The 105,200-nt window shown below is 38.9% G+C and overlaps 1 protein-coding gene and 2 pseudogenes across 1 annotated transcript; all 3 read left to right on the top strand.

Annotated features, from left to right (window-relative positions):
- Window positions 1-30,856: 30,856 nt before the first annotated feature.
- LOC128124311 (uncharacterized) lies at window positions 30,857-35,985 on the top strand (annotated as a pseudogene).
- Window positions 35,986-36,050: 65 nt separating this feature from the next.
- Window positions 36,051-67,209, top strand: LOC128124310 (vomeronasal type-2 receptor 116-like; annotated as a pseudogene).
- Window positions 67,210-95,678: 28,469 nt separating this feature from the next.
- On the top strand, window positions 95,679-96,811 carry LOC128125720 (poly(A) polymerase alpha-like). The gene is given in 2 exon segments (XM_052763367.1): window positions 95,679-96,135; window positions 96,138-96,811. Coding segments are annotated over 2 exon segments (1,125 nt in total). The 3' UTR covers window positions 96,806-96,811.
- The last annotated feature ends 8,389 nt before the right edge of the window (window positions 96,812-105,200 follow it).

Below are 105,200 nucleotides of genomic sequence, written 5' to 3'. Positions count from 1 at the left end.
TTGGGATATTCAATGGCTATGGCCCTATTTGAAGTGGTCTGTGGGCGATCTGGAGCCCCTCAGTGAGATTCTTACAGGAAATAGTGATCTTAGTTTCCCTAGTTATCTTACAGATGTTGCTGGACAAGTACTCGCTCAGGTGAAGCACGCCATTCAACATCAGCAAGTATGCTATGTTGACTATGCAAAACCATGGGGAATCTATGTACTTCCTACATGACATACTCCAACAGCTGTGTTATTGCAAATTGTGCTGTTATTGTGTTTGAATCTAGCTGTTTCACCAGCCTGAGTGTTGAACTCTTATTATGAAGCAGTTGCTTGTTTAACACAGAAAACCTGGATAGATTCTAAGTGATATTTTGGTAGAGAACCAAGTGTGATCAACATTCTTTTTACTAAACATCAAGCTGATTGTTTATTTTAATATAATGATATTTGGGCAATTGCTTTTGCTCAGTTTTGGGGCCAAATTGATCAGCATTTTCCAGCTGATTGATTGTTTCAATTTGCCCAAATGCATTCATTTATAGTTTCTAAAGTTGTGATAAAAGATCCCATAAAAGATGCTATGCTGGTTTTTACTGATGGTTCCTTCAATGGAAGAGTTGCTTATGTCATTAATGGTAAAGGTTATGCAGTACAAACAGCTCCAGCTTTAGCCCAGGTAGTAGAATTTTGAGCTGTGTCTATGGTTTTCCAGTTTTTTTGTAAATAGCTCATTTAATTTGTATACTGATAGTCATTATATTTTCGTGCCCTTCAATTTATAGAGATGGTTTCCTGCATTGAGAGTACTAATGGTCATGTCAGGATGTTATTTCAGCAAATTCAAGATGCTGTTTATTGAAGAAAGTGGTCATGCTTTGTGGTTCATATTAGGGCTCATTACAATCATCATGCCCGTCTAGTTGATGATAATACATCAGCTGATAAATTAACACAGATGGTCACCTCGTCCCAGGTAGAGTTAGCTCAACAGTCACATGCCCTTCATTATCAGAATAGCAGAAGTTTAAGAAAACAATTTGACCTTACCAGGGAATTTGCTAATCAGATTGATAAACAATGTGATGTGTGTCCACAGTATTTGCCTGTGCCTTCCTTAGGGGTAAATCCTTGAGTCCGTCTTCCCAATCATTTACGAAAAATGGATGTTACGTTGCAGAATTTGGCAAATTAAAATATGTGCATCTTACAGTCAATACCTATTCAGGTTTTTTGATGGCTATTGGGCAAGTTGGGGAAGCTACCAAGCATGGGAAAGTTCATTACTTAAAAGGTTGTTCATATATGGGGATTCCTAAAATTATAAAAACAGATAATGATTTGGGATATATTAGTAAAGTTTTTCAGCAGTTTTGTTCCCAATGGAAAATTGAGCATAACACAGTCATTCCTTATAATCCTAAAGGACAAGATATTGTTGAATGAGCCCATGGCAGTCTCAAGATCCATCTTCACAAAATAAAAAGGGGGACTTATATCCTCAATCACCATATAATGCACTCAATTATTCCCCCTTTATTTGAAATATTTTGAAATTGAATGCCCATGAGCAATATGCCACATATAGATTTTGGCATGATGGCACTCAAACAACTTCTGCTGAGGTGAAATGTAAGGACTTTTGCACTGGGTTATGGAAGGGATACAACCCTCTTTTGATATGGGGTCAATGGCGTGTTTGCATTTATTCACAGGCAGAAAATGAAGCTAGATGGCTGTCTCAGCATTTGGTGTGGTGTGCAGAAGAGAGGAATGCCAGTCCAGATGATATTGTGGTTGCTGATGCTTTCCCAGAGGGATTGGAGTGAGATTTACTGAACCCAGGTTCCTGATCTCCCAATATTTCATCCTCTAGTCTGGAAAAGGAAGGAGATTATGGTCATGGTTAATGATTTTCAGCTTCTTGATTGACATGCTACACAATTTTCCCAACCTCTGTGAGTATTAATTATTCTGGAACCAGCTGAGAAATGCCTACCTGTTTTTCCAAAATAAACCTGTGACTGTGTGTTTGGCCACTTATCCACACTATATCTTGGGACAAGGAGGTCACTTTTGCCAGTATAGTGTTTATCTTTTGTTGCCAAAAGGAAATAGAAGGCCTGAAAACAAGTGCCTCAGAGATTTTCCGTCTGTGGGAAAGAGACTTGTTGGAGCAATCCAACACTCTTATGAAAGTGATGAAGTGGTTGTGTATAAATGCAATCTCTTTCTAAAAGGAAATGGGGATATATATATATATATATATATATATATATATATATATATATATGATAGGATAAAAAGATAGACTATTGAACCTGTTTTTTTTTTTTTAGTGAAACCAAAATTTATTATAAGCCACAGTCGTCCTAGGGACCTCCATATATATATATATATATATATATATATATATATAGCCTCCATGGTTCTGTGGGTTGTAGTCTGATTGTTCTTTACTTTATATATAGAATCCACTTATGAGTGATTACATACCATGTTTGTACTTCTGGGTTTGGGGTACCTCACTCAGGATGATTTTTTTCTAATTCCATTCATTTGCCTACAAATTTCATACTGTCATTGTTTTTCTCTGCTGAGTAGTACTCCATTGTGTATATGTAGCACATTTTCTTAATCCATTCTTCAGTTGAGGGGCATCTAGGTTGTTTCCATGTTCTGGCTATTACAAATAGTTTTGCTATGAACATAGTTGAGCATGTATCTTTGTGGTATGAATCAGCATTCCTTGGGTATATGCCCAAGAGTGGTATGTCTGGGTCTTGAGGTAGTTCGACTCCTAATTTTCTGAGAAACACCATATTGATTTCCACAGTGGTTGTAGAAGCTTGCATTCCCACCAACAGTGGAGGAGTGTTCCCTTTGCTCCACATCCTCTCCAACATAAGCTGTCTTCAGTGTTTTTGAAATTAGCCATTCTGACAGGTGTAAGGTGGTATCTCAGAGTCCTTTTGATTTGCATTTCTCTGATGATTAAGGATGTTGAGCATTTCTTTAAATGTCTTTCAGCCATTTATGATTCTTGTTTAGTGAATTCTCTGTTTAGCTCTTTAGCCCATTTTTAAATTGGATTGTTCAGTATTTTGATGTCTAGTTTCTTGAGTTCTTTATATGCTGTGGAGATCAATCCTCTGTCAGATGTGGGGTTGGTGAAGATCTTTTCCCATTCTGTTGGCTGTCTTTTTGTCTTATTGACTGTGTCTTTTGCCCTGCCAAAGTTTCTCAGTTTCAAGAGGTCCCATTTATTAATTGTTGTGCTCGGTGTTTCTGTACTGTTGGTATTATATGTAGTAAGTGGTCTCTGGTGCCAATGCATTCAAGAATACTTCCAACTTTCTCTTCTATTAAGTTTAGTGTCACTGGATTTATGTTGAGGTCTTTGATCCACTTGGACTTGAGTTTTGTGCCTGGTGACAGATATGGATCTATTTGTAATCTTTTACATATTGACATCCAGTTATGCCAGCACCATTTGTTGAAGATACTTTCTTTTTTCCATTGTATAGTGTTGGCTTCTTTGTCAAAAATCAGGTGTTCATATGCGCATGGATTAATGTCAGGGTCTTCAGTTCGATTCCATTGGTCTGTATGTCGGTTTTTATACCAATACCAAGCTGTTTTTGTTAAAATAGCTCTATAGTAGAACTTGAGGTCAGGGATGGTGATACCTCCAGAGGTTGCTTTATCATACAAGATTCTTTTAGTTATCCTGGGTCTTTTGTTTTTCCATATGAAGTTGAGTATTTTTCTTTCCAAGTCTGTGAAGAATTGTGTTGGGATTTTGATGGGGATTTCATTGAATCTGTAGACTGCTTTTGGTAAGATTGCCATTTTTACTATGTTAATCCTACCAATTCATGAGCATAGGAGATCCTTCCTTTTTCTGAGATCTTCTTCAATTTCTTTCTTTAGAGATTTAAAGTTTTTATCACAAAGGTCCTTCACTTGTTTAGTTAGTGTTATCCCCAGGTATTTTATATTATTTGTAGCTATTGTAAAGGGTGATGTTTCTCTGACTTCTTTCTCAGTCCTTTTATCATTTGTGTATAGAAGGGCTACTGACTTTTTTGAGTTGATCTTGTATCCTGCCACTTTACTGAAGGAGTTTATCAGCTGTAGGAGTTCCCTGGTAGATTTTTTGGGATCACTTATGTATACTATCATATCATCTGCAAACAGTGAAAGTTTGACTTCTTCCTTTCCAATTTGTATCCCTTTGATCTCCTTTTGTTGTCTTATTGCTCTAGCTAGAACTTCTAGTACTATACTGAATAAATATGGGGAGAGCGGGCAGCCTTGTCTTGTTCCTGATTTTAGTGGTATCGCTTTGAGTTTCTCTCCATTTAATTTGATGTTGGCTGTTGGCTTGCTGTAAATTGCCTTTATTATGTTTAAGAATGTTCCTTGTATTCCTGATCTCTCTAAGTCCTTTATGATGAAGGAGTGTTGGATTTTGTCAAAGGCTTTTTCAGCATCTAATGAGATGATCATGGGTTTTTTTTTCTTTCAGTTTGTTTATATGGTGTATTACATTGACAGATTTTCCTATGTTGAACCATCCTTGCATCCCTGGGATGAAACCTACTTGGTTGTGATGGATAATTTTTTTTGATGTATTCTTGGATTCGGTTTGCCAATATTTTGTTGAGTATTTTTGCATCAATGTCCATGAAGGAGATTGGTCTGTAATTCTCTTTCTTTGTTGCGTCTTTGTGTGGTTTGGGTATCAGGGTAATTGTAGCCTCATAAAAAGAATTTGGTAGTGTTCCTTCTGTTTCTTTTGTGTGGAAAAATTTTAAGTGTATTGGTATTAGTTCTTCTTTGAAATTCTGGTAGAATTCTGCACTAAAACCATCTGGTCCTGGGTTTTTTTTTGTTGGGAGACTTTTGATGACTGTTTCTATTTCTTTAGGAGTTATTGGTCTATTAAAATGGTTTATCTGGTCTTGATTTAATTTTGGTATGTGGTATCTATTAAGAAAATTGTCCATTTCTTTCAGATTTTCCATTTTTGTGGAGTACAGGTTTTTGAAGTATGATCTGATGATTCTCTGGATTTTCTCATTGTCTGTTGTGTCTCCCTTTTCATTTCTGATTTTGTTAATTTGGGTGCTCTCTCTTTGCCTTTTGGTTAATTTGGCTAGGGGTTTGTCTATATTGTTGATTTTTTCAAAGAACCAACTCTTTGTTTCATTGATTTTTTTGTATTGTTCTCTTGTTTTCTATTTTGTTGATTTCAGCCCTCAATTTGATTATTTCCTGGCATCTGTTTCTCCTAGGTGAGTTTGTTTCTTTTTGTTCTAGAGCTTTCAGTTGTGCTGTTAATTCATTGGTATGGGATTTCTCCATCTTCTTTATATGTGCAGTTAGAGCCATGAATTTTCCTCTTAGCACTGCTTTCATAGTGTCCCATAAGCTTGGGTATGTTGTACTTTCATTTTCATTGAATTCTAGGAAATCTTTAATTTTTTTCTTTATTTCTTACTTGAACCATTGATGTTTCATGTGGGCATTATTCAGTTTCCATGAGATTGTAGGCTTTCTACATTTTTTGTTGCTGTTGAAGTCTAACTTTAAGGCATGGTGGTGTGATAAGATTCAGGAGGTTATTCCATTTTTTTTTGTATCTGTTGAGATTTATTTTGTGACCAAGCATGTGGTTGATTTTTGAGAAGGTTCCATGGGGTGTTGAGAAGAAGGTATATTCTTTTTTGTTAAGATGGAATGTTCTGTAGATATCTATTAAGTCCATTTGAGTCATAACATCTGTTACGTCGTTTATTTCTTTGTTAAGTTTCAGTCTGGTAGATCTGTCTTTTGGTGAGAGTGGTGTGTTGAAATCTCCCACTACATATGTGTGGTTTGATGTGCAATTTAAGTTTTAATAATGTTTCTTTTATGAATGTGTGTGCCTTTGTATTTGGGGCATAAATGTTCAGAATCAAGACTTCATCTTGGTGGATTTTTCCCGTGATAAATATGTAATGTTCATCCTGATCTCTTTCAATTGATTTTAGTTTGAAGTCTATTTTATTAGATATTAGGATAGCTACACCAGCTTGTTTCTTAGGTCCATTTGCTTGAAAAGCCTTTTCCCAGCCCTTTACTCTGAGGTAGTGTCTGTCTTTGAAGCTAAGGTGTGTTTCTTATATGCAGCAGATAGATGGATCCTGTTTTCTTATCCATTCTGTTAGTCTGTGTCTTTTCATAGGTGAGTTGAAACCATTGATATTGATGGATATTAATGACCAGTGATTGTTAATTCCTGTTATTTTTTGTGGGCCTGTTGTGTTGTCCTTCTTTGGTGTTTGTTGGTGTGGGATATTCTATTGCCTGAGTTTTCATGGGTGTGTTTAGTTTCTTTGGGTTGGATTTTCCCTTCTAGTGCTTTGTGTAGGGCTGAGTTTGTAGACAGGTATTGATTAAATCTGGTTTTTATCATGGAATATTTTGTTTACTCTGCCTATGGTGATTGAGAGTTTTGCTTGGTATAATAGTTTGGGTAGGCATCCATGGTCTCTTAGTATTTGCATAACATTTGTCCAGGACCTTCTAGCTTTCATAGTCTCTATTGAGAAGTCTGGTGCTATTCTGATGGATTTGCCTTCATATGTTACTTGGTCTTTTTCCTTTGCGGCTCTTAATATTTTTTCTTTGTTCTGTATGTTTAGTGTTTTGATTATTACGTGGCGAGGGGACTTTTTTTTGGATCCAGTCTATTTGGTGTCCTGTAAGCTCCTTGTATCTTCATAGGTATTTCTTTCTTTAGGTGAGGAAAGTTTTCTTGTGTGATTTTGTTAAATATATTTTCTTTGCCTTTGAGTTGGCATTCTTCTCCTTCTTCTATCCCTATTATTCTTAGGTTTGGTCTTTTCATGGTGTCCCAAATTTCCTAGACATTTTATGTTATGACTTTTTTGTCTTTAGTGTTTTCTTTGACTGATGAATCTATTTTCTCTATTGTGTCTTCAGTGTCAGAGATTCTCTGTTCCATCTCTTGTATTCAGTTGGTTATGCTTGTTTCTATAGTTCCTGTTCATTTAGTCAGGATTTCTATTTCCAGCATTCCCTCAGTTTGTGTTTTCTTTATTGTCTCAATTTCATTTTTCAGATCTTGGAATGTTTCTTTCATCGGTTTAATTACTTTTTCTTGGCTTTCTTTGATTTCTTCTAATTTTTTGTTTGTTTTTTCTTCCATTTCTTTAAGGGAATTTTTTTTTTTTTTTGGTTTTTCGAGACAGGGTTTCTCTTTGTAGTTTTGTGCCTCTCCTGGATTAAGGTAATTTTTTTATTTCCTCATTAAGGGAGTTTTTTTATTTCCACTTTAATGGAGTTTTTCATTTCCTCCTTAAGGGAATTTTTTTGTTTTCTCTTTAATGGAGATTTTCATTTCCTCTTTAAGGGAATTTTTTATTTCTTCTTTAAGAGCCTCGATCATCTTCTTAAAGTCATTTTTAGGATTGATTTCTTCTGTTTCTTCTGCCTTGGTGTGTTCAGGTATTCCAGGTGTAGAATCACTAGGTTCTGATGTTGTTGTATAGGTCTTTATGTTTTTGCCTGTATTTTTGCACTGGCGTCTACTCATCTCTTCCTCTGCTTGGTGTAGGCTGTGTATGTGTCTGAAGGTGCCTCTCTTGTTCTAATTTTTAGTCTTGGTTCACTAGGAGTTCTTGGTTGAATTGTTGCTGTTGGGCTCTGTTTCTTCAGGAGCAGCTTAGTCAAATCAGTGTTAGTGGTTCTGTCTCTGGGAGCAGTTGTTCCCAGTTGGTGTAGGGTGAGCTTATGGTTTCAGTGGTTGTAAGGTATGGTGATATTTTATTTGTATTAAAATGTTATTTGTATGTTAATAAATAAAGTTGCCTGGGGGTCAGAGCTATTAACAAGCCATAGGAAAGCAGGGCAGTGGTGGCGTATGCTTGTAATCCCAGCACTTGGTAGGCAGAGCTGGGTAAGTCTCTGTGTGTTCAGGGATACAGCCATTATTGGATACACATGCCTTTAATCTCAATACCAATCATGGAAAACCTGGAGGTCTATACAGACAGGCTGTGACGAGGCAGTCATGTGGTTGGGTTTACAACCAACGAGAAGGCAGAACAGAAACTCTATATAAAGACTTTAACACAGGGGTAGCTCTGGTTCGGAGAGGTAGGACCACCGCAGGAGGAAGGGTAAGGTTTTAGCTCTTAGCTCTGACCTCTTGGCTTTCTTCTTTGCATTGGTTCTGTCTTTCTTTTTTTTTTTTTTTTTTGGTTTTTTGAGACAGGGTTTCTCTGTGTAGCTTTGCGCCTTTCCTGGATCTCACTCTGTAGACCAGGCTGGCCTCGAACTCACAGAGATCCGCGGTTCTGTGTTTCTTATTTAATAAGAAGGTTGGTTACATCTACAGTAAGGTTTGTAGGGTTTTTTTTTTTTTTTTTGATTTTTTGGGGGGGGTTGGTGGGGAAGCAGGGAAAGGTAGCTGTCTGGTTGATGGGACTCTGATGGGTAGGGCCTAGGGGTTAGAGACCTGATCTGTCCATCTGGAGATGGGAGCTTACCTGTTCTCAGTCAGGGAAGTGTATACTTAGGATTCTGGTGATCTGGTTCGGTGGCTGGGCAGTGCCGCCTTCTGTGTTCTCAGGTCATGTTTTGCTCATTTGTTAACTCCTCAGCTGATCTTTTTTCCTTAGACTTCAAGCTGTAGGATTCTGAATCCTTTCCTGGATGGATTTCAGCTGAGCAGGGTAGTCTCACCAACACCTCCAAGTTGTTGGGTTTCGCAGGATCAGCAGTTGGGCCCTGGGTTGGCCCCAGACAGAGTATGCAGTTCCATTATGGTCTCATCTCATGGAGACGGCTCCTTCGCCGGGTGTTGGGATTAAAGGCATCCCTGTTCCAAGCTCTTGATTAAGAGCTTGTTTTCACTAACTATTCAGTGGTAATAGCTCAGTTTCTGGTCTTTATTACAACTGTGTCTCGGCTGCCACCCGCCACCTCTGCCTGCCTGCCTCTGAGGCCTGCCACCTCTGCTTGCCTCAGAAATGAGTCTTTAATCCTTGGGAGTGATGGCAGAAAGTAGAAAGATATATAAGGCATGTAGACCAGAAACTAGAAGCATTTGCCTGGTTAAGCTTTCAGGCTCACCCTCAAAAGCTTTCAAGCTACTCTCAAACAAGCTGTTTTTCAAAAGTACTAAACTACAGTGATGTAATTCAGTTTCCTGCAACTTCAGTGTTAACATGTAAAGTGTATCTGCACATGGAATTCAAAGACATGTTTTATGTTGTTCCTCTCACATGGGTGACATCTCTATGATGCAAATCTATTCTTAACATCTCAGTGAACCTCTTGTTTTAATTCCATTTAAGACTAAGTTGAAGGGGAAATGTTGGGATTTAGGTAACCTGGTGCAAGTAACCCATGACTCTCTCCCGAGTCAGAGTCCAGAAGACAATCAAAAGAGAAAATGACCTCACAAGAATATCAAGTGATTTTGTAAATGACATAAAAACAAGATCTAATCAATCTACTGTAGGAAAACTCTAGCAAAAAAAAACACCTAAAGGTTAACATTAGCCTTAGTATTATTCACTCCCAACACCTCCAGTCATATATATATATATATATATATATATATATATATATATATATATATATATATATATATATATAATTTTTTATTTTGCTTAAAGAATTGTCTTCCTTTTTATCACAAAAACACCCATCTAACATACATATTCTATAAGAGAAAGTTGCAAAAAGTTCAGGGGTGCACAGTAGACTCTTTTCATGTTGCACTGTACAGCTATAAACCTAAAACTTACATAATATCAATATAATTTGATATATAGAAATCAATTATTTCAATTATACAATTAATAAGAACTTTCAGGCCAACACAGGGCAGTATGTATACATGGCCATGACAGTAGGGTTACTTATCAGTCTTCCTCCATTCCTAAGAAAATTTTATGCTCATCTGTATGGAACTGATTTTGGGCCTCTGTGCATATGTAACAATTGTGTAGCTTGGTCTATTTCTGAGATTCCTGGGAGTGTGGATTGCCCCAGTGCTTTGTCTGGCTATTAATAACCTATTTCTCAGGCTAGACTGCCATGAGCAATGGATGCAGGGGAAGGTGTTTGGTCTTATGGTAACTTGATATACCATGATTTGCTTGTGCTCATAGGAGGCCTGCATCTTTTTGAGTGAATATGGAGGAAGCGTGGATGGAGGCAGGGTTCAGGGGAAGGGAGAAAGGGAGTGGCATGAGAGTAGGGAGGGAAGACTGTCATGATATAAAATTAATAAATTAATTAAGTAAAATAAATAAATAAATTCTTAGAAAGAAAAAAATACACGCTCAGTTATCAATTAGCCATTCAGTGTATCCTCTGACCAATGGCAATGCTGGGCAAATTTCCCAAGTTTCATCCTGTGTTATTTCTTCTTTATATCTATTAAGTATTGCATTTGACTTAAGCTGTTTTTTATTTTTGTTTTTGTTTTTTTCCAGACAGGGTTTCTCTGTGTAACTTTGGGCCATTCCTGGAACTCGTTTTGGAGACCAGGCTGGCCTCAAACTCACAAAGATCTGCCTGCTTCTGCCTCTAGAGTGCTGGGATTAAAGGCATACACCACCACTGCCTGGCCGATTTAAGCTGTTTTTAATTATACTTTATTTGCGATTTTAACATCATTATGAATAAATGATTATGTATGTACCAATCTGGGATTTGGACCATTGTTTTTAGAACATATATTTATTATATTTTATTTTATTAAGATTTATTTATTTATTATGTATACAGTATTCTGTCTGCATGTGTCCTTGCTGGCCAGAAGAGGGCACCAGATCTCATAACAGCTTGTTGTGAGCCACCATGTGCTTGCTAGGAATTAAACTCAGGACCTCTAGAAGAGCAGTCAGTGCTCTTAACCATTGAGCCATCTCTCCAGCCCCTTGGACCATTTTCAAACAATACACACCTGTCATGAGACAGTTTCCAGCTCTATTTTCCTCCATGTTTGGAGATACCTTAATTTTGCCTAGTAATAAATTATAAATTTGGAGTGTTTTACTACAAAAGTATACAATAATAGATAAAAATGGTGTAACTGTACTAAAATAAGTCTGTGATGCTCTTTATTTCTATAACTAACCATGTTTTATTTGAGATATTTTATGTCCTGTTTTCCTCTATCTTTGTTGTCAGTTTAAATCCTATCTGATCACATTAATCAAGTACTAATATACACAATTTTAATTGAGCAAAACTTCTCTCACTTTTCTTTACTAGTGTAATGTTAGCTATAGCAGTGATTTTCTTTTTTCCCCCTTTTATTTATTGAGATTTTGTATTCATTTTACATACCAACCCCTGATTCCCCTGTCCTGCCTCTTCCCACCCCCAAGCACTCCTCCCCAACCTACACCTCATTCCCACCTCCTCCAAGTCAAGGTATCCCAGGGAGAGTCAGCAGAGCCTGGTACACTCAGTTGAGGCAGGTCCAAGCCCCTCCTCCCTGCACCAAGGCTGCACAAAGTGCAAAGTGTCTCATCACAGGCACTAGGCTACAAAATCAGCTCATGCACTAAGGAGGAGTCCCATTCCCACTCCCTAGGGGCCCCCTAAACAGTTCAAGCTGAACAACTGCCTCACTTATCCAGAGGGCCTAGTCCAGTAGCATGGGAGCTCCTCAGCTATTGGTCCACAGTTCATGTGTCTCCACTAGTTTGGCCAGTTTTCTCTGCAATTTTTCCAATCATGGTCTCGATATCTCTTGCTCATTGAATCCCTCCTCTCTCTCATTGATTGGACCCCTGGAGCTCTGCCTGAGACCTGGCCGTGGATCTCTGCATCTGCTTACATCAGTCACTGGATGGGAGTTCTATAATGACAGTTAGGGTATTCAGCTGTCTGATAACCAGAGTAGGTCAGGTCAGTCAACCCCGGGATCATTGCCAGTACTCTATGGTGGAGTCATGTTTGTGTATTCCTGGGAACCTCCCTAGCACTCTGCTTCTTCCTACCCCCATGGTGTTTTTATTTATCATGGTATATCTTTTCTTGTTCTCCCACTCTTTTCCCATTCCAGCTCGAACCTCTCATTTCCCTAGGCTCTCATTGCCCTGTCCCTTGCCCTCCATTATCTCCCCTCAACCTCAGTTTACTCATGGAGATCTCATCTACTTCTCCATTGCTGGGTGATCCTTGCATCTTTTCTAGGGTCCTCCTTACTAGCTAGCCTCCCTGAAGCTGTGGATTGCAGTCTGGTTATCCTTTGCTTTACATTTAGTATCTACTTATGAGTGAGTACATATTACATTTGTCCTTCTGAGTCTGGGTTACATCATCCAGGATGATATTTACTAGTTCCACCCATTTGCCTACAAACCTCATGATGTCATTGCTTTTCTCTGTAGCAGTGATTTTCAATTAATTGAGATTCATGGAAGAATTGAGTGATGCATACATAATAGATTCCTATATACTACTATGTGTCTAAAAGTATAAAGCAACTCTTTTAAATAAATCTTTATCCTAAGACCTAACAAGTTAAAGAAGCACAGTGAGAGACTAACTATGAATTGGAAGACTTGGTTTCACACAGTGCATGCAGCCTATGCTTAACATTTTCAGGCACAGCTTCATCCTTAGCAAGCAGGATCTGAGAGCATGGTGAGACTGTGAGACGGCCATGGAGGGGATATTGTTTGCATAGACTGCTGTTGGAATCCAGGGAAATTTTTCTCTCCTCTATCATTTTCTGTTTCTTCACCACACTGGGTGCAGGTTAAGGTTCACAGACTGGATCTGGCAGCACTTGGTTGAGCCAACTTGTTAACTCCCCTGTGTAGAGGAGTGCCACAGATAATGGCTGCTTGAGACTGGAAAGACTTCCTTGATGATTTTGGGTCCAAACAGCTCTTCTATCATCACAGAGTAGAGAGGAGGTTCTTTGCTTCATTGTGTTGTGCCAGGACTTTTTAAAAATATTTTAAATTGCCGGGCGGTGGTGGTGCACGCCTTTAATCCCAGCACTCCAGAGGCAGAGGCAGGCGGATCTCTGTGAGTTTGAGGCCAGCCTGGTCTACAGAGTGAGTTCCAGGAAAGGCACAAAGCAACACAGAGAAACCCTGTCTCGAAAAACCAAAAAAAAAATTTTAAATTTAATCTTTCTGGTTTTTAAATGCATTTTAATTTTATCTTTTATTTTTATTTCCTCTCTGTGTCTCTCTCTTTCTCAATCTCTCTCTCTCTCTCTCTCTCTCTCTCTCTCTCTCTCTCTCTCTCTCTCTTTCTCTCTCTGTATCTTGGCCATATTGGTCCTTTGCATAAATAAATATAGCTTGTAGCTTCTGGTTTTGTGGGGTTTTTTTTTTTGAGTCCTGAGTGTGTGAAAAAGTGGCTTTCTCAGTGATTATGTGTTTCTTGTTTCTTTTCTTGGGATATTTTCCATCTCTTTGCTGACTTTGTTTTACTCCATTAATTTTTGGACTCATTTTATTTTATTGTTATCCCTCAGAAGCTTGTTTGTTTTCTAATGAGACAGAAGGGATGCATCCAGATGGGAGGAAAACTAGGGAGAAACTTGATAGAGTAGAGGGAGGAAAATGCAAAATGAGAAGATTTCATACAAATAAAATCTATAATTTTTAATTTCCAAATGATCCTAAGTTAGGGTTTTCTTTATTGATTCTATTTCTTCTTCCATGTCTTGAACTGTTTTTTTCATCTCGTTTCATTGGTAGGAATGCAGGGATTCCTTCCAATCCAGGGATGCAGGTAGATTAACTCCAGATGTTCATCTCTGACTCTTTCACTCCACCTCCAATCCCTGCTCTCACCCCCAGCTCTGTAACAGATCACCTACTGAGGCCCCCCTTCTCCGATATACTCATCTCCAGTGAATCATGAAGAACCTTTCTTCCAACCTCCCTCACCACATACAATGTTATCTAAATCTGCAGTGCCACCAGGACTCTCCTCATACCTGTTCCCTCAAAACTAAGCAGATCTCAGTGGATCACCTTGTCTCCTCCTGCCTTTGGTCCCACTCAGATATATTCTGAGCTCATCTCCATTTCTAAGTGTCATCTCACAATAACTAGAAACATATTTTACCCTGAAGGCTCAATGACCAAAGTTATAATGATCATAGACAAAGTTCCTACCAGGTAACATCAGGCACAATACTCTCCTAACAATGGGGGAAGGCAAAAAAAATTTTAAAAAATGCAGTGTCCACAAAATAAAGACTAGTTCAGATATCAACACCTAGAATTATTGTCAGGAGCCAAGCAGCCTAACTGATTCTCATGGGAAAAAGCTGTGTACCTAACCTTCCGTTAACAGTTTCAATAGCAACCATTTTTCAACAAAACCACAGTATGTACCTTTTGATCAACTCCCTGAAACATAATGGTTTGCTGTATGGTCCGTTGATCAGGCCCTGGAACAAAGAGGCCTTTTCCTGAACCCTACCTTACCCTAACTTCCTCCTAGTAACTTTCCATACCCCTATCTACTTTTTCTAGCCCCTAGCATATATAAACCTGATTTCCCTTGCAATAAACGAGACCTTGACATGACTCAGACTGACTTTGTCTTCTTTTATGCACCTGGTCTCCTTTCTCTCTTGCCCCCATTGATCTTTCAGGAGGTGCCTCCTCGGGTCTCATCAAATAACCTGGCCCGCGGGACCGGGCAAGTGGCGCCCAAACGTGGGGCTCGAGGCACGGTGACCTGCCGGACGACGACGGATAACAGAAGGGGCCCCGGAGAGGATCAGGGTAGAGACGCCCGGACCGCATCACTCGTGCAATGCGGGAGAGTCTTGAGATAAGTGTGTCGTCCCATCGATCATGGGCAAAAATTTATCTAAAGAGGCTGTTTTTCTAAAGGAGATGAAAGGTAATCTTAGGGAGAGAGGAATAAGAGTTAAGAAAAAGGATTTAATAAAATTCTCCCAATATGTGGAGGAGAAATGTCCCTGGTTAGTGATTAATGGACCAGGAATTCACCCTTTGACTTGGAACAAGGTTGGAAAAGATACTAACAAATAATCAGAGACGGGAAAATGTCCCGATGCCTTTTTTAGTTTTTATGGTGTGATTAGAGATGTTCTAAAGAAAACAGAGGGAGATGGGCGTGTTTCACATTTACTAGCCCTTGCAGAGGATTTTTTCTCAAACTCCCCCTGCCTGACACCCAAGGGTCCAGAGGTTTATTGACATCTACTGGTAAGACCGCTCTCTGTCTTGTCTGTGTCTCTCTGTCTTGTTACTTTTGTTTGTACTTTGCAGGCTTGATTTGTACTTTGCAGGCTCACTGGGACAATGAACCTGGCGGCAAAGGGAGATGTCTCAGAGCCCTAAGGCCACCTCAGAGGTGACCATTTGGTTTAGGAGCATCTTTGGGTATCATCCCCATGGTGGGAGGAAGTGCCACTTTGTATTTTGTCCCGGGAAATTGTCAGAGCCATTTTATGGGTTTTTTTTTTGTATGTTTTGCTGTGATCATTGTTACTTTACTCTCTCCTTCTCTTCCAAGAAAAAAAAAAGGTGCATGTCTGACTGACAAGGATGTGGAAGCCCCTGATGTCTGCTTGATTAAGGACAGAGATCCTCGAGTCTGGATTGTTTTTGATGTTATTGAGCCTGAAGGGTTACCCGCCCCCCCCCCCCCCCCCCAGAGCACATCAGGCTGTCATTGTTCTTGGAGCTTTGTTGGTTGTCTCCTTGGGGCAAAGTTTTTTCATGTGCCCTTGGTCTTGTGTGTAATGTATTAACTGTTCTCATTGTTGACTTGACTATGATGGATGCTATGGGACAGTTCCTTTCTTCTTCACTAGACCTTTGCCTAGCCCACTGGAAGGATGTGTGAGCCACAATAGAGGGAACTGGATCCCCCACCCCCACTCCCCAATTGAACTGAGATAAACAGGTAGCTCCTGCCAGGTGGAGCTTGCATACTGCAAGAGGGACTTGCTGGCTGTGAATGAGGCCCTCATCTCAGTGCTGATGTTCCGGTTCTTGGATTGTCTGTGTAAATGTTATTTGTTTCTGTCTACTAACCTCCCTTATTTTCCTAAAGGAAGAGGAAGAAAGAGAGACATAACAAAGGCCACCTCCATCCCTCCCTAGTTCTCTTGCTATCAGGACTGCAGCCAGCTGGCTGCTCTCAGGAGGGTGGGGGTGCATGCTTTCCATACAGGCGGGCAAAGACAGGAGCTCTGGACAGGGCAATGGGGACTGCCTGCAATTGACAAAAACTGTGTGAACACTGAGCAGAGAATCTGACTTTAGTCAGAGGAGTTAACAAAAACTTTTTTTTCAGGAACACTGGCAGCCAAGGACACGCTCTATGCCCACTGCTCCCCCTCCCTTCCTTTACTGTGATAACTTTAAGTTCTCTTCTGCCGGCCAGCAGCTTCTCTTGTTAACCCTTCTCTGTCCTGGTATTGCTTAAAAACAAATGTTAAATTACCAGCTCAAGATACTGGGAAAATTATGCTTTTGTTTCCACAGGAAAAATAAAAATTTACATGGGTTTTGGTCATTTGAGTTCAATGGGTTACAAATACTTGTCATCATTTAAGAGAATTGGTTTCAAATTATTATTGGTTAAGATAAAAAAAATGTTTTAATAAAAAGGCTTAAATAATGATTTAAAAAAATGACTTAAGATATATAAAAAAAATGAAACATGTTTCAGATTTCTTTGTCTTGCTATTCTGCTGTTACATTGAGACTCCAAAGGGTCATAGTTGTAAAAATGTCTGTCTACTCTACAGGTATGAATGAAAAATGTGGCCACATGTATGTTTGGTTTTGAATGTCTGAGTTTGCATGTCCTTTATGTTAAGGAATACAAGTTAATACTAGTCATCTGGATATTCAGATACTAGTTTAAAGCATAAACTCTTCTATTTTAATAAAAAAAACCTGAGAGGTATATTTAACTAATATATCTATAAGAGAACAAATTGGCCTGGTTATTGTTACCAAACTTAGAGATATTTTCAAGATTGGGCCTAGATTTGTTTGGCTCAGATACATTTAATAGATAATGGTCCTCAAACCTGTCAAAGATCTGATGAACAGGGCATTTACATTATTTGATTAAAAAGCTTACTATAGCAAACAGAGACTCCAAGCTCCCCAGCTCCTAGCAATGACTCCCAAGGAATGGCTAATTCCCCTACACTATGTCAAAAGTATGTAGCTCAGTCTATAGATCCAATGAGGGTCCAGTACCCCGAAGTTTTTATTATACATTATATGGATGATTTGTTAATAGCAGGGGAATCTAAAGAAAAAACACAAAATATAGCTCAAAAGATAATTACCACACTTCAGGACCGAGGATTTCATAAAGCTCCAGAGAAGATACAAACCCAATACCCCTTCCTGTTTTTAGGGTTCGAGTTACACCCGGACCTCCTCTATACACAAAAAATCCAGATTAGAAAAGATACACTTCATTGTCTCAATGATTTTCAAAAGCTTTTAGGGGATATCAATTGGCTGCGACCCTACTTAAAAATAACCAAGGGAGAAGTACACCCCCTTGAGGATATCCTCAAAGGAGATTCCAACCTTCAATCCCCTAGATACCTTACGGTGGAGGCAGAGAGGGTATTACAAAAGGTTGAAACGGCCATCACTCAACAACACACGGGATATTTTGACCCGACCCTCCCATTGTATTTGATCATTTTTTCTACAGATTTTGCCCCTACAGGCCTGCTCTGGCAAGAGCCCGTACCTTTACTGTGGGTACATCTTCCTGTTACTAAAAGAAAAATCCTTCCCACCTACCCTTCCCTGGTTTGCCAAGCGATAATGTTAGGAATAAAAGCCTCCACTCGATACTTTGGGCATGAATCTGATATTATTGTTATGCCATATGACAAAGAGCAACTTGAATGGTTATGTACCCGTAGTCCTGACTGGGCCATCCTTGTCTGCACCTATGAAGGAAAACTTGACACACAGATGCCCAGTAACAAACTTCTACAATTCTTCTCACTCACTTCCTTCGTTTTTCTTAAAAATACCCGAATGGAGCCCATCCCGGACTCCCCTGTGCTTTTCATAGATGGGTCAAGTAATGGTAAAGCTGCTTATGTCCTCAATGGCCAAAAGAACGTTATGACAACTCCTTTCAAGTCAGCTCAGCTGGTGGAGCTATATGCTGCCCTTGCTGTCTTTAAAAATTTTGAAGATTGCTCCTTTAATTTGTATTCAGACAGTAGATATGTGGTAGGGGCTTTACAGGCTTTAGAAATGGTCCCAATAATCCAACCCATTACTCCCACCTTCCAAATGTTTTCTGAATTACAAAAATTAATCCGACAAAGGTCGCTACCCTTTTATGTTGGCCATATTTGTGCCCACACAGGGCTACCTGGACCCCTAGCTCAGGGGAATGAACTTGCCGATTCTGCTACACGTTCTATCTTGGTTTCTCACTTGGAACATGATCAGGTAGCAGCCGCTCATGAGGCGCACTGCCTTCATCACCTCAATGCTCAAACTCTGAGACTAAGGTTCTCAATTACTAGAGAACAAGCTAGAGAAATTGTAAAAAGCTGTAAAAATTGCCTGATGCTCTTACCCAAACCTCATTATGGAGTAAACCCCAGAGGACTTATACCTGGACAAATATGGCAGATGGATGTCACCCATGTTCCTTCTTTTGGCAAATTAAAGTTTATACATGTTACTGTAGATACCTTCAGTGGATTTATTTGTGCCTCCACTCATAGTGGAGAAGCCACCAAAGATGTTATCAATCATATGTTACATGTCTTTACAGTGCTGGGTCAGCCGAAATGCATAAAAACTGATAATGGTCTGGGATATATTAGTAACAAATTTAGACAATTTTGTTTACAATTAGGAATTAAACATATCACTGGAATATTCTATAACCCTCAAGGCCAGGGTATTGTGGAGAGAGCTCACCAAACTTTAAAAAACACTCTTAATAAACTCAGCTCACAAGAGACACTATTTCCCCTTAAGGGAAACCACAAAGCTCTGCTTTCTCATGCCCTATTCGTATTAAATTTTCTGACATTGGATGTTTTTGGAAAATCTGCGGCTGAGCGACACTGGCACCCAGAAACCAAACAAAGATATGCACAGACCCTCTGAAAAGATCCAATAACTGGAAAATGGGGCGGTCCTGATCCAGTTATAATCTGGGGAAAGGGGTCTGCATGTGTTTATGACTCCAAGGAAAATGGGGCTCATTGGCTACTAGAAAGAATGATTAAGCCTTACTCTGCACAGATTGTCTCCCTAGACTAAGGAAAAAATAACTGTTAAGTCCAGGACACAACCCTGAGACAAAAATTCTCTTTTTTTCTTTCAGAAATGCCTCCAACTTGGAAAATAAAGGGAGCCACGGACATCTCAATGGCAGGACCTGTTCGTTGCTGGCCTTGGAAAATCAACCCCTGCTTCATCGTTTGCTTACTACTCTTCCCCCTTCTCCTCTCCTGCATCTCCAAGGAAAGCCCCCATGCTATTAAAAAGCTTACCTGGTGAATTTTCACAGTAACGGGGGAGGAGGTCTGGAGGGTTACTGCAAACCATGCTCCCTATTCCTGGTGGCCGTCACTCACTCCTGACTTCTGTCAGCTGGCTGCAGGATTGGATTCCTGGGATATACCTACTATTGGCCAACACCAGTTAAATGGCACAGGAGGTCAAATGATTCCAAACTGCCATCAATTTCCTCGCAGTCCTAAAACCACTTGGACAAGCCCTTGTGGGACATTCCATGATAATAACCCTGCTGTGATGACTGCCCCAGGCTGTGTTAGTCCCACAGCTCGTTGTAGGCTAGCAAATCTGACTTTTATGTCTGCCCTAAGGATGGCAGAAGCCGAGCTACAGCTGCCAGATGTGCGGGATTTGAGACCTTCTTTTGTGCTCGATGGGGTTGTGAAACTACAGGAGCAGCTTACTGGGAACCAACTTCATCTTGGGACCTTATTTCAGTTACAAGGGGATACAGTAATCCTGGCATGAATAGACATTTTTGCTTTAGCTCCTATACTGGGAAAGCCCATAATCACGGACTATCATTACCTTTAAACATAACCTTCACCCCTCAGGGTAGGGCGAATCGAGAATGGCCCTCAGGAAAAACATGGGGACTCTGCTGGTATCTTGATGGCACAGATAAAGGAGTCATTTTCAAGATCTTGCTAACAATAGAAAACCTGTACCCAAAGTCAGTAGGACCCAACTTAGTTCTCTCTGACCAAAAAGTTCCCTCCAATCCTGAAAAGGTGCCATCACCTCCTCCCCAATCACCTCATCCTCATCCATTTCCTTACCATACAAACACCATGAGTACACACTCCATCCAGTAACAGTACTCTCCTTACTCCTTTTGGAAGAACAGGAGATAAATTGTTTAATTTGGTCAAGGGAGCTTATCTGGCCCTAAATGCCACAAATCCAAACCAAACCTTGGGTTGTTGGCTCTGCCTTACCTCCAGTCCTCCTTATTATGAAGGAATCGCCTTTCAGTCTACTGCCAATAACCTCACTTCCCCAAGCAATAGGTGTCAGGCTAAGCCACATAAACTAACACTCCCTGAAGTCTCCGGACAAGGTTCTTGTTTGGGCAAGATTCCATCGACCCATAGTTACCTCTGTAAACAAACTCTGACTCCCTATAAAGGGAGCTATTATCTCGAAGCCCCCAACGGGTCCTACTGGGCCTGTAACACAGGACTGACCCCTTGCATATCTGCTCAGATATTTGATGATTCCCATGAATTTTGTGTGATGGTCCAGTTATGGCCTCGTGTCACTTATCATCAAGAAAGCTCAGTGATGGAATTCTTTGAACAGAGAGGCAGATACACTCGAGAACCTGTGTCTATGACTATTGCCTTATTGTTAGGTATTGGGGGCATCACTGCAGGAATTGGTACAGGAACTACTGCCCTCGTGCAGAGCAACTACCTTATGCAGTTACAAATGGCTATGACTACTGACCTAGAGGCCATAGAAAGATCCATTTCTGCTCTGGAGAAATCTTTAACCTCACTCTCTGAGGCTGTGTTACAAAACAGAAGAGGTCTGGATTTACTACTTTTAAAGGAGGGGGGATTATGTGCAGCCTTGAAGGAAGAATGCTGCTTTTATGCTGATCACACTGGGGTAGTCAGAGAATCAATGGATAAACTAAGAGAAAGATTGGCACAAAGAAAACGTGATTTTGAAAATCAAAACAATTGGTTTGGGGGTTGGCTAAAGGGGTCCCTTTGGCTTTCTATTCTGATTCCCACCCTCTTAGCCCCCTTTATCATTTTCCTTCTCCTCCTCACCTTTGGTCCTTGGGCTTTTCAACGACAAACACAATTTATCAAAAATCAGATCGATTCGGCTCTATCAAAAACTATTTCAGTACACTACCATCGGATAGAAACTCGAGAGGAAACTATCAGAACAGGTGAAAGGCTCAGGTTCGGTGGCCTACAAACCTAAAAAAAACCCTTACAACTAAAGGCTAGAGGGTACTCAATGATGGGAATAGTATGGGGCCTGTGCTGGGAGAACAACGTACAGAGGTCGCCAGAGACCGGCTCAACATGGCACGTTGCCAGCCACAGGATGCACTCCATATAGCCTAAGACAGGGGCCCTCTCGATTTATGACCAAAGCCTGCTTTGGCCATTTTATAGAAAGAAGGGGGAATTGTCAGGAGCCAAGTAGCCTAACTGATTCTCATGGGAAAAAGCTGTGTACCTAACCTTCCGTTAACAGTTTCAATAGCAAACATTTTTCAACAAAACCACAGTATGTACCTTTTGATCAACTCCCTGAAACATAATGGTTTGCTGTATGGTCCGTTGATCAGGCCCTGGAACAAAGAGACCTTTTCCTGAACCCTACCTTACCCTAACTTCCTCCTAGTAACTTTCCATACCCCTATCTACTTTTTCTAGCCCCTAGCATATATAAACCTGATTCCCCTTGCAATAAACGAGACCTTGACATGACTCAGACTGACTTTGTCTTCTTTTATGCACCTGGTCTCCTTTCTCTCTCGCCCCCATTGATCTTCCAGGAGGTGCCTCCTCGGGTCTCATCAAATAACCTGGCCAGCGGGACGGGGCAATATATAATCATACTAAACCTAGATGCCTTGACATCAATGTAAAAATACAATCAATAATAACCAGAACACTGTCTCCACTAGAGCCCCACAACACTACTGCAGTATCCCATGAGTGGGGCAACACAGCTGGAACGCATGACAAAGTTGTAAAAATACCATTTTTTGCATATAATAGAGGTCTTTAAAGATGAAAATAATAAATCCCATAAAGACATCCATGAAAACGCAAATAAACAATGGAAGGAAATGCATAAAACCATTCAAGACAGGAACGTGAAAATAGAAATAATAACTAAATCCCTACCTGAAGAAAATCTGGAAATTAAAAATGTAGGAACTCAAACAGGAACCTCCGATACAAACCTTACAAACAAAATATAAACCATGGAAAAGAGAATCTTAGGTACTGAGCATAATAGAATAAAGAGTTACCTTAGTAATGAGAACATAAAATCTTAAAAACTCCTGGCACAATTAGGGTGTTTGGCCATCCCATCACCAGAGTAGGTCAGTTCGGGCTGTCTCTCGACCATTGCCAGCAGTCTGTTGTGGGGGTATCTTTGTGGATTTCTGTGGGCCTCTCTAGCACTTTGCTTCTTCCTATTCTCATGTGGTCTTCATTTACCATGGTCTCCTATTCCTTGTTATCCCTCTCTGTTGATCCAGCTGGGATCTCCCATTCCCCCAAGCTCTCTTTCCCTCGACCCTCGCCCTTCATTACCCCCACTCTTGTCCAGGCTGTTCATGTAGATCTCTTCCATTTCTCCGTCATTGGGTGATTCCCATGTCTTTCTTTGGGTCCTGTTTTCCAGGTAGCCTCCATGGTGATGTGAGTACCAGTCCAGTAATCCTTGTTCCACATCTAGTATCCTCCTATGAGTGAGTACATACCATGTTTGTCTTTCTGAGTCTGGGTTACCTCACTCAGGATGATTTTTTCTAGCTCCATCCATTTGCCTGCAAACCTCATGATGTCATTGTTTTTCTCTGCTGAGTAGTATTCCATTGTGTATATGTACCACATTTTGTTTATCCATTCTTCAGTTGAAGGGCATCTAGGTTGTTTCCATGTTCTGGCTATTACAAACAATGCTGATATGAACATAGCTGAACAAGTGCTCTTGTGGTTGTCAAGCTAGAAATCCCATCCAAAGACTGAGGGATCTGGATTCAGAGATCCATGGCTAGGCCCCGGGTGGAGCTCTAGGAGTCCAATTAGCAAGAAAGAGGAGGGTTTATATGAGCAAGAATTGTTGAGACCAAGGTTGGATAAAGCACAGGGACAAATAGCCAAACGAATGGAAACACATGAACCATGAACCAATGGCTGAGGGGTCCCCATCTTGATCAGGCCCTCTGAATTGGTGAGACCGTTGATTGGCTTGATCTGTTTGGGAGGCATCCAGGTAGTGGGACTGGGTCCTGTGCTCATTGCATGAGTTGGCTGTTTGAAACCTGAGGCCTATGCAGGATCGCTTGGCTTGGCCTGGGAGGAGGGGACTGGACCTGCCTAGACTGAGTCTACCAGGTTGATCTCAGTCCGCGGGGGAGGCTTTGCCCTGGAGGAGGTTGGAATGGGTGGTGGACTAGGGGAAGGTGAGGGGGGCAGGAGGGGGGGAGAACAAGGGAATCCATGGCTAATATGTAGAACTGAACTGTATTGCAAAAAAAAAAGAATCTCAAATAAACTAATATTTTCTTAAAAAGCAAAAAAAAAACCACACAAACAAACAAACAAACAAAAAAAACCCTCCTGGCACAAAGCCTTCAGGAAATCTGGAATATTTTGGAAAGACCAAATCTAAGAATAATTGGACTAGAAGAAGAAAATCAAATCAAGGCACAGAAAATATTTAAACAAAATTATACCAGGAATTTTCCCTAACATAAAGAAGGAAGTGCCTAAAAAGGTACAGGGAGCAATTAGAACAGTAAGTAGACTGTACCAGAAAGACAATTTCCCTTGGTTCATAATAAAAATACTGAATGTATAAAACAAAGAAGTTTGTTAGAAGATGAAATGGAAAATGATCAATTAACCAATAAACACATAAAGTCAGAGCCTAACACCTGGGTCCTCTGTGAACTGTTTTTTCTTTTCTTTATCTTTCTTTCTTTCTTTTTTTTTGTTTTTTTGAGACAGGGATACTTTGTGTAGTTTTGGCACTTTTCCTGGAACTCACTCTGTAGCCCAGGCTGGCCTTGAACTCACAGAGATCCACCTGCCTCTGCCTCCTTGGTGTTGGGATTAAAGACATGCACCACCACCGCCTGGCATTTTTTTTTGGCTCTGTGAAGTCTTTAAAAGTCAGAATGTCATGGGCAAATATTTTCCAGACTCTAAGAGACCTTTGCTGCCAACCCAGACTACTATACCCAGTAAAATTTACAGTCACCATTGATGGACAAAATAAGATATTTGATGATAAAACTAAATTTTAGCAATAGCTGTCTATAAATATTGTTCTACAAAAGGCACTAGAGAAATCATATACCCTAAAGAGGTTAATCACACCCTAGGAAACACAGGGAATAAATGTGCCACGCCCACCACGGTGTCGCCCGTGTGACAGATGCCTTGGATAAGGTGGTTACGTGGGAAAGGGGGGCTTGCGGCCCTTGGGTCTATGCCCCCGGTGACCCCTTATCAATCTGCCCGAATCATGGTGCCAGGCTACATGGAACCACACAAAATCTGCTTGCAGAGGCTGGCTGGCACTTTGCCTTTTTTCTCTTTGCAGCTGTGACTATTGCTGTTTCCTTGTGTATTGATTTCAGGGAGTTAGCTCTCAATGTTCCTGATGTGCCCCATAAAGAGAATAATGATTCCTCAAAAGTGGCCTCAATACCCCCACCTATAATTCAAGCTTTTAGGCAAACAGTTAAAGAGGATCCTAGAAGTTTGAGGGAATTTATGAATGATTTAGAGCAAAAAGAACTTATGACTCAGAGGGACAAAGATTCTAGCGAGGAGAGAATGAAAGTAAAAGTCCAGGAACTCATGAGCAATCCACACGCACAGCCAACAGCAGCTGCAAGGAAGCAGTTACAGGAACTAACCAGTCCTACAAGAATTATCCAGGGACAAATAGAGTTTCTCATCAAGGGTCGGTGGTGGCAACCCCCTAACTTTAATCCTAGATATAATAATTATTTGGAGCCATTGCCCTTTACGGGAGCTTATGATAAACATGGGAACCAATGGGTGAATCATAACAGTATGAAAACAGAATGGCATAAGTTACAGTTCATGGAAAGAATAGCTAGGTCCCAACCCCCCTGGTGCCTTCTCACCTGCAGGCAAAGGTTAAATATTTTCACACAAATGAAACCATGGTTAGAATGATGGTGGGAAGGGTTTAATTTTGATACAAAACAAAGGTCTAATAATTACGTAGAAGGAAAACTTCAGCTAGGGCCGTAATATTTCTGTCTGGATGAGGGACCACAAAAGAGGAAATAACACCTGTACTCAAGAGATCTGTTAATCATTCTGAGAAAATTGTGTGACCACATTGTTAATTCTATATCTATCGCCCCACTGGCCGATTGCCTTGTTTTCTTCAAATGATTGTATAAAAAACACTGCTTGATCTGAGTAAAACTGCAGCAGTTTCACAGCATACTCTCATGTCTGTGTCTGTCTGTCATTCGCCGAATCTCACTTATCCTGAGTACCTTCAACCTGTTCTCCCTCGGTCTGGTGTTCCTACTGAGACCCAGTCCACGGCATAAATGATTCCTGACAAGCAAATTAGAAGAGTAAAGACATACACACACAAATACACACACAAATACACACACACACACACACACACACACACACACACACACACACACACACACACACACGACACAGGCACTACTACTACCACCACCACCAAAACAACAGCAAAATAACAGGAATCAACAATCATTTTTCATTACTGTCTCTCAATCTCAATGAGTTCAATTCCACAATAAAATTACACACACTGATAGAATGGATGTGAAAACAGAATCCATTCATCTGCTTAGGAGACACACCTTTACATCAAGGATAGATTTCACCTTAGGTTAAATGATCAGAACTATATATTCCAAACAAATGACCTAACAAGCACACAGGTGTAGCCGTTTTAATTTCTGATAAAATATACTTCAAAATAAAATTGATGAGAAGAAATAGGGAATGTCACTACATATTCATCAAAGAAATACTCCACCTAGAAGACATTGCAATTCTTAACATCTCTGCACTAAAATTAAGGATACACTAGTACATAAATAAAACACTATTATGTCTTAAGTGACATATTGACTCTCAAACAATGATAGTGGAAGACTACAATGCCCCACTCTAATCAATGGACCAGGCATGCACACAAAAATTAAGCAGAACAATGCTGAAGCTTGCTGACATTAAAAAAAAATGTTCTAAGAGTCATTTTTGGAACCTTTGACTCAAACATACAGAAAAAATACTTTTTCACAGCAGCTCATCTGTTTCTCCAAAATTGACCACATGCTCAGATACAAAGCAAGTATCAACAGATACAAGAAAAAATGAAACAGCACCTTTCATCCTATCTGAGCACCATGGTTATGTCTGGAATCAACAACAATAGAAACAGGAGAAAGTTTACAAACCATGGAAAATATAAGACTAACTACTGAATTAAAAATGGGTTAAGACAGAAATTGAAGACTTGCTGAAATCAATGGAAAATTATTACAAAGCATACCATAACTGGGTATAGGAAACAGTGAAGACAGTACTGAGAGGAGAGTCCATAGCACTGAATGCCTACATGAAAAAAGTAGAGATAACATACACTACTAACATAATAGTACACATGAAATCTGTAGAGAAAAAGTAGAAATCACACCCAAAATTAGACAGCAAGAAATAATTGAACTCAAGGCTTAAATCAATAAAATAGAAACAAAAACAAATATAAATCCTGGAATCAATGAAAAAGAGTTGGTTCCATAAGAAAATTGATAAGACTTAAATATCCTTGTCCAAATTAATTAAAGTTGGTGAGAAAAAAATCCCAAATTAGCAAACTTAAAAAAGAAAAGGAGGACATAACAGCAGACACCAAGGAAATGCAGAAAATTGTAAGGACATATTTTAAATAACTTGGTTCCACTTAACTTAGATATGTAAAGACATGGATAACTTTCTCAATGCATACCACTTACCAAAGTTAAATCAAGATCAGACAAACAACTTAAACAGACCTGTAGCTCCTTGTATAATAGAAGCAAACATTTGAGCTCTCACAACCAAAAAGAAAAAGAAAAAACACCTCAGGATCAGATGGTTTCAGTGCAGACTTTTACCAGAATTTCAAAGAAGACCTAACATAAACACACCTCACATTGTTTTCAAAACATAAAAAAAATTGTCCAATTCATTGTCCTAACCAAATAAGCATATGACAAATAAACAGAATTACAGACCAATTTCCGTCATGAACATAGATGAATATTTTCTCAATATATTCCAAATAGATGGATCCAATTACACATCAAAATGATCATTCACTATTATCAACTATGCTTCATCCTAGAAATGCAGGGATGTTTCAACAGTTGAAAATCAGTAAATGCAATTCACCATATAAGCAAACTGAAAGAAAACAAAATCTCCAGGATCATCTCATTGAATGCAGAAAAGGCCTTTGACATAATTCAACACCTCTTTATGATAGAATTACTAGAGAAATTAGAGATACAAGAGATATACCTCAGCAAAATAAAGACACTTTACAGCCAGGCCATCACCAACATGAACTTAAATAGAGAGAAAATCATAACAACTCCATGAAAATCTGGAAAAGAAACAAGGCAACTCGCTCTATGTTGAACTTGGATATGATATTTTTCTTCATCTAACTATGTTTTAGGTTGTCATATTTGGTTGTTTTCTCTTAGAAGCCCATTCTTTTCTTATGAGAGACAGAAAGCCAGTGGATCCAGAGAGCAGGAGATGTCAGAGAACTTGGAAAGAGTAGAGGGAGGGAGGATTATAATCAGGATATATTTTGTGAGAATATATCCTGATTATAATCTATAATCTATAAAAGAAATTTGGGATTTTGTGTCTACTTCCCAGTGCCATGCTAGAATTTTTTTTCTCACTTAAGCAATCCCAGGTCTTGTGAATACTGTCACAATCACTGTAACTTCAAATGTTCACTTGCCCTGTGGTGTTTGGAAAACAATGTTGCCCTCAGTCTATTCACACACTCTGGTTTTATACTCTTTCTACAGACCTTCACCAAAGATCTCTATGTTTAGTGGGGATGAATATATTCTTTGTCCGATTTATGGCCTTCACAGTCTCTTATTGTCTGCAACTTGATAAGTTGTAGGTTTCTGTTTGAATTGCCATCCAATTCAAAAAGGACATTCTTTGGTGAGGATTGAGAGGTTCAGTAATCTGTAGTATATCAATATTTAACTAGGCCTTGTTTTAATACTGTGTCCTTTGGCAGAATACCAGAATTTGTTTCTCCCCTAGAGTCTATGAACGATCTTGCCACAGAAATTTAGTTATGTTTATAATTCCAGTCAGGTGTTCCATACCCTGGGATGGACCTTAGATCCAATCAGAAAATGGTTGGTTACAAACATAACTTTCTGTTCATTTACCCCCACACAGGACAGTTGTTACTGTACCTATCATGTTTCACAGCTGGGTGAATGTGATGATTGTATTTCTTCTATGAGATGATTCATAGTTTCCCATGATAAAATCAAACCAGAGTAATTGCATCTTTCAGACGAGTAACTTGGTTTCTGTATATTATGTGATTCAGCTTGTGGTGTCTTCAGCAATGGTGTTTTACCATTAAATTATGGAGTATCTAATCCTGTACCTTCCCAATATATATGCTAGATAATAAATGTTAAAAATGTATGGTGCTTTCCTCTCAGATTATGATATACTTGGCTTAAAATTCTGGTCCTCATTTCTATTTACTTATTTTTTTTCCTGCAGGATTTATGATTTTTTACTTCCTTGCAGGTGAATAAATCTTCATCATGTTGGTCTGTGCATTGAGATACAAGCATATAAGTTGCATTTTCTTTATTCAGTTATATCTCATTAGGTACCTAAGACAGTTTTTGTGTCTTAAACAGTGCCAAACAAAAATAAATGTGTATCTAGGTGATGTGGTATGTCGATTGAAATACACAGGAGTTCAACAGTCTGTTCAGGTGGCATGTGCACTTTTCAGTGGTAGTACACATTTGTGTGGAGCACATGTTTTGCTTTCTGTATTTACAAATATGTGGATCTGCCCATCTCTCTCTCTGTCTCTTTCTCTGCCCCTCCTCTCTCTTCCTTTCTCTCTCTCCAGTTGCTTTTGTTAGTTTTTTGTACCCACAAGAATATTCATCATTATCATGACTATAAAAAGCCCTAAGTTGTGGACTAGTGTACTGGGTCATTACGTTAGCTTTGGTATGGTTCAAGTTTCTAATTGCACTTATTTTCATGCTGTTACAGTTCTTTAGATGGTACATAAAATTACTTGTTATATATGGGGCATGAATAAATATAGGGCTTTTAATTAAAGTAACTAATTTCTAGGGACACGGTGTGTAGTTGGAAGTTTTCCTGTGTGCCACTCACTCTGCAGCCACTCAAATCCAAGTAAACACACAGAGGCTTATATTCATTAAAACTGCTTGGCCATTAGCTCAGGCTGACTACTGACAAGCTCTTACACTTAAACTCAGACCATTTCTTTTAATCTATCTGTCACCATGTGTTCAGTGGCTTTACCTGTGTGCCATTACATGATGCTTCCTGGAGGGTGGGCAACCCCTGCAACAATGTAATAATGTAAAAAGATTTCTGTTAAGAGATGTGCTCAACTGTGACTGGGATAGTTGCAAGTGTTCCAGGAAGGACCATTGTGACCTTTGTGTAAACTCCACTCCCACCCAGATACCCCCCTTGAGGTTTCAGGAAGAATGTACATGTGGTCATGACTGTACACATTCTGTGATCAGACCATAATCTTGTGAAACGAAATTGTATGGGAATTGTAATCTTATGGCTTTTGTGGGTTTTTCCTTTAAAAACCCCCATATGGCTGCAGTAAGATGCGACTCTTGCTCTCAGGACAAGAGTTTGCCCATCTGTACAGTTGCTTCTTCAATAAACACCTCTTGCTGTTGCATCAACTGGACTGGAGTCTGGGTTCTTGGGGCACCCCCTCAAGAAGGTAGTACTCTGGGTCTGGGGTCTATCATTTGGAGGTCCCACTGAGATTTTTTGGGTGCCCCTGGACCCCCACTCTGCCAGTTGGAGGTAAAAATCACCTCAATCTATGTTTTATGTTATTGTGTCCTTGTCCTTTGTCTGGTTGATTTGGCATCTGTACTCTGTGCCTGTGCATGAGGTGAGCGCAGGACCTGTATCTGGGACCTGTGTGGGGAGCAGACATGCTCAGATGTCCCTGGGTCCACCTCTGGAGGTTTCCTCCAGAGTGGTCTGGAGGAAGGAGGTAGACATAGTGTCTCTCCTTCCGGGGGGCGGGGGGGGGGGGCGAGGATGCAGGCTGTTCGTGGCCACTCCCATCTGAATCTGTGCTTTTGGTTCTGTGGCTGAATCAACCACCGTGCAGACTGTGTCTGTCTTTGTCCTCTTTGTTTTTGTTTTTGTTTTTGAGTCTCTCTTTTGCCTCTACCTCTCTCTCTCCATATGGGGCAACAACTAACAACTCCTCTAAGTCTGACTTTAGATAACTGGAGAGATGTCCTCACCTGGGCTCACAATGCCTCTCTGGGTGTCAAGAAAAAGAAATGGATCACCTTCTGCTCCTCAGAATGGCAGACCTTTGGGTTTGGCTGGCCGGGGGATGGGACTTTTAACGTTGATATTATTTCACAGATGAAGGCTCGAATCTTTGACCAAGGACCACACGGGCACCCAGATTAAGTGCCTTACATTTCAGTCTGGGAGAGTTTCGCCAGAGACCCACCTGCCTGGGTGAAGTTGTTTTTCACTGCTTCGCCTGCCCCAGCAAGGCTGGGACCCAGACCCCCACCTGTCCCTTCTCAAACTCCCCTTATACCCTTATCCCAAGCTCCCCAAGCTCCCCTTGTTCCACCAGCCCCGGCTGCCCCTCAACCATTTCCAAACTCTCCTACTTCCTCCTTTTACCCCCTTAATGAAATCCAGCATAAAGAATCTAAAGAAAAGAAACCCCTGATCCTTCCAGAGGACCAGGGAGATCTACTCATGATGGAATCACCCTCCCTTATGCCAGTCCACTGGCACAGGGAAGGAGAACTCAAAATGGCTCTGGAGGAGAACTCTCCCAGCCCCTCCCCTCCCCCAAGCAGCCATCTCCACTCCCGCCATGATAGGGCTGGGGAGGGAGGAGACACTGGGATGTCACAGGTTTTTCCCCTTGGCTCAGTGGGCGGCCAAACGCAATACTGGCCATTCTCTGCTTCGGAACTCTATAACTGGAAAACTCATAATCTGTCCTCCTCCCAAAACCCCCAAGCATTAACCAGGCTAATAGAGTCCATTCTCCTCACCCATGTCCCCACATGGGAGGATTGTAACCAATTAATTACAGGCCCTCCTCACAACTGAAGAGAGACAGCATGTTATCTTGGAGGCTCGTAAGAATGTGCCGGGGGACGATGGCAGGCCCACTCAACTGCCAAATGAAGTTGAGAAAGCCTTCCCCTTGACCCGCCCCGACTGGGACTTCAACACCCCTCAAGGTAGGGAACGACTCTATCTTTATCGCCAGATTCTCCTGACAGGTCTCAAAGGGGCAGATAGATGCCCCACCAATTTGGCAAAGGTACGTGCTATAGTTCAAGGGTCAGAGGAAACTCCGGCAGGATTTCTAGAAAGATTAATGGAAGGATACCACATGTATACTCCCTTTGACCCCCAGGCGCCCAACAGGCAGGCTGAGGTCAAAATGTCCTTCATTGGACAATTGGTCCCCGACATCCGTACTAAGCTGCAGTGGCTGGAAGGGCTCCAGGGGTATACTTTGCCAGACCTAGTAAGAGAAGCTGAAAAGATTTTTAGCAAAAGAGAAATGCTGGAAGAAAAAGAGGAAAGATTACGCAGAGAACAGGAACAGAGAGAGGACTTAAGAGATAAAAAGAGAAATAAAGAATTATCTAGATCCTGTAGTCTCAGGAACAGAGCAGAATAAGCCTAGACAGACTAAAACCTGGGAAACAGGAGGAGGTCGCTGCTGGAACAGTATCAATGTGCTTATTGCAAAGAAAAGGGACACTGGGCCAAAGATTGTCCAGTCCGTATCCAGAAGACAAAAACGTGTAAGCCTGTCCCGGTACTGTCCTTGGAAAAAGATTAGGTGAGTCAGGGCCAGGAGCCTCTCCCTGAGCCCAGGGTAACTCTTAAAGGGGAAGTCCAACCGGTGACATTTCTGGTTGACACAGGGGCCCAACATTCGGTCCTCACCCAGACCAAGGGGCCTCTGAGCTCCAAAACATCATGGGTCCAGGGGGCCACGGGAGGAGGACTATATAAATGGACTTCAGAAAGAGAGGTCCAATTATCCACGGGGAAAGTCACTCATTCATTCTTGCTGGTACCAACAGTCCATACCCATTACTGGGAAGAGATCTCCTCTCCAAGGTAGGAGCCCAAATTCACTTGCAAGAAAAGGGAGTCTCTGTTATAAAGCCTCTCCAGGTACTGACCCTGAGACTGGAGGATGAACACCAGCTACACAAAACTCCTCCAAAACCTCTCCGAATAGACCCCAAATGGCTCACCAACTACCCCTTGGCATGGGCAGAAATAGCAGGCATGGGACTGGCCACCCAGCAGCAACCGCTGGTGATAACTTTAAAGCCTACCACCACCCCCATGTCTATCCGTCAATATCCCATGGCCAAGGAGGTTTAAGAGGGTATAAGACCTCATATCCAGAGACTCTTACAATTGGGCATTTTGAAGCCCTGCCAATCGGCATGGAACACCCCCTTGCTGCCAGTCAAGAAACCTGGCACAAATGACTATAGGCCGGTCCAGGACCTGAGAGGGGTAAACAAAAAGACTGAGGACATTCATCCCACTGTACCTAACCCTTACATTTTGCTCAGCACCCTGCCTCCAGGACAATCTGGTACACCGTACTTGATTTAAAAGATGCCTTTTTCTGTTTGAGATTGAGCCCTCAGAGCCAGACCCTTTTTGCCTTTGAATGGAAAGATCCAGAGTCTGGATAATCGGGGCAGGGATTCAAAAATTCCCCCACCTTGTTCGATGAGGCCCTGCATCAAGACCTGGCAGACTTTCGAGTTAACCATCCAGATCTGACCCTCCTCCAACATCGCAGCTGAGATGGAACAAGGATGCCTCCAAGGTACCAGGGCCCTGTTGAAAAGACTGGGGGAGCTGGGATATCGGGCCTCAGCCAAAACGGCCCAAATCTGCCAGTGAGAAGTGACTTACTTGGGGTATCTTCTACAAGAGGGCCAGAGATGGCTAACTGAGGGACATAAACAGGCCGTGGCTCTCATACCCCCACCCTCTAGCGCTAAGAAGCTGAGAGAGTTTCTAGAGAGTGCAGGCTTCTGCTGCCTCTGGATACTGAGGTTCACAGAAATGGCAGCCCCACTATACCCCCTCACAAAGTCCAATGCTCCCTACACCTGGGGCGAGAAAGAACAGCAAGCCTTTGACAACATCAAGAAGGCTTTATTGTCAGCCCCCGCACTGGGCCTCCTGGACATGAAAAAGCCATTCACCCTGTATGTGGATGAATGAAAAGGGATACCAAAGGGAGTCCTAACCCAACAACTGGGCCCCTGGAAAAGACTGGTAGCCTACTTTTCCAAGAAATTGGATAATATAGTGTCAGGATGGCCTCCTTGTCTCTGCATGAGAGCCTCAGTGGCAATCCTGGTCAAGGACTCTGATAAGATCACACTGGGACAACCTCTCACAATAATGGCCCCACATGCTATAGAGACAGTGATCCGACAGCCCTCTGACCTGTGGCTCTCAAATGCAAGAGTCACCCACTATCAGGCTATGCTGCTGAACCCTGAGCGAATCCATTTTGGGACCGTCAATTCCCTCAACCCAGCTACTCTGCTCCCTGAGAGAGGAGCAGAAACTGCAGTGGAGCACAACTGTCACCTAGTGTTGGCTGAAACTCACGACACTCAAGAAGATCTGAACGATCATCCACTTCTGAATGTAGACATCAGCTGGTTCACTGATGGGAGCAGCTTTCTACATCAGGGAGAACAGAGGGCAGGTGCAGCAGTGGTGGATGGCACCAATGTGATCTGGGCAAGGGCCCTAACTCCTGGGACCTCGACCCAGCAGGCTGAACTAGTGGCCCTTACACAGGCCCTGAAGACAGCTAGAGGTAAGGCAGTTAATATTTATACCGACAGCCAGTATGCGTTTGCCACTGCACACATTCATGGGGAGATATATCGCAGGAGAAGATTGCTGACCTCTGCAGGGAAGGACATTAAAAACAAGCAAGAGATCCTGGATCTCTTAGAAGCCCTTTACCTGCCCAAGAGACTGAGCATTATACACTGCCCAGGATACCAAAAAGGAGATGACCAGGTACTGGGGGAAATAGAATGGCCAATGAAACAGCCAAGGCCACCACTCTAGGTGAACAGATACTCACCCTAAAAGAGCCTATAGAACAGCCTCAAACCCCAAGATATAAATATTCAGATAGAGATCTGGATGTTATTTAGCAGATAGGGGCACAATATGATGAACAAGAAGGAGCTTGGAGACTTCAGGACAAAACAGTCCTACCCCAAAAGATGGCTAGAATGCTAGTGACTGACCTCCACTGCCTGACCCACCTAGGACACAAAAAGCTCAGAGAGCTACTACAGAGAGAAGAACATTTCTATTTCATACCTAACCTAAACTCCCTGATCAAGCAGATTACGGGGTCCTGTGTTCCTTGTGCCAAGGTAAATGCCAGCCATCAGGTACTGTCAGAAGGGGCCAGAGTTCAAGGATCCTGCCCAGGAACAAACTGGGAGATAGACCTCACTGAGATCTGCCCAGGACGATATGGAGCTAAATATCTCTTAGTCTGTATAGACACGTTGTTAACGTGGATAGAAGCTTTCCCTATGAAGAAAGAAGAGGCACAAGTGGTGGTCAAAAAGATCTTGGAAGAGATTTTTCCCCGTTTTGGCCTGCCCAAGGTAATAGGGTCGGATAATGGCCCTGCTTTCATTTCCCAGGTAAGTCAGTTGTTGGTCAGAATTTTGGGGCTGAGTTGGAAATTACATTGTGCCTATAGACCCCAAATTTCAGGACAGGTAGAACGTACCAATAGAACCCTCAAAGAGACCCTCACTAAATTAACGATGGAGTCTGGCACTTGAGACTGGGTCGAACTCCTCCCCATGGCCTTGTTCTGGGTTTGGAACACCCTTGCTTTCTTTGGATTAACCCCCTATGAAATCCTCTATGGGGGCCCTCCCCCAATAGCAGACCTGTTGGAACCTGACATAGATTCCTTTGCTACATCCCTCAGTCTCCAGGCGTGACTGAAGGCCCTCCAACTCATCCAGAACCAAGTCTGGAAACCGCTGGCAGCTGTGTACCAGTCCAAACCACCTAGTGTGCCTCATCCCTTCCAGATTGGAGACTCTGTCTATGTCCGAAGACATCAGACTAAGACTCTGGAACCTCGCTGGAAGGGACCTTACACCGTGTTGCTGGACACCCTGACAGCTGTTAAGATCGACAGAATTGCTGCTTGGATCCACACCTCTCATGTCAAGTCGGCACCTGCTGAGGCCAACGAGGACCCTACGACCCTGAGATAGAAGCTTCAGCGAACTCAATATCCTCTAAAGCTCGAAATCATGCATGTCTGACACTGGACTTCATAATGGGGATGACTGGGACACTGTCTATGAATAACCTCCATACACCAGGAACAACTACCTGGACCCTAACTGTTGCAGACACTGATGTTGTTCTGGATACTAAATCTTTCATCGGCCCATACAGAGTTGGATGCCCAAACAAGATGGAAGCAGACCTCAAAAAGATCCTCGAAACTCTAGGTAAAAAGATTCATGATGTGGCCTGGTTTGATGACTGGTATGTTTGTCCTGGGAACAAAAACACCCACCGCTTGGGATGTAACACCCCACAGCAATTCTACTGTGATAATTGGGGTTGCAAGACATTGTCTTTTGGTGGAATGGCAGGAAGATGGGACACAAAGCAAGGTAATGACCCCCTTTCAGCTGTATGGAAAGATTGTGGGCATGTTTGCTATCCAGACCAAGGTAGCCACAATCTCCGACTGAAATTTAATTGCAAAGACCCCTCCAAAGTACCAGGAATCTGGGGGTTATGACATTATAGCCTTATGGGATATGATTGGGGGGCCCTCATCACTCTTTCCCATCTATTTGTGCCCTCAATCCCTCCACAAGTCTTGGGGCCAAACAAGGTATTGGCAAAACAAGAGACATCCCACAGACCCATGGACCCAACCCCTAGATCTACCCTGAGCCAGGGCACCACTCTGACTCAGGTAGTTACCAACACTATAAAATCCAATGCCTGGCACCACAGGGCACCGAGAAAAGAATGCTCAACCTGATAGAGGGAGCTTTTGAGATCATCAACCAAACCAAGCCTAGCCTAGCAGACCCCTGCTGGCTATGCCTAGGGGCAGCACCCCCTTATTATGAAGGAATTGCCACTATTGAAAATTACATGATCGGTGAGGCTTCCACTTGTCGCTGGAACGCAATCTCTAAACTAACTCTAACTGAAGTTAACGGGGCAGGCCTTTGCATTGGGCAAACTACAGGACCACAAGCTAGCCCCTGTAATAAGACCATCTCAACCTCCAAAATACAGGGACCATACATCATCCCACCTGAAGACTCATGGTGGGCCTGCAACACCGGGCTGACTCCTTGTGTATCCATTGAAGTTCTTAGAAGGATAGAAACAGAGGAAGGCTTATGTGCGATGGTCCAGATCATCCCCAGGATATATTTCCACCCGGCAGGCACCCTTGAAAATTCCTATTCCAACCACCCCACTCGCTTCACACACGAACTTGTGACTCTAACTCTGGCAGTTCTACTAGGGCTTGGAGTCGCTGTAGGGATTGGGACTGGGACAGCAGCCTTGATTCAGAAAAATCAGCATTATTCAACCCTCCAGGCTGTAGGCGATGAGGACCTCCAAGCATTGGAACAATCACTTTCAAAGTTAGCATAGTCCCTCACCTCCCTGTCAGAAGTAGTACTCCAGAAGAGAAGAGGGTAGGATCTACTATTCCTAAAAGAAAGTGGCCTCTGCGTCACCTTAGGAGAAGAATGCTGTTTTTATGTAGACAACTCAGGGGTGGTCAGGGACTCCATGGAAAAGCTGTGAACTAGATTGGATAAAAGATAGAAAGATCGGGAAGCCCGACAAGGCTGGTTTGAAGGATGGTTTAATAGGTCCCCATGGATGATGACCCTGGTTTCTGCAATTATGGGACCCCTGCTTATTTTACTCCTGCTTTTAACCTTTGGCCCATGCATTTAAAAAATGTTGCTGCAGTTTATACGGGAGAGATTATCTATTGTATTAGGCCTTGTTTTAACTCAACAATACCAAGCTTTAATTGTTACTGAATAAATTTTCAGATTAAAATTTGCCAAAAAGAAAATGGGGGAATAAAAGACCCTAACCCTTCAGGCTTACACCCCTCCCCAAGCCCCAGGAAATAAGGAACTAAAAAGAAAACTAGTTCCAAGGGCAACCTGACTCAGCCATTACTCAATCACCCCTGCAACAATGTAACAATGTAAAAAGATTTCTGTTAAGAGATGTAAAAGCAAATAATAATGGCTTAATAAAGAAAAAATTATGTATTTTTCTTTTATTATACAATATATAGTATTAATTAGATAAAATAAAAAATAATCATATAAAATTTTCTCTTATACTTTATTTTACATTTTATATATATAGATATTTATAGATATGAGGAATATATATATATATAGTAGTGATAAAGTATCTCTTAGTGATACTCTGTTATAGTATAGATAGGGCCTTATTCAGGTATCATCAAAGAAGCTTCATCCTGCTGCAGACTGGAATAAACATCTATATGACCCCCTTATGTTATGCAAAGAATGAGAGACATTGTAACACTCAGCCCTAAATGGGTTGTCTGCCTCAAATTCTGCCCCTCAGAGCTCAGGTAACCACACGTATAAGGAGGAGGAAACAGTGTGAGACCCTATGGGGATTGAGGAGAAAAAAAATTAATCTCTAAACAAACATGATGAAAGCTCATATGAACTCACTGTTACTAAACCAGCAAACACAGGGCTTGCACAGGTCGGCTCCAGGTCTCCTTGCTTGTGTTTTAGCTTACAGTGCAGTGTTTTTATTAGATTTCTAAGTTTGAAAACTAGTGGATCTCTGATTTTTGTGTCATCTCTGGGGCACTTTTCCTTTTTTTAGTTTGTCTTCTTCAACTTTGACGTGACAGTTTTGTTTAACCTCATTATACTTCATATTGTTTTATGTAAATGGATGGATGAAGAATGAATGAATGAATGAATGAATGAGTGACTGAATTAATGAATGAATGAAAACCTTTCCAGTAACATAAAAATTAGATTTTGAACTCTTTTTTTTAATTTTTATTTTTATTTTGCAATACAATTCAGTTCTACATATCAGTCACGGATTCCCTTGTTCTCCCCCCTCCGGCCACCCTCACATTCCCCCCAGCCCACCCCCCATTCCCACCTCCTCCAGGGCAAAGCCTCCCCCGCGGACTGAGATCAACTCTTTTTTTATCCTACTGTGATAGGAAAATGCAATTTTCTTCTATGGAGTGATAGTATGTATATCAACAACCGTAGGGTAGGCCTCACATTCAGGAGTTGTTGGTCAATATTATGGACTCCACAGTTCTCTTTTTTTCCTTTTTCTTTTTTGGTTTTTCGAGACAGGGTTTCTCTGTGGTAGCTTTGCGCCTTTCCTGGAACTCACTTGGTAGCCCAGGCTGACCTCAGACTCAAAGAGATCCGCCTGCCTCGGCCTCCCGAGTGCTAGGATTAAAGGTGTGCGCCACCGCCGCCCTGCCATGGACTCCACAGTTCTTTGTGATGGTGATTTTTATTTGGTTATAGTTTGGTGGGGCTTTACTCTTTATTAGTGTTTTATTTTCTTCTCTTGGTGGGATATTTTATTTGAGCTGAAATGTGGTAATATTTTTTGTATGTTAATAAATAAAGTTTGCCTGGAGATCAGAGGAAATAACAAGTCATTAACACAAGTCAGGCAGGGATAGCATACACCCTTACTCTGATAACGTGGCAGACAGGGTCTCTCTGTGTTCGAGGACACACTAGTTGTAGGGAAAAGCAGCTGGTTAAAGAAACCCACCCTAACCCTGAAGCCCAGAATTAGGGAAAGATGGCTCAAAAAAGGCCAGTGAAAGAAACACAATTTGGCTCAGATCAGAATCATCTCTGCCCCTGGCCAACTGACTTGTGAAACCAACCAATCACAGAGTAGGATAGTAGAATCCTGGCCCCAGGGCCCAGGACCAGGGAAAGAAAAACAGCCTGCATTTGGGACCTGAGCCAGAGAAATGAACATTTTATCCCCAAACCCAGAACCAAGGAAATGTGCCCTGATGCTGAAACTAGTGACAAAATAAAACTCTTGGACCCTAGAATCAGAGTCAGTGAAAGAAATGTGTCCTGGCCTTAGAGATAGTGTCAGAAAACCAAGAAAGGACAGTGAAAGAAATATAATTTGGCCCTGAAATCAGGGCCATCTCTCTCCCTAGCCCACAAAACTGCCCATTCCCTGGGCCGAAAAAAACTAACCAATCATGGGTTGACCCCGCCCCCAGGACATCCTATATAAACCACCCTGCCTGGTCAGTTGTGAGCTGTTCTCTCTATCCTGGTAGAGGTAGCTACTATCCTGGACTTCCTTCCCAAATAAATGTCTTTCTCAAAAGATTTTTGCGTAATAAGACCTTCATCCACTGGTACACAAAAGAACCTTTCTGTGATGTCCCATAGTGGATTGAGCAAGGGGGAGCTGAACAGAAGATCAGTACTGAGACATCCCTCAGTGGACAGGGCAAGAGAGAGCTGAAAAGTAATACTTTTCTCCTGAGATGGAGGAGATAGCTACATTTTTGCAATTTCTTAGGCCTGAGAAGCAGAGCTCTGCTAGGAAGCTCTTAAGTGGGGGCTGAGCAAAGCTCAGCTGTAGTGGCTCTTTAGAAGAGGAGCAGGATTGCTATATCCTGCTGGGAAACCATCCCCCATCACACCAGGTATAGTCTGACCTTCCCAAACAATCAGAGTACCTTGACTTTCCTGAATAGTCAGGATACCCTTCTTTGCTGAAGCAGTTACAGGCCTGACTTTCCTGAGAAATCAGAAAAACTTCCCTCCAGAGCTAAATTGTCTCCTAGCAGTTCCAGCTGTCAAAGCTGTGCTAAACTGCTCTGCCACACCTGCGATGGTGTCGCCCCTGTAACAAATGCCGATCTGGTGGTCTCACGAGGAAGGGGGGCACGTGTCTCTCAAGGCTAGGCCCCCCGGTGGTCCCCTGGCAATCAACCCGAGCAATGGCTCCTGGATACATTGTTCCCTAAAGACCAGCCTTCCGTGGATGGTTGGCAAGACTCCTGCTTCTTTCTTCTTTCCTGACAATAACAACCTCTCTGTGCCTGGACTCCCGTAGACACTCCCTTGACATACCTGATAGCTCCTCAACTGTTAAACCGGCACTGCCCCCCGTGATTCAAGCCCTTGGGCAGATAGCACAAAAAAACCCTACTTCAATGGGGTACTCATGGATGGATTAGAACAGAAAGAGCTAATGATTCAGGTTCCCACAGATTCTAAGGAAGAAAATGTAAAAGTAAAAAGATTGTTAGGTAACCCTCACTCAGCTCATGCAAACTCACAAGAAAGAGAACTTAGGAAACTGGCAACTCCCACAAGAATGGTTGGAAAGTACATTCAATACCATATTTATGGGAAATGGTGAGCACCCCCTCGTTGGAATCCCAGAAGTAGAAACTACTTAGATCCACCCCCTTTTACAGGGGCTTATGACTATGAAGGGAATCGGTTGGGTAAATCATGGGGGGAAAAGTATGTTGTGGAATCAGTTGCCTTTTATGGAAAGGCTGGTTAGAAGCAGAAAGGTACGGTGTACATATGATAGGCAGACAAGTTCAGCTATATTGAGAGGTATAGCACCTGTGCTAAAGAGGTGGACTAAGGCTCTTGGCGAGGACTTTGTAACTGTCTTTAATAAATTACTAGAAATGGATTACTAGTTATTGAGAGTGTAATCTGGCTCTTAGGGTTCAGGCCACAGCATGTCTCTGTCTGAAAGTATTAATCATTCTGAAAACCACATTGTGTGACCACAAAAGATTGCATCTATTGTTTTCCTTTTGCCCCTGGACTTAGTTCCTCATTAAGATTGTACAAAATCTCAGCCTGATGTTCAGTAAAATTGCAGCAGTTTCACAGCATACTCTGGTGTCTGTGTCTGTCTGTCATCGCCGAATCCCAATTATCCTGAGCACCTTCACCCCGTTCTCCCTCGGTCTGGTGGCCCTACTGAGACCCAGTCTGCGGCACTGCTCCAGGTGTCTGGGACACCTTCAGGGCAGAGCTGTTGTTCTGAGCAGCTCGAGGTGTCTGGGATACATTGCAGTTCAGCCATCAGAGCTGTCCTAAGAAGCTCAAGGTGTTGCCTGACTCCCATGTAGTAAGGACACCTTTCCCAAAGTTGCAAAAGTCATGTTTTGGTGCCCAAATCCAGGACCAAACCCAGAGTTGTTGTGACCAGTTTACTTAAAATAGAGAACAGTCAAGCATAGTGACACATGCCTTTATTCCCAATACCAACCATAGAGATGTGGAGATCTGTACAGACAGGCAGTGACAAGGAAGTAAGTAGCACATCTAAGAGCAAATGAGAGGGCAGAACAGCAAGGCAATAGAGGCATGGGTAGACAGGAAGTAGCTCACATTTGGAAGTTTCAGAGATGGTGGGGTAATGTAGCTGGTGGTTATCACAATTTTCCTGATGTCTAAGGCTTTCTCACCTATATTTGGCTCTGTGTTTTATATTTTTAAAGACTGTTTAGAAATTTTTCTACAATTGGTGTCAAGAATTCATTAAATAACCATTGGTGGCCTAAAAGGCAATGGGTTATAAACCCCTGGCTTGGTTGGAGCTTACAAGCCCTCAGGCTTGGCCAGAGCTACAAGCAATCCAGGTTACATACAGCCAGAGTTAAACTCAACTGTAGGTGCAAGCAGCCTTAGCTACAAGCAGGCACACAGCTTATGGAGATACAGAGCCCCTGGCTCAGGCCCTGCACAGTTCAGGCCAGAACACGTGACTGGACTTTCTTAAGCTTTTTTTTTCTCCTGGTGGCTAGTAGGCTCTGTCTCTCTGTCTCTGTCTCTCTCTCTCTATCTCTTTCCCTCTCTCTCTCTGGATTCACATTTTAGATTGCTACCACACTAGATTGCTGCTTTGAAATTTCCTTGGACTTCTACTGTTCTACACAGACTTGGTAAGTCAATTAAGATAACTTAAAGGGAGAAAATGGTTGAAGGAGAATTTTTTTCTGCATTAAAAAAGGGGAAATATTTTTACAATGGAAGCAATTGGTCTTTGTTTGATAATACATTAGGCAGTCTAAAAATGGAACAATTGAATGAGAGGATAATTAATGTTGATTGGATGTAGTAACATCAATTATGAATATTATTTGTTTAATTATCCTTATTTTAGTATTAAAAAGGTTGGTCAATATAAGTGCCAAGATAAAACCTTTACAAAAACCTGTTAAAATAAATTATAGAGAAATTCAGACCCAGACAAATGAAATTGAAGGTGAAATTATTTCAGGATTGAATTATATGGATACAGAGAGACAGCCTGTTTTCAAACAACCAAACTTAATTTATCTGATAGCCTTACAGGAACTACCTGCTCAAGGCCATGTACTTGCTAATTGGACACCAGTCAAAATATTAGATTTAAGGAGGTTTAAGGAAGCCACAGGTATCATGTGGCATGCATTCTCTATTTGTAAAGCAAATATTAAACTTGTGGTCAACTTGTAATAGACTTATTCCTCAGGAATGGAAAGGTTTGCTAACATCTGTCCTGGAGTCTGGACTACAATTACAGTCACAAACATGACTTAAGTATGAGACTAAGAAAATAGAACACCAATGGAGAACTAGAGGTGTGGAAATTTCCCAGCATCAGCTTCTTGGAGAAGGTGAATACTCTGATATAAAAGGCAATGTTTATATGATAACAAAAACTTAATTCTATGTCCCATGGCAGCCATGAATGCATGGAACAGAAATGAGGAAGTAGGATAAAAGATTGAATCATTCACAGAAGTTATACAGGGACCCAGAGAAAACCTTCATGGATTTCTTACAAAGGCTGTCTTCAGCAGTAAATGGAATGATACCAAGTTCAGAAGCTAGACAGGTAACAATTGAATCTTTGGTTTTTGAGAATGTGAATGCAGCATGTAAAAGACTAATCTTGCCATTAAAGGCAAGATCAACACCCTTGGAGGATTGGATCAGGGACACAATTAATATTGAATCTCATGTCCATGATAATATGTGTGTAGGAGAGTTAATTTCAAAAGCTTTGAGTTAAAATGTCAGATGTTTTGGTTATGGTAAACAAGGCCATTTGAAAAGGGAGTATAAACAGGGCATTCCTAGAAAGGATGCTTATTCAAGGAACAATGGCAGCACAATGCCCCTCCCTTCTGGATTATGCAGAAGGTGTGGTGAAGGTAAACATTAGACCAACTAATGTAGATATAAATAACAAGCCATTAACACAATTCAGGCAGGGGTAGCACACAACTTTAATCTGAACACTTGGCAGGCAGTGTCTCTGTGTGTTCAAAGACACACTAGGGAACAGCCAAACATGGTGACACATGCCTTTAATCCAAATAGCAACCAGAGAGGTTTGGAGGTCTGTACAGACAGGAAGTGACAAGGAAGTGAAGTAGCTCAGCTAAGAATCAATGAGAGGGCAGAATAGTAAGGTAATAAAGGCGTTGGTAGACAGGAAGTAGCTCAATTTTGGAAGTTGCAGAGCTGATGAGGTAAGGTAGCTGGTCGCTATTCCTACTTTCCTGAAATCTAAGGCTTTCACCCATATATTTGGCCCTGTGATGTTTATTTTATAAGACTACTTAGCAATTTGTCTACATCTTGGCTTTTGGGTGTTTTCTTTTACTGAGATTGAACACGATTTTGGAGGATAGGGAGAAAGAGAAAATCTACAAGGATTTCTGAGAGGTGAAGAATATGAATGAAATACATTTGAATTTAAAATATTTTTACATTACAAAAATATACCAATGAATTAAAATAACATGCAAAAATTTCACTATGCTCAATATTACCCTTTCTTCTTTCATCTCTCTGTCTGTCTTTCTCTCTCTCTGTGTTTCCTTCTGTGTGTGTCTCTCTCTCCATTCATTTGCATTACATCCATCAAAACATATTGGTGACAAGTACTTGTTTGACACTGCAATGCTGTCTGAGTTCTCAGACTATAAACATATTAAGTAAATTCACATCTGTAATGTTTATATCTGAAGTTCAAGCAATTCATTTTTGCAACAGAATTTTACAAATACATCAGTGCTTGGATCCAAAGAAAGAAAAATATGTCCAGCAAAAAAATAACTGTTAGGTATTTGGTTTATCTACTTCTGTCTTCATGAGAGTTTGTGGGGTATGAAACTTATAAAAACACACAGTACTATTTATTTCTTTGTTTTAGAGAGATTTTAGACCATCGTATGAAAGAACAAATAGTAGTATGTCTGGTGAGTAGGCTAATAAAAAATTAAAATATCCACTGCTTACACAGTTGAGAATGAGGGTACAGAAAATGCACTGTATTAGTATGGATTTTTTTAAAGTAAGGCAGCATAGAGAATGAGTACATATATGTGTATATTTACGGGATTTATGAGATAGGTTTCCATGTTGTGTTCCAGGCTGGTAAGCAATGGAAATAGATATCTCACACTGGAGAGGCTGAAAATCCAGAAGTTCAATTCAAGAGACTATATGTCTCAGCTGTCCAAATCTGGTGTTGATAGTCTGGAAGATTCCTGGAGAGATGCTTGTAGCTGGAATCTTAGAGAGTCTTATTAATAAAACAAACCCAGAGCCAAGAATTGGGGTGAAGCTGGAAGATCAGAGAGACAGAACAAGCCACAGCTAACCTCACCTGGCCAACTTCTCAGCTGGTCTTGTTTCCTCAGACTGGAAGTCTCTGTGTCATCATATCCAAATGGCTCTTAGCTGAACTGTGCTGCTAGAAGCCTGAAAGCTTAACCAGCCAAATGCTTAACCAGGCCAAATGCTTCTAGTTACTGGTCCTCACGCCTTGTATAAATTTCTGCCTTCTACCACCACTCCCTGGGATTAAAGGCTCACTTTCTGGGTTTAAAGGCGTGAGTCACAATGCTTGACTGTATCCTTTAACAGATGGATTTCTGCCTCTGGAATGCTAGGATTAAAGGCATGTGCTACCACTGCCTATCCTCTATGTTTAATATTGTGGCTATTCTGTCTCTGATCCTAGATAAGTTTATTAGCCTGCACAATATTTTGGGGAACATATTTCCACCATAGATGCTGATTGTCATTTTGTCTTGAAATTATAAAGATTCTGGATCTAATATCAGTGAACTAATTCCAGAGCAGCAGTAAAGATTGACTTGGTAGATGAGTGAGGACATATCTCTGAAAATTGTATTTTTTTGTCCTATACAATTTGTGTGGTCTGTTACCAGAAAATGATGCCCATGTCTATGGTAGGTCTTTCTGCTTCCAGTAATCTCGTTAAGAAAATATGTTGCAGGCTTCCCTAATAGCTTGTTAGATTATTCCTGACACAATACAGTTGTAAACAGAGGTTAGCCAATCAAAATCCATCCAACATCAACATGACACACAATAAAATCTCTTTCTGTCATGTTTAATTTCTTATAAAAACAATAACCTGGTCACATGTTCCAAATAATATGATACAACAATCTTAAATGCAATGTCAAATTGATTATATATTTAAAAGTAGATGGTGATGTCCTTTGAGGAATACTTAGTCTTTTGTTCCCATAACTTTAGTAACCATGAATATATCAATCACTGTCTTCACCCATAAGAAATGTTGAATTAAATCATAAATACTGATATGTATGCTTGTTTACACACAAAAAGTTGTTCTTAACCAAAAAAATCCTTATTTCCACAGCTGTTCATGTGATCTTAGCCTGTATTACTGAACTTATACTACTACCTCTCATTATTTATTTCCCTATACAATAGCCAAGCACCTTTGAAAGTCTTGATAATTTCCCTCAATGTGTGATCTCTAACTTCATTCTGAAAATCATGGGCTCTGTATCATCCTACATGGATTAGTTCTAGTTTCAGTTTTCCACTGGCATTAATCACAGGACATAGTAATACAGACCATAGTCCCAAAGGTTCTGCTGTAATCCAGACATAATCTTCTACTCCTTCATTGTAGAAAAACGACCAAGTTTTTCCTCAGTAGTGTGCACTAATCACATCTCCTAGCTCTGTTAATTCTTTAGTAACACATTCACATCAGAGCATTGAAAGCTCAAGTTGTCCAGGGTGAAATATCAGGTTCTAATTCGAAGAAATACTTATTGTGTCTCCAGGTAGTAGTCCTCCAGCTCCTGAAAGAACATTTCTAGGACAGAAAACCACAAAGTCACTGCAGCAGGAAGCATTTTTTTCCTGGGTAACATTGAGTGGAAACATTCCAATTTCCACACCAGAATTCCTTGACCCATAACTGATGGCTAAGAAAGACAGCATACAATACACTGCATCCTGATTCAAAGCATTTACCACCTTCTGAAAGGCACTGTAACAGCCCTTTGTGCAAACACCACATAAATGGTATCTTACCTGTGAAAAGCCATGTTACCATTACACCATGCTTGCTGATAAAGGATGGTGGAGGACATATTAAACTAGTGGTTTCCATGAATATGGGCCTAATGTTGTAATTCTCTTCCTGTGAAGAGAGTTCCTTTGTAAGAAATAATGCTCCATTAGTGTCTTAGTCCCTCCACTGAAAGATGTGTCTTCTTACTGGAGATGACTGGTTTAGTCTCCATATCCTGTATTGCTAAGAGACTTGACTAGGGTTACCCTCATCTATTCCTGGGAGTTTCCAGTGCTCTAGGTTTCTAGCTCATTGAAGAAATGCCCCCAGATTCCAATTATCTCTCCAACATGGGACTGACCTAAACCCTGTGCATATATGTAACAGTGGTATAGCTTAGTCTTCTTGTGTGAATCCTAACAGTGAGATGAGGGGCTGTGTCTGACTCTGTTACCTGGTTCCTCCTTCTGATTGCCTCTTCTAGCATTGATAGAAGAGGAAGTGTCCAGTCTTATGGAAACTTTATACACCATGGCTGACTGATATCTGTGGGAGGCCCACATGTATCTGGAGAGAAACAAGGAAGGAGAACTGGATGGGTATGTTGGGTGAATAGGGACAAGAGGAGGACCTGTGAAGAGGGGAGGGAGGAAAACCTGATTGGGACTTAAAAAAAAAACAAATAAACACACACACACACACACACACACACACACACACACACACACACACACACAAAGAAACAATGCTGCCTGGAATGCCATTATGGTGTGTAAGATACTCATTAAGGCACTCAATATTAGTTTTGGCATGTGCATTATGCTCTGGATAAGCAAATTCACAACAAGAAAAAGTATGTAGTCCATTAAGGTGAAAGCATTTTTCTTTCTTCTTTTTAACTTTTTCCTCTTATTAAATACAGATTCTTTTCTCATACAATATATCCTGATCAATTTTCCTTCCCTCTACACATACCACTCCCTCCCATTCTTCCATCATATGGAGATACACTTGATTTCTGTCTCTAATTTAAAGAGAATGAGCTTCTAAGAGGTAACAACAAAATATAAAATAAGATATAATATGCTAAAACAAAAACTAACATATCATAGGATCTAAGTGACAAAGTCCAAATAGTGTTGTGCATAATTAGCAATCCCTTAGAAGACATTCACATAGCATCTAGATATCCTGTTTGGTTAATTCCGTTACTCCTGCTTTCTATGTTCCTGAAGCACAAGTGATGGAGGGATTTACTAATTTCACTGCCAAATGGACTATTTGAGAATTTTCAGTTTGTCTTCTAATGCACATGACTGAAAAAGAAATGATCATGTTTATCAATCCTCAGACAATTTTCTGTGGGTTTTTATTCACTCCACTCTTCCATCCTTTCTTTAGGGAACTTATTCATGTGTTCGAGCATCCACTCATTTATACAACATAATACAAAAGACTTTCAATGTGTTAACTTATCCTGTGAACTAGGAAATAGAACGATGTTCATCACAACTTCATTTGGTTTATTAGGTGAAGGGTACATTTAGAGGCTATTAAATTATTATGCTTCATAGAGAAAAGAGAAGGATTTCCTATCATCCTCATGTTCTCAGAACAGGGTAAGTAGCTGGTAACCCCACTGCACTAGGTACAGGTATTTATCAGAACAACACATCTACCCAATTATTTACTGAGGATTAACTAGGACAGCAGAGGAGCAGTAGCCTAAAGCATAGAATCTAAACAGGAAACTTCATGTCTAAGTTAGTTGGTCAATTTGGAACTGAATAATTTAGTAAGATCATGAATTTTCTCAAAGTGAGAAATAAGCAGATTTTACTGGATGTGGACATTATATTAATATTCATATACAGATATATCATAGAAGCAAAGAATCTCTAAGACACAGACACTAAGAAAGGTAGAATCCACTGACTTCCTTTGGTTTGGAAAATCATGATGTCTCAATCATTTGGCTGGGTTCCATCCATCATGGGATTTGGGCCCTTTCTCTACCCACTACACTTGGAATGTCATCTTCTGATGTAGACTGTTAACACCAATCTTAGTTGTTTTCATATGAAAAGTTTCTTGCTTCATTATTGTGACCAAATTATCCAAAGAGGAGTTCATCCCTGAGCTCTTACTGCCTGTTGTTTTAGATGAAATCATGTTGCCTACAGGTGCAAAATAAAACTTATAAACATATTTTCCAGCTTGTTTTTCTCCTGAATACAGGGCCTCAGATGCATAGCCCAAGGGAAGAAAGAGTTCCAGAATTCTCAGTGGCAGTGGAAGAGGTATAAGAAAGTGCTCAGAGTGTGACAGCTCTCTTGGTTACTGTGACAGCCTCACCCATCAACAAAGTTAGAAGTGCATATGGTCACAAACACTTGAGCTAAGTATAAACCTGCAGGACACTCTGAGAACTGGATCCATCAGACTTATGTCTGAGCAGACACGTGTGTTGATGGGATGTTTTCTTTTTGTTATTATTATCAGGATCTTGTTAAATCACAGTCATGCATATGCCTATAACTCCTCTGAGTGTTATTTCAGAATCAAAGAAGAATTTCACCATGAAGGAGATGTAACCATTGGTGTATTTCTCCCAGTTCATACTGTGTACACAGGCAACAAAGTTCCACATCCTTATCTGCCAAACGTTTACACTGACTTTCACATACAGTAAGTGTTGTTCATTTATGCTGTTTCAGATTTCATGTTAGAAATGACCCAGGTGATATGTGTATTCAAGCTCCTATGGTTCTTATTTTTATCATGAAAAACCCTCTTCCAATCCAAAATTCCTTATTTAATCGTATGGTACTCTTCATTTATTTTCTATTCTCAAAAATGATACAATAAGTTGCTTGTTTGTTTATTGATTTTTATTTCCAAATATGACTATTGAAATATTGGATCTTCCTTGGCCATGCCTTTACAGTCACATATTTCTCATATTAGGTCTTCAGAGGGAGGATAGTTTTATCAAAGTTTACCTGGATCTTTAGGGCAGTCTAGAAGTCTATATGTACTCGTGTAAAAAGAGGTGATGCCACCAAGTTGCTACTATGAAAGGATGTGATGGTAGAGTAACAATTTTGCATCTGTTAGATATCACTGATTTAGCAGTAAGGATGTCAGATTTACAAGTTGGCAATAGTTTCTTCTTGTCAAAACAGCTATGCATGTCTTCAAAGTTTTTTAGTTAAATTATTTACTAATATTTTACTACCAGAAGCATTTTTCTCTTTTCCATGTCTTCCCATGCATTTCTAACAAGTTTTTAATCTCATTTTCTTGGATGTGGTCAGAAGACAAATGACAAGATTGTGGCCACTTAGGGTTGTTTCTTACTAAGTCAGAAATAAAGTTAAGTTTGTGGTAGGAAAGTATTTTTGTTACTGCAAAAGTTTAATTTTTGTGTCTTTCTCCCTTTCCATTCCTCCCTCAAAATCTTCCATTGTACAACACCTTTCCTAATTTTTCATACAAGTTGGTGAACAAGAAGTGTATTTATCTTAAAGCTAAAATTATTTAGTAAGGCTTCTGATTACATCCTTTATTACACTGTGAGAGTGCATATATGTTTTCAAAGTGGGAATATCTGCTATCGAAGTTTCTTTGTCTCTTTTCATGCATAGAATTTTGACATGCCTAGAAATGATCATCTTAATTATCAAGATTACAAAACGAATTAGCTGTGGGCAGGAATTTTGCTTCACTACATTGGTTTTTTTGTGGTCTAAATTTTTAAACAGATTTTACTTTAAGGCTATTATATCTATTCAGATGTTATGATATAAAAATATAAAATTATATATCAATTTCCAGATTAATGTAAGTTTTCTTTTGAGGCAACATGACTATAGTCTATTGGACTGCACATGATTCAGACTTTATAAGACATTTTTACCACAATTTTTGTGTTGGTCCCTGCACACTCATGCCTCAGGTCTCACATGCAGGTGAGAGATCATCTGTGGAAGGACAACTTAACCTCCCACCATGTGTGTGTTGACATCAAATTCATCCCATGCTCAGTGCCAGGTTTTTGCCCTAGGTGAACTGCTTTTTTCCATATGTCACACCCTGTTATACATGGTGCCTGTTATCCTTCCAAATTAAAATTGGTACTGTCTCTAGAAATGTATGAGAAGAAGAACATGTCTATCCCATTGACTTTAAATTGTGATTGACAGGGCTGGAGAGATGGCTCAGCCGTTAAAGGCTAGGCTCACAACCAAAAATATAAATTGTGATTGACTATATATGTCAAAGTAGATTACCCCAAATCTCCAAATATTTCTTATGTTAATAATGTGACAAAAATACAATTATCATATGAATATTACCTTTACAATTTGGATGTTAGCGGTTTTTCTCCTCTGCTATAAATATATGCCCTTTTGTGAGCAGTTTCATACTCCAAAATCAAAAAGCATTTCCTTGCAGCTTATTCTAAAATATTTTTCAGTGGGATGCTTGTTTTAAAATTTTTAATTTCTTCATTTATTTTTGAAATTGTAATATAATTGGAGTATTTCTCTTTTCCTTTCTTACCTCCAAACTTTGTCAGATAACTCTTCTTCCTCCCTTCCAAACTTATGAACTGTTTAAAAAATTATTAATACATAAACATGCGTGATTACATATATATATATATATATACATATTCCTAACTACAAACAGATCAGTTTACATAAATATACTCCTATGCATAGTTTTGAGGATGACCATTTGCTATTGGATATCCGATGGCTTTGTTTTTCACTGTAGAAGATTATTTCTCTGAATTTGATATTCCTTAGTTGCCTCTAGTTCTTTGTATAGAAATAAGACCCTATGATCTTTCTCCCAACTATTTTGGAATATCTATTATTGTATTATTAATTCATATCATGTTTAGACAGTCATGTTCATGAAACTTTCAGGATAAGACATTGATTATAAAATGTAAAAATTTTCAAACAAATAACCTAACTCGGAATGACCAAGATTTATCAACATTGCTTTTTAATAATAGCAATAAATGCTTTTATTATCTTGTTCAAGACAAATAGTTAAGAGTAACACCACATACACATAAAGATATGTACACTGAATTTTTGGGGAATTGAAAAAAAAGCAATAAAGAGATATAACTATCAATTGTCTGGAGCATAACTCAGACAGTAAAGTCAGCTTTCATGTTTCCCCCCAATCTGTCTTCCTTTTGTGTATTAGCAGTGAAAATATCTTGATGCCTATCTATATCATGATTCTGAGCTCTTCCCTCCATTGCTGCCTGTGGCCTCACAATTGATCTCTTCTTTCCATGAATTGAATCTCTGTGGTCTTTTCTCTTCATATGGGCACAGTGAACTTTGAATGCTCTCTACATCCTTGTATAAAGGTCAATGCTGATTGCATTAATTTATTAGAATGCCCTTCTTTGGTGTCCATTCTGTTGTAGCCACTGTGTTTTGTTTATCCTCACTTAGTACTTTTCATTAGCATGGAGATCTTATTTGCTAGCTTCCCTTTTCTTAGGCTGTTTCACAAAGAATGTGTAATCTGCCATGGTATTTTACAACACAGCAAGAAACACACATACAACTAATCAGATACACACAAGCCTACCTGGTGTAAGAATGTTTTTTGGGTTCTCACAGAAGTGAGTACTGATGGCTGTCATTGTTAGCACTATGGGAATTCTTTTATTATTTACCTCAATGTGTCACTGCAGAAATATATGTGACTATCTATTACTGTATTCACATTCAATAATAATTAGTAGCATTTAAGACTGTCTAATAAGATTTATAAATATTAAATTATCCAGTGTCACTCTTATATCTAATGTAATTGAATAAATAAATAATGACATCTCTGATTTCCAGTTGAAATTATGCAATGCAGGGACAATAATTCCTACAACACATTCTCAGATTTCTAAACCTTTCTTTTTTTTTTTTTTGGTTTTTCGAGACAGGGTTTCTCTGTGTAGCTTTGCGCCTTTCCTGGGACTCACTTGGTAGTCCAGGCTGGCCTCGAACTCACAGAGATCCGCCTGGCTCTGCCTCCCGAGTGCTGGGATTAAAGGCGTGCGCCACCACCGCCCGGCTCTAAACCTTTCAATATGTCTGTCCATCTTCTACAGCTGTCATACAATGACAATATTACACATCATAGGTTACTAAAATACATTTATGAAGAGACAGAATCTTGTATTTTTATTTCTCACCATTTTTGCCAAATTCTTAAGTTTTTCACTTTAGTGAAAATTGTTAAAAATTAATGTGCAGGCAATATATTAAAATCCAAAATCAATTTTAACTAGTACATAAGAGATAGGATTGAACTTTCTTGTGTATAACAATAGTGAATATCCAGATCACAACATTTATGTACTTGAGAATGTCATAACTTTCCTTGGTTCTGAACGCAGCTGAGTGCTCATTCTCAAAATCCTAATGTCATTTTTTTCTTTCTATTTCTTTCTTTTGGGTTCTGGACAGATCCTCACTGTGCTTCTGTGATATCTTGGGCTCCCTTTCTCTTTCTCTGAAGCCATTTTCCCTGCAATGTGACCTCTCAATCTCAGTCTGACCTCCATGTTTGATGAACTCAAGCTCTTAAGCATGGCTGTCTTTCTTCACTCTCTCATTGTCCTCTTCCAAGAAACTAATATGATCTTTCCAGACCTATCTTGGTGTTTTTTCATTTTAAAAATCTGATAATAAAGCATTCAAGCTGCAAAAAACCCCCACATATTAGTGTCATATATGAACTGGACATAATTGTTGATGTTCTATATATAGAAAAAAAAACAGAGATCTAACATATACTGCTCAGATTTGTGATTAAAGTTTTCATCAACTTATCATTGCTTAGTGGTTGGAGACTTTGAGTGCCTCTACTGTCTTTTCATGGAAAATATAATAGGTATTATGAATATAATGTACTCATATGACCACATACATGTAAGAAATTCTCAAAATGCATGCATTGTATGTACATACACATTCAAATCTTTCTGTTGGAAAAGAAAACTTGGTTTCCACTTTTTTCTTGGTTTCCACAATTTTTCTTTGTTTCCACTATTTTTCTTGGTTTCCACTATGAAGGACTTTTGTGTTCATTTCCCTTCCAGTACATGCCTTTCTTTATTTATCATTTTGGTGTGTCTGACTGCTTTTTTATTGGTTTTTAACTGCTTTCATGAATTAATTGAGAACTTATATACAGTGTGTTTTGATTATATTCACTCCTCCCCTAACTCCTTCCATATGTGCTCCTTTATAGTAACCCTCCTGTTCATTACTTCTTTTTCCCCAAAGAGTCCTGTCTATGTTGTTGTATTACTCATAAAACCAGAGCCTTCTCTGGACTGTGGTAAACCTACTAGAATTCAAAGCTTTGATAATAACCGACTGTCAAAGAAACCTATCAAGTACAAATCTCCTTCGCTAGTGGTGTGATTTCACACAAAACTCTCTTCTCTATGCTTGAGGTTGTTTTTTTCTAGAATGACCTTTTGCAGGTCTGGTGCCACTGATACTATGAATTTCTATCTACAATTACTCTGTTCTTTCTGGAAAATAATTATCTTTTAATTATCTACAACCTCTGGAAAATCACTGAGATTTCTGTACCTGAGAATAATGTGTGTTCCTCATCGGAAGCTGAAAATTATCCATTGCCTCATTCTCTCCAAAATGATCAGTTAAAGGTCTCTACTAATTTACACCTACCAGGAGAGGTTTCTGTGACAAAAAATGGATCAATGTTCTCATCTATGGTTTGAAATATAAATTATTAGGAATCATGCTAATTCTATGTCCATTTAGCAGAATAATATTAATATATTCTCTCCTTGGGCTCATGGTCTCTTTTGTGTTCCAAATAACCATGCTATGAATGAATTTCTTCTCATGGAACATGCCCTTGATCCAAACAGAAAATTAATTGAATATTCATGTAACATTTCTTTTGCTATTGCATCAGACGGCATGTCTTATTAGGTCAGTTATTTTTGCATCTTGTAGGGCTCATAACCGGATGATGACAACTAATTAATATTCCTGGTTTAATGTGTACAATGTAGTGTTTAATGTACTCACCAGAGAAGAATTTTGGAACATGGCTTAAGCCAATAGAAAACCTTTCTTAACCAGCCTGCAACTATACTGGGTGATCAGAATCCCAGGGTAACATGGAGAGTTTCTCAGGAAGAGCATTTAAGTACAAAAAGACATGTTCTGTATTAAAATACATCAGTTAACAAGAACAGTTAGCTAGAATTGGAGCCACAGAAGCAAAAAGCAAGTCCATAGGCTGACCTTTACAAGCTGCATGGCACTTCCACCATCCAGTCAGTTGTGCTAATCTCTGGAGGCCTACTAAGGTCTGGGGCACTACTACATTCATCACTGTTCTCAGGGAATGAGCCAAATCATGACTATTTTAGTTTACAATCCAATCACAATGAGAGTTAGATGTCCACCCAGTGCTGATAGCAGTGTAGTTTGCCAGGGGGAGCAAACATTTTCACAACCATGTCAAGAACTTCTCTAATTGTTCCTGATCAGTTTTAATTCAGAAACATGAACTTTTAATGACTCTAAGTTCTGATCAACATATCTACTAAGTTTGGAAACAATTAGAAGAGCCTTTGAGTCAAACCATTAGTATATGTCCACCAAGTAGTCCCAGAGGCCCAGTAATATTGCATATATATATATTATAATATTATATATCATCCCATTGGGCTGAATATCAGCTATCAAAATAAGGGGAAGATTTATTTGTCCTTTATAAATCTCCTAATGTTAATTAGGCTACCCCCAGTCACTGTAAGTATGTCAGTCTATGGGCTCACAGTCTGTTTAATTCATATCCCTATGTATTATGAGGGCATGGTCTAAACATAACCAGCAATTCTGGCTGTTTTTGGATGGGAATGATATAACACTATCCCTAAGGTCCCACCTGCAGGTTATTCCTATTTCCCAAAGACCACAATCTTTTTAAATCAATCTTTTTAAAGATATAAAAAATTCTCCAGTTTTACAATGGAAACCTCCTTGATGTTGGCAACTAGGGGACAAAGCCATGGGGAATGCATGGAATCATAAACTCTGTATTACTATCTAAAAAGATAGACTCTCACGTCCTTCATTTCTCCAGTACAGCCAAACACTTAAAGTATGCATCAGCAAGTAAAGGTCAAGATGAGATAAAGGCTGCTGGTCTGTAGTCACATTAAATAATACCTTCCATGTATCTGTCATCCTCAATCTCCTGTCCAGCTCTGAGAGCAGTGAGGCTTGGACTTTGACCCTGTGTTCGTACCTATAGTGAAAAACACAAGATTCAGTAACAGGTATAAGAGCAGGGAGTGCAAGAACATGGAGACCAATGAAACCTTATTATTAATGGCCCATAGGTCAGAGACATTCCATTCCATTTGAGAATAGCATCTGTGACTTCCACTTTCTTTATCTGGGTGTGGTGGGTCTGTGATGTAAGAGCACCTACATTCACCACCAGAGAAGTGGAGAGAATGACCTTGTAGGGTCCTTAACAGATTAGCTCCAGTGTCCCTTTGGCTACTCACTTGACACAGAGGATATCACTCTACTTAAGCAAAGTGAAAATGGTGGTCGACTCAGAAGATGGCAGGGTATCTCAGATAATTCAGTGAATAGCCTGTGTGGAGAACTGGAAGGCCTTTAGTGAATTGATACGTTAATCATTAAAGAATTTTGTCAACTGCTTGTCTCTGAGCATGAGAAGCAGGTGGTGAATTCCTCCAAATATAATCTCATAGGTAGTTAATCCCTCCCAATATGGGGAACAGTAAACTGAGGCACAGTAAAGGAGGAAGCCTATTTATCTTTCTCTGGACTCCAATGTGAATTTTGTTGGAGTTTCATTTGATGTCCTGTTCATTCTTTCTGCCAGCTCAGAACTCTGAGGTATAGATACACAGTGAAGTTTCTGCTCTATGTCTAAAGCCCTAGCTATTAATTAACGTGATTTGGGTTATGAAAATCAGGATATCGTTGGACCCTATTGCTAAATGGAAGCCAAATTGGAGCACCCATTTATGCTTGAGCTTTTTAAGCTACTATTTGAACACTTTTAGTCTATGTGGGGAACATTTCTAACCACTCAAAAAACGGTACCTTTAAGAAAGTTGCAAGTATTTTTCCCTTCCCCAGCAAGCCAGATCTTGGTTGAAGTCAGTTTTTACAAAGTTTGACAGTGTGTCAGTCTTTCATTTGGATCACTTCCTGTGTAAGGACTCTGTGTTTTCGATTTGCTTTAACACAATTCTGGTATATCGCTGAGATATGCCATACTAGTGTTTTGAGTATAGCTATGACATACCTTGGTCTGAATAACTCAGAAAATTTTGTGGTACCCAGGGGAATAGCCTGGTGAAGGTTTGTTACCAGAATCCAGCCAGTTCTTTCTGAGAGAATGAACTTTTCCTCTGGTACCTTCCATCAACACATAGGTGATGGAAGAATGTCTCTCAGTATATTACAAATAGGTGCTGCTCTGAATGGTTGATAACTAAAGCCATTTGGCTTATGGAAAGGCAGCCTAGAAGCAGAGGGAAATTCAAAGAGAGAGACAGGAAGAAGGCAGCGAGAGATGCCAGCCAGCCATTCAAGGAGGAATGTGGGTAAAGCCACAAAATATGTGGTGATACATATATTAATAGTTATGGGCTAATTTAAGATATAAGAGCTAGCTAGCAAAAACCTTGAGCCATGGTGATGCAGTTATAATTAATATATGTCTCTGTGTGTTTATGTGGGGGATGCAAGTGGGAGAGATTTGTCCCAATTGCCATCAGGCCAGGACATAGGATATCTCCTGAGTACATATAGTTTTGTACTGACCATTTTTCTTTACCCTGCAGTCTCAGGTAGCCCTGTTTTGTGGCGTGTGTCATCAGAACATCAATAAGTTTTAGTGTCATCTGTCAAACAGTGAGTTAAACTGTGTGCCCATGGAGGACAGCAATTTCTAGGGGAAGACACATAGCCCTTGGAGGGCCAAGATATTTTAATGACCTTTGTTCCAGCAGTGAGAAGGCAACTTTCTCTATAGATTACACAGTTGACATACCCACTTGTAAAATCATATCAATTGATGGTCCATGTATATAGTATTGGAGTTTCCTTCTCCCCATGTGAGTAACTGGGCTAGATCAATCAGTTCCTCTTCCAGGGATGAGGTTCCTGGTTTAGGCACAAATAATTTTATTAAAAGTAAGTATTGCATCTCCCATGTTCCAGGTTTCATCTTTCATCTGGTGACAGTCTTGTCTGAAGTCCTGTAGGTCATCATCAGGCAAGAGGGATAGCTTGATTGATGCCAAACTGAACTCAAGTTGGGGCCAGGAGTAGAATCTTGTACTGGGTCAAATAGTCATTAAACAGTTGATGTTCTTTTTTCCTCAGTAGAAGACCTCATTTTTTCTAGATAATATGAGCATCACATATTAACACATTTAACTTGATTGCATTCTTTTATTAAGCTAGCAGTATTCTCCACACATTGCTGTGGGATGTTCTGTATGACAAATGTGTTGCTGATTGGTCAATAAATAAAACACTGATTGGCCATTGGCTAGGCAGGAAGTATAGGTGAGACAAGGAGGAGAATAAAGCTGGGAAGTGGAAGGCTGAGTCAGAGAGGCACTGCCAGCTGCCGCGATGAGAAACAGCATGTGAAGATGCTGGTAAGTCACGAGCCATGTGGCAAAGTATAGATTAATAGAAATGGATTAATTAAAGCTGTAAGAACAGTTAGCAAGAAGCTTGCCATGGCCATACAGTTTGTAACCAATATAAGTCTCTGTGTTTACTTGGTTGGGTCTGAGCAGCTGTGGGACTGGCAGGTGAGAGAGATTTGCCATGACCATGGGCCAGGCAGGAAAACTTAGGTACAACACATATTTGACAGATAGGCCATGCTATCGCTTACAGGGTCCCATCATTTGGACTGATGTATAACAGGGTATTTCCATGGTCCCAACATTTGGGTAAAGCACCCTTTGTCTTTGGCAGTGAAAAGGTTTTGAGGCATCTGGAAGTTCTGGGACTGGAGCCAAATTCATAGTTTTTTTTTTAATTTTTTGAGACAGAGTTTCTCTGTGTAGCTTTGTGCCTTTCCTGGTACTCACTTTGGAGACCATGCTTGCCTCGAACTCACAGATTTTTGACTGGCTCTGCCTCCCATGTGCTGGGATTAAAGGCATGTGCCATCAGTTTTAAAGGCTTGAATGTCTTTCATTTAGTCTCAGTCAAGATTAGGGTCTTAGTTCTCCTACTTTGTGCTTATGTATAGAGACATTGCAGTTTCCACAAACACTGAAATACCCAGCTGGACCAAGGAATTCGGGAATCTGTCCCCTAGTCTTTGAAGTTGGAAGCTGCAGTTCTGTGTGGTCTGTAATTTCCTCAATTATGTTTTTATTCAATCTCTGCAGATATAATTTTAAAATACACCAGTTGGTTCTGGCCCTGGTATTTGCCATTGAGGAGATCAACAGGAACCCACATCTTTTACCAAACATATCTCTGGGATTTGACTTCTATAATGTCCCATACAGTGAGAAAAACATTCTTATGAATGCTCTGTTTTGGCTCACAGGCCTAAGTAGTATTCGCCATGTTTACTGTAATTATAAATGTGTAAAGGAGAGAAAGTTAACTGCTGCAATAACAGGACCATCGTGGGCAAAATCTGCCCATATTGGGACACTGCTTCAGCTCTACAAATTTCCACAGGTGAGAAGTTGTATGGGATAAAAATGCAGATCCCTTTGCTGACATTTCAGATGTGTCCATAGGTAAAAAGGTGTATTTGGATTAGTTAGATATCAATGACAATTGACCAGACAATTGGAGATAGACCACTATTTCAGTCACTTGGAAAAGAAAGGGGAGGTTGGAGTAGACAAGGAGGATTAATAAAAATAGAAAATAGGCCAGCAATTTTCTGAAAAATTCTGCCACAGAAATTTGTCTTTAAAATCAGGGTGAATCCATCATTGTGCTAACCATCTCCATCTGTTTCTGCAGAACAAGTATTATGCATAATGCCATTATTCTTTCTCTTGTTTCCATTTTTTTCTCTTCAGCTCACTGTTGGTCCTTTTGAGACTATCTTCAGTGACCGAGGTCAGTTTACTTCTCTCTACCAGATGGCCCCCCAAGGCACAACTCTATCTCTTGCCATGGTCTCTTTGTTGCTTCATTTTGGCTGGACCTGGGTTGGTCTGCTTATCCAAGATGATCACAGAGGGGCTCAGTTTCTAGCAGATATCAAAGAAAAGATGGAGAAAAATCAAGTCTGCATAGCTTTTGTTGAAATGATCCAAAGCACCTGGAATTCATTTTCATACAAATACTGGAAAAGTCTTGGCATCATCCAGGAAACATTGGCCAATATTATCATCATTTATGGTGACAATGATTCACTACAAGGTTTAATGAGCAATCTAGGGCAACAGATTTTGACTAGTAAAGTCTGGGTCATGACCTCTGAGTGGGATGTTACTAATATCGCTGATTATTTCTTGGTAGATTCATTCCATGGAAGTCTCATTTTTTCTCAACACCATGAGCAGGTGGCTGAATTTAAAAATTTTATCCAAACAGTTAATCCTTATAAATACCCAGAAGACAATTACCTTCCTAAATTGTGGTTTTTGTTCTTCAAGTGCTCATTTTCAGATCTTGATTGTCATCTTTTGGAGAACTGCCAACCCAATGCTTCCTTGGAATTACTGCCTAGACATATGTTTGACATGGTAATGAGTGAAGACAGCTACAATACATACAAGGCTGTGTATACTGTGGCCCAGAGTCTTCATGAGATGAGTCTTCATCAAGTACAAATGCAACCATTTGGAAATGGGGATAGAATGGTGTTCTTCCCCTGGCAGGTAATATTCCTTCCATTGTATTAGAGCATCAACAATGTGAAATTTTGACAGTCTTCAGAGGCACTAAACTAGGTATTACATATTTCAGTATTTTACATATAGTACATGTATATATACATACCTGCATGTGTGTGTGTGTGTGTGTGTGTGTCCATCCACAGGAGATTCTTCATGTGTTATCGTATCTTCCAGGTCAGTGCAGATCTTTCTGTTCATGTTGCTGAGGAATAAGATGCTAGTGGCAAGGAGGAAATTCTTTCATTGAATATAAAAATTGTGTCACAAATCGCTGCACAATTTTTTCATTGTAATGATTACAACAGAAACCTAAGAATTTTCTCAGTGAAACAATGAACGCTCATTATCCCAAATTTTAAAGAGATTGAGATTTGCTTCAATCAATACTAACTGATTCCATTCCTAAGTTTGTGTAGAAGATATTCTTGAGGCTGACGGTTCCTCAGATGTAGAATTGTATCCCATTAACTTAGGTCACCATTGCTGTCGTTCAATGATAGCTACATTATTATCATGTCCTACACCACAGATAATGAACATTGAGAGTTATTCTATAATCCATTGGAGGTCAAACTCTTAGACCTACATTAAAAAATATTCTTGCATCACTTTCAGGTTCATCCTTTCTTGAGGAATATCCATGTGGGAGCCAACATGGCTTTGGAATGGAAACAGAAGTTAGATGATGATAAGTATGATATTCTCAACTTTTGGAATTTTCCAAAGGGTCTTGGACTAAAAGTGAAAGTAGGAATTTTTTTTGCCCAGTGCTCCCCAGAGTCAACAGTTGACTTTATCTGAGAAGATGATACAATGGCCAGAAAGATATTCAGAGGTGAGTTGTATATTATCTCAATGCATTAAACTTATCATCATAATACAAATATATCCACACTTATAACAACTTCTACTTTTAAAATTAAATCCCAGTACTATAAATTTCCCAGCAGAAAAAGACAAAAATAACTACTAGAAGACAGTGTTTTATAAACCCCTGATTCTTAAAAAAGGATATTTTTAAGGTTTTAAATGTCTGGTAATATTCAGTGGTGCATGGGTTAAATTTTGTCAATGTGACACAAATTAAGTACACCTGAGATATGGTATATTCAATCTTCATAATAGCTCACAGGACATTCTGATGAACAAAATCTCTACATTCACAACAGAAAACTGAATAAGTTATATTTTCTTGGTATGCTCAAACATCATCACCAGAGGTGAATTTTGGAAAAAAGAGTTTATCTGACTAATGGTTCTGGAGTTTTGAGTGTCCTTTATATTCAGGAGGCATGCCAGTATGTGGCAATCATGGAGTGATGGGCAGGGACCTGAAACAGAATGTCTCAGTGCACACACTGGAAGCAGAGAGTGAATACTGGAATTAGGTGAGGGTCATAAATTTTCAAAATCTCCAACCACTGAAATAATTCTGCCAATAATTCTGCAACTCTTAAACTTGCAATTACTCTCAAGATAGCACCACCATTGAGGAAATATATAGTAACATATCTGTGTTTATATTTGCCACTTTTCATTCAAACCAATACACAATGTCTCTATTAGAATTCCTTTACTGTATCTAAAATTTGAGTAGTTCATCTTGATTCCATGCTTAAAATTACAGAAGATAAACAGTTATCATTTCATTTATCCACCCCTTGAATTGAAATACCATAGCTTTCATGTTTTCATGTTATCTCTTGTTCTGCTACTGAAGATACATACATACCTAATATAAATTAAGCAAGTGTTTCTTTTGGCTTACAGTATGAGCCTTCAGCCCTTATCTTTGGAAATTTATTGCTCTAGGAGTATGAGGTTCCTGATGACATCATATTCTCAGTCAATAGAAAAAAAGTAAATAAAATGAATCACCGTTTTCTCATTCTTAATTCTGAGAAAACAGCCTACAGAATGATGATGCTCACTCTTAGAGTGAACCCTTTAAACTTTTCTTTAGAAACACTCACAGGGATGCCCAACAATTTGTTTACATGGTGATTATAAGTCCTGTTAAGTTGACAAGCAAGATTTACAATCATGGTGGAAATAAAAGTTTCTCAATGCATTAGAAAGCAAGCACAGAGACAAGATCCATCTGGAAGGACCACTTGACCTTTTAGGTCATGTCTTCTATGACCTCCGAGCATCAAACTTGTCCCTATCTCATTATGATCCAAACTGTCTAATAATGGGATAATCCTTAGACCATGTTTGTATAGATTGCAGAAGCACAAATTCCTTTTCTACTTTTATAGGAATTAAATTTGCAAAATAATTATGTGTTATTAAAAATATTATTGAGACCTTCAATGAACCATGAGAATTTGTAAACTTTGCTCCCATTTTTCTCAGATTCCTCATTCTGTGTGCAGTGAGAGCTGTGGGCCTGGATTCAGGAAAGTTACCCTAGAGGGCAAGGCTGTTTGCTGCTATGATTGCACTCCTTGTGCAGACAATGAGATTTCCAATGAGACAGGTAAGAATAAATCTTACAGAAATGGTTCCACATTTCTACAGGATTCTGCATTATCTTAAAACTGAAAAATATCTAGAGAGGAGTCAGAAAAATTTATTCCATCTCTTATTTTGGATGTGAAATGTGCATCACCATGTCTTGAAATAGTGCAGAGTAGGCACTGAAATTTATAATTGATTTACATTTATGATCAACTTCAGCTATTGTTTCCTGAAGGAAACCCCTTTTCTCTGTAATAATCAATATGCTTTATTTCCCCACATAATTTAACACATAGTAATACAGTGTGCAAATTGGATGTTTTCCTAACTGTATTTCCATAATGATTAGTACTCACCTAAATATAGGATACATATTTTAATAATGATTCTTCCCAGCCAAAACAGAAAAGTAGCAATTTGTTTTTGATATCCCCACTATATAATTATTGACTGTACAGCTAACTAAAATTTCAAATTTCCTTTATGAATAGCATTATGTCCATTTTTATGATCCAATCCTGAGAGCTTGTTTGGAGGTTCTAGCAGGGGAGCGCAGCTACTCGTATACCCTTGACCGAAGACCGGTCCTCCTCTATTCGGGGAAGGTCGTCCTCTTCGACCGAGCGCGCAGCTTTGGGAGGGACGCACATGGAGCGGTGAGGGAGGAAGGGGACACCCGCCTAGCCAGCCAGATCAGCCGAATCAACCCTGGCGATCAATGGGGTGACAGATGTCGCAGCCAGATCGCCCTCACATCCTGAAAAACAGTGTATAAAACAATATCCTCAAAACAGTTCCAACAGTCTGTTACTGAGAATTGTACCAAGACCTAAGAGCTGTGTTGGAATATAGAAACTCCATTTAGAAGAATCAGTCATGAAGATATTCACAGCATATTTCATTGGGAATAAAAATCTTTAAAAGCTAGTATTTCCATACCTAATACTAAATTTGTGACCAGGTTTATTTCAATTTTTAAATTTTGAAACATTTTCTATTCTTTGAGAATTTCATACTATGTATTTTGATCATATTCATACCCTTCCAAATCTTCCTCTTTCCTACCTAACTTCCTTTCTTGCTTGTTAAAAAAATTAAGAAAAACTCATTGAATTCAGTTTCTGCTACCCAAATACACTTTGGAGTGGAGTCCCTGATGGAATATTGACTAATTCCTATTGCCAAATATTTAAGTTTAAAGTGTCTTCCCCTTATAGCAGCTATGAGGTCAAATAGCTTCTCAGTTAAGTGTAGTACTTTATGCCAACTCTCCATACATAATGATATTTGGTCTGCCCTGAGTTTTCACATGTTATATGCATGATATCAAACCTCAAATTTATATATTCAACTGTCCAGGTGTGTCTGGCAGTTTCTACTCCCTTGAAGTGGTTCATGACCTCTGACTTTTACATTTTTTTCTGCAACTTCTTTCATGGATTTCTCACATTGAGATGTAAAAGACTGTGCCTTCAAGCCCTTATTCAAAAGAAACACATTTTTAGTGAATATGTATGTACATATTCACACACACACATACACTCTCTCACACACATATACACACACAGAGAAGTTTTTATTACATGTATCATTTGCCTTTAGTAAGGAATGGAGTTATACATGTGAGTCATCCATTAAAACTTGGAATACTAAAACAAAATGAAAACCTCCACATAAAAGAGAAGGAAATAACAGAGCCTGAGGTTATATCTTGAAAGAAGGTCCTGAGAACAGATATAACAATGTATCACAATAGCTGAAGGAAACATTATTTACAAAGTACTATGTTTTCTTCTACTAAAGTGCGTTCAATAATATGTTAATAAAATTTGTCAAAAAAATAAAATTGAAAATCTGGTGATGAGTTTCTTTTTAAAATCATACAAAAAATGAAAGTGGAAATCTGCCATGAATAAGTCACTGTTCTTGCACTTCATATGCAAGATGAATTTTATGAATTTTCAAGAGCAGAATATTATAACACTGTTTTATTTCATACCCTAAAACTGTCTCAATAGTTCTGTCCATTCCCCAATTGGAATGACGACTGTTCACTAGTGCACTAGTCAAGCCTGAAACAATGTAGTAATGCCTATTCACTAAAGCTTCCACAGAGAGGATTCAATATTAGAAAACAGGAAGCAATTTATAATGATAAGAAATTTGAGACCCTATCTTTAAGAAGAGCATTTTATGAAAATATTTTCAAGAGCATAATCTCTCCTTGCACTATTCAAATTAATAATGTTGTATGATTTATGATGTGGTTTCAGAAATAACATATGTTTATGTATTGTAATTCAGTGTTTAATAAATTCCAAAAGAGATACACCCATAGCACAAGAGGTTTGAAGGAACAGAAGAGAGAAAAGTGTGTGGTGTAAAAGTAAAAGAAGTTGAGGAATGGAGCAAGAGGAAAGAGGCCTGAGTTGGATCAACACACCTTATAAGTTCACATAAATAATAATTGAAATGTCAGATAAGGAAATTGGGTGGTATAGATATGAAAATGTTCTCTACAGAATTCATGTTTCTTTGTCCCTGAGAAAACAGGAAAGTTTTGTAGATAGCAGTTCTGTCAAAAAGTACAGGAAAATGGCTTAGAATAAAAGGGATAACTTCAGCTTGGATTAAATCTCATCTTCATTTCTGATCAGGTATGGATCAGTGCATGAAGTGCCCAGAGAGTCATTATGCAGAGACAGAGAAGAAACACTGCCTCCAGAAAGCTGTGAGTTTTCTTAACCATGAGGACCCCTTGGGGATGTCTCTCACAACCACAGCTCTGTGCTTCTCTGTACTCACAACTGTGGTTCTTGGACTCTTTGTGAAGCACAGAGACACTCCAATTGTCAAAGCTAATAATAGGACCCTTAGTTACACATTGCTTATCACACTCACTGTCTGTTTCCTATGTTCCTTGCTATTTATTGGCCATCCCAACACCACAACTTGTATCCTACAGCAGATCACATTTGGATGTGCTTTCACTGTGGCTCTTGCCACTGTGTTGGCCAAAGCTATCACTGTGGTTATTGCCTTCAAGGTTACTTTTCCAGGGAGAGTGGTGAGGTGGTTAATAATATCAAAGGCTCCAAACTTCATCATCCCCATATGTACTCTGATCCATCTTGTCCTCTGTGCAATCTGGCTAGGGACCTCCCCTCCCTTCCTTGACCAAGATTATCATGCTGAACATGGACATATCATCCTTGTGTGTAACAAAGGCTCAGATTTTGCCTTCCATGGTATACTGGGATATCTCTGCTCCTTGGCACTTGGGAGTTTTACTATGGCTTTCATGTCACGGAATCTTCCAGACACATTCAACAAAGCCAAGTTCCTGTCATTTAGCATGCTGGTGTTCTTCTGTGTGTGGATCACATTCCTCCCTGTCTACCACAGCACCAAGGGGAAGGTGATGGTGGCTATGGAAGTCTTCTCTATCTTGGCTTCTAGTGCAGCCCTCCTTGGCTTCATTTTTGTCCCTAAGTGCTACATTATCTTAATAAGGCCAGATAAGAACTCAGTTCATCATATCAGGAACAGGCCACATTCTAGGAGGAATAACACTCTCAAATCCTAGTTCAAAACTCAACATAGTTCTCATATTAAGACATGAATTTCAAAGATGAAGTTCCATTGTTCTCTACTGTAAATATGTATTATGCAATTAGAGTATGTGTTTGATTCTTTGTGCTTTTATATGGTCATCTGCTTACAGGAAAATTTCTGTCTACAGTCATCTAATTGTACTAGAGCCTTTTAATACTGGAGCTATTGCAGTTATCCACACTTGATCCAGGTTGTATTTTTATAAGAGCAGGACCTGAGTATGAATCTGGGCTTGTCTGAAACTTTCTGTGAATATCATGGTATTTTGAAAGCATAGAGATCTACCTGCATCTGCCTCTGCTACTCTGAGATGGACAGATTCACACCAGCTCTATTAAAGATGACCACTAACACCACCCTACCATATTTTTTTATAATATAGACTACTAAGAATTACATTATTGATTTAAATTTCTTGAAAGAATCAAGTATATTCTCTTTTCCAATTTTACTCATCACATTTTGTTTTAAATTTTGAAAGTGTTTCCTAGCAAAATTTTATCTTGTCTTTCAATAGCTGTGGTACAATATATAGATCAAAATTTTATTTTCAACTTGTAATATACCAGATTTGTACAAGAATATCTATCTGTTTCTTAAGGTCTCAAGGCCCTTCACTAAATTATTATGTTTTCATTCATTTTTTTGTAATTATACTGAAGAATATGGGATTTTCAAAATGTAAATGTAAGCTTCTTGAACATAATGTTTCATCAGTCATTGAATAATATGTTGCAATGTAAGTTAGAATGTAGACTTACTATGAATTATATTTTATTACCCAATGTCAAATGTCAGTCAATCAGAACAAGTAACTAGGTCTAACTACATGGATCCCTTATTTGCCCTCATATGATGTATGTTACATTTCCACCTGTTTTAAGTCTAGCTGACTACCCCCAGTTCCCTTTTAATCTGGGCATTTGCACATCATTTATCTGAATGCTTCTTCCAATTAACTGCTTTTCCTTGAATTAGTATATACTCTTCCTTTAAAATCATGAAAAGTTACAACGTGCCACTTTGTTATTATATATTTATCCAGAATTCATCACCATTTCATACAAATACATACAATATATGAAGTAAAATATTTTCTATTTCCACATCATTAAATAAAAGCAAAATTGTATAAAATTGTTAGACTTTTACTACTATGAGTTTTGTCCTAGCTGTGTGGACTCTTTTGCTCTTATGTGTATCTACTAGGCTAGGAGGTTTCACAAATGCTATTGTTAGCTGTCAATGAACATCATTTCTGGGAATTTCTGGCATCTAGGAAACCAATGCTAGTTATGGAAACCAAAGCAACAATCAAGAACTAGTGAAGTCTTGGATCTCAGAGGAGAAGCTACAATTGCCACTTCAGTAAAATAGCATAGAACCTAAACATTCTAAATATTTGTTCTCATATAGAGTTAAGTCTATTCTTCAGATCTCTTTAAGGATATGTCATATTGAAACAGATGCATTCAATTATACAAGGCCACAAGCAATCAAATTGAATAATTGTGGGTCCCAGTTCCAACTGATACATTTACAGTAAGGTTCAGGTTTCACTGATGAAGATGGGACAGAAAGAATTTAAGTGCCTGAGGACCTGCGAGTTTGCTGTGAGATTATGTCTCTTAGGAATGTATACATTATCCATAAAGACACATAATATCTGATCAACATGACTTCATAAATATGAGCTGAACTAGGAACAAAGCAATAGGCATGCATATGTGATTGGCAAACCTCATTAGACCTCAACCATACAAGGATTACAGGGAACAAAGTAAAGCTGACAGAGGAAGAAAAAGTCTTCCATGAGGCAGAGCACACTACATGATGTTTAAGTCAAAATGGTATTCATATACAATTTAGGACTGTATATTTATATGTATTTGTATACATTAATCATATAGTACATAATTATTGTGTTATAATTGAAATATGTATAGTTTATGTATTATATAAGGTAAATATTATATATATGAATTATACATACATTTATATTCCTAATATGTACTCACAGATATTTAAAAGTATACATGTAATAAATACTTAAAAAAAGAGTTCTTGAGTTTTTAACAGAAAAAGAATAGGTATTCAGGATAATTTAGTCAGAGAGAAACGAAGGGAACAATGATGTAATTTCACTATAATAATGAAAAATAACAATGCAATTCTATTAATTGGCATTTAAAGTTGATTTATATCTTCTATATTTTTAATGTTCTTTATTTTTCCTTACTAAGTAATTAAATAAGTTGTGAAATTAATTATCCTTCAATTCACATCAAAAAGAATATTTAAAGAGTTTCCTTTACAGCTGTGGATCTCACATGGAACCAGAGTATACCTTCTGCATATGGGAGATGATTGTGTAGCTGGGTCTGTTTGAGGGGACCCTGGCAGTGTGATCAGGATCTATCCCTGGTGCATGGAGTGGCTTTCTGGACCTCATTACCTGTGGTAGGACATCCTGTTCACCCTTGATGCGGCTAGGACCAGCTTGGTCCTGCCTTAACCAAACATACCAGACTTAGGTGTCCTCCCATGGGTGAACTTACATTGTTGGAGTTAAGGATGAACTTACTCTGTTGGAGGTGGGTTGGGGAAGGGGGAAGACGAGGGCACAGCAGGAGAAGGGAAGAGAGTGGGGTCTGTGCTTGGTATGTAAAATGAATAAAAAAAAGAGAGAGAGAGAGTACACCAAATATATTAGTCAAAGGAACATGTGTTAAGGCTAGCCCCCTCCAAAGAATAAAGATGCTTGAGCAAAGGTGAATCTGGACAATAAAATCAATAGAGAGAAAAAAAAGTTGTCCTCTAATAAAAATAATGGAATAAATTAATTTATACTTGAATGACAATGAATGTATGGAGATAATTCTTCTTACTCTCAGCTTTAATCTAATAGTAAAAAAAGACTAAAATTTCTTACAGTATAGACTTTTTTTGTTTTAGAAACATGTTGAAAATAATTTATTCATTTTAACTATGGGACAGTTGAGTCTAACATTCTACTAACATCCTCTACTGACTAACAGATTGAGTAAAAAACAAGGTGCATTTTTTCTTTCTGATGCTTCCAAGATACACACTTCACAATCAAGGTCAGTCATTGCATACTTTAAAAATATTATAAAACATTACAAGGAAATGAATCTAAATGAAAGCAGGCATAGCTATTTTTATATAATATGATAAAATAAATTTCAAACTCAAACTAAACAGAATAGGTTGAGAAGGATATTACACAATAATCCAAGGAAAAATATAGTTAAAACATCTAACAATTCTAAGCATTGCATCAAATACCAGGCACAAAAGTTTGTAGCAGGAACAGTACTGCTGCTAAAATCACATATTGATATGAACACAGTGACACTAGCTGACTTCAATACCCTAATCACACAAATAGGCTGGTCTTCCAGACATAATCTAAACAAAGAATCACTGTAGTTAGATAACATTATGAATCAAATAGACATGACAGACATCTATGGAATATAACAACCAAACACTAAAGAATATTCCTTTTTCCAAGAGTTCACAAAGCTTCCTCCAAAATTAACCACAAATAAGGAATAACCAAGTCTCCACAGGTATAAGAAAATTGAAAAAAATACCATAGACTATATCGTACCACCATGAATTATAGCTGGATATCGACAATACAAACAGGAAATATACAAACTCATGGAAGATGAACAACTCACTACAGAATGAACAGTGGATCAAGATAGTAACCAAGAATGAAAAAGAAAACACAGCATAGCCGAAGTATGGAACACAATGTAGGCAGTTCTAAGAGGCAAGTTCAAAGCACTTAATGCCTACATGAAAATACTGGAGTGATTTCTTATTAATAAATCCATTACACACTCGAAATCCCTAGGAATACAATACTTGAAATGGTAGATAAAAAGAAATAAGAGGACTACTAATCAGGGCTGTGAAAATCAAGGATGAAATCAATGAGATAGAAACAAACATTAACAGCATAAACCAAATGAAGAATAAAAGAAATGGAAGGTTGCTTCCTCAAAGAAATCAAGATGACAAGGCCTTAGACAAATTAGTCAACAAAATGAGAGAGAATAATTAAATAATGAAGCTAGATATGAAAGAGATGACTTTACAACATATCCAGAGGAATTGAGAGAAACATAAGGACATACTTGTGGGAGCCACACTGACTCCAGCTTCTGGCGTGATTCCATCTTGACTTAAGGTCAGATAGTTCAAGCTTGTCTTTGCTCCTCAAGGCTGAATAAAATAAAAAATAAATTGGGGGCTACTACCGTATTCATTGAGAGCCCTCCAATTCTATCTTCTGTCTCTTGTCTTTTTTTTTTCTTAATCTACACTCCCCCTTTAAGGGACTGTTGGACAGGTCAGTTGGCTCTGACATGTGGTTCCCAAACAGGGGATCTGAAAATGGGGGTGGGGGTGGGGCTTCATGAAGGACACTCAGGTGATTGGAGCACACAGATATTATTAAATTGGAAGTGCAGTGAGTAACTTGGGAGTGAAATTGTAAATATGGGGCAGGGTAATATTAGACAACTGTTTATACATTTGCTTAAAGATATTTTAAAAGTTAGAGGAGCTAAAGTAAGGCAGCAGCCAGTACAGAAATTTTTAGTTTGGAAAGCAAGTGAGCCCTTGGGTTCCCAAGCATGAGACCTTGGGCACAGACACTTGGGGGATAATTGTAGTCAAAATCCAACAGCATTATAATCAGCATGAGCCTGGGAAGGTCACAATGGATGCACTTATTATGTGGGCACTTATCAGGGATACTTTTAATTTGTGGCACAAACAGCAGAAGGTATTTCCCCCTAAAATGGTTAAAAATGAAACAAAACACTCCATGACATCAGAGGAGCCACTAGACACAGACTCCTTTACAAAACTGTTTGATGATGATCAGCTCAATCCTGGTGATGAAGCTGAGCTTAAGGAAAATCCAGTAAATAGCATAATCGGGAGTTTTCACCTGCTCTGATTCTGACCATGAATGTTAAGAAGCTCAAATTTTGAAATGAAACTAAGGAGGAGCTGAAGGGCTTGAGAGATTTAGTAGTTTCTCTGTCACAAAATTGGAGACTCTGCAGGTCTCCTCTGCTTGGAAGAGCACTCCTCTTTCTACTGTAGTGGCTGGATTAGATCTACCTGGGGGACCGTCTATCAATGTAGAAAATTTGCCCATGACTGCTATGGTGGAAAGTCCTCCTGGAACATGGCAAACCCTCACCCTTACTCAAGCATCTCCCCTGCAAGCTTGTCTTAGAGAAGCAGTTGGCAGAGGGGAGGATGTGCTAGGATTTCAATTGTTCCCAGGGATTGATAGAAGCCTTACCTCCCAGAGATTGCAAAGAGATTGCCAAAGCTTGTCTGTCATGAGAGGATTACCTGTTGTGTATTCAAGAGAGGGAAGCACTGGGCTAATAAATGTAAGTCAAAGAAGGATACCAGAGGAATCCACTGTGTTATTTAAGTGATAATTTGCTTATCCATAAAAATGAAGGAGTTTTGCTTGCCACATCTATACAGCTTCAGCAGAGTCTTGTTCATGTAGGTTTTTTTTTTTTTATGGTTTTTTGAGACAGGGTTTCTCTGTGTAGCTTTGCGCCTTTCCTGGAACTCGCTTTGGAGACCAGGCTGGCCTCGAACTCACAGAGATCCGCCTGGCTCTGCCTCCCAAGTGCTGGGATTAAAGGCGTGCGCCACCACCGCCCGGCCATGCAGGGTTTTTAATTGTTCCTGGAAAGTGCAAAGACAGCTGCCTGTTTAGTATTTAGGACATATATCGTATTCTAAAGAAATTAAACCTCAGAAAATGGAAATTAGGAAACATAGCTTGCAAACTTTGAATGGTTTTAAAAAATTATTGGGGATATTCAATGGCTGTGGTGCTATTTGAAGTTGTCTGTGGGAGATCTGGAGTCCCTCAGTGAGATTCTTATAGGAAATAGTGATCCTAATTTCCCTAGTTATCATATAGATGTTGCTGGACAAGTACTGGCTCAGGTGCAGCATGCCATTCAACATCAGCAAGTATGCTATGTTGACTATGCAAAACCATGGGTAATCTATTTGTTTCCTACATGACATACTCCAACAGCTGTGTTATTGCAAAATGGGCTTTAATTGTGTTTGAATGTAGCTGTTTCACCAGCCTGAGTGTTGAACTCTCTTTTTTTTATATTTCATAATTTAATTTATTTTTATATATCAGCGGCAGATTCCCTTGTCGTCCCCCCCACCCCCAGCCCCTGCCTTTCCCCCAGCCCACCCTCCATTCCCATCTCCTCCAGGGCAAAGACTCCCCTGGGATTGAGTTCAACCTGGGAGATTCAGGCCAGGCAGGTCCAGGACCCTCCTCCCAAGCTGAGCAAAGTATCCCTGCATAAGCCCCAGGTTCCAAACAGCTAGCTCATGCACTACAGACAGGTCCCAGTCCCACTGCCTAGGTGCCTCCCAAACAGTTCATGCTAATCAACTGTCTCACTTTTCCAGAGGGCCTGATCCAGTTGGGGGCTCCTCAGCTATTGGTTCACAGTTCATGTGTTTCCATTCGTTTGGCTATTTGTCCCTGTGCTTTATCCAATCTTGGTCTCAACAATCTTGCTCATACAAATGCTCCTCTTTCTCGCCATTTGGACTCCTGGAGCTCCACCTCTGGACTGGCTGTGGATCTCTGCATCCAGTTCCCTCAGTCATTGGATGAGATTTCTCGCACGACAATTAGGATGTTTGGCCATCCTATCACCAGAGTAGGTCAGTTTGGGCTTTCTCTCAAACATTGCCAGTAGTCTATTGTGGAGGTATCTTTGTGGATTTCTGTGGACCTCTCTAGGACTTTGCTTCTTTCTATTCTCATGTGGTCTTCATTTGTCATGGTCTCTTATTTCTTGTTCTCCCTCTCTGTTCTTGATCCAGCTGGGATATCCCGCTCCCCTAAGCTCTCTTTCCATCAAACCTTGCCCTTCATTACACCCACTCACGTCCAGGTTGTTCATGTAGATCTCATCCATTTCTCTGTCATTGGACGATGCCTGTCTTTCCTAGAGTCCTGTTTTCTAGGTAGCTTCCCTGGAGTTGTGATTAGCAGTCTAGTCATCTTTGTTTTACCTCTAGTATCCTCCTATGTGTGAGTACATACCATGTTTATATTTCTGATTTTTGGTTACCTCACTCAGGATGATTTTATCTAGATCCATCCATTTGTCTGCAAACCTCATGATGTCATTGTTTTTCTCTGCTGAGTAGTATTCTATCGTGTATATGTACCACAATTTATTTATCCACTCTTCAGTTGAAGTGCATCTAGGTTGTTTCCATGTGCTGGCTATTACAAACAATGCTGATATGAACATACCTGAGCAAGTGCCCTTGTGGTATTATTGAGCATTCCTTGGGTATATGAACAAAAGTGGTATAGCTGGGTCTTGGGGGAGATTGATTCTCAATTTTCTAAGAAAGCACCATATTGATTTCCAAAGAGGTTGTACAAGCTTGCATTCCCATCAGCAGTGGAGAAGAGTTTCCCTAGCTCCACATCCCTTCCAGAATAAGGTGTTTTCAGTGTTTTTGATCTTAGCCATTCTGACAGGTGTAAGGTGGTATCTGAGAGTCATTTTGATTTGCATTTCCCTGATTATTAGGGATGTTGAACAATTCCTTAAATTTTTTTAGCGATTTGAGCTTCCTCTGTTGAGAATTCTCTCTTTAGTTCTATAGCCCATTTTTTAATTGGACTGTTGGGTGTTTTGATGTCTAATTTCTTGAGTTCTTTATATATTCTGGACATCAGCCCTCTGTCAGATGTGGGGTTGGTGAAGAACTTTTCCCATTCTGTAGGCTGTTGCTTTGCCTTGTTGACCATATCCTTCGCTCTACAAAAGCTTCTCAGTTTCAAGAGGTCCCATTGATTGATTGTTTCTCTCAGTGTCTGTGCTACTGGTGTTCTATTTAGGAAGTGATCTCCTATGCCAATGCATTCAAGACTACTTCCTACTTTCTCTTCTATCAGGTTCAGAGTAACTGGATTTATGTTGAGGTCTTTGTTCTACTTGGACTTAAGTTTTATGCACGGTGACAGATATGGATCTATTTGTAGCCTTCTACATGTTGACATCCAGTTATGCCAGCACTACTTGTTGAAGATGCTTTCTTTTTTCCATTGTGCAGTTTTGGCTTCTTTGTCACAACTTATATGTTCATAGGTGTGTGGATTAATATCAGGGTCTTCAATTCAATTCCATTGGTCCACATGTCGGTTTTTATGCCAGTACCATTCTGTTTTTATTACTCTAACTCTATAGTAGGGATTGAGGTCAGGGATCGTGATGCCTCCCGAGGTTGTTTTATTGTACAGGATTCTTTTGGCTATCCTGGGTTTTTGTTTTTCCATATAAAGTTGATTATTATTCTTTCCAGGTCTGTGAAGAATTGTGTTGTTATTTTGATGGGGATTGCATTAAATCTGTAGATTGCTTTTGGTAAAATTGCCATTTTTACTATGTTAGTCCTGCCTATATATGAGCATGGGAGATCTTTCCATTTTCTGATATCTTCTTCAATTTCTTTTTTTCAGGAACTTAAAGTTCTTGTCTTATAGGCCCTTCACTTGCTTAGTTAGTGTTATCCCAAGGTATTTTATATCATTTGTGGCTATTGTAAAGGGTGATGTATCTCTGATTTCCTTCTCTGCCTGGTTGTCAATTGTATATAGGAGGGATACTGATTTTTTTGAGTTGATCTTTTATCCTGCTATGTTCCTGAAGGTGTTTATAAGCTCTATCAGTTCCTTGGTGGAACCTTTGGGGTCACTCAAGTATACTATCATGTCATCTGCAAATAGGAAAAGCTTGACTTCTTCCTTTCCAATTTGTATCCCTTTAATCTCCTTATGTTGTCTTATTGCTCTGGCTAGAACTTCAAGTGCTATATTGAATAAGTATGGGGAGAGTGGACAGCCTTGCCTTGTTCCTGATTTTAGTGGAATCACTTTGAGTTTCTCTCCATTTAATTTGATGTTGGCTGCTGGCTTGCTGTAAATTGCCTTTATTATGTTTAGGTATGTTCCCTGTATTCCTGATTGCTCCAAGACCTTTATCATGAAGGGGTGTTGGATTTTGTCAAATGCCTTTTCTGCATATAGTAAGATGATCATGCCTTTTTTTTTTTGAGTTTGTTTATACGGTGTATTACATTGATGGAGTTTCGTATGTTGAACCTCCCTTGCATCCCTGGGATGAAGCCTACTTGGTCATGGTGGATAATTGTTTTGATGTGTTATTGGAGTCTGTTTGCCAATATTTTATTGAATATTTTTGCATCAATGTTCATGAGGGAGATGGGTCTGTAGTTCTCTTTTTTTTTGTTGCATCTTTGTTTGGTTTAGGAGTCAGGGTAATTGTAGCCTCATAGAAGGAGTTTGGTAATGTTCCTTCTGTTTCTATTGTGTGGAACAATTTAAAGAGTATAGCAATTAACTCTTCTTTGAAGATCTGGTAGAATTCTGCGCTGAAACCATCTGGTCCTGGGTTTATTTTGGTCAGGAGAATGTTAATGACTGATTCTATATCCTTAGGGGTTTTTGAATTATTTAAATAGTTTATCTGGTCTTGATTTAACTTAGGTAAGTGGCACCTATTGAGAAAATTATACATTTCTTTTAGATTTTCCAGTTTTGTGGAGTAGAGGTTTTTGAAGTATGACCTGATGATTCTCTGGATTTCCTCATTGTCTGTTGTTAGGTCCCCCTTTTCATTTCTGATTTTGTTAATTTGGATGCTCTCTCTGTGTCTTTTGGTTAGTTTGGATAAGGGCTTGTGTATCTTGTTGATTTTCTCAAAGAACCAACTCTTTGTTTCATTAATTTTAGTATTGTTCTCTTTGTTTCTATTTTATTGATTTCAGCTCTCAATTTGATAATTTCCTGGTGTCTATTCCTCCTGGGAGACTTTGCTTCTTCTTGTTCTAGAGCTTTCAGGTGTGCTGTTAAGTCACTAGTGTGAGATTTCTCCAACTTCTTTATGTGGGCATTTAGTGTTATGAATTTCCCTCTTAGCACTGCCTTCATAGTGTCCCATAAGCTTGGGTATGTGGTGTCTTCATTTTCATTGATCTCTAGGAAGTCTTTAATTTCTTTCGTTATTTCTTCCTTAACCCATTGGTGATTCAGTTGAGCATTATTCAGTTTTCATGAGATTGTAGGTTTTCTTTAGTTTTTTTGTTGTTGAAATCTAACTTTAAACCATGGTGGTCTGATAGAATGCAGGAGGTTATTCCAATGGTTTTGTATCTGTTGAGATTTGCTTTGTGGCCAAGTATGTGATTGATTATAGAGAAGGTTCCCTGGGGTGCTGAGAAGAAGGTATATTCTTTTTTGTTAGGATGGAATGTTATGTAGATATTGATTAAGGCCATTTGAATCATAACATCAGTTAAGTCCTTTATTTCTCTGTTAAGTTTCGATTTGGGAGATCTGACCAGTGGTGAAAGTGGAGTGTTGAGGTCTCCCCCTATTAATGTGTGGGGTTTTATATGTGGTTTAAGCTTTAGTAATGTTTCTTTTACATATGTGGGTGCCCTTGTGTTTGGGGCATAAATGTTCAGAATTGAAACGTTGTCTTGGTGGATCTTTCCTGTGATGAGTATGTAATGCCCTTCTTGATCTCTTTTGATTGATTTTAGTTTGAAGTCTACTTTGCTGGCTATTAGGATGGCTACACCCACTTGCTTCTTAAGACCATTTGATTGAAAGTCTTTTCCCAGCCTTTTATTCTTAGGTAGTGTCTATCTTTGAATTTTAGGTGTGCTTCTTGTATGCAGCAGAAAAATGGGTCCTCCTTTCGTATCCATTCTGTAAGCCTATGTCTTTTTATAGCTGAATTAAGTCCACTGATATTAAGGGATGTTAATGACCAGTGATTGTTCATTCCTGTTATTTTTTTGGTGGTAGTGTGTGTGTAGTTCTCTTCTTTGGGGTTTACTGCTGTGGCTTTATCTGTTGCCTGTGTTTTCGAGGGTGTATCTGACTTCCTTAGGTTGGAATTTTCCTTCTAGTGCTTTCTGTAGGGCTGGGTTTGTGGATAAGTATTGTTTAAATCTGGCTTTGTCTTGGAATGTCTTGTTCACTCTGTCTATGATGATTGAAAGTTTTGCTGGGTATATTAGTCTAGGGTGGCATCCATGGTCTCTTAGTGTCTGTATAACATCTGTCCAGGTCCTTCTGGCTTTCAAAGTCTCCATTGAGAAATCGGGTGTTATTCTGATGGGTTTGCCTTTATAAGTCACTTGGCCTTTTTCCTTTGCTGCTCTTAATATTCTTTCTTTATTCTGTACATTTAGTTGTTTAATTATTACTATTGCTTCACTACATTTGTTTTTGTGTGGTCTAAATTTTTAAACAGATTTTACTTTAGAGCTATTATAACTAGTCAGATGATATGATATACAACGTAAATTTATATAATAATTTCCATATTAATGTAAGTTTTCTTTTGATGCAACATGACTTAGTCTAATGGACTGCACATGATACAGACTTTACAAGACATTTTTACTTAATTTTTGTGTGTGTCCAAGCACACTCATGCCTCAAGTCTTAAATGGAGGTGAGAGATCATCTGTGGAAGGACAACTTAACCTCCCACCATGTGTGTGTTGACATCAAATTCATCCCATACTCAGTGCCAGGTTTTTGCCCTAGGTGAACTGTTTTTTTTCCATATGTCACATCCTGTTATACATGGTGCATGTTATCCTTCCAAATTAAAATTGGTACTGTCTCTAGAAATGTATGAGAAGAACATGTCTATCCCATTGACTTTAAATTGTGATTGACTAGATATGTCAAAGTAGATCACCCAAAATTTCCAAACATTTTTTATGTTAGTAATGTGACAAAAATCCATGTATCATATGAATATTACCTTGTCAATTTGGATGTCAGGAGTTTTTCTCTTCTACTATAAATATATGCCCTTTTGTGAGCAATTTCACACATCAAAATCCAAAAGCATTTCCTGCAGCTTATTCTAAAATACTTTGCAGTGGGATTCTTGTTTTAAAATTTTTTATTACTTCATTTATTTTTGAAATTGTAATATAATTGGAGTATTTCTCTTTTCCTTCATTACCTCCAAACTTTGTCATATAACTCTTCTTCCTCCCTCCAAATTTATGGACTGTTTAAAAAACTATTAATACGTAAACATGAGGGTGTACATATATATACATGTTCCTAACTACAAACAAATCAGTCTACATTAATGTACTCCTATGCATAATTTTGAGGATGACCATTTGCTATTGGATATCTGTTGCTAGAGTTTTTCTGCCTGGCCCACAGTCAGGGCAAATCTCTCTCACCCGCCAGTCCCAAGCCGCTCAAACCCGATCAAGTAAACACAGAGACTTATATTGGTTACAAACTGTATGGCCGTGGCAGGCTTCTTGCTAACTGTTCTTACAGCTTAAATTAATCCATTTCTATTAATCTATACCTTGCCACGTGGCTTGTGGCTTACCGGTACTTTACATCTTCCTTGTCCTGATCGCGGCTGGCAGTGTCTCTCCTCCCAGCTTCCTGTTCTCTCAATTTTCTTCTCTGTTAGTCCCGCCTATACTTCCTGCCTGGCCACTGCCAATCAGTGATTTATTCATTGACCAATCAGCAACACATTTGACATACAGACCATCCCACAGCAGATATCCGATGACTTTGCTTTTCCCTGTAGAAGACTATTTCTCTGACTTTTGATATTCCTTAGTTGCCTCCAGTTCTTTGTCTAGAAATAAGACCCTATGATCTTTCTCCCAGTCACTTTGGGGTATATCTATTATAAGACTTTAATTATAAAATGTAAAAATTTTCAAACAAATAACCTAACTTGGAATGACCAAGATTTATCAACATTGTTTTTTAATAATAACAATAAATAATTACTGAAATGGTTCCACATTTCTACAGGATTCTGCATTATCTTAAAAACTAAAACATATCTAGAGAGAAGTTGGAAAAATATATTCCTTCTCTTATTTAGGATATGAAATGTTCATCACCATGTCTTGAAATAGTGCAGAGTATGCACTAAAAATTACATTTACATTAAATTGATTTACACTTATGATCAACTTCAGCTATTGTTTCCTGCAGGAAACCCCTATTCTCTGTACTAATCAATGTTTTATTTCCCCACATAATTTAACACACACTAATAAAATGCACAAATTGGATGTTTTCCTAACTGTATTTTAATAATGATTAGAACTCAACTAAATGTATGATAGGTTATTTTAATAATGAATCTTCCCAGCAAGAACAGAAAATTAGCAATTTGTGTTTGGTATACCTACTATATAATTATTAACTGTGCAGCATAACTAAAATTTCAAATTTCCTTAATGAATAGGATTATATCCATTTTTCTGCTACAATTATGAGAAACAGTATATATAACAATATCCTCAAAGCAGTTCCAACGGTCTGTTACTGAGAGTTGTACCAAGACCTAAGAGCTGCAATGGAATATAGAATCTCCATTTAGAAGAATAGTTCATGAACATATTCACAGCATATTTCATTGAGAAGACAAATCTTTAAAAGCTAATATTTCTATATCCAATACTAAATTTGTGTCCAGGTTTACTTCAATTTTGGAATTTTAAAATGTTTTCCATTCTTTGAGAATTTCATGCTATGTATTTTGATCATATTCATACCCTCCCAAATCTTCCACTTTCCTACCTATCTTCTTTTCAATCTTGTTAAAAAAATTAAGAAAAACTCATTGAATTCAGTTTCTGCTACCCAAATACTCTTTGGAGTGGAGTCCCTGATGGAATATGGAGTAATTCCTACTGCCACATTCTTAAAGTTTCAACTGTCTTCCCCTTGTAGTAGCTATGACGTCAAAAAGCTTCTCAGTTAAGTGTAGTACTTTATACCAACTCTCCATACATAATGATATTTGGTCTGCCCTGAGCTTTCACATGTTATATGCATGGTAACTAACCTCGAATTTATATATTGAACTGCCCAGCTGTGTCTGGAAGTTTCTATTCCCTTGAAGTATTTCATGACCTCTGACTTTTACTTTCTTTCTGCAACTTCTTTCATGCATTTCTCACACTGAGATGTAAAAGACTGTGTCCTCAAGCTGTTAATGAAAAGAAACACAATTTTAGTGACTATCCATGCATATATTCACACACACACACACACACACACACACACACACACACACACACACAAACAGTAATTTTTATTACATATATCATGTGCCTTTATTAAGGAATAGAGTTATACATGTGAGTCATCCATTAAGACTTAGAAAACTAAAACAAAATGCACACCTCCACATAAAAGAGAAGGAAATAACAGAGCCTGAGGTTATACTGTGAAAGTAGATCCTAAGAATAGATATGACAATGTGTCACAATAGCTGAAGGAAAGATTATTTACAAGGTATGTAGAAATAAGATTTATTCTACTAAAGTGAATTCAATATTGAAAATCTGGTTATGAGTTTCTTTTTAAAATCACGCAAAAAATGACACTGGAAATATGGCATGCACAAATCACTCTTCTTGTACTTAAAATACAAGGTTATGAATTTTATGAATTTTCAAGAGCAGAATATTATAACACTGTTTTATTTCATACCCTGAAACTGTCTCAGTAGTTCTGACCTATCCCCAGTTTGAATGACGACTATTCACTAGTGCACTAGTCAAGCCTTTAACAATGTTTATTCACTAAAGCTTCCACAGAGAAGAGTCAATATTAGAAAACAGGAAGCATACATAATAATTCATAATGATAAGAAAATTGAGACCCCATATTTAAGAAGAGTATTTTATGAAAATAATTTCAAGAGCAAACTCCCTCTTTTGCACTATTCAAATTAATAATGTGGTATGAGTTATGATGTGGTTTCAGAAATAAAGTATATTTATGTATTGTAATTCAGTATTCTAATAACTTCCAAAAGAGATACAACAATAGCACAAGAGGCTGGAAGGTATATAAGAGAGAAAACTGTAAGGTGTATTTAATTTATATCACTATAGAGTAGATGCGTTGTCTGAGAAGCTACTAGTAATTGATAACTACCACCAAAAGAGGAACATCACTTTTTCTTTAAGATTGTGGACTCTGAAATGTTGCCCATATTCCAGTTGTTGCCCCCATAATATGTAAATACTAGCATCACTGAATAGACTCAGTGAGTATTAAAATGTAAAAGAGGAGATAAGAGAGCACATTAAGTTGGGAAGTAAAAGTGGGAGATGTTGAGCAATGGAGCAAGAGGAAAGAGGGCTGAGTTGGATCAACACACTTTATAAGTTCACAAAAATAATAACTGAAATAACAGATAAGGAAGTTGGGCGGTATAAATATGAAAATATTCAGTACAGACTTTGTGTTTCTTTGTCCCTGAGAAAAAAAGGAAAGTGATGTTGATAGCAGTTCTGTCAAAAAGTACAGAAAAATGGCTTAGAATATAAGTGATAACTTCAGCTTGGATTAAATATCACCTCATTTCTGATCAGATACGGAAAAGTGCAAGAAGTGTCCAGAGAGTCATCATGCAGAGACAGAGAAAAAACATTGCCTCCAGAAAGCTGTGAGTTTTCTTAACCATGAGGACCCCTTGGGGATGTCACTCACAACCATAATTCTGTGCTTCTCTGTACTCATAACTGTGGTTCTTGGACTCTTTGTGAAGCACAGAGACACTCCAATTGTCAAAGCTAATGATAGGACCCTTAGTTACGCATTGCTTATCACACTCACTGTCTGCTTCCTCTGTTCCTTGCTCTTCATTGGTCGTCCCAACACCACAACCTGTATCCTGCAGAAGATCACAGTTGGAGGTGCTTTCACTGTGGCTCTTGCAACTGTGTTGGCCAAAGCTGTCACTGTGGTTATTGCCTTCAAGGTTACTTTTCCAGGGAAAGTGGTGAGGTGGTTAATAATATCCAAGGCTCCGAACTTCATCATCCCCATATGTACTCTTATCTACCTTGTCCTCTGTGGAATCTGGCTAGGGACCTCTCCTCCCTTCCTTGACCAAGATTATCATGCTGAACATGGACATATCATCCTTGTGTGTAATAAAGGCTCAGATTTTGCCTTCCATGGTGTACTGGGATATCTCTTCTTTTTGGCACTTGGGAGTTTTACTATGGCTTTCATGTCACAGAATCTTCTAGATACATTCAATGAAGCCAAGTTCCTGTCATTCAGCATGCTGGTGTTCTTCTGTGTGTGGATCACATTCCTCCCTGTCTACCACAGCACCAAGGGGAAGGTGATGGTGGCTATGGAAGTCTTCTCTATCTTGGCTTCTAGTGCAGCCCTCCTTGGCTTCATTTTTTTCCCTAAGTGCTATATTATCTTAATAAAGCCAGATAAGAATTCAGTTCATCATATAAGGACCAGGCCACAATCTAGAAGCAATAACCCTCTCAAAACCTAGTTCAAAACTCAACATAGTTATATTAAGCCATGAATTTCAAACATGAAGTCCTGTTGATCTCTACTGAAAATATGTGTTATGAAATTACAGTATGGATTTGATTCTTTATGCTTTTACATGGTCATCTGCTTACAGGAAAATTTCTGTGTACAGTCATCTAATTGTACTAGAGCCTTTTTATAGTGGAGCTTTTGCAGTTATCCACATTTGATCCAGGTTGTATTTTTATAAGAGCAGGACCTGAGTATGAATCTGGGCTTGTCTGAAACCTTCTGTGAATATCATGGTATTTTGAAAGCATAGAGATCTACCTGCATCTGCCTCTGCTACTCTGAGAAGGACAGATTCACACCAACTCTATTAAAGATGGCCACTAACACCAACCCACCCTATTTTTTTTATAATATATACTACTAAGAATTACGTTATTGATTTAAATTTCTTGAAAGCATCAAGTATATTCTCTTTTCCAATTGCACTAATCACATGTTGTTTTAAATTTTGAGAGTGTTCCGTAGTAATATTTTATTTTATCTTTCAATAACTGTGGTAATATATATAGATCAAAATTTATTTTATTTTCAACTTTGAATATACCAGATTTGTACAACAATATCCATCCGTTTCATAAAGTCTCAAAGCCATTCACTAAATTATCATGCTTTCATTCATGTTTATGTAATTATACTGAAGAATATGGGATTTTCAAAATGTAAATGTGATCTTCTTGAACATAATATTTCATCAGTCATTGCATAATATGTTGCATGCTAAGTTAGAATGTAGACTTACTATGAATTATATTTTATTACCCAATGTCAAATGTCAGTCAATCAGAACAAGTAATTAGGTCTAACTACATGGATCCCTTATTTGCCCTCATATGATGTATGTCACATTTCCACCTGTTTTAAGTCTAGCTGACTACCCACAGTTCCCTTTTAATCTGGGCATTTGCACATCATTTATCTGAATGCTTCTTCCAATTAACTGCTTTTCCTTGAATTAGTATATACTCTTCCTTTAAAATCATGAATAGTTTACAACGTGTCACTTTATTATTACATATTTCCCCAGAATCCATCACCATTTCATACAAATACATACAATATATGAAGTAAAATATTTTCTATTTCCACATCATTAAATAAAAGCAAAATTGTATAAAATTGTTAGACTTTTACTACTGTGATGTTTGTCCCAGTTGTGGTGACTCTTTTGCTCTTATGTGTATCTACTAGGCTAGGAGGTTTCATAAATGCTATTTTTAGCTGTAATTGAACATATTTACTGCTTGTCAAGAGGGAAACCAACCCTAGTTATCGAAACCAAACCAACAACCAAGAACTATTGGAGTCTTGGATCTCAGAGGAGAAGCTAAAACTGCCACTATACTAAAATAGCTTAGTCCCTAAACATTCTAAGTATTTGTTCTCATATATACATTTAAGTCTATTCTTCAGATCTCTTTAAGGATATGTCATATTGAAACAGATGCATACAATTATACAAGGCCACAAGCAATCAAATTGAATAATTGTGGATCCCAGTTTCAATTGATACATTTACAGTAAATACTCCCCTAAGGTTCAGGTTTCATTGATGAAGATGGGACAGAAATAATCTAAGTGCCTCAGGACCTGCAAGTTTGCTGTGAGATTATGTCTCTTAGGAATATTATACATTATACATACAGACACAAAATGTCTGGTCAACATGACTTCATAATATGAGCTGAACTAGGAACACAGCAATAGGAATGCATATGTGAATGGCAAACCTCATTAGACCTCAACAATACAAGAATTACAGGGAACAAAGTAAAGCTGACCGAGGAAGAAAAAGTCTTTCATGAGACAGAGCACACTAAATGATTTGTAAGACAAAATGATATTCATATACAATTCAGGATTATGTATTTATATGTATTCATATACATAAATCATAATGTTCATAATTTATATGTTATAATTGGTATTTTATGTATAGGATATATATTATATAAGGTATATATATATGAATTATACATACATTTATATCCCTAATATATACTCACAGATATTTGAATGTATATATGTAATAACAACTTTAAAAAAGAATCCATGAGTTTGTAATAGAGAAAGAATAGGTATTCAGGATCATTTACTCAGAGAGAAGTGTAGGGAAAATGATGTAATTCCACTATAATATGAAAAATAACAATGTAGTTCTATTAATTGGCATTTAAAGTTGATTTATATCTCTTTATTTTTGATGTTGTTTTTTAGCTTTCTGTACTAAGTAATTAAATATGTTGTGAAATTAATTCTTCTTCAGTTCACATAAAATTTTTTTTTAAAGAGTTGTCCTCTACAGCTGTGGATCCCGCATGAAGCCAGAGTAGACCTTCTGCATATGTGAGATGATTGTGTAGCTGGGTCTGTTTGAGGGGCCCCTGGCAGTGTGATCAGGATCTATCCCTGGTGCAGGAACTGGCTTTCTGGATCCCATTACCTGTGGGAGTTCACCCTGCTCACCCTTGATGTAGCCAGGAATGGCTTGGTCTTGCCTTAACCAAATGTACCAGATTTAAATATCCTCCCATGGGAGAACATACATTGTTGGAGGAGAGGATGAACTTACCCTGTTGGAGGTGGGTTGAGGAGGGGGGAAGTTGGGGGTGGAGCAAGAGGAGGGAAGAGAGGGTGGTCTGTGCTTGGTATGTAAAATGAATAAAAAAGGAGAAAGAGTACACCAAATACATTAGCTAAGGGAACGTGTGTTAAGGCTAGCCCCCTCCAAAGGATAAAGAACCTTGAGAAAAGTTGAATCTTGACAATAAAATCAATAGAGAAAAAGAGTTGTCCTCTAATAAAAACAATGAAATAAATTAGTTTATACTTAAATGACAATGAATGCATGGAGATAATTCTTCTTACTCTCAGCTTTAATCTAATAGAAAAAAGGGGACTAAAATTTCTCACAGTATAGACATTTTTGTTTTAGAAACATGTTGAAAATAATAATTTATTCATTTTAACCTTGGGGCAGGTGAGCCTAATATTCTACTAACATCCTATACGGACTAACAGATTAAAAAACAAGGTGCATTTTTCTGATGCTTCCAAGATATACACTTAACAATCAAGGTCAGTCATTGGATACTATAAAAAGATTATAAAATATTACAAGGAAATGAATCTAAGATGAAAGCAGGCATAGCTATTTTTATATTATATGATAAAAAAATTTCATGCCCAAACTAAACAGAATAGGTTGAGAAAGATATTACATAATAATCAAAGGGAAAATATAGTGAAAACATCTAACAATTCTAAGCATGTATGTACCAAATGCCAGGTATAAAAGTTTGTAAAAGGAACAGGACTGCCTCTAAAATCACATATTTTTCTGAACACAGTGATACTAAATGATTTCGATACCCTAATCACACAAATAGGCTGGTCTTCCAGACATAATCTAAACAAAGAAACACTGGAGTTAGATAATATCATGAATTAAATAGAGATGACAGATATCTATGGAATATAACAACCAAACACTAAAGAATATTCCTTTTTTCATGAATTCACAGAGCTTCCTCCAAAATTGACTATATATAAGGTATAAACAAGTTTCCACAGTTATACGAAAATTGAAATAATACCCTGGACTCTGTCCACCACTATGAATTAAAGTTGAATATCAACAATACCAACAGGAAATATACAAACTCATGGAAACTGAACAACTCAGAACTGAATGAACAGTGGGTCAAGACAGAAACCAAGAATGAAAATGAAAACCCAGCATATGCAAAGTATGGGACACAATGTAGGCAGTTCTAAGAAGCAAGTCCAAAGCACTGAATGACTACATAAAAATATTGGAGTAATTTCTTAATAATAATTATAATACACACTTGAAATCTCTAGGAAAACAATAGTTGAAAATAGTAGATAGAAAGAAATAAGAGGACTGAAAAATCAGAGCTGTGAAAATCAAGGATGAAATCAATGAGATAAAAACAAACAGCAACAGCATAAACCAAATGAAGAATAAAAGAAATTAAAGGTTGTTTCCTCAAAGAAATCAAGATGACAAGGCCTTAGACAAATTATTCAACAAAATGAGAGAGAATGTCTAAATTAATGAAGCTAGATATGAATGAGATGACTTTACAACAGATCCTGAGAAAATTGAGAGAAACATAAAGACATACTTGTGGGAGCCATACTGACTCCAACTTGTGGCTTGATTCCATCTTGATTTAAGGTCCGATAGTTCAAACTTGTCTTTGCTCCTCAAGGCTGAATAACAGGATGTCGACAAAGGCGTGGTTACTAGATGTTTTGATAGTAAGGAAATGTTTATGCTTGTTTGTTCCTTGAACCATGGTGATGAGGTCTATTGCCCCCCTTGCTTTGTGTATAAAAAATGCTTTGCAAAATAAATTTGGGGCTATTGCTGTATTCACTGAGAGCACTCCCCATTCTATCTTCTGTGCCTTGTCTTTTTTTTAAAATCTACACTCCCTCTTTCAGGTACTGTTGGACAGATCAGTTGGTCCTGATATGTGGTCCCCAAACAGGGGATCTGAAAACAGGGGCTTCATGAAGGACATTCTGGTGAATGCAGCATTCAGATATTATTAAAGTAGAAGTGCAGTGAGTTACTTGGGAGTGAAATTGTAAATATGCGGCAGGGTAATAGTAGACAACTGTCTATACATTTGCTTAAAGATATTTTAAAATTCAGAGGACCTAAAATAGGGCAGCAGCCAGTAGAGAAATTTTTAGTTTGTAGGGAAATTTCCCAAGCATGAGACCTTGGACACAGACACATGGGGGATGATTGTAGTCAAAATCCAACATCATTATAATGAGCATAAGCCTGGGAAGGTCAAAATGGATTCATTTATTCTGTAGGCACATATAAGGGACACTTTTAGTTTGTGCCATGAACAGCAGAAAGTATTTCCCCCTGATTAAAAGTGAAACAAAACACTCCATGACTCAAGAGGAGACAGTAGACACAGACTCCTTTAAAAAATTGTTTGATGATGATCAGTTCAGTCCTGATGATGAAGCTGAGCTTAAGGAAGAAGACACTAAATAGCATAATCAGGAGTTTTCACCTGCTCTGCTTCTGACCATGAATGTTGAGAAGCACAGATTTTGTGATGAGACTAAGGAGGAGCTGAAGGGCTTGAGAGATTTATAAGTTTCCCTTTCACAAAATTGGAGACGGTGCAGGTATCCTCTGATTGGAAGAGCATTTCTCTTTCTATTGTAGGGGCTGGATTAGATCTACCTGGGGGGCTATCTATCAATGTAGAAAATTTGCCTATGACTGCTATGGTGCAAAGTCCTCCTGGAACATGGAAAATCCTCACCCTTAATAATGTATCTCCCCTGCAAGCTAGTGTTAGAGAAGCAGCTGGCAGAGGGAAGGATGTGCAAGGATTTCATATGTTCCCAGGGACTGATATAAGCCTTGCGTACCAAAGCTTGGAAACTGATGGTCAAAGCTTGCCTGTCAGTAGAGGATTACTTGTGGATTCAAGAGATGGAAGCATTGGGCTAATAAATGTAAATCAAAGAAGGATACTAAGAGGAATCCACTGTGTTATTTAAGTGACATTTTGCTTACCCATAAAAATGAAGGAGTTTTGCTTGACACATCTATACAGCTTCAGCAGAGTCTTGTTCATGCAGGGTTGTTAATTGCTACAGGAAAGTGCAAAGACAGCCGCCTTTTCAGTATTTGGAACATACTGTATTCTAAAGAAATTAAGCCTTCAGAAAATGGAAATTAGGAAACATAGCTTGTAAACTTTGAATGGCTTTCAAAAATTATTGGGGATATTCAATGGCTATGACCCTATTTGAAGTTGTCTGTGGGAGATCTGGAGACCCTCAGTGAGATTCTTACAGGAAACAGTGATCCTAGTTTCCTTTGTTATCTTACAGATGTTGCTGGACAAGTACTGGCTCAGGTGGAGCATGCCATTCAACATCAGCAAGTATGCTGTGTTGACTATGCAAAACCATGGGGAATCTATGTGCTTCCTACATGACATACTCCAACAGCTGTGTTATTGCAAAATGGGCTGTTACTGTGTTTGAATCTAGCTGTCTCACCAGCCTGAGTGTTGAACTCTTATTCTGAAGCAGCAGCTTGCTTAACACAGAAAACCTGGATAGATTCTAAGTGATATTTTGGTAGAGAACCAAGTGTGATCAACATTCCTTTTATTAAACAACAAGCTGATTGTTTATTTTAATATAATGATATTTGGGCAATTGCTTTTGCTCTGTTTTGGGGCCAAATTGAAAATCAATTTCCATCTGATTGATTGTTTCAATTTACCCAAATGCATTCATTTATATTTCCTAAAGTTGTGAAAAAAGATCCCATAAAAGATGCTATGCTGGTTTTTACTGATGGTTTCTTCAATGGAAGAGTTGCTTATGTCATTAATGGTAAAGGTTATGCGGTACAAACTGCTCCAGTTTCAGCTCAGGTAGTAGAATTTTGTGCTGTGGCTATGGATTTCCAGGGTTTTTTTGTAAATAGCTCATTCAATTTGTATACTGATAGTCATTATATTTTTGAGCCCTTCAATTTATAGAGACTGTTTACTGCATTGGGACTACTAATGGTCATGTTAGGATGTTATTTCAGCAAATTCAAGAAGTCATTTATTGAAGAAAGCTGTCATGCTTTGTGATTCATATTAGGGCTCTTTAAAATCATCTTGCCCCTCGAGCTGATGATAATACATCAGCTGATAGATTAATACAGATGGTCACCTTATCACAGGTTGAATTGGCTCAAGAGTCACATGACCTTCATTATCAGAATAGCAGAAGTTTAAGAAAAAAATTTGGCCTTACCAGGGAAGTTGCTAGTCAGATTGTTAAACAATGTGATGTGTGTCCACAGTATTTGCCTGTGCCTTCCTTAGGGGTAAATCCTTGAGTCTGTCTTCCCAATCATTTATAGCAAATGGATGTTACTCATGATGCAGAATTTGGTGAACTAAAATATGTGCATTTGACAGTCAATACCTATTCATGTTTTTTGATGGCTATTGGGCAAATTGGGGAAGCTACCAAGCATGGGATAGCTCATTTCTTAAGATGTTTTTCATATGTGGGGATTCCTAAAATTATAAAACAGATAATGGTTTGGGATATATTAGTAAAGCATTTCAGCAATTTTGTTCCCAATGGAAAATTGAGCATAATACAGTCATTCCTTATAATCCTAAAAGACAAGGTATGGTTGAATGAGCCCATGGTAGTCTCAAGATCCATCTTCAAAAAATAAAAAGGGGGACTTATATCCTCAGTCTCCATATAATGCATTCAATTATTCCCCTTTATTTTAAATAGTTTGAAATTGGATGCCCATGAGCAATCTGCCACATATAGATTTCGGCATTATGGCATTCGAAAAACTTCTGCTGAGGTGAAATGGAAGGACCTTTTCACTGGGTTATGGAAGGGAAACAATCCTCTTTTGATAAGGGGTCGAGGGCATGTTTGTGTTTTTTCACAGGAAGAAAATGAAGCTAGATGGTTGCCTCAGCATTTGGGGTGGTGTACAGAAGATAGGATTGCCAGGCCAGATGATACTGTGGTTGCTTATGCTTTCCCAGAGGGGTTGGAGTGAGATTTACTGAACTCATGTTCCTGATTCCCCAATATTTCATCCTCTAGTCTGGAAAAGGAAGGAGATTATGGTTATGGTTAATGATTCTCAGCTTCTTGATAGACATGTTACACAATTTTCCCAACCTCTGTGAGTATTAATTATTCTAGATCCAGCTGAGAAATACTTCCCTGTTTTTCCAAAATAAACCTTTGTTTGGGTGCTTGACCACTTATCCACATTATATCTTGTGACAAGGAGGTCACTTTTGCCATTATTGTGTTTATCTTTTGTTGTCAAAAGGAAATAGAAGACCTGAAAACAAGTGCCTCAGAGATTTTCCCTCTGAGGGAAAGAGACTTATTGGAGCAATCCAACACTATTATGAAAGCGATGTGTGGCTGAAGCCTCTCTTAGTATACTATCACTGAATTTCAGAGATATGTGCTAGACTGGTCAGGAAACCAAATTAGGAGGTACTAAAGAGGCCCTCCAAAATGATTAGGAGGAGTGGGATGAAAGTTTTGCTGTTGGTATTTGGTACTTGGGGACTGGAGCAACCGAAAGTTAGCTTTGGAAGCCACTGCCTGTGATGCATTGGATTTTAGGATAGGGAAAATAAGACATTCAGAATTATGGAGTTACTCTTATCACACTCATAACAAAAACACATTTTCTTGTCTCTAAAATAGATCAGTATTAGGTTGTGTTAATGCACAATCTTTTAATGTAAGTTATGAGAATTGTAATTAACCATTTTTAATAATCATACTAGAATTATGATGTTAACTCATTATTGTTTGTAACCTCTTCTTTAACAATGAAAGTGTTACTGGTTGGAAAAAGGTTAGAGCTCACCTGAGAGGAATTTAGTGTGATGGTATTGAGTCCTTAGATTTGATGTGATTAAAAAAGAAATGTTGGATTTTGATGCAGCTAAAACTGCTAAAGACATCCTTGACCAATTTAACAAGGTCATTCCATCTTAATCATCCTTTACTCCCTTATTAGAGTATATTGCAGTCACAGGAACATGTGTATTGCTAGGCTTTATTTGCTTGTCTATTATTATCAAGTTATTTGTGGACTCTTGGTGGAAAGTTGGTTCAGAGTTACATGGTGTTAAGCTCTGCATCCTCCATTGAAATTTTCTAGAGGCTGGTAGTTAAAGACAGATAAGTCCTTTTCACCATTCTACTACCTGAGCAGTGAATGAATGATGGAATTCATGAGACTAAGATGGATAAGACTGGTTAGTTGAAAAAGGCAACCTAATACAGGAACATTCATCTGAGGGGTTCAGGGCACCCTTAGAAAATAAAGGGGGGAATTGTGAGATCCCACAGGGACTCCAGCTTGTGGCTTGATTCCATCTTGACTTAAGTTCAGAGAGTTCAAATTTGGCTTTGCTACTTAAGGCTGAATAACAGGACGTTTGGCCAAAGAACTGGTTACTAGATGTCTTGCTCATCAAGGCCAAGTAACAGGGTGTTTGGTCAAAGGTGTGGTTACTAAATGTTTTGATAATTAAGGATGTGTTTATGCTTATTTGTTCCTTGAACCATGGTAAGAAGGTCTTCCCATCCTCTCCCCCCCCAATCTTTTTTTTTTTTTTTGGTTTTTCGAGACAGGGTTTCTCTGTGTAGCTTTATGCCTTTCCTGGAACTCACTTGGTAGCCCAGGCTGGCCTCGAACTCACAGAGATCCGCCTGGCTCTGCCTCCCGAGTGCTGGGAATAAAGGCATGCACCACCACTGCCCGGCTATCTCCCCCCAATCTTGTTTTGGGTATTAAAGGGCTATGATAAATAAATTCGGGGCTGCTGCAGTATTCACTGTGAGCCATCCTGATTCTATCTTCTGTCTTTTGTCTTTTTCTTTCTTAATCCTCACTCCCATATTCAGGTACTCTTGGACAGGTCAGCTGGTCCCTACAGTACACTCCACATAGCTGCATACTTACTGTCTTCACAGGTGAGATGATAATTGGAGGGAAACACATGGAATCACACAGCCATATCTCAGATATTGGCTGCCTCCTTATAGCATATGTCCCAGATAAAGAGACTTTGGAAGTAGGATCAGTAACTCAGAAAAGATCTAGTGTTGTATGCTTCATATTGCATTGTGCAAGTAGATTTTGTAGCTGGAAGTTTCTCTCTTCCTGCCTGGCCCTGCAAATGGGATGAATTCCCCCAACCAATGGTCCTGCAACTACTTGTAACTCAGGCTTATTTTATTTACAATCTTATGGCCTATGGCTTTAGCTTATATTAGCTAGCTCTTTCAACTTAACTCAACCCATTCCTATTAATCCACATGTTGCTGCATGGCTTTGTGGAATTACTTATTCTCTCATATCTTGCTTCTCCTGGCAACAGCTCACAGCATCTGCTCTGACCCAAATTTTCTTCTCTCTCTCAATTGGATTTCCCACTTGGTTCCATTCTGCCCTGCCATAGGTCAACGCAGATTTATTTATTAACAAATGGGAGCAACAGATAGTCACAGCATATAGAAAGACATCCCACAACACTTCCCCTTTTTTGTCTAAATACGAAGGAGACTTTTAACTTTAACAATAAAGTTTTATATAACAAAAGTTGTCAAACAAGAGTTACAGTATCTAATCTATTTGTATTTGGTAAAATTAAAGAAAATATTCTATCATCTATCCTATATTTGTGAACCTAAACTTTTATACCTTATTTACCTTTTATCATAACAAAGAAAAACTATATTTATAACTATCTAGTCCAACTCCATCAAAGACCCCAGAAAGATATAATATTACCTAAGTAAACAGGATTGCATTGTAAGCAACTTTCAAAATTCTAGAAATGACAGAGGCATCTGGCTGCCTGGAAAGTCATCCAAATTTCCTCTTTAAACTAGAGGCATCTATCTTCAGCCTATTGGCCTATAGTTTGTCAGTTACTTCTCCCTGTTTCCTGAAAAATGTCTAGCAGCCTCCTCTGCAAAGAAATAACCTGGAGGACCACCTTGCTTTTTTTTGCAAAATTCAGGGTTCATTTTTCTATGGGTCCTGCATGTCCAAGTTATAATTATAAGACATACTATCAAGCAATTCAGTAAAGAGCAGTTTTTTTTTCCCAGATGGTTAACTCTTGTCATAAAGAAAGCAAGCTCCATGTGGAGTTTCTTCAATGCTCATCATCTTCTCTGAAGTAGTTGGTGCTGCAAGGAGCAGACATGTCTCAATGTTCAGAAAAGTCTAAGTTCTTAAAATAGTGCAAATGCCATATTTTGTATGTTTTTGAAGTGTTTGATGATAACCTACCCACTTGAAATACACATTTGTATATCTAAAAAATCTTAACATGACTATAAATTTGAGTATTAGCTGGGTGGTGGTGGAACATGCCTTTAATCCCAGCACTCTGGAGGCAGAGCCTGGTGGATCTCTGTGAGTTTGAGGCTAGCCTGGTCTATAGAGTGAGATCCAGGGCAGGCATCAAAACTATGCATAGAAACTCATCTCGAAAAACCAAAAAACAATTAACTATTAAGTTTGTATTTCTTAACTGTATATTACATTTTTAAATGAGCTACATAAACATAATACCTTCAACAGAAATAAAAATATATAAACAGTGTAACAAAATTAACTTTAAATTTGTATCAATAAACCCAAATCCATAGCAATGTAAAACATTTCAAACAAATTGTTGCTCTTTAAAAGTAGGTTTAATAATCTATCCTTTTATCCTATCATATCTATATCCCCTTTTCTTTTTAGAAAAAGTTTGCATTTATAATCAACCACCGTTAAATTTGGGCATAACTTCTAATACTACTTCCTGTTTGTTGGGGGTTCTGGCAATCTTATGGGGATCCTGAGAAAATTAAGAGGTATAGTTAAAATATGGCTGTAGTAGTGTTTGAGGCGTTATCGACCTTTCAGGGATTCTTGGTCAAACCATATTAGACTAGAAACAATCCACAGGTTCTAATCTTTTGTGGAAACAAAAGCAGAATGTCTTTTCCAAAGCAACATATTCCTAGACACAAATTTTAAAGTCAAGATACCTTTAAAATATACATATTGGTTTAACTGAGGAGCCTTTATAATCAAATCTCTCTCTCCAGTTAAGAATCCCAAAGATGGTTCTAGAATGTTGTGAATGAAGGGGAAGGAGGAGAAGCGCTTAAAGCGGCGGGGCCGGTTGTGGGACTGGGTTGGCCTTAGGGCTGAGGCAGGCCCGTCTCTCCCGCCTAGGTGGATCATGCCCAGGGAAGCAGCTTAGGCGGTGGTGAGTGACTGGGTGGTGCCAGCGCCTGAGAGGATGCCTTTTCCAGTTACAACGCAGGGATCACAACAAATGCAGCTCAAACAGAGGCACTATGGCATTACCTCTCCTATCAGCTTAGCGGCCCCCAAGGAGACTGACTGTCTACTCACACAGAAACTCATTGAGACTCTGAAACCCTTTGGGGTTTTTGAAGAAGAAGTGGAATTGCAGCACAGGAGTTTAATTTTGGGAAAATTAAATAACCTGGTGAAAGAATGGATACGAGAAATCACTGAAAGCAAGAATCTTCCACAATCTGTAATTGAAAATATTGGAGGAAAAATTTTTACATTTGGATCTTACAGACTAGGAGTACATACGAAAGGTGCCGATATTGATGCATTGTGTGTTGTACCAAGACATGTTGATCGGAGTGACTTTTTCACCTCATTCTATGATAAATTGAAATTACAAGAAGAAGTAAAAGACTTAAGAGCTGTTGAAAAGGCATTTTACCAGTTATCAAACTCTATTTTGATGGAATAGAGATTGATATTTTGTTTGCAAGATTATCACTGCAGGCTATTTCAGAAGATTTAGACCTACGAGATGACAGTCTGCTTAAAAACCTACATACAAGATGCATAAGAAGCTTTAATGGTTGCAGGGTAACCGATGAGATTTTACATCTAGTACCAAACATTGACAACTTCAAGTTAACTCTGAGAGCCATCAAACTGTGGGCCAAATGGCACAACATCTATTCCAATTTATTACGTTTCCTTGGAGGTGTTTTCTGGGCTATGCTTGTGGCAAGAACTTGCCAGCTTTATCCAAATGCAATGGCATCAACTTTTGTACATAGATTTTTCTTGATATTTTTTAAATGGGAATGGCCAAATCTAGTGCTATTGAAACAGCCTGAAGAATGCAATCTTAATTTGCCTGTGTGGGACCCAAGGGTAAACCCCAGTGATAGGTACCATCTTATGCCTATAATTACACCAGCATACCCACAGCAGAACTCCACGGACAATGTGTCCGTTTCAACATGGATTGTCATGGTTGAGGAGTTTAAACAAGGTCTTGCTATCACAGATGAAATTTTGCTGAGTAAGGCAGAGTGGTCCAAACTTTTTGAAGCTCCAAACATCTTTCAGAATTACAAGTATGTATTTTAATTCATGTCAGCCACGTTGCTCTTAAGTACTGTTTTAACAGTGGCCTATGTGGTATATTCTCTTGCCAGATTAGTGAACTTTGTAGTCTCTCCTCCGGTGTCTGTAGAGTTTTCCTTACTGTTGCAAAGGACTTAGGAGTTTTAGTCAACTGTTGTTTTTCCCTTTATCAGTACAATGTGTCAGCCTTAGAGTTTTGTTGCTTGATTGACTTAGCATTCCTACTGTGTGTCAGCAGCTCAGTTCTAGGTGTGCAACTTGTCACCAGCACAGTCTGCACCTTAGCAAGCAGGTGAGATTTTCACTATCTGATTTCTGTTCTCTCTCAAGAAACTTCTTACATTTAATTCTGACAACTTACAAGGGTATTTAAAACATGCACAGACCCAATAAAATGTCAGTGTTCAGCTGATTTAATGTTTCTAGTAATTAGTAGCACATCATTGACCTACTATTTCCCCTTTCAAAAAAAATATGTCTGCAAACAGTTTCTAACAATTTAAGTGGTATAATTTTTACTAATGTCTTTAATATAATGTGTTAACACCTTAGAGGTTAAAAGCGTCATGAATTGTGTTGTGTTGAAAAATGTAAGTTACAATAAATTTTAAAGAAATAACAAAAAACCAAAAAAAAAAAAATCCCAAAGACAACACAATCCAGACTGGCTGTGTTATTTCCATCTTTGTGTGGCTTAACTTTTTATATTACTTTATTCTCTTTTTTAGCGATTTAAGTTTATTATTTAAATATTAGATAGATAGATAGATAGATAGATAGATAGATAGATAGATAGATCATACATATTATGATTGTCTATACCTTCTGACCATTGTTTTAAGTTGCAGTGTGGCTAGGACCAAAGCAGCAGACTTGGGTGCTGACTCCACTCCTCTTGGCTTCTTAACGTGGCAGAGCTATGTTTACCACCAACTCTAGGAAGCAGTGGGTCTATGCCTCCATCAAGCAGTGTGCAGCCCAGAAACCCCTTTTCTTTGTCTGTACTAGCAAAAGCTAAATCCACCACGTAGTGCACTGCATGGCTTGGAGACATGTCTGTGTACTATGGTGGGAATCTGCCATGCTGTAGGTCAAGTCCACATGCCCTGAACACACCATACTGTAGCTCAAGCCTCCATGCTGAGGCATCTTTGTATTATGGCTTGACTGAGAGACACAACTAGGAAGCTGCTCTTCATTCCATTTTAGAACCCTTTTTAAATTTTTCTCAGGTTTTGGGTGGAAATTCTTTCTAAAGTGTTGGGGATCAAATGTAGCCAGAAGTTTCTGGGGTCCTGCCCAGTCCTAATGTGGGGATGAATTTATCCTACCCATGGTTCCACAGTCACTTATAAAATAATCATCCAGAGGCTTATATTAATTACACACTGTATGGCTTATGGCTTTAGTTCATATTAGCTAGCTCCTTTAACTTAACTCAAACCATTACTATTCATCTATGTGTTGCCACATGGCTTTGGGGCACTACCTGTTCTCTCATGTGTTGATTCTCTTGGCAGTGGCTCACAGCACCTGCCCTCCCCCTGCTTTTCTTCTCTATCTCTCTTAGATTTCACACCTGGCTCCATTCTACCCTGCCATAGGCCAATGCAGCTTTATTTATTAACCAATGGGAGCAACACTTATTCACAGTATACAGAAAGATAGCCCAAAACAAAAGTTCATAAAGGAAATCCCATGTCAAGAGTGTGGGTAAGTGGCCCTATCAAAATGGGAGTGTGGATTGAACCTGTGTGTATGTCAAAATTGTAAAGGAAGGAGAGACACCACTGAGGAATAGGGTTAGTCACCAAAGATACATGTGGTTCTGGACATTTAACATTGCCGAATTCTGCAAATATTTAATATATTCTATAGTGACAATACTTATGGAGTAAAGAAAAGAGTGGTTTAAGGTGTTCTCCCAATCTCCAAAAAGGATTTAATCTTTCAGTTATGAAGAGTGTAAATGAGCAGAACAAAGGAGGATGAATGCAGTTAATAATCAGTATTCTTTACTGAACCATGATTAAGTCCATATTTTGTTGACCGTAGGGCTCATTTGCAAAGTGGTCACTGTGGTTGGTGATATATGTATTACTGAATGTGATTGTCGTGATTAGGATACCAAATTCACATATCCTAAATCTTCCCATTTTTCTTTTTTATATGCAGTATTTGCTAATTAAATATTTTAAGTTATACAAAAGAAAATTAAAACACAACCAAGTACACTGGAAACACAATATTATGTTAATAATCTGCTATTTAACTAGCATTATAAGAATCATAAAATATATTAATATTGATGTTGGTAGTGTGCATGATGGTTTTGTACTTGGAATTACAACTAGCATTAATTTCTAAGATTAATTGATTTGTTCCCAGAATGACAGTCCATATGATAATGGAAAGATGTCTTTACATAAATTTAAGTAAAACAAAATAAATTGAGAAAATGTTTGAATCTATTCAACAAATGTGCATAGTGTGGGGTCCCTTGGGTCATTTTCTCTATAATGTAGGTAAGGAGAGTTAAGGAAATGCTGTGCATCTGATGCCAGCTGTTAGAGGTTAGATGCCCTGCAGTCAGTTTTCAAAATATTGAAATCACATAGAAATTAACGAACCATGGTGTAAGAGTTTGAAAGTGATGAGTTTGGATATGTATAAGATGAACAATGAAAACTTTTTGATATCCTCAAATTCATTTGTGAACTGAAAGTGATCCTAAGAAATTGTGTAAAAATGTCTACATTTGAACTCTTCCCAGTTTAGACAATTAACTTTCATTTTTTACACAGTTTTGCATATATATCTTGTATATTAATATTTTCTCCACTGTTATATTAATAGCCAACACTTTTGTATTCTGCTGGTATTCATCAAGTTTTTTGTGTGTGATTTGAGACAGAAGACAGATTATATTTCTCACATTCAATATTTGAAAATGTATTTGCGTTTATTGTCCAAAATACATGGAATTGTTTTTAACAGTTCTGCAACACATAACACCTATATTCCTCACGTGGATATAGGAAAGATTATTTGAAACCGTACAGGTTTCGAGGTAGTACCTCAAGTTTGAACATGATTCATTATGGGGCAAGTTGCTATCACATTATAGCATCTGTTAGTTGCTGTAAATATTCACCCATGACTTATAGTGACCTGTAAATAGAAGTTTAATATTTATTTGTATACATGATGTAAAAAATAGCTCAAAGGCCCAGCATTGTAGGCTGAGCATTTATGTGTAAGAGAAAATGAAATACTGTAAACTGCATTTGAAGAAACCATCAAAATAGCAGTCAGTGCAATGCATTGTAACTTTGCACATTTTCTCAATTGCCATTCATCCAGGTTCAAGCCTTTGTCTTAACTCTGCTTTACAAAGGATTGCTGCAGACCATAGAAGCTTTTAGGCTGAAAGTTTTTTGTAACTGATTGTGAATGCAAGCTCTTTCTCTACCTTGAAAAAATGGGCAGCAGTACATGTATTTGAAGTAGCAGCTTCATAAGTGTTTTCCAGGCCATTACCATCAGCCACAGGGACTCCAGGTGAGCAGAGATTAGAGACAAAACATTCCAGCACAGTGGTTTATTCCTATGCTTCTGTTGCATTCTGAACATCTTCATAAATTCTTATAATCTTCTCCATGTGACTTGAAAATTGGAAGGCAGAAACATAAGTATACAAGACTGTGGGTACTACTCTGTTATTCTTGACAAAACTGGCACAATCTGCATGCTGTGTTTCTACCTCTCTTTGATGATGTATGTGGGGACCTCAAGGTCTGAGTCAGCATATCAACTGCTCTTACCCTGTATAGCCCCAATCAGAGAATGCAACACATGCCTTCTAACAAACCTTCCCCAAAATCTTCCACTGAGTCGAAGGCTATCAAGACCATCCTTCATGAAGTGAGTACATTTGTTTTCTTTTATATAATTGCTTGTCTCTTTCAACTGTTTCTGGTGTTCTTGAATAAGACTAGCTAGCTCCTGCTAAATACGTTCATAGTTATCTCTGGGTATTTCCCAGCTGTGAGTCGCTTTCTGCTCATGAGTTACGTTTCTATAGCATCCAGCCACTCTGTTCCCTGGATGAAAAATTTAAAAGAACCTGATATGATTAAAAACATAAACTGAAGCACAGTACATGGTTCTTGATTAATCCCTAATGCCTGAGAATGGTATGTACATTGTGGACAACCATCACACAAGAATATTGGTGTGCGTGTATAAACTTTTGTGTTGTAATTTGTGTATGTGCCTTAATGCATCTATGTTTAGTTAAGTGCATAAAAACACTCACTCAGGTCCTGTTTACCCTACTTCATGCAATGTATTTGTCAAGTTTTTGGTAACACATTGTAATCTACAAAGCTAAATAAAAATACATGTGTAAAATTTAGATTTCTGAAAAAATAATTTACTATGATCATGATACACTAACAAGAGCCATTATGTTCATGTTTTCTTGATATGTGTGGTGACTAGCTTGTTAAATAAAACTTACTTCTTCTTTCTCTGATTCTATTCTTGTGTCAGTATCTGTACATCTTGAGAGCCACATCTATTTTAATGCTATGAAATATTATTAGACATGGACAACTGGAAATAGTCATGTGTTAAAAAGCAATGAATGCATATAGAAAACTTATGATCCAATGTCTGGTTTTGACACTTCTTCAGATTCCCTCTAATTATTTTTTATGTTAATGTCTTTTGGTAATTCACATTCTGTCATTAAAAACCTTATCCTGCCGGGCAGTGGTGGCGCACGCCTTTAATCCCAGCACTCGGGAGGCAGAGCCAGGCGGATCTCTGTGAGTTCGAGGCCAGCCTGGGCTACCAAGTGAGTCCCAGGAAAGGCGCAAAGCTACACAGAGAAACCCTGTCTCGAAAAACCAAAAAAAAAAAAAAAAAAAAAAAAAAAACCTTATCCTAAAAATAAAGCTGTCTACTGCACTCTCTGTCCAACTTGCTCTTAGGAGTCTTGACATAATTATGCGTCATTTTTAGCACCTTGGGTTTAAACACTGAAATGTTTCTTGAAAATGTTTTTTTAAAGATTTATATCTTTGTTATGTATACAATTTACTGTCTGCATGTATCCCTGAACACCAGTAGAGGGCACCAGATCTCATTATAGGTGGTTGTAAGCCACCATGTGGTTGCTGGGAATTGAACTCAGGTCCTCTGGAAGAGCAGTCAGTGCTCTTAACATCTCTCCAGACACTTGAAAATGTTTTTATCAGCAAGTCACACATTCACTGTTCAGTGAATTTCCCAAATGATACAAAACTCTGAATGCATAATATATATGGGAGAATAAAATCTTCCATCTCAAATGTGCTGCCTTAAGGCAACTACCATAACAAAACAATGAGTTGTGAAATGTGACATTTCCCAGCACAAATCAACATAACTGATTTTTTTTGTTTGTTTTTTTCAAGACAGGATTTCTCTGTGTAGCTTTCGCGCCTTTCCTGGAAGTCGCTTTGTAGACCAGGCTGGCCTCGAACTCAGAGAGATCCACCTGCCTCTGCCTCCCAAGTGCTGGGATTAAAGGCGTGCACCACCACCGCCTGGCTTATCATAACTGATTTTTAATTAATGTTGTAGAATACATCTGCATGAATTCTTTATACTTGATATTTAAAATTTGATGTACCTTCAATTTTCCTGTTTCTTTATATATTGCTTATAGGATTTAACAGTGACACTATCAATCAATTTATACATTGTAATACTGATGTACAAATCCAGCTGTTTGTACATGAATTCAGGTTTTCCCTCAAGGTACATAGTGGGGGTGTTTGCAAACACTGGCGCCTCCAGAATAAGGTGTACTTGAGGCAAGAAGAAAATCCAGGACAATACAACTCATTACCCATTGTTGGTTCAAATTTCTAGAGGTTGACACTTGGCACTTTATTTTAGGCATGTTTAAGCACAGCACAAGTTTGGGGGAAAGTTTCCCGTGGTAACTTATTCCAGTGTTTACAAGAAAGCTTAAGACATGTTAACATTGAAACATTTTACAAGTACAAAGGATCTCTTCTACAAATATTGGTTCTATTAACTGAGATACAATTCCCAATCTAAGTACTAAGTAGAGGAATTGAAAGAAACATAAAAGTCTGTGGGAGTCAGGTGTGTCCTGGCTCTACAGATATCAGAGGTCACCATTCTATTAATTACATCCAGTGCCAACATTCTTGGTGAAAAAAAAGTTATGTATCTCTTCAATTGAAGAGGAAACCCTGAAAGTTTAGTGTGGTGGTATATTACTTATACTGAAATGTGATTTTAATTGTATGTTAATAAATAAAGTTGTCTGGGGGTCAGAGCTATTAGAGTCATAGCAAGTGCGTGGCGGTGGTTGCGCATGCCTTTAAGGACCTGGAGGGCGGTACATTCAGGCAGTGACGAGGCAGTCACATGTTTGGGTTTACAACCAATGAGAAGGCAGAACAGGAAGACTTTAAAGACAGACACACAGCAAGTAGGTCCTTTTCGGAGAGCTCTCTTGGCTGGAGAGGATCCCTGAATCAGGAAGGGTGAGGCTCTTAGCTCTGACCTCTTGGTTTTCTTCTCTGAATTGGCTCTGTGTTTCTTATTTGATAAGACCGTTGGTTACATCTACATTTGGCACCCAACGTGATAAGAATCCATTAAAAAATGCTTAACTTGGCTTGGCGGCAGGTCCGGTCTCCCGCCAGGGCGGCCGGCAGGTCCCGTTTTCCGCCAGGGCGGCTGGCTCCCTAGCCCGGGCCCAGGTCGGCTTGGCCTCAGGCCGGACTAACTTTGAGCTACTTGCTTAAAGCTGGTGCTACAGACAATTCAGGCCTGCCCTGCCGAACAGGGCCCCTGCCTGTAAAGCCAACACACGTGGTTGGAGCTTAAGGTAGCCAGAGCCAAGGCTTGACTAGGCTCAAGCGGGAAAACGTGGCTGGATTCAAGTTCTTAGGCAGAACTTGTGGCTACGGTTCTTGCGTGTCCTCTCTCTCTCTCTCTCTCTCTCTCTCTCTCTCTCTCTCTCTCTCTCTCTGGATTCACACCTCAGACACTAGGAGGCTGTTTTGAAATTCCCTCGGATTGGTACTGTTCTACGAGGACTTGGTAAGTCACTTAACATATCGAATATTTTAAAGGAAACTATTTAAAAGAGAATTTTTTTTCCACATTTAAAAAAAAATGGGTTTTCTGTGTTCATTGGAAGAAAATTGGGCTTTGTTTGCAATTTTAGACAGTCTGACAATGGAACAGCTATATGAGAAGATTAATGTTGACCGAATTATGCATTTTATTACTATGCTTATTCTCATTTTACTATTTAAAAAGATAGTCAATTTAAGTGCCAGGATGACAGCTTTAGAAAAACTTGTTAAACCTGTAAAAACTCAGACAGAAGAAACTAACAGTGAAGTTGCTTCAAGATTGGATCATAGGGTTACAGAAAGAAAGCCTGTGTTCACACAGTCACCCTTAGTTTGTCCAGTAACCATACAGCAGTTGCCTGATCAAATGACTACACAAAATATTTGGGCTCCAATTGAAATGTTAGATTTACGAAGGTTTAAGGAGGCAATAGTATCTTATGGCATGCATTCCCCGTATGTAAAGCAAATGTTAAACTCTTGGTCAACATATAATAGGATTGTACCACAGGATTGGCGGGAGCTGGCACAAGCTGTTCTTGAACCCAGTCAAAGGCTTCAGTGGCTAACTTGGTTCAAGGATGAAGCTAAAAACATAGAAAAACAGTGGAGGGATAAAGGAATACAAGTCTGCCAGGATCAGCTTATTGGAGAAGGTCAATATGCTTCAGCACAAGCACAATGTTTATATGATGTCCAAACCCTAATTTTATGTCGAACAGCAGCCTTGAATGCATGGGACAGAGTTGAGGAACCAGGAAAAAAAACTGAGTCATTTACAAAGGTTGTACAAGGCCCAAAAGAATCTTTCACAGATTTTTTACAAAGACTGGCTTCAGCAGTAAAGAGAATGGTCCCGGATTCAGAAGCTAGTAAGATAATAATTGAAACTTTGGCCTTTGAGAATGCGAATGCAGCATGAAAAACAATAATCAGGCCATTAAAGGCAAGATCTGCACCTTTGGAAGATTGGATTAGAGACACGGTTAATGTTGAAGCTCATGAGCATGATGATACGTGGGTAGGAGAAGCAATTTCAAAAGGTTTGAGGAATGTTAGATGTTTTGGATGTGGAAAGCAAGGACATTTGAAAAGGGACTGTAAACAGGTCATTCCTAGAAACAATGTTTCTTTAAGGAACAATGGCAACAGACTGCCCCTTCCTTCTGGAGTATGCAGAAGGTGTGGTAAGGGAAAACACTGGACCAACGAGTGTAGATCAACAAGGG

This window comes from Peromyscus californicus, unplaced genomic scaffold (assembly GCF_007827085.1).
Source record: "Peromyscus californicus insignis strain IS unplaced genomic scaffold, ASM782708v3 Scaffold_4__1_contigs__length_199733344, whole genome shotgun sequence".
In the NCBI taxonomy this organism is placed as follows: domain Eukaryota; kingdom Metazoa; phylum Chordata; class Mammalia; order Rodentia; family Cricetidae; genus Peromyscus; species Peromyscus californicus.
The sequence above is the reverse complement of the archived record's forward strand: the minus strand, read 5'-3'. Positions and strand labels throughout refer to the sequence as shown.